We start from the raw sequence: 129,378 nt of genomic DNA, 5'->3' as shown, positions 1-129,378 counted from the left end.
TTGACCCTGCCTCCCAACTTGGTGTTGTCTGCAAATTTGCTGAGGGTGCACTCAATCCCCTTGTCCAAATCATCGATAAAGATATTAAACAGAACAGGGCCCAACACCGAGCCCTGGGGAACACCACTTGTGACCCGCCACCAACTGGATTTCACCCCATTCACCACTACCCTCTGGGCTCGGCCATCCAGCCAGTTTTTCACCCAGTGAATAGTGCACTTATCCAGGCCACGAGACGCCAGCTTCTCAAGGAGTATGCCATGAGAGACAGTGTCAAAGGCCTTGCTGAAGTCTAGGAAAATAACATCAACAGCCTTTCCCTCATCCACTAGGCGGGTCACCTGGTCATAGAAGGAGATCAGGTTGGTCAAGCAGGACCTGCCTTTCGTAAACCCATGCTGACTGGGCCTGATCCCCCTCTTATCCTGGACTTGCCATGTGAGTGCTCTCAAGACAAACCATTCCATAATCTTCCCCGGTACCGAGGTCAGGCTGACAGGCCTGTAGTTCCCTGGATCATCCCTCCGACCCTTCTTATAAATGGGAGTCACATTGGCAAGCCTCCAGTCCTCTGGGACCTCCCCCGTTGACCAGGAACACTGATAGATGATAGAGAGTGGCTTGGCAAGGACCTCTGCCAGTTCCCTCAGTACTCTTGGATGGATCCCATCAGGTCCCATAGATTTGTGAGTGTCCAGATGGCGTAGTAGGTCCCTAACTATTTCCTCCTGGATTAAGGGGGGTATATTCTGCTCTTCGTCCTTGCCTTCCAGCTCAGGAGGCAGAGTACCCTGAGGATAACTAGTGTCCCTATTAAATATTGAGGCAAAGAAGGCATTAAGTACCTCAGCCTTTTCCTCATCTCTGGTGGCAACGTTCCCTTCTGTATCCATTAAAGGATTCTCCTTGGGATTCTTTTTACTGTTAACGTATTATTTGTAAAAACATTTTTTGTTGTCCCTTACGACAGTGGCCAGATTTAGTTCTAGCTGAGCTTTTGCCTTTCTAATTTCCTCTCTGTATGACCTAACAAGATCCCTGTACTCCTCCCAAGTTGCCTGCCCTTTCTTCCAGAGATTATAAACTCTCCTTTTTTTCTTGACTCCTAGCAAAAGCTCCCTGTTCAGCCAGGCCGGTCATTTTCCTTGGCGGTTCGACTTGCAGCACATGGGAATAGCCTGGTCCTGAGCCATTAAGATTTCATCCACCTGTCGTTCTTCCTGCTGAGGTGGCCTACAGCAGACACCTGCTACGATGTCACTCCCTGCTGACTAAAAAGGAAGCCTACTTCAAAAGGTGAGAAGCTTGCAATGTTTCTATCTAAATGAGGCTGAGGTGAGTCTCACCTCTAATGACGTCTCCATCCATTCTGTGCTGGTTTACTGGTACTTTTAATGGACATGTAATGCAATACATTCAGGGTCTCTGGCACAACCCACAAAAATAAGCATCTGTATAGTACTCTGCGTCATAAAAGATCTGGTCCACTGAAATGGTTTGCACTAAAAACCGCCTTTAGAATTCATCACTTGAATCAAGTATTTGGTGTGCTGTGATTAAGCCCTGCACGTCTATTGAGACATTTAGTATAAGGATAGTTAAATATTAAAATACTGATCAGGAGTAAGGGAAGACAGGTTCGTAAGTCATACAAGGACTGTGAAACCCCCGCTTGGTACCACAGAAATACAAGATACCAGCTTCACAGACCAGGCTGGAATTGAAACAGAATGACCTGGCATTCATAATGTGATGAAGTGACTTCATTTCATGGTTTCTGAGAAGTCATTGACATGAGTCTAACTGTGATTTTTAGTGGTTTTGGTACCTTACACATCACAGGTCAGTACCACTCATGAGCGGTATCTTAACCTTGAACTGTATGGGATTTGAATCCAGTTTTGACTCTGAGGAAGGACTTTGTTTCAAACTGAATTCAAAACTCTCTTTTGCAGTCGTATCCTCAGGCGACAGACTGGGGCAAGGCAGCTGCCCATTTAGCCCAGTCCAGTCTAACCCCCTGAGCTCTAAGCTGCACGTGGCCTTGTGTTACTTCAACACCTCCGAATGACATGTGTGGCAACATGACTAATATTTATCATGACAGATCTTTTTATATTACTCTTCCTATGATAAGCCAGTATCTTTTCTCAATGCTTTCTGAGTAGCGTGAGGATATCACACTTGGCTTTGCAAAACATGGCTTTTATGCACTTCCTTTATATGCATTGACATTTCTGGGAGAGATCTGCCTCAAAAAATCAGAGCAGAAGGAGCGGAAACAACGGCACAGACATTAAATTGCCAGTAAGCTTAAGGCTTTGAGTCTCATCTAGACAATATTCTAATTCTGTACATTAGTTGCATTGTATTGTCTGATTAGCAATAATCTCATTGATAATAATCATCATCATCATCACGGAAGGGCAGCAAATGAGATTCCATTACACAGGAATTGAAAGAGCGCTATGCCGGCTCTCATGGCATAGTCTACCCCAGAGACACCTGAATCATAAAAAATTCACTTACATACTTTGGCAAAACTTAGGTTCTTCCATGACTTCGAGAAGTTACCAAGATATTACTAAGGTATCAGTATCATTGTCATTGACTTTGATTTATAATTTTTCTCAGAATTTGAGGGGTTTTAAGATACCTATATAATGAAATATTGGGAAAAAATATTTAGTAATAAAGTGTCTGTCCTGGATTTGATGCAATGTATGATAATATTTCAATCAATAAATTCAGAATAGCAGCCATGTGCACCTTCATGTGAATCTATAGGGAATTCCACGGCTCATGGCTGTTCTCTAAGAGAAAAGGCAGTGAGATGTTTTCCTTCAATGTCCTCAGGTGAAAATTCCCAGTGACAGAGCAGAGAACATCCCACCCGTGCCCTTGGCAACAGCTGACCTGGTGGTGAGGTCCGTATGGAGCCCACAGACTGGGTCCTGCCTCATCCTGCTGGTCAAAGGACATTTCTCTTTGCTCTTCGTAATGGCCCGAGCCACCCTTTTGTAAAACATGACCCACTCGTTTTCATATGCTGTGACTGGCTCACGGCCATTTCTTGACACCAGCTACCCCTTCCTGTCAGCCCCAGAAGGGCCTTGGAGCAGTAGGTCCCCTCCCACAACATGCACAGGGGCCACCATGTTGTTTCAGGTGCCATTTTATGGCAGGTAGTCGCCATTTCTGACAGTCTCATGGCCCACATGTTTTCATCCTGGCCTGTGGCTGGCTGGCAGGACCAGCCACCCCTTACAGCTTTCCCAGAAGTACGTGACAACAGGAAGCCCTTGCCCACTGCATACGTGGAGATTGCCGTCGTTGATGATGTCACACCCCACGTGTTTCATACTCTTTCCAACTGTGACTGGACAGTTGTCATGTTTTGAAACCATCATACCCACATGATCTCAGAGCACCCTCTGATTGGCTCCCCACTTCCTTTATGTCAGGAAGCATTCCAGTATAATATACAGATTTATAGAGATTTCTGTATGTATATGGGAACAAGTTTCCTCAAAAAGACCACACAAATGGGAACCAGCCAAGGGGTTCATGAATCAGAAAACTTTATTCTGAGAGAGGTTTCACGCAGAGAGGGTGGGTGGTGCAGAGCTCCCCTCGTCCACGGCTGTGGGGAGCTTCCAGCTCCCTGTGAGACTGTGCTGCAGTACGGACTGTGGCTGTAAAAGGCAGGGTAGCATCAACAACTGGAGCAGCCACCCTCCATCACCATGGGCAACCCCTGCCTGGGCCTCTCCCAGCCTTAGGCCAAGGCTGCCGGTCCCGCATCTCCCAGGCAGCCAGGAAACACCCATCCTGGGCTGGCTGTGTCACCAACCCCATGGTGACACGGGCCACTGCCAGCCTGCTGCCCACCATGAGGTGGCCACTGCATCCTTGGGGTGGGCGCCAGGAGTTGGTGTCATTTTTGATTCCTTATCTTTATATTGATGTCCTTGTAGAAAGGAAATAAATACTAATTTATGTTAAAACACAACTGATTTCAGCCCCTAACACACTTTCATACATACAAACACCAAGATGCATAGGTAGTCCACCAAGTAGTCAGGCACTGACATCTTCCCTGCATTTGTAAGCATTGTAATTCCACTTTGCAGCCTCCATGGCATAGCATCTTCTACAGCAGGATCTCAGCATATTTTACAGTTGTTAGGCAATTTAGCTTTGCAAAACTGAATTCCTGCAAAGTGGAGAATCCTTAATGGCCTTCATTTTGCAAAGGTGGAAACTGAGGAGCAAACAGGTTAAAAATAGCCTTTCTATTGAAAAGCTGAACATCTGTCCCTTTGAAATAAAGAACAATCAAAGCTTAGCAAATTAGACTAATTTCTTATGGTCACATACTACACTTGCAAAAGAACCAAGAAGAGAAACAGCCCTTCACGATAAGACTTGCAGAACTATTTATCCTTTCTTTGTACAGCTTTCAATTCCCATGTTACTCTAGACAAGCTTTGTTTTAAAAGTAATGAGTTACACAATCTGCAGTGAAGGATGTTCGGGGTGAAACATGAAATATGTGAGTAAGAATGCTTTGATATTGTGGAGGTAGGCTTGTTGAGAAATAAATAAAGTACTACCCAGGTAATCATTTATATTTGGCTATTTATGGTGCCAAGATGCTCATCACCAGGGTAACCAACTAGAGTGCCCACAGCCTATGCTCTAAGAGGCTATTCTCAAAGGATTTTTTTTTCCCCACTTTTGAAGCAGTAATAGACATAGAAGATTCTAGAGAGAATCAAGACGACAAATGTCTGTCTCAAGGGATAGAATTGCTGTGATTACTTTCCACCTTTATCCAAGGAAACTGAATTTATGTATGTTTTGTAAAATGAGAGTGACTCATAGGGTCATTACCAGAGAGCCTAGTGTACAAAGAGGCATTTTTCATACATATAAAGAGAAAGGTAACTTTGTATCTACCTGAATCCAGCACATCCTGAAGAAGATTTACACAATATCTCAGGTCTGAGAGGTCAACTGATGATTGTTTAATATTGTGACCAATACATTTTTCATGATAATACAAGATAAAATAGCTGATAAGTTCCTCAAGAGGATTAGCATTTTCCTAGGTTTAATACTGCTGCCCTCCTAAGATAAAAAAGTAAATAAACTAATACAATAGCAGTCCTATTGCATTTGCCAAAACTTTATTCAGTAATTTTAAATGATCTACTAATTCCAGAATGATAAACACAAAATCAGGGCTTAAATGGTGCTGGAAGCACATACCTGCAGTGTGGCTTCTAGAGATGGAGTCTGTTTTGCACAACCAAACCTGACTAAATGTTTCTGCTTGACTTTCTAGGATGAAGGTAGAATTATTTAGCTCATGCAGTGTTTCCACTCCTGCAGTTTCTGAGGCCTGTCGCAGGGCTGAGGGCATCCTACATGGCAGCAGGGAACAGAACTCACATTGCACCTGAGCTAAATGCCAACCAAGCTACCTCCAGGACGGGGCCAGGGTCATCGCATCAACATAGCACAATAATCACGTGTAACCCAGGTAATTATTTTAGACACAGCATCCCGCTAGCTTGGCGACACTTCCTTCGCGACCTGATAGGAGAGACAGGTGTGTTCACCTACCAATATCTTGAGGTCTTCCAACAACATGCTGACATAGCACTTTGGACACGCACGCAGCTTCTTTCTCCTGAACAGATTCCAGTTATATTCATCCCCATGAGGGATCATTCTCCAGCCTTGAGTCCAGGTGGGATGTCACATCTTGTGGTCCTTCACACAGAATGTCTCCCAGAGCAGAAGGCAGCTGCACTGAAGCTGCTTATGAAGAATGGTTAGTGGCCCAGGCTAACCTTTGGGTCATGCAAGGGAATCGTCTGGGAGATTGCCAATAGCCACGGGCCAAAACCGTACCGGGGAGTGTGCTACTGGTCTTACAGTATGGATGGTTATGCGTCAGCTCCTCTGCTCTGGGCCTGCCCTGGCAGTGTTGCAATTCCAGTAGAGACATAGCCATAGTTACATGGTTCTGAAGGAGGTGAACCTGGGCTAAATCATTTTGACTGTCAGCAGGACTTACTATACTAGTCCAGTGTTGGAGCTGGATCACATGGCTTTCTGTCAGTTCAGAACAAGCTCAACCGTGCTTGCAAAATAACATGCAAATACATCATAATCCAGAGCATTATATAATCAGATCCTCATGCTATAGGAAAAACAACACGTTCCAGAAGTTCCTGGGAGTTTGTGCAGGAGTGGAACAGAAGTGCAAATCTGTTTGTAAAACACAGAATTTTACATGATCACCTGGGCAAACCGAACAAAGAATCTACTGCTGATCAAAATCTCTGATGTCCATAGGAGTGTTTCTACAGACTAAGCCGTGAACCATATCCCAAATTATTAGTAATTCGTACCACTCTATCACAGACATGTCTATGCAACTGCAATGTTTGATTAGATGCTCTACTCAAATGGTTTTGTGTTAGAAGACCATGACAGTATCTTGCCTGTCTTCTCCTTTGCACTGTTTCACAGGTTTATCTATGCTCTCTGCCATGGTCCCAAATACTTTCTCCCACTGTGATTAGTCACATACCTCATTCCACTGCAGTCTGTAGCTGAAGATGCTCCCTCCTGCCTGACACATTGCATCCTGGAGGTCCAGGTCTTCCAAGACTGTAAGCCTGACAGAAAAGAACTACCATGATATCCAGGAATAGGTCATCCCATGACCAGAGCAATAGATACAGCAGCAGTGAAGAACAGGCAAGAGAAAGCTGGGTCTCAAGTGTGACCGTAAGGTTAAGTCTTCTGCCCGAGTCCTTCTCTGAGAATTGTTCAGCTCGATTGCCTTTCCATCTCCCCTCCTTTGTCTTTCTGACTGCCGTTTCATTGAAAATATTAAAAATATACACTGTTGTACTGGGTGTCAGTGCCAAGGTTTTGGCAGTGGTGGGGCTGCAGGGTTAGCCTTGGTGAAGAGAGGTCAGGGCTGCCCAGTGCCAGACACAGCAAGTTCCTGCCGGCTCTACAACAGACCCAGAATATACCCTGCTGACAATGGTACGTGGGCTCTGTGTTCACAGGGGTGCACTCTTTGGACTACTGTCAAGGAGTGGAAAAAAGTAAAAAGGTAAAGTCTGCAGTGAAACTGGAGATTCACCAGAGACAAAAGAGGCAACACATTTCTGTATTTCTTGTTCTAAAAGACATGGAAGGTCTCCTCAGCTGAGTTGAGCAGTCAAAAAGCCATAGACTGCTCTGGCTTGGCATGTTAGCATTGCAGTGTGGTATCCAAGTTCTTAGCTGCATAAGCCATCCATTCTTTCCCTTTCTGTCCCTACCTGCAGCAGAGGTCATCTTTTTTTTTTTCTTTCTGTCCGGCTGCTAAGGGCGAACTGCACCACAGGAGAGACTTGCAGAAATAAGACAGGTGGCATCTGCTTCCTTCTCATGCTCTTTTCCATCCTCTAGAAGGATCAGGCCCCAGAGCTTACCATGTCCTTTTTGTTTGGTGAGCTCCTCAGGATGTTCCATAAACCACACTGGATGTGCTCTGCTTATACCACCAAGCGGCAGCTGGTACAGTCCTAGACAGAGTGCTGCACCAGTATCGTGAGAAACATGTTAGATATAAAGCAGTTCATTAACTGTAGCATAAAACCTACAGGGCTACATTTCTACAACTGTGCCATTACAGAAGTATTTCTGACCACTTGCAGAGACATCTTTTGAGACAGGGCAGATGTTCCTAAAACCTGAAAAGAACATTTCATGAAGATATGAAGAGAACTTTCCAGGGTCACTAGTTGGGAAACAGTCTAAGCACCAACACCGAGAATGAGCATTGGAAATTTTAGAAGACTGAACTCTTGCATTTCAAAGTAATAACCAAAGTCTAACTATTAAACCAAACTCACACCAATGTTTTAAAAACAAGTCCCTGCCACCCCAGTGTACTAGTTTTAGCAAGTATTTATTAGGAAATTCTGAACAGCTGAGTAATATCTTTATGTCCAAAAAGTGATATAAATCAGGAACCCCATGTTCCTATTTAACACGTCTTCATGACTTCAGATCAAATTTGTTTGGTTTGTAAGCAAAATGGTGATTCCTGTAACTAACATCTTTGCACATACTCAAGCTAGGCTGTAGAAAGCTACCTCTATGTAGTCAGTGCCACAATCCCCAACACAAGATTCAAAAGCCGAAATCTAATTAGCAATTCTGAACAAACTAGACTGAAATCCTGCCCACTCTGACCATTCGAAATAAAAAAATAAACCCCTCCCCTTTGTAATTGCGTTGCTAAGAGACTGCAAAATGGCCCTAGTTCAGCTAAGGATAGACTAAAATTAAGATGATTTCTTCAGTATTAAGTGCTTTGCTGAACTGGGGCCTTAAAGATAACCAAGGTCATATCCAACACTTTCAGAAAGTCAATTCACAGGCCTTAAATAAATTCTGGCTTTGGATGAAGGATACGGGACTTTCAACCTTATAACATTGCTTTGAGGTATTTCACACTGAAAGGTGAAATTTTAGAGGCTGCTGTGTTTCATACTATCATCAGGCGTATCTCTGAAAGCAAAAGCTTTATGCATTTGATACAGTTTGCAATGAGTTTGAATACCTGTGTAGTTTTTATGCACGAGTAAAATAACCTCAGCATTATTTTTTTAAAAATCAATTATAAAAGACACTGCAACTTCAAATCCGTGTTTTTAATGTAAGATACCATATATCCAAAGTATTTCACAAATATTTTATCAAAATCCACTACAAAATCATCATGGATGAAAGTTTTTCTGCTAAAACTTTTAAAAAGAGAAAAAATTATGAGTGGACCATATGCTATTCTGGAAGCAAATCCTCTCCTAGCTCTTCATCAGCAAAGTCATCTTCCTCAGTTCTCTTTCTTGCTGCAGTTTTTGGTCTTTCTGCTTGCGGGCCAAGTGGATCTATGTAAGAGGCATCTAGGGTTTAAATACATTTGAAACAGTTACCTACAAGTAATTTTAGCTTTGTTTCAAACAGAGAATCAAACAAAAGAGTGGGTTTTAGCATTACACATCTGTAACATGTCTTTGAAATGCAGACTAGAAAAAGCATATGAACACTGAAGGAGAACAAGATACCGCGTTCAGGAACCAAGGCACGGCACAAGAGCAAAGTACCTGAGTGCTAGCGATAGAAGCTTTTTTTTTTCCTCCTCCTTTTTTTAAAAATAAATTTCTATTTATTTTATTACAGTCATTAAGTGAGAAAAAGACTTCAGAAAAGTGCATGGAACAGGAAGACTGATGAGTTGGTTAAGGAAGGGCATTTTAGGAAGTACCACATTTCACGTGGATTTGGGTTTTTAAACCCCTTTGAAAATTCAACCTTAGTGAAGAACTTATGACTGCAGAACCACAAGAATTGACTAAAGGATGCAGCAGACAAATCAAAAGTAATAAATATTTACATGGGTCACATTTCTTAATATTTACAATTACTTTATAGTGAGCTCTGAACAATGAAGCTAAAGCTATTCTTCATATTTATTTCATGAGGAAAATGTTTTCCTAATTGTCTAGTTTCACATGCTCTTCCAAGAACTTATTTTTTCCATCTCCCCTCTCTTTAAGGGCCAGGAAAGTAAGAAGGTATAAGATGCCCACTTGCCTATTTCTTTACTGCCGCTACTTTCATAGGGTTCACTTGTTCCAGGCAAAGCTTTTAGTTTGGCACTCAGTCTTTCCCCTTTGGTACCACCACTATCTGGGAGGAAAAAAAAAAAAAAAGTTGAAGACAAATAACATGCTGTTATGTTCTGTGAAATCATGATACAAGAACAACAAATTCAGCTACTATCTGTCAAACAAGATTTGGAAGAAACCATCTTTTCATGATGGATACAGTACACATTTGTAATAGTGGTCATTAAAACACAATGGACACTGTGTCCACACATGTGTGTGTTTTAATTTAAAAAAAAATATATATACAACCTTATTTACTTTGGAGTAAACACATTAAAATATTTCTGCTTCAAATGCTGACATTTCAGTTGCTTATAAATTACGGTCACATTTTGGAGTTAAAATAAGCATGATAAATATAAACACTGTCACAATGTATACAGACATTTCATATGTCTGTGCACTTACTAATATATTAGTATGATCCACCTGTTCAATACCATCAAGGTTAAATACAACACTAACTTTCCTTTTAATTAGAAGAGTATATTTGGCATGTGCTGTCCGCATGGCAGGCAGGCGCAGTTCATGTATACAGACCATCCTGGCCCTGCATCTTGCTGTAAACACTGTGCTGGCAGCTCAGTTTGCAGTGGGGCCCCAAGGAATGTGTCGGCTCCAAGGGCTGCCTCGTGCCCAGACAACATCAGATTAACATTCTCTTGCCACAGCAGTATTCCAGACACTTTAAATATTCTGTTCACCTCTGAATCTCTTTTTCACATTCATGGCAAGCTTTCAATCTCATCTGCTAAAACAAATTTTTATGCCATTTTTTTCTCCTAGGAGAAAACATAAATGTTTCACGTTTGGCATGGTATATTTACAAGGCAGGACATGCCACGCAGCCAAATACAAACATGCTCATTTACAACGCGAAACAATGCTGTTATTAAATGTCCTCCATCTGTAAGGAGGAAAAATGGGTTTCATTCAGCAAACATTAATAACAAAGTCTGGACTTGGCAACACATTTCCATTGTCTTATTTACTATAAATGTTCTTTTTCTAAATATTGTTACTATTTAAGAAAAAAAAAAAAAACCAAAACACTTCCACAAAGATGACAAACCTTTATTTCTCTATAAATACTACTGCAGACTCCAGTTTACTCAGCCCTGAATTGGAAGACAATGTTTCTGCTCCAAGAAAGATCTAATACATACAGTCACATGTCAAACAGTTAATATGTTTACAAGACACAGATTACGGTTGAAACTTCAAAGCAAGGAAAATCTATTTTAATGTACATTGACCTCCCTTGGATCAATTCTCACTGACAGGTTTCATGGAAAAAGTGAATGCTTAACAAAGGATTTGAAGAAACTGAAAGATATCAATGGGTTTGATTGGGGGGGATCAAACAAAGGGCTGTGAAATTACAGAAGGGCTGGCTCTTGATGTTAGTGGGCTTTGGACAGGCCTGAGCAACAAGGAGGCGAGCGCTGAGCTTCAAAGATGGTGTGGATGAAAACATTTTGAGGACAGTTTAGAGGAGAATACAAAATGTTTAACAGGGAGAGAAAGAGTAGGGTAGGAGTAGGCACAGAGTCTTGTGCAAAGGAAAACAAGTAATTCACAAAATAATGAATAAAGTTGGAAGAAGCAGTAAGGAGATCTAAAGACAGGAACGATACAGCAGCAACTACACTAGGGGAAGACTGAACTAGTCAGAGAAACTCCATAGGTTTAATTGGTTGGTTCCAGAAAGGAAGAACTGGGTGTAATGAAAATAAAAGAGGAAGAAGATGGCATATCAAAGGTTTTCAACCATGAAGGAGGAAAACACATGGGTTTCAGTGATATTACCAGAGGAAGGTGAAAGATTTTATATTAACTAAAAGAAGAAAAAAAAGGATGGTAGACAAGCCAAAATAGCTGGAATAAACATAACACCTGCAAGTTACCTGTACATCTCGCTGCCTTAAAACAAACAACTGAAAACAGAAGCTTTCTTGAACATCCTAGGACCCTTAAGTTTTATTAGGGCTACATCCAAGAAGGGAATAAAGCAGTAAGTCCAAAATTTGAAGCCAAATTTCCCCCTCTTTTCTGTCCCCATCCAGTGGATGGCCAACCTTTGAGGTACCTAAGCCTCACCAACTGCCCCCCCTGCATAGCTTTAAAGTTCCTTAAGCACTTACTGCTATGATTGAGGTGCCCAAAATAGCCATCCTGAGCAGCAAAGATGCCTTCAGGATATTCAGCATGCGACCTTGGTGCCTAAGCTCTTCTTTCCATTTGTGAGCCAATACAGTAAATGGAATTGTGAGTGCTGTTACAGTGAGCAAATGTAGCTGTTCACACAAATGTAGCTTTTTAGGCTTCAGACTTCATTCAGTTGCCCAAACGCATTATTTACTGTGTTTAATGAACTGAACCAACTCACCAAAGGGTTAATTAATGCTAGAAGTAGTGCAAGGGAAGCAGCAAGAACATATGACCAGGAATGGGAAAGAAAAGAAGTGCTGAGAGGGGCTGGACTCTTCTTTCCAGAAGCAACAAGTTATTTGATCAGTACATCCCACCCTGACTAAATGCACCCTGGAAAACACTATGAAGACTAAGCGTCTGTGGGCACAGTGCCCTCTTAACACTTAAGCAATAAGAACATATGGATGCCTTACTAGATTAGATTAAAGATCTATCTAAACTGGCTTATTGTCCATACAAAAGAACAAGAAGCTTAGGGAAGAGCATCATAAGTAGAACAAGCATATACAGTAGCTCTCCAAGAATAATTTCCTAGCCTCCAACAATTTGTAAGTCAAGCACGTGTTTAGGGGAAGGGGGCAGCTCTTCATATTTAACAATGGATTGATTGATTTATTCTCCAAGAACTTGTTCAGTCTTTCCTTGTGCCCCTGTGAAATTTTTCCATCCGTAACAACCCGAGGTAAGGAGTTCCACCTTTCATTTACTCTGAACCTACCAATCTAGCCCCACCTCCCCACAGAAAGGAGCACCCTGCCCTTTCTGCCCTGCATTGCATCCCCCTCCACATGCTGTCAAGTGGTAGCAGGCTGTGCTGGCGCAGGTTACCAATACGTTTAAAACTAATCTAATGAAAATTTTTTCTCAGGTGGATCAGCAAAGTAATACAGCTCACCTTACCTCTATATGACCATTATATCTACAGCAAGAGTGAAGGGAAGGTTAACATCTCTTCTGGTAGCAGCCCACAATTAGTATAAATTAAGCTAATATGCAAAACCACATCAAGTCTCCATGGACTGCATTACGCTCTGAGCATACCTAAAAATGTGGAAGAGGAGCATCTTTCATTTTAAAGTACATCTGGAAGAGAATAAGAGGTGTTTGACACCATCTACCTTACATGGAGATGTCAGCAGCTCAGGAAGCAAGAGGTCTGCCTTCAATGCCTGCCTTCAACTCTGGGAGTTCAAACCCACAGTTCCATCTTTCAGGAGGAGTGTCCTAGTTGTTGAGCCATTTGGGGTAAGGCTGTTCTTGACACTCGGCCATGGGATACAGGATTTGGCTGCCAATATGGCAGCTATTAAAAACTCTGCTGACACCATGATCTGCCAGAAGTTTAAATCTCATCTTGAAATTACTTTTTGTAGTTCTGTTTGCAGATAAATCATCTATACGTTTTTATTCAATATACATACATAGGTAATTGGGCCAACGTTAAGGAATATAAGCTTGCAATGTAGACTTCAGGATTTTGGTGTCCTACAGTGAAGAGAACTCAGGGGAGGAATTGTTTTTAAAGCATTGCATCACAGACATGCATACTTTTGGTAGGTGAGTTTTACAGTTTCTACTCACCATTCCCTGCGTCCCGCCTCAAATCCAGGAAAAAGATTTTATACACATTCCAGCTTTTGGATGATGGGAATGAAACTAACTTTCACTAAAGTAATACACAGAAGAAAACAAAGCTAATATTGGTGCAAAGGATAATAATAAAAACTCTGGATGAAAAGCTTTTTTTGTAGTTTTTCTCTACTAATAGTAGAGCTTTGAGTGTTAACATCTGTCTGATTGCACCTGCAATCAAAGGACTACAGGTAGACATTTCTCCAACTGCAAATTAATTCTATCTGCATTACTCTAGTAACTGTACAAACACATGCTCCTAATTAAATAAAGTTCTTTAATAATGGAAGACCACTGCTGAACTAAATTGCTCTCTGTATCTAAGCAAACCTTCACTGCAATTAATACATGCTTCTTATTTACTTATTGTGCTTTTATGTAAAAAGTATGTTATCACTGTAGTTCAACATGGAGGCCAGTTCCAGTGTACTCAGTCTGAGTTGGTAACATGGACACATACACATAAACTGACTGCAGGAACATGGTTCCAGAGTTGAAAAAGCAACAGTAACTGATTAAGCAGAGCTGGTCGATATATTTTTAAAATCTGATTTATAAATATATTTACTCTGTAAAATGATCATACTTGAGACTTGGATTATCATGCTGACATTATCTTCCCCTCACAGTCTGTGTTCAATAGCCTTAACCAGGAACTATGCATATAAAGACATAAATAATACACTCTGCATGCTGGTATCTTTTACAGTGCACTCCTTCTCATCTGTTTAAAAGTCATGCCTATAATGTTATATTTAGGATATTTACATTGTTGTATTATAATATGTTCTGTTCATTCAGATTTGTTCAACTTCCTCCAAGAACTGATTTGAACTAATTCCTTCACATACAATTTGGAGGGGAAAAAAAAAACCAAAACAACCAATCAAAGTAGAAAACTTAGTTTTTAAAAAAATGGTTAATTTTATATGGCAGAATAATGAATAAAGCAACATACTGCAAAAGTAATCCTATTTTGGAATAATCCTATTTTAAGTAGTGATATCTAGCAAAAAAGATTCTAAATCTTTTTAAGTGTTTCTGTACTTCCTACTTAGCAAGATACCTGTGTGTATATCACTTCAACGCATAAAATCCATGATATTTATATTTATTTTTTAAAGGAATCTCACTAGTTGCAATTACAGTGATAAGATCAGAAATTCCTCCAGTATCACAAAGGACAAATTAGAATTGTTAGTACTGTTTTACTCATTAGGAAAAGATACCAAAGGGTAATGTTGTTTGGTAATCTACCTCCTCTGTAAAATGTTTACGTAAAAGTGCATAGTGGGCTAATGCTTTTAAAGACTACAGATGCTTCACTAAATTCAGAATGTGTTTAAATGCAGCTCTGTGTATCTTTCATATATGGGATGAAGACACCATCTTTGGAGAAGAGAAGGCTTTAGTTTCGTTTGACCAAAGAGAACAGTAAGTTCAGCATAGCAAGCAGAATATTATATTAAAACTGAGAAACAGCATGTTTGTATATGGGATGTTTGTTTGGGATGGACAAACCCATTTATCTACTGACATCATCACAGGTGAAATGAAAAAGGGAAAAGAAACCTAAATTATTCTCACATGGTTTCCTTTCCAAATTCGTCTGGACAGCCTTAGGTAACAAAGAAAATGCAAAGTGCTCAGCCTTTCATCTTCTGTATTCAGCACGGCTTCTTTGGGCTCCTGTCCGAGACTGCACGGCTCCTCTCATCCAGTACAAAACTCCCCATTCAGAGAGCAGGGCAAATGCAGACCAAGTAAACACTGCTATGGTAATGTATTCCTTAAAGTCATACTTCCCCTTATCTATGAAAGGCCTTATGCCATTGAACAGTAAAAATCTCTTGGAGTAGTAAAAACTACAGTGTCCTAACTTCCAAATTCTGGATGTTACTATCACATCTCTGCAAAACACAAAAAGGTGAGTATGAAAACAAGAAAATATTATTGGAAAGGAAATATTTGAGAACTGCGTAAACTCAGATGTACTTTTAGCTCCCTTCAGGGTTTTGTGGTGGGGTTTTCTTCTGGTTTTTGTTTTGGTTTGGTTTTTTGGTTTTGTTTTTTTTTCTCTTTTCTCCTTTTTTAAATTAAAAAGATTAATTTTAAGGGAGTGTACCAATGTCATCTGCTTCAACATGAATCAAAAAGATTGAAAATCATAAATCTGATAATTGTGGGGAGAAGAAAATTTCACTTTTTATAATAAGAGTTAACAAATGGGTTCAATTTTGGGGAGGCATTTTAGATTCAATGCTTATCCTTCTCACAAGACGAGCAGACTTTAACTGACGCTGATATAGATGTCAGTTTTCTTGGACTCCCTTTTTCCATTCTGTCTACCATCCATGCATACACTAATCATAGAATCATTTCGGTTGGAAAAGACCTTCAAGATCATCGAGTCCAACCATTAACCATGCCCCCTAAACCATGCCCTGGAGTACCCCGTCTACTCGCTTTTTGAATACCTCCAGGGATGGTGACTCAACCACTTCCCTGGGCAGCCTATTCCAATGTTTGACAACCCTCTCAGTAAAAAAATTTTTCCTAATATCTAACCTAAATCTCCCCTGCCGCAACTTGAGGCCATTTCCTCTTGTCCTATCTCCAGACACCTGACAGAAGAGACCAACACCCACCTCACTACAACCCCCTTTCAGGTAGTTGTAGAGAGCGATAAGGTCTCCCCTCAGCCTCCTCTTTTCTAGACTGAACAGCCCCAGCTCCCTCAGCCGCTCCTCATAAGACTTGTGCTCCAGGCCCCTCACCAACTTGGTTGCCCTTCTCTGGACACGCTCCAGCCCCTCCATGTCTTTCCTGCAGTGAGGGGCCCAAAACTGAACACAGGACTCGAGGTGCGGCCTCACCAGTGCCCAGTACAGGGGAACAACCACCTCCCTGCTCCTGCTGGCCACACTGTTCCTGATACAGGCCAGGATGCCGTTGGCCTTCTTGGCCACCTGGGTATATTCTTCAAATTATGCTTTGGTGCATCTCATGCACCTTCTGTTTTAATTTATATTGGCAAAGTAGTAGGTGTCCTATAAAGTACAAACCCTGCTGACTTAGTTCTCTTTCCTCTTAGCTTCCTCTTTAAAAGCAATTTTAGATTGTATTTCCTAAAACAAGGAAGCCCGAATTAATAATAGTCCTAATATAAATAACTATATAGGCACAAAATATTTTGGGGAAAAAAGAATAATCTGTTAGGAATGCCAGCAAGTGGGGGGCAGTGAGCTGGTAAGAGCAAAGAAATAAAATATGCATCATACCTAAAATATTTGGAATGTCTACACACTTCATTTAGCTAGTAAGTACTAAACTAAGGAGGATTCCATGCTTCACTGGGTTCAATAATGATAACAAATCCCTCATGCAGTATAGGAAAATGATCCCTTTTGGTCTTGGCAACACCACTGGAAAAGACTAATCTTGAAATGTATACAAATGTTTCTTTTTTTTTATTTTGAAGCCATTGCTTTATCAAAAGTGTACTAAGATTCTGAAATAAAATAATGCATGCTTATATATCATATGTGTCTTCACACAGGCCATGTACAGAAATTTAATAAACTGCAAAATACAGACTCATAACCTGAGTGAATAATGCCAAACATTGGACAAAATAATGTTTGGGTCTTCAGGTTTCTCTCAGGCATCCTCAGTAAAAGGTAGACAAACTACAACATAGTCCTTAACTGCTGTTGCTGTGAGTGTGCAGTTTCTTCACTGATAAGGTTCCCCAGAGTCAACGTTACTAATTAAAAAATGTGTAATGCCTTTGACTCCTTCTAAAAATATATATAAGTAGTACATCTCACCACAACTTTTAATTAGGAATCCCCAGCAGAAAGTTAACTCCAGGCTCAATACAGGACCTTCTTTGTACCTCTGCTTGTTTGCCAAGTCATTTCCAGAAAGGTTGGATCTTTGGCACTGAATTTGTATAACAGAGACTTCTCAAACCTGCTCTCATAACAGACTTGTTCCCAAACTCTTTTTTTTGCCCATTCTTTCATGAATTTGACATAATATCTTGAGCAACAATCTAAGAATTATTGATAGGACAAATTCTATCTCAATTCTGACCCTGCTTACCCTCTCATCCTCTTAATGTTAGCATCCTAAATGTCTGCATTTGTTCTTCTCCCATTACTCTGGTTATGAGGGGAAAGAGTAATGCCTTGGAATTACTAGAGCTTGCAGTCAAGTTCCTCATGTGTTCAACTTCGGAGGGGAGGGGAAGGGATTTTTTTAAATTTTTAAATTTTTTTTTAAAAAGACAACTTTCCATAGATACTTCTGTCTTTAAAAGAAGTATTGACAAACTGGTAGTCTGGAGGATTAATGTTATCTTAGCATCTTTCCAGCTTGATCGTTATTTATATCCTCTTTGCTAAATTACCAACTCACTCTCTCCCAATAAAATACCCCTTTTTTACTAATGAGGGTAGGGATAATTACAAAATACAGCTGTGAGAAAAGAAACCCTTTGTGCCATTTGCCTATATGGCTGATGCAATGTTTTGCCCAGCTGTAAATACCCTTGCCTGCCACCAATGCTGCTCTTCATTTCTATTTATTATAAGTCAAAGTGGATCTCCACTTTATGACAGAAAACAGGGACCAATGCTGTTTCACGCTGCTGTTTTGCTGGCACCTCTAGCTGGCTGCCTGATCATAGGGCTTATGTTACAAAGGAGAGTCCAGAAACATTTCCATCCCTCTCTGTTACCAAAATAAGGAATTTCACCCCAAGAATTACTTTGGCTGGCCTGAGGCCCAGAACAGGTAAAATTCAATCCTAGGTGAGTTGTGTTTTTTCTACATATCAATAAATGATTTAAAAGCTTCTTTAGTAAAACTACCGAGCTGAAAAAGGAATGAGATCTCTCTTAAGCATCCAACACTCATTCTTAATCCTTAGAGAACCCAGGAGAGCAGTCTTCATAAATGTAACAGCACTCTAAGGTCATCTTAAGATTACAGCAGTAATTTCCATGACTTTTCATGACCCTACAGAAATGTTGTACAGCATCTGCTATGTAGGTGAAGAAATAAAATTACCAAATAAGGAAAAAAAAAAATCCGTAAATTATTTCTCTGTAAAAGGAAGAGAGGTAAGAATTTATAGGAGGTATCTTTTTATGAGACCTACCAATATTAATATAAACCAAAAGCAGAATACAAAGAAACCATTTCCTTTTTGGGTCAAAATAGGGATTTTTTTTTTCCAGGTGGCTGAAGTAGCCTGAAGTCTGCTAGTTTCCTTAGAGCAGCAGCAGGGAACAGTTAGGTTTAACATTACGAACATTTCATGGATTTAATAATGGGAGGGAAAAATCATTAGCTCTGCAATATTCAGACTGCCTAGTGCAGAAAAGACAAAGCAGGCCAGTTTCCAGACTTACATTGCTAGAGTTTTACATTTATGAAAGTCAGCATTGTAAATCTATAAGAGCACAGAGACTTAGTAGTCAGAGAGCAAGCTTTCCTCTATGGAAGACTCTAGTACTTCAACTCTGCTATACTGAGAAAAGGGGAAGAAGGAGCTCAAAGATAGTACAGGTGTCTTCTCCTTATTACAGAGTTGGTTGCACAAAATAGCCTCTTGAACTTGTAACAAACACCTAATGTAATAGACTAGACATTGGGCACAAAATTCCCTTTCCTCCATGTTAAAGACACAATGAATTCCTGTTTTTCATGGCTTACCTGTTCTGTTTTGTTATAATATATGATTCCTTACAGTAAATATTCCAAAGTTAATGGGATAAAAATGTTCAAGTCCACAGTATTGAAAACAAGTAGAAATTTAGCTTTAGGAATACACTGAGATCTGTATATAAAGCACAAATCATAGACCATACTGGTTGAGGTTTCATACAGCAATGAAATAATAAAAAAGTATGAAACAAAATTTGTGAAGTACTTGCATATTACTCAATGCATATTTGTGTGCATTTCAGAATGTAAGGAGATTTTACAAACACTTTAAGAAAAACTATTTTCTTTAGGATCCTGACAAATCTGATATTTAAGCACAGGTATTAAGTACTTACCACCACCAGCATTTCCTTCTCTCCGGCTACGTGCACTGCCATCTCTGCCAGATTTAATGCGCTGGAGAACAGTGAAAAAGGTTTCAAAAGAACAGAACAAAACCCCCATTTAGTAATATACATTTAGAGATAATTATTGAAAACTCAACTTAGCTTATTAATAAAACAGTAGAAGAACATGAAGCTAGGCTTACTATACTGTAACTAATAAATGTTTTTTCAATGCACAAAATTGTCCTTAAAGTCAGTGTTAAATCCAGTGTTTACATAAAACAAGAGTTCTATGAAATTCAAACAGAATATCTCAATAAATTACTTTTCTTCAGATAAAATTCATACACGGAATGTGCATAAAAATAGTTCAGATGTACCTTTGTAAAGTACAGCTGAAAAAACAGGCAACATAGCCCTCCTTGCACGAGTTCAAAGTAGCCTCTGCCTATTAACGTCTTGTAAATCCCACAGGCGTTTTATTATTGTAAAGATTCAAGGGGGGATGCAGGGAAATCTATAAAAAGAACTATTCACCCCATAGATCTTAAATTTTGAATACTTGGCACAGCACTGTACTTCACAGCAAAATTTAATTTGCTGTTGAGTGTTAAATGCAAGATAAAGGTGAAGGTAAATACTTTAAAAGCTGTGTTTAAAAAGTCAGCTCTCTTGCACTGAGGAAGGTACCATAAACATCTTCCAGCTGTGTTTTTTTTAGTGTTATTTGAAAACTTTAACTGTTTATCAAAGCAGTACCTCTGTATTGAATAGCAGACTTGGCTTCTCGTGGAAAAACACCAAATTTCTCATGCATATATCTTGTCAATGACAAGAAGGTACATCTCAGTGAGGGACTTTTTGACGGATGGGTACAAAAACTTGGTGTTTAAAGCACTCAGCTGTTAATATAAGTAACCTCTGCATCTTATTTCAAAATATTAATTAATTCAGGATCAGATTAAAACACGTGCACACTATCTAACCATGTATTCAGGTCACTTACTGTAGCTTCTTCACCTATTTTTCACCAGAAAAATACCATGGAGTCTGGCAAAGTTGAAATGACACAGAAGAAGTGAAAGAACTTTCAAGATTCATGCCAACAGAAAAAGGAAGAACCCTTAAATCAAAACTCACAGGAGTCAGACAGGAAAGCAGCAAGCCTAGCATGAAACCAGGAATGGTCTTGGAGCGATCCAGTCTGGGACCAGAATTTCTCATACTTTTTATTTATTTTGGGAAATCCTCAAGTCTAAAATATGTTCTCTGAATTTTGGATTAAATATCCAATTCACAGTCCAGTGAAGCTGCATATATCAGTCCTTCAGGAAGCATGTTCAGACTCTCCAAATATTGAATGACTGACAACAAGTCTGCCAGTGGAAGCTCAGCTTCTGTCTGGCAGAGGGAAGTGGTCCCTATATGATAGTGCCCTCATGGCATTTACATCCTAGGACTTCACTCGACAATATTACACAAGTACTATAGCTTAAGCATATGACTAATTCCTGTAAAGTTCCAAGTGAGTAGTTTATAAGTCATCCCATACTAAAAGCAGACATTTAAAATAGGTCCAATGATTTCCACCCTAAAAATGCCTATTTCTCTCCCATGACTGCAAAAGACATTTAGGATGATTAGTCCAGATGTAGATGCCTGAAGGTAAAGGCAGTAAGTCCCCCCCAGTGTTTTCACCTATCATCAGTGCTTCACACCACACCCAATCAGTCCCTCATTTTCAGTCATTAAGCTCACTTAACGGAAATAAATAGTAATGTGTGTATACATCAGTGCCAAGAAGGTTGCATGAACTTTTACACTGTTACCTCTCTTTTTTAAACTAAAACATGAAAAAGGAAGATTAATACAGTTTAAAAAAAAAAAAAGGCAAGAAAAAACCAACATATGAAGGTTACAGTAAAAATCCAATGCTGTAAGAGGCAGGGAGAAAAATTTCTACAGAGAATGAACCCCACAGATGTTCCTAGATTCTTGGCTGGAAGTATTTAACAACTTGTCCATATTTGAGAACTGAGTGAAGTAAGTACTCCAGAATATTTATTTTGGTATAAACTCCATGTGGATATACTTATTCTGGAAAAACAATGCCAGAATAGCAAATTTTGATAAATTTCTACAGGAAGACAAAATCTGTGTGCAGACTTTGAAATGTAGGTATATTACACTAGCATTTATCTATTTTCTCTTTACTGGGTGCAATCGAGAAATCGTAGGTTAGTCTGAAATTGGGAGCAGGAATTAAACTATTATCTGGTATTGCTAACTGAAACCAGTGTTTCCACTGGAAACTTAGGTGGTGAAATATTAAAATTTGGTAATTTTAGAACTTGAAAGTATGACTATATGCTCATGGATGACAGAAGGAATTTCTTAGGACAAAAATACCTAGTAATTTCCAAAGCCAGATGGTAGACATAAGACTGAAACAACCACACACTCACACACCAAGCAAGCAAACAAAAAGCCCCCCCAAAATCCCCAAACCCAAAACCAGGGGATGGGAACCCAGATGTAATACCAATAGCAAAAAAGGAACTGCAGGGCTATTGTTTGCAAGACAGCACTGATGTTGAGATTCTTTCACAGAAAGATATTGAACTTTTAATACAGGACAGCAGCATACTAAATCGCAGTGCGTTCTGTAACATCTTTCTTTTCTTAGAGTCTTTGTTCCTTTACATCTACAATGGTGTTGATTTTTAAGAAAACTGGGTCAGTGGGTTCCTTGGGGGGCAGAAAAAGTTGCTCCTTTCTTTGAGGAGACACAGAACTTAGGAGATTTCTGAGTGTGGCAGATGAGAGCCAGAAGAGGGAGATGGAAGCATGTCCCTCCATGACAAGGAGCTGCAAGAAGGAGCAGAAAGCAAAGGATCAGGCTTCAGAGGTTCCGAAGAGAATGTACTAGGAACCGCAGGGGCAGAATTTTGCTGCCTTTCAGAAACTCACCGAGCTTACTCAGGCTGGAAGCATGGGCCTACCTGCAAGGATGACACTGACAGAGCTGACTAGAAACCTGTTTTATTTCTATTGGTGGTGGTCGTCATTTTGAGGAGGCAGGGCAGGAAGCACAGGTGTTGTTTTGTTTTGGGTTTGGTGTTTTTTTTTTTAAACCTAGTGCATTTCAGTTTTCTCTGTTTAAAAGAAAATTCGTTTAGTTTAAATTACAATAAAACCAGGCTTCTTTGAATTTAAAAGCCTGTTTTCTTTTCTGGGCAACATGCTATAGGAAAATATTTAGGCAGATCTACCTTAAAGCTTTGACTAATTAGAAGAGCCATCATAGATACCTTATTCTCCCCTCTACTCTGCATCCAGATCTGACATCCCTGATACAAGACAGACGTGGACCTGTTGGAGCAAGTCCAGAGGAGGGCCATGAAATTGATCTGAGGGCTGGAACACCTCTCCTATGAAGAAAGGCTGAGAGAGTTGGGGTTGTTCAGCCTGGAGAAGAGAAGGCTCCAGGGAGACCTTATAAGCCCCCTTTAAGTACTGAAAGCCTGCAATAAGAAGGATGGGGACAGACTTTTTACCAAGGCCTGTAATGACAGGAGAAGGGGCAGTGGTTTTAAGCTGAAAGAGGGTAGACTTACACTGGACGTAAGGAAAAAAAAATTTATGATGAGGGTGGTGAGACACTGAAACAGGTTGCCCAGAGAAGTTGTGGATGCCCCATCCCTAGAAGTGTTCAAGGTCAGGCTGGACGGGGCTTTCAGCAACCTGACGCAGTGAAAGATGTCCCTGCCCATGGCAGGAGCGTGCACTAGACAATCTTTAAAGGTCTCTTCCAACCCAAACCATTCTGATTCTGCTTTGCAAGGTTAGTTTTGTGACAGGATAGAGTCACCAGACTCTTAAACAGGAGTATGGAAATGTAATACACAGAGTGAGCTTTCCATGTCATGGTTGAATTACGATCACTATTAAAGTCTGAACGGTCTAAACAACTATGCAATAACTTGTGCTACTGTGCATCTGTACTGGATTCCATTGATATCTTTGTCATTCGGGTACTACTCAATGAAGAACCTTAACACAATGTAGTCAGAATGAAAAAAACCCATAATTTAAACATAATTTCTGTGTTACTAAAATCTTAAATAAGAGTATTTAATCTTTTAAATATTTTACTGGTAGCTTTTTCCCCACCAGAAAGTACAGACGTGTTCAGGAAAGTTCCTGCTTCCATCATGAAATAAACAGGAAGAGATATGACAATTTTTATTTTATTTTATTACATATTCAAACATTAACTTTCTTAAAGGAAAAAAGTGTTTTCCTTAGAATCCTCAACATTTGCAGATCTATGGTACATAATTAACACCTTCAGTGTAAAAAATGCTGGAATTATATACAAGGAAATAGATAACTTCTCCATCTCCAGGGACCGACCTCTCTTTTACCAACTATAAAATAATCCAGTTTTAACTGGTTCCATCTCTCAGCTTTCCTGAGTAAAGCACTGAGGTATTGGAAGTTATTGCAAAGAACTATGTATATCACTGACATTGAACTGATATTCCCTACAAACCAAGCAAAGCCTGTTTAACACACTTCAGAGTGATCTCTTAACTATGAGGTTTGCAGAATAGGAACATGGTATCTGGTCATCTGTTTTGCTTACGGATACCATTATGGGGGAGACATGGAGGAATATTAGCCCCACTGCATTTGTGGACTACTTTTTGTCCATTCTTCAAAGTGCTTTAAATTTTACATTTATTGAAAATCCAACCCAATGTACTTCAACTAGCCCCCCCAAAGTGAGGTTGTAACATAAATTTAGAATCCTTTGATCAGTGCTTTCCTTTGTGAGTTTCGTTTTTAAAGTGTCCTAGTGTACATGTGCATACTGAGACTCTCTGGAATTGAAGTAAAAGTGAAGTAACTATGGATGCATTTACACATTATCTGACACCAAAAGGGAGCCAGGAAGTGTTACTAGGAGCAGAGTAAATTAATTAAGACTTAACGTGTTCTAATGCAACTATGTAGCTTTGAAGCAATTCATTGGAAAAGAAGAGCAAGCTTGAACACTTTGCAGCTAAACAGCACAGATAATGCTTTCCAAACAAGAAACTGATTTTAATTTTAAAATCTTACTTTATCACAGGAATAGCAAGAAAACAATGCATGCACGTGCACACACACACACGCTCACTCCTTTGAATAGAACAGAAGTTATGATCTTATACCTTTCACAGCCTGTAGCTTTTCCACGGAAATATTTTTTTGGTTTAAAAATTGGCACTAACATGAATAATTTACTTCTACCTATATAATCTGTCAATGTTGCAGCTTTGTATATAGCAAAAAGGAGTTCTACTACATGGACAAATTCTTAGGCTCCCCTTTTCTCCCTATAGTTGCATTATTACTTGGCTCATAAATACAATTTATACAGTCTGGCAAAGAAGTAGGAAAGACGACATTCCAGAGACATTGAATTATGTGGGTGGCTCCAGCATTCCCATCACATCCACATAACCCATCTTTCACTAGTATTTAAAAATCACAGAAAATCCAGTGCTCAAAAACCATTCAGACAGATATAAGGCTGATCAGTAATTTAAAACTAAAAGCCCCAAAAATGCAAAACACAACCCTCTCTAAACCAGGAAGTTAATACGCATTTTATCTTGAAGTATCATAAACACTGTTTTAGCTTCATCTATGTATGTAGTGATACTGTAAAATCACAGAAAGAAACAAGCTTACCTGCTCTCTTATTTCTTGTAATTTTTCCACTTTCTTGAGCTTTGTCACATATTCCTGGACTTCTTTCAGCCCCATATCTGTGCAGAGACGAACTAAAAATCGGAGGCCTAATTGAAAAGCAAAATGTTGTTAAAAAAAGGCTTACAAGCAGGCCAAACTACAAATGCACCCTAACAGAACTGGACATACAGAATGGCAAACAATACAAATAACTGTGAATACAAGGTGACTCTAGTCCAGTATCACTATGCAAGCTGTGATATTTTGCAAATAATTCAACACTTTCTGTGATGCAGTGTCTATATCCATGAACAGTACAAATACCATTTATATACGTGGAAGGTGCAAGATATACTAACTCATCTGGCTCAGAAGTCTTGACATACACAAAATATTTTGGGAACTGGAAAGCATAATAATGATACTAGGTTATTACTGAGGAGCCACTATCAACAGCATTTTGTTGAAAACAATTTTACAAATACCAAGTGCATCAGAATGGTTTGTTTGTTTTCTCTATTGCTGTGGCTGATTTTTTTTAAAGATTAGTATTTACAGAATTAAAAAAACCCAACAAACCAGACAACTGTAACTGTATGATGGAACAAAAAGAACCCCTAAAAACAGTCTCCTGAGACACTATACTGAACTCTGAAAACATTGTTGCTATTCCTTTGTGTTTGTCAACATCCCTTTGAAAGAACTGCCTCTGAAGCAGAAACAAGCATGGCATGACCCACTACTCTCCCAGCTGCTTTCACAAATATGCTACTTTCTTTTTGTGCTAAATTAGTTTTCTGCTGGTTTAGGGAGCTGAACTCAAGTCACTGAGGGATCAGATAAGCATCAGAACGAGCATAAGGAAGGTGGTTGGGAGCACATGGTCAGGGAGGGATGAGTGAAGAACCATTGTTTCAGCAGCAGAAAACTTTAAAATCGGTTAAAGTGTCTTGTCTAACTCCTGCCTCCATTTTGTAATCTGTAGAAACTACATTCAGAAAAATATCAGCATTCTAAAAGGTTTACTAAATACTCTACCCCTCTGAAATGTGTGACAAATATGAACATGACATTTTGCTTATAACTTTGAGGAGTCATAATATTTAATTTCTCTTGTACAACAGAGCTATATGATTCCTCTTTAAAAAAAGCAGTATGTTTGTTAAAGCAGAACAATATAATTTGATTTTAAAATACAGTGAATGTTCTTCCCACATAGCATTTAAAAGCTTAGGCTTGTTGGTGACAACCTTGTATTCTGGAATAGGAGGATGTTTTCACAACCAGTGACAACCCTTATTTTCTGCAGGTCTTTTTCATATGGAGTACAGGTGTGACTGATTCTGCAAAATGTCTTACTCTTCAAAGTTATGTTTCCTGTAGCTGAGTTTGAAATTCTCTACGGATTTTCCAGAGACTGGTTGACCACCTATACTCAAAAACCCAACAACAAAATCTCACCCTCTACATTCTTTTGGAAGGCCTGGCTTTGGTAAAACTTAACAATAAGATTTTCTCATATCTAGAAATTTACAGCAGGAGTTTCAGCTAGCAGGGACTAGAAGTAAAAATACATATATTTTATCATAAGAAAGATTAAATAAGTAACATAGTTCTAAAATTTAGGAAGTATGTATGAGAAAGAACTCAACCAATCTGCTACAGTTAATTTTCATCTCTCTTCTTCAGCATTACCCTAATATTTCTTAAATCATGCTTTAGTGTTGTCACAGACAACATGCAGCATTAGCATGAATAAAAATGTTAGTTCATGAAAATATTTTCATATGAAAAATACTTACATCATACCATTACTAACACACATATTCAATGTAATAAAGTTTCCTTTGATAGTTGTACCACTCAATGAAACAACTTACATTCAACATTCTCTGGGAATTTTCTGTGAATGACTTTGTATTTCTCTAGAGCTTTCTGGTAGTTACCTGCAAACAAACCAAACATCTCCTATCCACATATCCAAACATAAAAAAGAATATCTGATGAGAAATTGATACAGTTTAACATCACTTCATCTTTTGAGTACATGATTTAATATTATAAGGCCAAATCTGATAAAACCAAACTTAACATTCTTTAATTATTGATTGTAAAAACTAAGAGCATCTGAAAACAGTCCAAGTTACTCTGTAAATAACAGAATTAACGAAGAGGAGTTTCCTGATTTTTGCCCCTTTTTTGACCTGCCTCTAGGACCCTATTGTTCTATGGCACATCTGTTAGACAAACTGTATCAAGCATATCAGGTCTTATCAAAGGCTGCAAATGTATGGATTGGTCAAATAGAAATGTGTAACAGCTGAGCTCTGCCTGTCCTTCCTTCCATTAGAATACTGTGTCTCTCTCCTTTGGTAGTGAGCAATTATTCTTTAAGACTTCTGCCTTCAGTTTTGGCTCAGCTTGATTATTATGGAAAGGACTGATAGACCCTGTGAATCTAAAACCTCATATCCATAAAATATCTGACAAAAATATTTGTTGAGATTCCACTATTTTTATTTTCCTAGTGCAAGGTAGAGATCAAACTGACCTGCTGTGTGTTAATACGATAAGCCAGGAATTTTGCCAATGAATCATAAGTGATCTAAAAAGCAGCCAAAACCATTCATTGTGTTTCTTTGCTGGGAAAACAGTTAATCTGTCTAGTTTTGTGTGGTGCTGACTGTTGTTAATTCACTGACTTGCCCAGGTCCTGTTCCTTTTCTCATGGTTGTATTAAATAACTGAGCAGTGAGAAAATGCACTTATTTATTATGGAAGTCTGTTCTGCAAAGTTCTAAAGAAGCATAAAGGAGACTGACAAAATGGGACAGCAAAAAAGAAGAGTATCATTTACATCAAGTGTCTCGAATGCATTTTAGGTGATGAAAAAACCCAGAAAGATTAGTCTCTTTCCATCTTACTTATTGGCATATTATGTTCCCAGTAAGAAAATACAGCACATAAAGACTGTCTTTTGTTTGTGTAATGCAAATACTATTTTAATGTTGAAAAATTAGACCTGCTGTTGAAAAGGAATGGGAATTAAGCAACTTATGTTAGATCAGAGGGTAGTATAATTACATTAAAAAAAACTTCTATCAGATCATTTATGCTGTAGTATCTTCTCTATTTTACTTATTTAACAGCACAAGGAGTGTTTCATGCATAAGTCAGTGCAGGCACACTTCCTGGACTTAAAAGAAAAGTCATGTTTTATTACAAATACACAGAAAATTCATAATAAAATAATATGTAACTGAATTTTCAAACAAACTTTAGGACCAGTATTCACATCAGGCAGAAAAGTTCAAAAGAAAAAAATAATCAAAACAAATCATGGAATCATAGAATGGTTTGGGATGGAAGGGACTTTTGAAGATCATCTAGTCCAAACCCCCTGCCATGGGCAGGGACACCTTCCACTAGACCAGCTTGCTCAAAGCCCCATCCAACCTGGCCTTGAACACTTCCAGTGACGGGGCATCCACAACTTCTCTGGGCAACGGTGGTGGTGCATTTCCTCCCCCTCTCCAGGCTAATTTATGAACTCGGGAAGGCTCGCTAGGCCTTAGCATAAGTGTAATGAGTCAGGCAGTTAAGTGACCCTTGACTGTGCCAGGAACTCCTACACAGCTAAGACAGGGAGTTATGCTGTGCGTCTCAAGGACAACTGCTGCCTGGCAGAGGTGGGGGATGGGAGTGGAGATAGCCAGTTCTCTCCCATAACAACCCTGAGATATTCCAGTCCTCCCCTGACAATCTTGGAACATCCTGTGTCTGTGTTTTAAGTTATTCTCAGACAGCCTCGGAGCTTTCCTTCTCTGCACATGAAACAGTACCAGTGCAGCTGGGATTCCAGCAATTTGTTGATGACTGAAGTCAATCATCTCCTAAACCTATAAACAGCAGTACTAAGTGGGGCCGTTGGAGCTCTCCTGGACCACAGTGGGCTGTGACCATCATCCCCCTCTGAGTGGGACACCTCTCAGAGCTTGTGAACTCTCCTGTTTGCAAAAATCGGAGGTCTGTTGCCAAAAGCTGACACGACCTGGGGTGATACTTTCCGCTCCTTAAGGCTTGACCCTTCGCCCGTTGAAAAAGATGCCGAAGCATTTGAAGTGAATCTTTTCACTGACCTCGAGAGGAATTTTTAACAGGTATACCTCTTTTCCTCTCTTTTCCTCTCTTATATGTATAACTCTTAGTATCTTTATGCATGCGCATGTACTAGCCTGAATAGTCTATATTAAGTGTATTATAGTAAGTATATTATAAGCTATTACTTTCAAATTTGTACTTAAATTACTGTTGTGAATTTTATTCAATTGTGAATGAATTTTAGGCTGCTATTATACTCATAATCCCTTTAGATATAAACCATTGACCAAGTCTGGGACTAGGAGTCGATCCAGCCACACCTAGACTCCTGACAGGAGTTTAGAAAGCAAGGGGGTCTTCTCTGAACCTCGTGACTTGATGGGAGGGTCTCCCCTTACTTTTCTACATTCCTGATCTTTGCACAAATCACAAGAAATTAATTCTAACTTGATTTTTCTTTGTAATATTTCTTTTTACCCTATTACATTTTCGGTCTCTATATATGTAAGTTTAGTCTGATTCTAATTTCATTTTCCTGAGCGCATTTCATCCATGTACTAAGTAATAGAGTGAACTTTGCCATTGAATTCTGTGATGTTGCACTTTTATATAAATTTCTATTAAATCATTTTTGTATTGCTAAGACAACTGGAGATGATTCTTTAAGCGATCCCAGCTCCCCACCCACTCCCCCCGCCCCGCCCCATGACAGCAACCTGCTCCAGTGTCTCACCACACTCATCGTAAAAAATTTCTTCCTTATGTCTAATCTAAGTCTACCCTCTTTCAGTTTAAAACCGTTGCCCCTTGTCCTGTCACTACAGGCCCTGGTAAAAAGTCTCTCTTCATCTTTCTTATAAGCCCCCTTCACGTATTCTCCAGGCTTCTCTTCTCCAGGCTGAACAACCCCAACTAATTACAAAAAATGTTACAAACCTCCAATCAATTACAAGAAAGTTACAGAACTCACCACTTCTCCTGTAGCAACTGGCAACCATCAGCTGCCACTTCACTTGTGTCGGTCTGCATATAAATAAAATAAAATTATGCACACTGCCAAGCAGTGAATAAGCAAAATAATCTGCATAGCGTTGGTAAAGACCTACTACTAAACTACTCTTAGTTTTTCACCTAGCATATTGCCTTCCTAGGAAGAATTTAGCCTGCTCAGTTCACACACAGTTTACCCCTGCGTCATGCTCCCGTGTTCAGGCCTTGATGGCACTCATTTGTAGTCCTGTGTTATAGGCTTTCTACTGCTCGTGATTCTGTGCACCAGACAACTACTAGACCTGACATGTGAACCGCTAATCTTTGTCTGAGGTACAGAACCATGCAATGGGGGAGAACAAAATGCTAAACTGTATTCTGAGGAAGCCCCCACCAGTAGGGTTCGAAGCATGCCCAAGGGATCCCTGCCAGGAAGCACACAACCCACTTACAGCTTTGAACTCTGGCTTCTCCTCTGTGTCATCACCTCGATGCCCTAGCTGCTACCGGTCCTTCTCTTTTTAGCACACAATGGTGATAGATGTGGACGAGAAAATATTTGAGATGTTTGAGCACGTACAACAAAACTGTTGGACTCCTACCTCATTCTTATCAAGATAATGTTAAAATTAGGAAATTTTCATGTCAACAGTATAAGGATGCTCTATAAGCCAAAGCACTTTTCACATGCTGCTTACAATTCAACAGTAGCAAATCCCAAAGGCACTGTATGCTAACATTTTCAGAACAGTTTTGTACTTATTCTCTTCAGTTTTTCCCTCCAGTCATAGCACAGGCCATTTTTAACTCTAAATAATCTGTTTGCCTGGTAGCTGCCAAACCAGTTTATGAAAGACAGCTGCTTTACCTTTTTTAGTTTCAGCTGAATAAGTCTCCTGCAAACAATAAAGGCGGCCAAGTAGACACCATAATAAAGTTTATTACGCAGTTCAATATGAAAATTCTAGAAAGAATAAATTGTCAGCAGCCAGCATTAGCTGCACAACTCCTTTTAATGATAGATTTGTCATGCTGGTAAAATGTAAAATAATGAAAAACTGTTTCTCAATTCATTGTCTAATGTGTTATCTTAGTATGCAATTTAAAATGTAATTATTGTGATTAAAACACTGAATACACTAAACAATATTAAACTAAAAAATGCTGGTCACCATTAAAATAAAGTTATAATTTTAAAATGTAATTTTACTTACAATTAGTAGCAATTTATAACCCAACATTCATACTTACCAGCTAGCATATCTAGACTCTATTTTTAATACCAAACAAACACCGAAATGTCTATGTTCTGTTATCTATTATTAATGGTCTCATCCTACAGAGAAATAATTTCTCTGTATTACAGATAGATAACAATTACAAATAATAATGAAGAATTTCATATGCCAATTAATCTTAAGTACTTTACAATCCACATACTTCATGTTTCATGCATGGACTGAGTGCAACATGAAGCATAAAATATTTAGATCATTGCCAAAACAAGATTATGAAATAATTATTTTTACTTTCAGGTGTTTCTTTCCAAAGTTTCTAAGAAGGCTGTGAATGCCAGCATATGCTGTCTCATAGCTTGACTAAAATATAATTTTTTTAAGGTGGCCAATATTTATACTGAAAAGAATACTGCCAAACCTGTGAACTGTCATTTCTGTGAACTGTCTCCTGTGTATTTTCATCTAATCTACATCTCTATTTCTTTATAATTATACCACAATTTGGGTAAAGTCTACATTTTTCTATTTATTTTTGTTTCAATTTTTAATCCTTATTTACACCTTGGATTTTCTTTTCTGTAATTAATATCTACTCTAACTCAAGCTCTTTCAAAGTCAGAACTAGTATTTTTTACTGAATTTCTAACAACCTATTTGCAAGTATAATCTTTCCTTGAATAATATTGTACAAATTTTTGTTCACATGCTTTTTCATGCATGTCATTCAGATTCACAGAACAGAAAGAATGACAAATTTTAGATCATCACAAGACAAGCAGTAACTGAGTTTTGCTTAGCCTGATTTTTGATAGGTTTCCCAAAACAAAAATAGAGAAATTCACACTTGTTGGAGTGAATTTTAAGTTGCATGAATTTTAGTTGGTCTATTAACACAAAATTCTTCATGAACATACACAGAAATATTTGTTTCCACATAAAAAGACTGTATGCATGTCATTTTAGAATTCTGTTTGAACTCTGGATTACAGATTTAAATTTGACCACTTTTTTTTTTATTAACCATTTTTCTGGTAAGCTCTCTTTCTGATCTAGAATAAAATATATGGCCTAGATACATTCTTAAGTGCATAATATTCTGCTAAAGGACAATTTCAGCAATTAAGTTGCTGAACTGAACTCAATATATTTCAAATATCTCTACCAGGATCAATTTGATCTGTCAACTTATTTTCACTGACCACTGGTAATTCTGCACTGCACATTTTTGCTTACTTTGAAACCTTATTTGTAATATCCTTTTTATGGAAGTAGAAGTTACGTGAAAAGTGGAAATGCAGCAAGAACTGCTAAAAGATGGATTTATCTAAAAAAATCCTCATGATAAAATAATAGAAAGGAAATATTTCACATAAAGCCATAGATAAGGAGGTCTTGGTGACTTAGGAGAGCTGTTCCCCACTTCACAGCTGTGTTTAATGGCAGAGGATAGAGAAAAGAGATTCTAATACCTAATATTAATCTTGGGCCCTAAGGAGGATCTTACTTAACTTTGAAATTGCACAGTAAGAGCAAAAACACATTGTAAATGAAGAGAAAGTTGAGAAAATTAAATAATATCCAAAATATTTTTAACTCTGGTATTTGCCTATAGTATTAAAGTTATCCAACTAATTTATCTCTAGGTATACTTACGGATGTCTAATCACAAAATATTTGAGTAGGCATAAAATAATAATTACTTACAGGATAAGTGCTGCTCTTTCAAAGTACTCAATGGCTTTTTCACAAAACTGGGTGTCAATGTAATAGGCTCCAAGCCATTCAATGACCTCAATGTTTGAAGGGAAATACCGGTATGACTGACAAAATAGGAAAGGTGAAAGAAACACAATTTTAGTGATAAACAACATCTTTATGTTACTTCTGGAATATCTTACTCAAGTGTTTAATTCTCCAGATGCCAAAAACATGTAATATATGAATGGAAGTAGTGTGCTATACTAAGTAATCCTAAAAAAAAAAAAAAAAAAAAAAAGCATGCCAAGTTTTCTAATTACAGAATGCTTTTTAGAAGTTACCCGAGATGAGTCTGTCACATTTTCCACCTAGCCTTATTTGAAATATTATTTTAAATAGTTTGCAACAGCAAAAATGTTTACTTAGAACATATCTACGTGTGATTAAGTTACCCAAAACATTAAACAATGCTAACTAATACGTGTACAATCCCACACTCAAATCAGCCTGCTGGAAAACTCACCTAAAAGCATTCTTTTCCATGAAATACATATGTACGTAAATAACACTTTGGCTTTTCAAAAATTCCCCTTGAAATAGGCACCAAAATTATCATCAAGCACAACTCCACTAGTATTCAGATTGCAACACAGCCTTTGGTCATCCTCACTTTACACAGATAAAAAGAACTCTCAGATTGCAGCAGAGCAACTTCCTGTCTTACTCCTGTTTCTAAAACAGAAGAATGTCTACAGACAGTACTAAAGCTGGTTTGAAATGAGAGAGGATGCCTATCTTTAGGCAACTGTGTATACATAATGTGTAGCTATACCATTAAAACATATATATAAACTTACACACATAAACACAAACACATTATAAATATATCTCCATATCCATTATACAGATATAGCTTCCAATCAGCGCAGTCATGTTACACATCTTTAAAATTACATTTAACATATCCATTTTTTATTTCATCTCAGACTATATTTTAAATTAAAATTGTTGGGGGTCAATATAAACAACCATATGAAAAAAGAAAGTCTGAGGTCAAATACCACGTGCAAACACAGGCTATGTGTTTCCTTAGGATCTGACTACAAAAATTAGATTTTGTCAACTCTCTCTCCCAAAATATCTTTTTTTTTTTCCTCCTTCTGTTTTGGATGACATTTTAAGAAGTTTAAATGAGTCAACTGTTAATTTGATATGGGAACTTTACAGCAAAATTTTCTTCAATTATGACAAAGTGCATTGGAAAAGCAATAAAGAGCAAGTACCTCATAGTAATAATGAAAAGCTTGGGATTTATCACCTTCATTATCGTATAATTTCCCTAGCTTTGAAAGTACATGTGGATCAGTTGGTACTACACTGATCAACTGCAGGAGCCACTCTATGGCTTGATTGGGATCTTCCATGATCTCATATCTGAGTTTTCTTCAGTCAAGGACTGATGCCGATGACATTTTGATTTAGTCAAAATTCTACTACTTTACATAACGTAATCCATATGCTGGACAGATACACCAGTCACTGTAGCATGGAGATACATTGGCTTGCCTTTTTTTTTTTTTTTTTTACGCATTGTTTTCATAATTTCATTCATATCAGAAAGCATTGTTCTTATGCTGAAGAAAGAGAAATATTCAGAGGCTTTGGCTGCTCTTTTACCTTAAAACATTTTGGGCTCAACAGAACTTTGGGCTTGGTTCTCCTCTCTCTCTGTCACTAATTTTACTTTGACTTCCTCATTGATAAGAATCAAGCGTGAGAAACAGGCAATTTATTTGTAGCCTTTACAACTTGGTTAGTTTTTTGTAATACATCATTCTGTTCTAAAGTAAGCGATTAGGTAAAACTGCTGTACTCAAGAACAGACTTTTGCCTTGAGTGAGATTTTCTGCTGTACATCTAAGCAGCACAGCACAGTGTACGATTCTGGTGCAGAAAACAGCGGCAGCTTTAGCTGTAATTAGGCCCGCAGTGTGCTCTCCCCTCCTCAGTCAGCCTTAAGGGCACAACAGCCCAGACCTCTGCAGCAATGCGAGCTGGAGCTACTGCCCAACACGGTTTTTCAGTTTCTGCTGCACCCTACGCTTCATGAAAAAAGCTTGTGAGTATTGGCAGAAAGCAGTTTTACATAGCAGTAGAACAGAGAAATTCTCCCCCAGATGGGAACTGGGAGTTGTAGGGCCATTCATGCTGTTGTAAAGGGGCTATACATGCAATAGAGATCACAGTCCTTTTGTATTTTTGGAGGTTACTTATTTTACTGACTAAAATATAATTTTATTACCTTCACTATTCTTAAAAGTGTAGTACAGCAACTGGAATCTGTTCTGCCTTGGGGAGGATTTTATTACAGTTTGCACATCCTCAGAAGCATTGTTAAAGAAATTCATAGTGTAGAATATCACTGGTGATGTACAAAGCCAACCCCTCCCCCTCCTCAGCTTTTCAATCTGCTGAGCTTTTGCAGTGTTGGGAGACAATTATTTTCTTACACATACACTAACTAATCTGAAAACAGCTTTCAGAACAGAACTTCACTTTCATTAACTGTATTATTTTTTTCTGAAAGGTTTTACTCAATTGTGCTTACATCTGCCACATTATTTTCATAATAAAATCAGCAGCATTTTAAATATTCCAGGACATAATTTAATACTGAGTGTAAATGTACTCCCTGCAATGTGAACAGTCTTAATGTGTTTCTTCACTTGCTTCACTGGAAACGTCTAAGAAGGTTTTAAGTTCTGTTCTCATTTTCACAAACATCAGAGAATGAATTTATGCATGATCGTCCTAATTATAATGGACACTACAGTAAATTTCTAAGTCGTTGCGTCATGATTGAAACACATATTTCAAATTAAATCAGTTTACTAAAACCACCATCGCTTATCAAAATCCAGAAAAAGATACATGTTTGCTATCTGGTGAAGGACTTGGGCACTATTTCGAAGGATTGCATGGAGTTTCAGAAAACAATCCAAAGCTTCATCTATTCTGTTTAACTTCTTGTATGTCAGACCTAAAAAATAAAGGTTACAGTATTAATGCAATGAGAAAAAGATGACTTCAGCATATTAACTGACAGAATAACCAAGAAAAATTAAATAGGAACACGGTACTCAGAGGCAGTGTAACTGCCTTGACATTGACAGACTCTATTCGCAACAGCCATGCTTATAATTCTTACCCACTAGTATGACTTACCAAACTGATAACCACAAGGAATGTAAACCTAATCAAAGACCAAGAACGTATGTAATCTCACTTTTTGAACAAGATGAATGAGGGAAAGGGAGGGCTTTTAGAGGGGAATGGCTCTGATGGTTTAATAATGCTAAAACTGGTATATTTTTAGTAGATAGTAGAAATTTATCTTCAAAGTGACTTAATCATCTGCAGTTACTAGTTGATGTTGTTAACACTGGGGTGATTTTTTTTTTTTGCAGAACAGATAGGAAGTACAAATTAATACCTTGCTATAACATAAATTACTGAATAAAGTAATTATAATTAGTATATATTTCTATACAAGAAAACTGTGAAAGCCAGATTCTCAGAAACGCTAGTGTTACCTTTAGACAAAAGCTAAATCACAAAAGCACCTTTGGCTTACCAAGATTATAAAGTGCTTCAGTGCATGAGGAATCATTCCTGAGAGCTTCCTTATAAAACTCAGCTGCTTTTTCGTAGTCTCCGTTTGCAAAAACAGTATTTCCTTTGTTAGTTAGAGCTGCTGGATTGTACCTATCAGAATTTACAGCTAAATCTGCATAGTTAGTCGCTTGTGCCAATTCATTCTCCTACATGAACAAAATAAACATTTTATTAGTCATTTGTCAATCAATTTTCTTGCAGCTGTGGCTTCTTACAGTTAATATAGTGGAATTTCAAAAGATTGATTAAAAAAAAAGAAACAAACCAAAAACATTCTTCAGTACTAAAATATTCCTTACGTATTTGCATGAGGCAGATCATTTCTTCCAAGTTTCAGAGAACTTAACACTTGAGATGTGTTTTGCCACTCTGTCCCATTCAGTCTGGAAGTTTTTTGTTTTACAACAAGGAATCCCCATACCCTACAAACTTCATACACAAACACACCTGCCTAAGATACATACTTCACATGTTCCTGAAGTTCAGCCAGAGTCTTCAGGACCTGAGTTTTAAATGCAGTTGCTGAGCTTCTGCACAAACCACACTGCAGGCATACTTGTGTGGCCTGGGGCTCAATCTCACTCTTCCTCCCAGCAACAGGATACAAAGGACACGCTCCAAACTTCAACTACAGCCAAGAATGGGTGTTCCAGATTAACGCCTCTAACATGCAGTTTTTTGTTGTTTACAGAGATTATTTAGACACAAAAATTGCTACAAAGATAAAGTTGCTACCTAAACTGCAGTTCTTAACTGGTTTTGTTAAAGCAAACACTTACCAAATAATAAAGGAATGAAAGGTTTGTTGCAGCTGCACTCTTTACTCTGCTATCCTTTTTTTCAAACATTTTTAAAGTCTCCAGTGCCTAGAAGTAATTTGGAAACAACTTACTTCCCACTGAAGCAAACTTATACCAAAATTCTTTTAGAAAGCATTGATAAACTTCACAGTAACAAACAGCTAAAATTATCAACTCATATGCTCACATACATGGTAATTACTAGAGTTTGTAACACATGCTTGTAAGCACATACACACAGAAGTATATCTATATTATATATAATATTAATCTCGGTCACAAAATTTCAATAGTATTGGCTACTTATTACTTCTTCAAAATTTAGATTAGATATGGCTACCTTGAAGTATGCAGGTATCTGGCAATTCTATACATACAAAACACAAGTTTATATTATTTGCTTTTAATCTAGTCAACTAATTAAAATCCTCATACCTATTTTTCCAGTTCTTTCAGTGAACACAAAAAGATTGAAATTAAAACTCTTATTAAAAAGCTAAAAAAGCACACACTATATAAAAAAATATGCAAGACAGCATAGGATTGGATTTCAACTTGCAGTTGTTTTGTGTAATAAGACGACAACACCTGTTTAAGTTTAGGAAATACTCAAACATGAAGACTGATGCCAGAAGATTTTTTTTTTTTAAACTTTAACATCAAAACTAAACTTCATAAACTTCAAAATAAATAAGTTTATGGACAAAAAAGTAAACAGATTTATAGCTAATAAACTATCAAAGAAACTTTGAAATAAAAAGCAGCTTTTTTTTTTTCATTGACTATGTGATAAGATTTGTAACTGCAGACTAAATTATTAAGAAAATCTGGCTTCTTTACACTAAATATTTATATTAACTACACAAACTGTTAGAATATCACAGTGAGCCCAGTTCTGTCATCTACCACAACACAGATGTTGCAACCTCAATTTAGCCATCAACATTAGGAATTCAAAAGTTTCTTGCTTCCTTGACATGAAACCTATAAGCTGCTGTTTACATATCAAAGTCAATGCACGATACAGTATGTGGAATGCCAAAACAAACATAAAGGAAACAAGTTTTAATTGACTGTCATACGTACTGTTTTTACAGTTACTTTACACAAAACCCATGACTGTACTAACAACATGTAAAATGACAAAGTATATATAGCTAGATGCAGTTCATTGATTTAGTCAACTACATTCCACCCAAGAACTATGAACTACTAAAGATCGTAATATTCTCCTAATAACAGAAAATTCTCTAAAGAAATACACCAATTTCAATCAAGAAAAGCATTTCAAAAGTTCGGCTCTATATTTTGTGATCTCTGAAATGTAAGATTTCAACTATGATAATTTTAAAACTACTATATAAATTTGTGACTTTCTCCAAAAAGGGAATGGTCTCAAATATTTATAGATGTAACAGTACTATATCTAAGGTACTCTACTCTTAAGAAAAGACTTGCTTCTTCGTGGAATTCATTTTTAGAGAACTTACAGCTATATAGTTCAAAGTCACTTTCTGAAAAGCCATTTCCCATTGTAGCTGATCTGATTACCTCTGCTTTTAGTGCTAAATGGCACCTCTGATGATAAAGATTAGAGTGGAAGCAATCTCTTTTTCATGTATAATGGAAAGTTCATATGACTCTGAACTCTGTTCACTTACTGGTACATTATGTTGCAGGTCTCTTGAACCATGTCAGCAATTTTGAGCCCTAGGATGAAAATCCATAGCAATACTCCTTTTGTCCTTGCAAAGTAGAAATGCTCTCACTGTACCATCAGCTAAATTTACATATTTCTAAATATATAAATCCCAACAATAATGATTACTTAGATTCAACAATCAAAACACAGATCGTCCGAATTATTCTTTGTGACATGTTTCCAATGTACCTAAATTATTTGCTTACAGAATTTAAACTTCAAAGCAACTTGCCTGAACCAAGCAGGGTTTGCCAGAGATGTTAAGGAGTTGCATGGCTAACCTGCAGAGTTTTTTTTTAAATTCATTTTCAAAGTTTTCCTTTGAAATTAAGAAAACATTCAAAATATCTAATACACAAAACCCCTTACTAATAAAATACAATCTAGATATATTATGGTTAATTTCCACCCTGATTTTTTTTTTTTTTTTTTTTGCTAGGACTGTTTTAAAACAACATATTCATTATGATGAGCACATAGTTAAGCCCATTATAGTTACAGCAGAAATCTATTTTAGTTCTTTTTTTTTGAAACACAATAAAACTTTCAGTCTTGAAACTGAGTATTTCAAAAAGTTTCCATTCTTGTTCTTCAGCCAAAGGTGTGTTGAGCAGGTGGTAAGTTAGTAAGTATATGAACAACAGACAGACAGGATGAATATAAGTGGCAGCTGCAGTTTTATTAGAATTAAAAAAAAAAAAAAGAAAAAGACTCTGCAGTCACCATTCTGCAGTCCAACTCTACTATTAAGTAGTTCCAGTGCAGGTTAAAGGTCTTCTATCACATAATCAAAATAAAAAGAGCATCTTCTCCACTTACTCCTAACTTCCAACACCCTTCCCTCTCCCTCCACTAGAGTACTCCACAGAAACATCACCAACAATCTCTGTATCTCATTTTACCTCCAAGAATCGATTATTTTTTTTTTAACATATACTGGATGCTAACTGGAAATCGCAAAAAATTACCATCAAAATAGTAAATTCTTGAGATCATATGACTGTTTACCTACCTGTAACACTCTCACCCTTCAAAAGCTATCATCAATAAAGCTACTAGATCTGCCCAAAATTTTCCAAACTCTCAAACTGCTTCCTGATCTCAGAAAAGCTGTCAGTCAGACATGCAGTATAATAAAGGATAACTCTCTTGCTGTATCTACAGGGAAGGAGAAGAGGACAGGATGGACAAGAGGAGCAAGAGCTACTCAGGAAACCAGAAGAGCTTAAATATGAGAAGGAAGAGCAGGCTAAAGTTAAGCACATGGCCCTGTGTGCATCTTTCCAAGCTATAGGAAGGTGAAGGACTTTAGAAGATGACAAAGATATTCAGCTTCAGCTGTAATTTTGCTGTATATGATCTCTCATACTTCTTGCCACTTGTGCAAACCAAGGGGGTTGCTATATTCCTTTTTATTCAGCATTCCTATGATTGAATGTACCAAACAGTGCATGTTACAAGGAAATTGAGCAAATCCTGTCAGATATCTGAGCTTCTCTTTGTTCAGATGAACCTGTTTTTCAACTGCTCATGTTTCAAACCAAGCCTTTTTTCACAGGCAAAGAAAATATCACAATTTTGATGAAAATGTGGCATTATAAATTGTCCCACAACCTATAAAAATTTGAGTAAGAGCAAAAAAAATGCATTTCTCAAAATAAAACATTGTAAGAAAGCTGCACATTCACTTAGATAATACCAAAAACTTAAACATGGTAATTTGTGGTATTAATTTATACATCTACACTGGCAACTTATATGCATAGAAAAGGAAAGCTACAGTTAACAGCCTGCTGTACTTATTAGCAAGAGATTGGTGATGATTTTTAACATGAAGGCAGTTCAGCATAAAATTCATTGGCAGAAATTTGTCTAACTAGTGACCAGACGGCCAGTTGCAGAAAGAGATCTTACCTACATAAACATACATAAATAATTTCAACATAGCCAAAAGTTACTTCACATGTATATTTAAAAATATAACATAACAATGAAAAGGGAACATGTAATAATATGCATGATAAAAACTGTAAAATCACAAAGATTTTGGTAGATCTGTCTTCTGAACTTCTGCCAGTTAATTAATTTTGAGCAACGAGCTATACTTTTACTTGGAAGTACCAATACTGTATCTTTTCTACGACCTTCCTCATTTGCTAATATACACCATGGCTTAAACTGCTATATGACCTTTGCAGTAATGGTGATCCATCCTAGCCCTCTGTGCCCTCCAGGGGGGCAATCTTTTATAAGAGATGCAGAAAAGTCCAAGCTCCCGAGCAGATGCTTAATTTAATTCCAGTTTGTATTTCAATGGAAGGCTGACTAAAGTTCAAGGTCAGATTATAGTATGTTAGGGAATGCTGTAGTACATAGGCAACAGTGAGAATGCCATAACATAAAACACAATGATACATATGAAGTGCATCTGCATATATTTTGGTACTATAGTCAACCTGAGAGAAAGATTCAACTCATACTAATGAAAACACCTCCACGTTGATTAGCAACATGCTTTCTAGACTCTGTTGACTGTACTGACTACAGTTCCATTAACTGTAATGACAGCTTGAACACCCAGTGAGGATAACTAAATTTAGGTGTCTTTATTTTGAAGTGAACTGCATTCACTGTAACTTGTGGCAGAAATTTCATTTAGATAAAACTCATCTCTTGACAGTGTTATTATAAAGCTATTTTACAGAGCAACATCGATATAATTATTACATTTGTATAAATCATTCTTTCCCTTGCTGAAAAATATGCTGTGGCTGAGAAAGTTATCTTTGCCAATACAGTATTAAAAAGTAGTAATGTGAAAAGTTACTCTACCTGGTTAAAATCCTGCTGCCTCAAGTAAGTAGTGGCTTTATTTATTTCCAGGTCATTGGCTAACTCTACATAGTGGGAAGTTTTTACTACTTCAACACACCTGCAACAGAAAGCAAGCCGTAAAGATAAACAAAATCCATCTGTGCAAATGCCACTTTAAGTTATATAATTTTGCAGCCAATTTGTTTTCCAAAATTAATGTTCTTTCTTTACAGAGGCAAAGAGCACTTTGATTAAAAGTATTTGAAAAAACATTTTATTCCCATAGCCTACCTGAATAATACTATCTCTGCTCTCATTTTTTTTGTCAGCTGCCTAAATATCATGTTATTTTCCATCACTGAGTGATACTTGATGTCAGATATTGACTAAGATAATTTTTCAAACCATTTTCTTTGGAAATGTTCTATCAGCTGATTTTTCAAACCTGATCTCCTGTTGCATATAATACCAAACCCATAAACCAGTTTAATGAACAAAGCCAGAGACTGCAGACTGTGTCCCTGAGCTATGTAAAAATAATAAAGTCATAACAATAAACCTCTTTCTGATCATCCCCAAGTTACTTTTGGCTTAGGGTCTTCTGCAAAATGAGGGCATAACAGAACACAGCAGACAGTTCAGATGTTCATTCACAGACACCATCTTCCAGGGTTTGATGTGGTGTACTTTAAAATTGCCTAATCATTTGAAGCAAGACCTTTGTTTACTGTATGAATATACTGTTCTCTCAAACTGTTTGGAGTTAAGCGCACTAAATGAACAACTTTGTGGGATGCTTCTTTAATGCCTTCCACTTTTTTTTTTTAAAGTGGTGGAAATCCTCTTTCTTTTCTTCTAATAGTTGGCTGATTTGCCAACAGAAGTTTAATTTAACAAACTGCCTGCTGCTATAATTGGGATGGCACATGGACAGTCTCTATACAAAGTATACAAATGCCTTTTGATGTTTTGAAGAAAAATTATATTGAAAAACCCAGCAATTTCTGCAAAGACATCTGTAATAAAAGAAAGGTCAAAAAACAGTTTTCAACTGTTACTGTTAACATTTTTTTAACTATAAAATGCAATGAGATCTAACTATCCAACTGCTCCTTATGGAATATGACAGAATAGTCCCAAGATTGTCACATTTTAAGTAAAAAGTTATGAATCCAAAGATTATTTGTCCCCACTTTATTTCTGTAAATAAAATTAAACTGATTAAAAGCACATTTAATACTCAGAGGACTCACAACAAAGTGTAGTATTTGGAAAACCAAGCTCAAACTGCTGGTTAAACTTCTTCACTAGGCTTGAATAACTCAGCCTAGAAGAATAGAGTAAATCTGTTCTGATATACATAAAACAATCTTGCACATGTCAACAGAAGTTGTTTAATTAGCCAGAACAGTTAAGAAAGAGTGTTCTACTTCATGACACGTACTTTGCGGAAAGCACTAAGGAAACTGAATATCTGCCAACCTTTTCCAGTTTTCTTGAACAAAAAACAAGACACGAAGCAAACAAATCTGACTTACTCATGTTAACAACTTATAAAGCAGCAAGCCAATTTTCACAAGACATACTGTTTAAGTTCTGATAAATCAGAATGTCCAAAGTAGGGAAATTACAAGACTATAATGATTATTAAACCATCAAACACCACCTTGTGGACTCTAGCAGACTAAACATGTCTGTGTGAGAGATTATTTCATGTTAGTATAAACAGTTTTATTAGTAAATTATAATTATACGACCTGCAAAACTTGAAAATACTCCTAACTGGCCAAAACAAACAAACAAAAAAAACAGGTAAAGGAAAATTCTCTTTGCCCATCAAACTTCCTTCACTTCCCAAACACTGAACACATCTGTTAGTAATGTTGTGGCTGCAGATACCCAATATTCATCTGCGTACACGTTATTTTCCAATAAAGTTATTAAAAATACTAAAAACATCAAAGTACATCCTTATAGTAGAAAACTAAAAACTAGTTAAAAATACATCTTGAAAAGTTATACTAATCACTTTTATACTGTCCTTATAGGAAGTGTGTCTATTTTATTTTGGTTTAAAGAGAAAAGTATTCTGCTGTAGAAAATACCACAGAAAGCAAAAGCTAAGCTGTAAATTGAAAAATAAAGTGGATACGAAAGTCAAAATGGTAAACTGTATCAGCAGCCTATCACTGTATAAACTTGTATAAATGTTTAAGAAACAGTAGATTTAAGTTCACACTTATAAACATTAAGTTTATAAATGAAATGCAAATACACCTTCTAATAATAATAATTAGATTCCAGTATTTCATATTATGACTCCATGGAGTAACGTAAAACTTCTTAGGCACTCCAAGTCTTCATTATGCTATCTTCAAACTCACAGTAAAGAGTAGTGATCATTGCCTTCTGTATAGCATTTGTCTATCAAGACTTTCAAAAGTTCCTGAATTTTCAAATTCAATTGAACTTTAAGAAGCTCTTTTTGTGCTAATACAGAACAGTTCAAAATGTATCATTAACAGTCGAGTTTCAATGATACAATGAAATTAGTTTTTAATACAGAATAGACTCTAATGTTTTGTTTTGTTTTTCTCCAGAGCATTACGGAGGCAAACTGAAAATAGCCTGGATGCTATGTTTGAGATGTGCAACAGACTGTTTCCCAGGCTGTTTATGTTTGTGAATCTGATTTCATAACCGATACGAGAGACTGGCTTGTAATTTAGACAAAAAGAAGCTCTGTTTGACTCTTACCAGTCATAGCCCACTGCAAAAGATGTCTCAATTACTGGTGCAATGAGTTTAGCAGCTGTCATGATGTATTCCTCTGCCATGGATTTCCTAAGGAAAAAAAAAAACCCAACACAAAAACCAACACACAAACACATCACCATTTCAAAAACATGTATACAAAAAATAACCAAATCTTGTTCTTGCTTCTTCCTGCACTCAGAACAACCTCAGAAGTCAATCTAACCAGTCCCCTGCTACTGCTACTGCCCTGTACCTTGATAAAGCTCTCAGTTTTTTCTGTTTTCCTTTCACTGCACACCATAGTTGTGTTTTTAAAAAAAACCCAATGCTGCAAATTTTAAGCAGTGTAACCTACAGCATTTGGGGTAGATATTCTACTTTAGTGCAGTACACTAAATTGAGTGGTCCAATCGGTTCTTCCAAGTGAGCTCCTTCCTAAGAATTATGAGGGCACTTTTATAAAAAGAGCTGTGGACACATGAGAAGACTGATAATACTTTCAAGAGCTAAAATCCATGGCACACGGTCAAGAAAGAACAGACTCCACCATTACCTCTCACGTTCTATTTGTCTTAAGCTGTCATTTTTAATGGCTTCAATCAGTAGATTTGTATGTGGATCATCCTGGAGGGGGACAAAACAACTGCAAATTATGCCAGTATACATGCATTTTAATTATTTTAAAGACAGTATGACTGTAAACATAAATTCATGTAAATTACATAGTCTATAATGTCAGTTATTTACTTTTCACATTTCAAAATGCTAGCTTCAGTGTAAAGTAATTTTCTATCCACAAAATTTGAAATTTGGCATTACAACTACTTTAATTCAGTGTTTCTGCTCATGTATGTGGTCATAGCTCACATCAGGGTTGTTAATAGGTGTAGTTAATGTCACAGACTGGGAAGGCTGCAAATCACAGTGAGAATACTCACATGCTTAAAAATAAGAGCATGCTTAAGCATTTGCTGAACTGCAGTGGTATTCAGTAAATGAGGACTTGTGCTGCCTTCTCGATACAGTAACTCACACGATCATCTTGTGGTTTGTATCACACATCTGTTAGTTCTAGAAGAACTAATGCAGGTATGCTGGGTAGCCACCCCTTCCTCATTTATTGGGGATAGATCATAGATTTATACAAAATAAAGACCAGAAGGAAACTTTGGGATCTTTTCTCTGACCTCTTCATAATAAAATACAGAACTTGGAATGTCTGTTAAAACTATAGCTTGCCTATCCTTAGAAAGAACTTCTCCAGTCTAAAGCTTTTCTTCCAATGAATGATCTTACATATTCTTCAATTAATTCAAGTGTTTAATGACCCTTACTGTTACATAATTTCTCATATGAGAAATTATATATATATCAATTATATATAAAAAGATATACAAGAAATTAAATACATATGTATCAATAAATATATATATGCTTCATATATTAAATTTTATTTGCTTATGCTAGGACAATAGGAAGCAACAGCTACTCTTAAGCTGCAAAGTTTGAAGACTAATTATATCTTTGATCTTTAGGACTGAAAATGGAAGCTTTGCATCACTGAAAAAAAAGATTGTTAAGAGATTATAAAGGGCTTGCTTTGATCTTTCTATAGAGGACCTAAGAGGGACCCTAAACCTATTAATTACTTTTTCCTGTCTTTAACATCATGAGCTGCTAGTTTCATGGTACAAAGGAAGTCCAGTTTCCAACAAAGTCTAATAAACTAAAATAAGCTTCTATAAACTTTACTAAAATATTCTTCTGTAAAATAGCACTACAGTATTACAAGTTTTGTTAGCACTCATTTGAGATAACTTGCATTAACTCACTCACTGCCTTGCTCCCTTTATTTTAGCCTCTAAATATTTCATTAAAATTTTATATAAATAAAGGAGGTAAAGCAGCAAGTGAGCTATGTAAGTCAACCCAGATGAATTTCAACAAAATCATTATGAAGACAATCATATGGTGCAGATTTTATTTACATCATATCTTTTGAGAAAAAAAGGATTTGAAACGTTCTTAATGTTATTTTATACTTCTGAGCAGTACTGCCATACTAAGTTCATGCTGGTAAAAAAAAAAAGTTATTTTAGATACATAAATACACATGGATTTACATATTCAGTGCAGTCCAAGCATTCAGTGTCTCTCCCCCTTTCTCCTGATTTACCATATAAAGACACAGTTTAATTTGTTCAAACATACACAGTTTATTTTGTTCAAACTTACATTTGGTGAAATGTATTTGTCATCATAATCCACTTCCAAGGGAACTGCAATCAGTTTTTGGAAGGCTTTTTTCATTTGCTCACCATTTCCAATAGCAAAATAACATAAGATCAAGTTGAAGCCTGCCTTGAGGTTTGGGGACATGCTCATTATATGTTCAAATGAAGAAATGGCATCAACATATTGGCCAGTTTTAATAAATGCAACTCCAATATTTTGCATTATTTTAATCCTAAGTAAAGAAATGAGGATTAGGTTATATTTTTAACTATCAAAGCATACTGTATCCAAAACTTGTATTTCAGAACCATGGCTACTAGTAGAAACTCACCTCATCTCTTTGTGGACACTAGGAATCTGGTCTAGAGCCATACGGTAGAATTTGATAGCTTTGGAATAGTTCCGTTGTTTTAAATATATATTTCCCATATTCACCTTCAGTCTACCTATCAAAAGAAGTCAATGAGTTACAGCCTTTTAAAGCATAGTTACAGCATTTTTTTAATTGTTTCAAAGTGACAGAGTAGAAAAACTTCCTAATGAATTTGTCATCATTATAGGGTACCAGTGTCCCTTTAAGAAGAACTGCACAGAACAGCATTCTGTGAATTTTCACCCAGAAGGAGATGAAATGGTAATGAAACCTAGAAAAGAACTATCATGTAAGATGTATTCTGATTTTGATTGTGAATTGAAGGATGAGGTAGAGATTATTTATGGTGCTCTCCAGGAAGACAGCTGCAAATAAGCATCTCTGACAAGTGCACTATAGGAGTCTCAAAGATGTGCAAAATACTAAAAAAAGCTTTCAGAAGGGGAAAGCAGAATCAAAAGAGAAAAAACTAGTATTAGAGCAGACAACACAGTGTGTGCGGCATGAGAAAAATATGTCTTTGGCTTCATGTTTAGCTTAGCCTATGGAAAGAAAAGACTTCATGAGTTGGAGAGCCAAACCACATTAAGTTATACGAAGTCAGAGATTATGAATATCTGTCATCCACACTGACTGGCAGACAGGAAGGCTGAGATCTCTGAGTCAACACCATGCAGATGACATCCTCATTTTGAATGCCTGACTACCAATTTTAATCCACTCTGGAGTATACCCTACCTCCATTGCTGAACATCTTATTCTTCACTATAACTTGGTAAGTGTTCAGTGCTTCAGCATACATTTCATTAGCAGCATACTGACCAGCCAGATTGAAAAGAACCTATAGACAAATGGAATTATAGGTACAAGAAAATACATTGTTCTCCCAACAGTAATAAACTATTATAATAGATAATTTAAAATACAATTTTACCTTGGAAGTATTGTTTTTACCAGTTCTAAGCTTCCCATCTTTAATGCTCCTTTGTTCTTGTACATTGACATAGAGAAAACAAGTTTCAAATCTACTTATTCTACGTAATTTTTTTATTTTTGTACTTAAGTAACTACCATTAAAAAGTCAAGCTAAGTAGGCCTTAGACCTAAACAAACACAATGTTATAATGCAAGGTTATTAAAAAACATTCATACAAGATAATTCTCAGAAACTGTCTGTAATTTATGACTCCCAAAATATGGAAAACAGTCCTACTACCTGTGGTCACTACTCAATTTATAAAGACAGAATTTTTCCAAACTGCTGTTTCAAAACAGAAGTTCTGTTGGTGTCAGGTAAAATACTTCCACATTTTTTCCCTAGCTTTACTCTGAACTTCACCATAAAATAAATTACTAGGTCTGACTAATTCAGTGCATTCGTTGTTAATAATTTTCTCTACAGCACTACCTGGAGTACAACTTTAAATTCCCCTTAAGTATTTTTATGCATGTTGTATCCTTTTTTTAAAAAAAGTCTACTATTAATTTGAAAACCAGAATGTAAATCTAGACACCTGCTTTAAGATTAATGATTTAGGAGTATTGCAAGGGAATAGATGCAATGATACACATGGATCTTTGCAATCCAATGCTAAGTTTTAACTTAACTTTAAAGTGCTTAACTTTCACTTTATCTTCATAAACTTCCCCCACCCCCAAACATAGACCGTATATGATTTGGTACACTGCTAGGAGCATTACAACACACACACACTCAGAAAACACTGAAATGTCTCTTTAGGAGGCTTTTTACCAACACCTTGCATTCATTGAAGATTTCTAAGCACTTACTGAGTAAGTGAGGTCTAAGTTGATGTTTTCTGCAGCAGCAATTTGTTCACGTTGTCTCACCAATACTCTCTCCTTTCTTCCAGCCTCTTTTGCTTTTTCCAGAGCCTTAAATAAAAAACTAAAATTTAGCAATGCCTTGAATCTTACTAACCCAAGACAGCAAAAATACACTCAAAACAAGTATGAAAAGAATATACTCATGTCCATTTTCTTTAAATGCACAGACTGTACCCAATGGCTGAAAAGTAGCAATATAACCCACAGAAAGGTGTTAATTAGCAATAAGGAGACATACAGTTGTCTAACTCTGCTTAGCTGTATAATTTTAGAGAAGTATAGTCACACACATACATATGCCATAATCACTAGATTACGGTGACCCTAGAAAATTATTCTACCTGGAAGAATTATGGTGACCCTAGAAGAGTATTCTACTTGTATTAATCATAGAAAGTGCACATAAAATAAAAAAAAAAAAAAAAAAAAAAGAGTGTTTAGGCTTGGCATGTTTCCTTAGTTGCAGAATCCAAGTGCAGGAACACGTTGGAAGGAAGAAAGTGAAGGCAGTAAGTAAACACGCGTGCCACTCAAATGTGTGCTGCACATAGCACCTTGATTGATTCTGGATGCTGGTAAATTGCTTCCCTTTTTTATCCATCCACAAGTGGCATTTCACATGTACGTTCACAATTTGAGTAACTCCAAAATTATTATTTTATCCAATGATAATCTTCTGCAGATTGCTGTCAAGACCCTTTGTACAAGTAATGCTACAGGTCTACAAGTGCCATTAGCAGTCCTGTATGCCTCTGCAAGGGCACAATGATTAAAAAAGTAATGGCTAGCACTCAAGGTAGCTATTTGGCAGCTAGCGGCAAAGGAAGTACTTCTCAAGATATAGCTTGGTTCTTAGTCCTTATGATGGAAGGCAAATCTAACTTGGCTGTTTTATAGATAATGAGTTGGCAACTTTGATGACTTCTGCAGGAAAATGGATATTCTGCTGGACTTGTCAGAAATTAACATAACATCCTAGAGGACCCTCAGAATGGTCTGGTACAATCTACATAAGAAGGGAGTTTTTGTAACACTGAAATCTTAACAAATACATACACAAGAAATACAGCTTCTACCTTTTTTTTGGCAATACAAGGTATCACTGGATTAGAATAGTCACAGCAAAGTTAGAATTAAGATGATTTTAATAATTTGAAGTGTTTGAACCAAAGCCAGTTTGAAACATCTACACAAATTGTTCTTCACATAATAGCAGAAGTGAAGTGAAATCCAGAAAAATTACCAATTTCAAGTCTCCACAACTGTTAGCAATGCAGCTTTCTTCAACCAGTTCATTCACTTTTTTTTCCAACTGCTTAATCTTCTCTTCTGAACTAAAATAAAAATAACAATAAACAGATTAACACTAGTAATGTAACTGCAAACATTAAGCTTTTACACGGGATAGTCTCAATAAAACAACACAGTGATGTATCACATGTCACAACTAACTGGTTTTCCCAAAGAAAATATAATGTGAAACTATGGCCAGAGAAGATCCTCCAGAGATACTACATTCACACTTTCAATATGAGAACAGAGACCTAAGAAAACATAAATCCTCTTATGAGAACAAGACAGACATGCAAATTTCACGGACCCAATTCATTACAGAGAAGTAACGACAGAACAAACAGATGGGCTAGTAAAACTTCCAAATCAAATGCCTAGTGAAATGAAATATTGTATTAAAAGCAATTAATCAAACCTTTGTTTGCATAGATAACTTTAAAATATAGCTTGCAAATGCAGATTTTAATAAACAGCTGTTATTTACCTAGATTTTTTCCTCAGTTAAATAACCAAACATTTCAGTAGGATTCCTTATTCCTATATAGTTATATTTGAGGAATACAACTTTTGTATCAAAAAGCTCAATGACTTGTTCTCAGTGAACTCCCCAACATTCACAGCAGCCTGCAAAACTTTCACAACCTCAGTTTTACCTCAAGTGCTAAGGTCAGAGTGAACAGGGAAGATCAGCAGGCAAAATCCCCCCAAGTTCTTCCCAGAGAGCTGCATGAATCATGGTGTTCCTTGCTTGTCACACACTTTTCCATAATCCTCCACAATTCTATATAAGTATCACAGCGTTTGTGTGGCAACAACTACGTCCAGGCCGCTGAGCTACAGTTGGAACCAGAAATCACTGAAATCAGATGTTCCTGAAAGTCAGTGCAACTGCTCTGGTAAGTTAGCTAACCACATGCATAAATGTATGTGGCATTATTCCACAAAGTTAAGAGTTTGGCCCCTCAAGGCTTTGTAACTGCCTGGATGATTTAAACTCTACCCATGGTTGGTTTTTTGGTGCTGTTAATACTGAAATAATTTAATGCAAAACTAAACAAACCTGTCTGAATTTTTCATTTCCAGAGGTGGAGCAGGACCTCTTGCTTGGCCAAGAGGATCAAATGAAGAACCTGCAAAATTAACAGAGTACTGAAAATTGTAAAATAACATCTCCCTCTGGCAGCTGATGATTACTACAAACCATACCTCTCATAGCTGCCTTAGTGTAACCTGCAGCATGCACTGCTGTCATTGGTCGAGCAACCCCATCCTTAAATAAAAAGGAAGACATATTAAAATAATCTTCCTAAAGAATAGATTGTGGACAGTATGGTCATCAGTTACATACGACAAAACCTTTAAATACAAAAATCAGTTGTTACCACCTCAGTAAACTGAATATTTTTTAAAATATTTTCTCAAATAAGAAAAAAAAAACAAAATTTTTTTCTCAAATATTATACATCATGTAATACGGGATTGTTCAGCCTTGAGAAAAGAAGGCTTAGGGGAAACCTTATCACCATGTTCCAGTATTTAAAGGGTGGCTACACAGAAGATGGAGACTCCCTTTCTACAAGTAGTCTCATGGAAAAGACGAGGGGTAATGGGTACCAGTTACTCCTGGGGAGATTCCAATTGGACATAGGAGGAAAATTTTTCACAATGGGAACAACCACCCATGGGAATAATCTCCCCAGGGAAGTGGTGGATTCTCCAACACTGGACACTTTTAAGATTCAGCTGGACAGGGTGCTGGGCCATCTTGTCTAGACCGTGCTTTTGCCAAGAAAGGTTGGACCAGATGATCCTTGATGTCCCTTCCAACCTGGTATTCTATGATTCTATAATAACTGTTTACAAAGTAGAGGAGCAAACACTATTGGGAAACTGTAGCTGACACAAAGGAACACTTTCTACTTTGTGTAAATTTTATATATATTAAGAATACTTAATTTCAAACATCTTTTATTTTTAGAAAATTCTTAAAAATTGTTCATCTTGAGATCTGTAATATACTTTAGCTTACTATCACACTGTTTCAGAGCTCAGTTGCTTTTTAAATTTTTATTGACAATAAAGAGAATCCTACGAGATTACGGATCAGAATGTTTTATCTAAACTTTATCTAAACCAAGAGAGGCACAAACAAACTACAGTTTTTTTGTATTTTTACTTATTACCAGACAATGCCTCCCAACACAAGAATCTCTGACCCCACCCCATGCCAGCTTATTAAACTTTCTTGCCAGAACACTGTCTGCACTAATAAACCTTAATGGCCCTGACCAGACTCACCTGAGGCCTCCAGCCATACACCATACCCATGGGTCCAGGAGCTTTATTTAAGCTCAACCCTGGTCCCTCAGCCCCTGCTTGAGCTTTGTTGGAGGACTACTGGTTTCCAAATCAGCCACAGCTATGCCTAGCCACAGGTTCCCTTGATCCAGATTTCAACCTGTGGACTGACCACCTGGATTGATCTTAGCCTTGCCTTGTCACTATAGACCTGGCCAGTGATTATTGGCCCTAACCCTGGCTATGCATCGACCTTTTGGCTTGACCTTGGACCTGCCTCATCACCATGATATTGCCTTATGTTCTGGACTTTTGGTTGGACATGGCCACCATCTCTGGGTGGATCCTAGTTGCCTTGCTCAGGTATTGTGGGACTGGGTCCTGGCTGGTGAGGCCCCTGCACTGCTGGCCATGCGATTTCCCTCTAGGCTCCTGGCTTGCCTTCCCTTAGGGAGTAGCCCTACTCTTGATGCTTCCTGATAATTCCTGTTTCTCGCCTGGGCTGACACAAAAGAATATAGTGGCTATAGATATATTGAACATTAAGCCAATATACTTAAGGGCAGTGATGGGAAAGTCATTGGTAAAATGTAGCAGATTCTTATTAGTGTCTAAGTACATAAGAGAAACATGAAAACCAGAATCTAACTTTCTCCTATTTCAATGAAAAATCATTCATTGCATGTCAATAAGTGTTAAAAAGCACTACACTGGTACTGCTTCCAACCCTGTGCTCAAACAAAATACTCATCACAACCCTCATGCTTTCTAACAGTAGTATTTTCAAAAAAGGACAAATTAAAAGTGTAATAATTTGTATTATTTCAATGAACTGTTAAATATTTGTATCAAACCCAAACACTTATCAGAAAACCTCAGTGTTCCAAATCAATATAAAGTGTAAATATTGAAACTTTTACCTGTATAGCTCCTGTCATTGGTCTTCCCATAGATGAAGTTAAAGTTGCCTTTGACTACAAAAATAAGTAAATTGTTTGAAACTAGCACTCACAAAGCATTAGAAGCCTGTAAAGGCTATGCACAGTCTTCTCAACACTGAGTTTTAATAGTTGCTCTCTCACATAAGTTCATAGCAAAATTCCCATTTGTGTTATTTATATGCAATATACTTCCAGTGCCTGGCAGACTTAATGATGTTGAACATTTCAGCACAAATTCACAATATTGTTTTTTATGTATTTGGACATTTCTGTCAGACCTTTTAAAAAAACATTACATAGAAATTTATCTGAGGTGGTAGTACTTTCCATTATGAAATTACTACCTTTAATTTACACAAGATACTTCAGTAAAATTCCAAATTCAACTGATCAGAGATGAATATAGGGACAGATTTTAAGGCATACTTTCATGAAGATTTATTTTACAATAAATACAGATATACTTTGAAACTGCCAATGGATATCTTTTCCATTAGTTGACATGCTGCATGCTGTCCTTCTGTAGTAGTGTTAAAAATGTAAAGAAATAAACGTGAAATATTTAGTAGTAAGTGCTAAAGGTTGCTACAGATATACAATACAAACAGACAAAAATAAAGGGTTTCAGGCCATGAAAAAGTATTCCCCTAATTCCCACTCAGAGGCCTATGTTTTACTATTTTACCCACTATCCACCACGCATTGTGACTGTTTTTCATTTTTTCTGCTAAGGCTGAATCTACATCAACAAGGACTGTAGTGTAGAAGCAGCAAATCTGCAGAGTGAAACAGGTAGTACTGTGGACTGGACAAAGCTTTGGAGGTTTCTAGCTCTACTAATGCAGATAAACATTTCAATCTTTATTATCCTTAGGAAATGCCTTTTTGTGCACTCCTTTAACAAGACAGCTTTTCCTGTCACAGTGTGGTACTACACTAAACATCTGCAAATACGACTGCTAATAAAAAGCAGTCTCAAAAGGAATATATGCAGAGCAGGTAACAGAAGGTTCAGAGTAAAGGATGTATTTCAATGTCTTATAATAGAATTTAGGCGTTCTTGAAATTGCTACCCAGCTAACTTGCGTAAGAGATCTAAAGGAATGTGATCTCCCTTCTTTATTTGTCATAAAACTTACAGGAACTTTATACTTAAGAGCACTGTCATTTCAAATTTGACTGAGGCCAACAGGTTGAAAATTTAATGGGATGAGGGGACAGTGAATGTATCACTAGTGCACAACTTCTGTTTCCATAGAAAACGAGGTTAGTGTTAGTTATTTAAGAGTTACAATGGGTTAAGTATACCAAAGAATATAACCAACTTTCTCTGATTAAACTAGAGGTGATTTGAAAGCCTGTATTTTTCAAGACTGAATTTTCACCTTAACTTTCAAAAAACTTTCTGAGCCCAGATAACAACCCATGCAGTTCCCTCTGAAAAAAAATCAGGTTAATAGCTTGGAATCTACTGCGTTATGCAGTATGGAAGTTGATTTGCAGTATGGTTTGGGAGAAAAAGAAAAAAAAGAGGAAAAAAAAATCAGTAACCATGCGTTGACCAAGTGCGGCGTTGTGATCTAATTCAAATTAATGAATACATGTAGTTCACTGGAAGGAAATACTTAGATAAAAAGAGCTCAGTTTGTGCAAGGGATTAAATGGTAAATACCTCACTTGCATTAAGAACACAACAGAACAAAAACATACACCAATTCCAGTAGCTAAAGGTCTTGAAGCTGATGTACCAGGAATTTTGGCTGTCACCTGGGTGGAAAAAAAAAAACAAACCAAAAACCCAACAAAAAACACCCCCACCAATTAACAACCATATGTATTAATTATCATTCTTTCTATATAGTTTCTATAGTGAATTCATAGAAATAATGCTCCAATTGTTATAGAAAGAATTCTCCTTGTAGAACCAGATTATTCTGGCAAATAAGTAATATAGACAGTTTCAGCTCTTCTTTAGATATATAGTATGCACTTCTAAAGTGCAGGTGCCAACTTTGTATTTAGTTTTGAAAACTGATATAAGATTAAGTCACAGCTAAATGAAAGTAAGAAAATTAATGTAAATTACATGAATTTACAGAGAAAAGAACGATCAGAACAATAACACAGTTTTCTAAATCCCACTATCTAGTATGTATATCAACCTTATAATTACATGCCAGAGCGAGTAATTCTATGTGTAGAATATTAAACAAAGTCCTTTCAGAATATATCATTTTCCTCTTTAACACAGTTTTATCTCATTTTATCAAACAAGAATACACATTTTCAACTAAAGTTCCTTGTTTGCTCTAGCTTAACTACAGAACTTAATGGACCTTGTGCTCTGCTAATCTTTTTCATATTTTTCACATAAATAAATAAAGGCTGTATCTTCATGTTAGTAGTAGACAAAAAGAGACTAAGACATTCCCAAGATAAGTTTGTACCAGTGCTAAAACCAGAGCTAGGGCTTTAGAGAAGGTCTACACTATTGCAATGTATTTTAAAAGGTACTCACGGGGGGTCTTCTACCATGACTTGTTCTTGCTGCCTGTTGAAAAGCTACATCATTTTCTAAATCCTAGAAAAGATAAAATAAATATATCAACCCTTTTAAAACCACAACACCCAAAGCCACAACTCCAGAACCTTATGACTACTGAAAGCAGATAGGTAAAAAAACCCAATTCTTCTTCCAAAAATACTTGACTTGAAGATAACTGAATGACAGGTTTTACTGACAATAAATAATGATTATATTATTTGATCTGTCTTTTTTGGTATTTTAGATTAGGAAATGTAGAAACTCATTATTCTCTGAAAAATAAAAACACACTGAGGAAGCAGAGCTTTAGTGATAAAATGTAACATGAAATTTTATTTCTGTCCAAAAGCTTACTACTAGTACTATTTCGAAATTTTTAACATTAATGCCTGTCATGCCAATACATTAAGGTATCTCATGTCTCTGGGGTCACGCTGCAACTCCCATGAATTTGGCATTCGAATTTCACACGAGATGCCAAGTCTTGCAACACTGGCCCTGCTTTGAGCGGGGTAGTGGGTTTGCACCAAATGGCCCCCTACAGTTCCAATTCCACTACAGCAGCAGTTACCAGAAAGTGGTCTGCAGGGTTACCGTAAGTCATCCCAGATGCTCTACCAATTGCACTGAGGCCTGCAGGACTCCACTCCACTGTTATCTCCTTCAGCTGCAGCACAGTAGGAGATCAATGACCTATTGACCAATAAGCAGCCTCTTTTGTCAGAAAACTTGCTGCTGCACACTGGGAAACACCATATTGAATGTGCGTGAATGTGAATATGGCTTTCAAATAACTAGGATTTTATACTTAATAAATTCTAACCATTAAAGCGTATTAGATCTGCTGAGATGCGCACAAGTATTTTGTTGGAAAACTATCAAAAAATAACTATTCAAAAAGGTCTTGGTGAAACTTTATATATTTCTGGCTAAATAAAGAAAAATTCACTTCAAAGCAGTAGTACACTTGTGCATTACTGTACCACATGTTCTTATCTCGTACTTAGAAGCTAAAATCCTGTGTGTGGGAAACAGCAAGTGTTTTTACCTCTGTGTCAAATGTGGGATTATAATCATTGTAGCCAGAATAAAGATCATCTTCATCAGCCTCAGGAGCCAGATGCACATTTTGCATCATTTTCCTGTGAAACATTTAACATGCCAAATATTATCTTGGTGGTTTTATATAAATCTTTAAAAATGTAAAATAGAATTAGTAATAAGGTTTACAAGTTCAAATGAGCTCCAGTTTCATTTTAGTTTTTAATTGCTGTCTTTGAAATTAAAAATAAGCTATGATTAGTCATAAAAACTAGTTTTCACCTATAAACAATATTAAATGGCACCATTTCACAGAATTGTATTTTGTTAGGTATTTATACCACTGTCATTAAAATTGTTTTAAAGATATTTATCATTAAAACTAAATGATCATAACAAGTAACGGTATTACTTTTAGAATGGCATCTTTACATTCGATTTAAGATAACTCTCTCATATTCTAAAGTTTGCTTTTTTATATTAGGCCAAACCATAGCAGTCAGTCTAATGAAAGATATCTCCTCTAGATTCAAATATTCCTTCCTTCCTTCACCAGCTCCTTCACAGCTATTCTCTATATGCAACATTCTTCGTATAATTTTGCCATTTCAATTCAAGTGGTTTTTAAAAACTAGAATTAAAGCAGCTTGGGTTCCAATGTCTTCCTTCACAAATACTTTAGTGTCTAATACAGCTGCATCCACCCTGTGGTCTTCCCTCACTGATAAGGCGCCCTCTCTTTGCCTGGCTACCTATTTCCGTAACAGTCTTAAGAAGGCAACATTTTACTTCAGCTATAATAGGAAATACGTGCACTTTAGCAAGGAAGCCTCAGCCAGGACGAACCGGCCCGCACCCCACCGAGGGCCGGTTCCTCTCCACCGGCGGATGCCCCCCCCCGCTGCCTCCCACTTGGCGGGGCCCTCCTCGAAGCCGTACGCCGAATCGCCCGACGCCGAATCTCTCCTTTTTGCGGCTTTCCTCCCTCAGCGCCCGAAGCGGGGGGGCGGCGGCGGCGACGTCCCCCAGCGCGGTTCCGCCTTCTCGAGGGCGGCGGGAAGGCACCGCCGCGCCGCACCCAGCGCACGGCGGCGGGGGCCGCGCTGCCGGGCAGAGCGCGGCAGGTCGGCGACAGAGCTCAGGGAACCAGCGCGACGGTGCCAACGCCCCCTTCCCCACCCCGACAGGGCGCACGCAGCCTGCTCTCCGGTCGCCCGCGGCCCGCTCCCCCCGCCCCGAGCGCGGCGGAGGCCGCCGGGCCCGGCCCGACCCGGGCCGCGTTGCTAAGGGGGACGCCGGCGGACGCGGTCCCCTAATGCACCGCGCCGGGCCGGGGCGCCCTGGCCCGGCGCATGCGCAGAGCCGCCGCCGAAGCCTTTGCCCCTGTGTGGGCGTCGCCTGCTGTGAGGGGACGTTCCCGCGGCAAATGGCGGCGCAGGAGAAGGGCTGTGCTGCTCGCAGGAGTTATACCCTCGGCTGTGAGAGCTGCCGGCTCGCCCGCCGCCCCTCTGCTTCCTGCTAGGGCCGGCCTTGGGGCGGCTTCGCGCCGGAGTAGCTTTTGACTCTGTTTACCGGCTTGGGCGTGCTTAGTCTTGGGGTTAAAAAAAGAAAGCCGACTGTCATCTCGTTTCTGCAAATTAAACAGCAAGAAAATTCAGTTCTCCAAAATGTGTAACTGCAGGGAGGAACCCACACGAATTCAAAGATTTCCATGACCATCTTTTAGATGGGAAACTACTGCTCTGAACATTTCTGGACAGATTTTTCAAGTGGATTAATGTTGATCACTGAGCTAGAGCTAAATGCGAACTAAATTTGACTTCTTGCTTGTTCTAGGACTCGGTCTGAATTGATGCTGCAAACATTTAAACATACACTTAATTTCCTGAGTTGGGTTATGCATATTTCCAAGATGGGAGCCTGTGTGCTAAGGAATAAAAGGTGTGTCATATAATGGATGTACAAACAAATTTTGTTTCCCCCTACACTTTCCTCATCTTCTGCAACAGGAACACAAAACTTCTGTGAAGGATGGTGCTCTTGTCAGACTGCCTACTTTTAGTCCACAGGATAAGGAAAACATAAGCGGAAACAAGATCTGTTGTCTGCTAGACATTGCTTTGCTGTGTGCAAATAAAAGTCTGTGACGTGGATAATATTTATCAACTTTAAAGGGAAAATTATTAAGATAAATGAGCTAGTGTTTCCAAAACATTAAATAGAGAGCAATTAGAATTCAGAATGGGGGAAAAACTCTAGACTTCTTCATAATGGGGAATTTAGTATTACAGGATCATAGAATAATTCAGGCTGGAAGGGACCTCAGGACATCTCTCCCATCCTTATACCTAGTTTAAATTTCTTTTGTGTCTCTTCCCAAGAGTAAAGCCAACCTGCTGTCATTTTATGGTGAAAATCAGTATTATATGCTATAGATTAGCTATCGTGAGAGAAAAGCAAATCTGCTATGGTAAAGCACGTGACTTCTTGCATAGCTGTCAAACCTTGTGCTTGAGCACGCGTCCCGTACCTGAGAGTATCCCAGAGCATGTTTCTTGAGCTCCAGGCTATTGCTGGCCCATGCCCTCTGGAGTGTGGTAGGGCTCCACCGGCAGGCATGGATCTCAGGCAGCAGCTGGCACCTCCGGGCAGAGACCTACCTCATCACAGTCACCGCTCATTCTCAGAGTGCACCATTTTTTCCAGTGAGCTGAGAAATCTGCTGTCAAAACTGAAAGTTTCAATAAAAAAGTCAGTAAAGTGTCCCATCTGCCATAGTCTGTGAAACTAAATAAAAAATTAAAGGCCTTAATGTCTTAGGAAAAGATGATTCCTACTGCCATTTTTACTGCTTTCTCTTCGTTGGTATTTTGGAAACCCTGACAAGTGTCAGCTGATTTGCCCACAGCTGATTTGCAACATGGGAAAGTTCCCCATGCCTAAATGGGAAACAGAATAGAGCAGGGATCTCTGAACATGCCTACAGTATTTTTGAGAGAGAAGATATTTTATGAGGCCAATTGTAACCTACCCCTACTGCCTTATGCTAATGGCATAAGGAAGCTGCAAAGATAGTATACAGTGAGTGCACTGTCAGTCACAACACCCCTTTTATGGTCAGGGTTTGTGAGCATTATGCAACGTCAGGGCTTTCTGCTGGTCACCTTCTTTCAGCCTCAAAGTCCTTTCTGAAGAGATAAGGTACAGGGGATACGAGTGAAAGGTCTTTCTACTCCAGCTCCCAACAAGAGAAACAAAGATAACGTAAAGAAGTATTAAGACATTATCACTTCTTGCATTAACCTGTTCACGTTCCATGGATGAACCACTTTCACACAGAAACTTCAGACTTGAGACCTTTGGATATGAGAATTTTATACCTGAAGTTTCTGGAATACAAGTATTTTGCAGAATAACAGACTTCAGCTAGGAAAAATTTTCAGGTGACATACTTGCCACAAATGATGAACTTCAGCAGCAGAAATATATAAACATTTCCAGCCCCCCTTTTCTGCTTGTGACTCCTCATACATAATTGAGTTTATGGTAGGTATTTAGATTTTTCTGATTGACCCTGGACACATTCATATGTATCCAAGCAGCAGGTACATTCTGTGGCAAGAGCCCTAGCTCTGCTACCCAGCTTGTCTATATCGGGCACCTGGGCATACTGGTGCCCAGCATATTCTGATGTTTCAGCCCAATTATCTAGGGCAGTGGAAAGAAGGCACTGTGATAGGGAGGCAGTGCACCTGTCTTGTAAATGAAATGGTGCCAAGGCACCACTGGAATCTGACCATGTTCATATTATCAAACTTTCTTACCCTCCAAAATTGGGTGTATACATTCAGACCAGCTATTGGAAGTGGTCCCTGGCCTGTACGGTCCCTGACCATACTGGGAATTGTGTCTGGTCTGTGTTACAGCCTTGATACTCTGGGCTCATTTATCTCATCAACAGATACATACTGCATGTTACTTTCCTCTGTTATCAAGTGTATGAACAGTATGGGTGCTAGAATCTTTATATATCAGCTCATTATTTCTGTGCTGTTAAAAACACCTCTACAGCACTTTTTAACATAAAGTTCTTCCAGTTAATGTTTCCTAACATAGAAACAGGTAAGTTAAAGAAGCCTTTTGTCTCTTCTAGGAGATTTAAAAATGAATTTTATATTTGTGATCTCTGAGTTGGTGTGCATAAACATATATAAATTACATTGAGAGAATTCAAGTTAGAAAATAAAGTTTCTAGAGCTACTCTTGATGCAACAATAAGTACAAGGATCAGAATGTTTTCAGGGTTAGGTTCTTAATGAGGAATTAATTAGGTAAAAATATAGCGTTATACTGAAAGTTTTTAAAAGAGCTATTTCAGAACAGATCTAAAGGCAGAAAATATTCAGTATCATTCTGCTCTAAACATCAATTTACTATATAGTTTGTATTTAGTAAAGCAAGTAAATCAATTTACGTACAATTTGAAAACAAACAAAATGAATGGAAGAACCTCACTATGAAGAATACATGTTATGAATAATGTATATGTTGTAGTTTGGGTTTAAAAGACATTTGCAACAGGAAAATTATCTTGTTAACAGGTATTTTTACTATTAAAGGATATAAAGCCATCTAGTTTTGCTGAATCATGTTTTTGTAATATCTATTTTACTACTATTTACTTTCTCATTCCTGCAAATAGCTTCCTTAAGAATCAGCATTTTAGCAATATTGGCAGTATTTGCATCAGACCATTTGCACTGTGAAAGACCACCTAAATTAACTGCATGATCTACTAGCTATAATTAAAATTATAGTTTTAATTGTAGCATAATCTTAATATAATCACTAGTTATAACTGCAGTATGCAAACCATTAGTTAGAACTCTACAGAATAGGAATAAAATTATTAAATTAAAGCTATCATATTTAGGCATTATGTTTTCTGAACCATTAGGATCACAGTAGCAATGTACCATAGTCCATTACAAAAGAAATGTACTTTCTGGTTGCTCTGGTGAGCAAGTAACGTATTAAACCGATCTAATACTTAACAAATGTGAACTATGCCTCTGTTTTCATCCCATGCCAAAAGCTCAGGTTAGGACACTCTGTATTTTAGAAGCATGCAATTCCTTTATTTTCTGCAAGGGGGAATTCACATCTCCTTCATATTCCACCTCCCTGTGGCTCACAGTTAAAGCTAGTTATTTCCCCTTGTTTATTACATGACTCTTTTATACCGTACTACTCCTCCCCTACAGTAAACCCACCTCCTCTCTCCAGCCAGTAGCAGATTTCAGCTCCTCACATGGGGAAGAAGGGGAGCATGCTCAATAGAAAGAGACTAAAAACATGGAGGGATCAACTCTGCAGCTCCCAACACAAGTCAAGTCTGCTCCTACTGCTGTCGGACTTAGAAGAAAGAATATATATGCTGGTGAGTGCATATTTGCTCCACTTGGGCCTCTCCTGCTGCCAGTACAAGCCCTACTTTTCCTTCTCTAATGGATCCCAGGACTTTTCACCATATTATTGGTTATAGGTTTTTGATGTTTCTGGGCTGAGGTTCCCATCTAGGTTGCAGAAGAGGCAGGAGAATCACTGTCCCTTATTCGTACTTATTTGTGCAAGTACTGGGCCTAAAAATTCTTAGCTATTACACGAACATGAAACTTTGCTCTTTTTTTTCAAACCCTATTTTCTTCCCTTGACTTACACTTCTGAGAATTTAATTCTTTATATTTTTCTTTCTTCTTGCAAACTTCTCTCTCCACTTTTGATCTATTCAGTTTGGACTCACCAGTGTGTCTGGTCACCACAAACAATGGGGAATATGGCTGCTGTCATACCCTAATCAAATAACTAATGCAGATCTATGTGGCTTTGTCACTAATATATGGATGATACTATAGTTCAGATTTCATTGCCACAGACCTCGTTTTGTTCACCAACAGAAATTAAAGGCCCTGTAATTGCTATTATCACAACTGTGATTGGCTTTCAGACCCCTATAGTAACACCTCCTGAACAGTTGTAACTTGATTCTCCTGAATCCATTTGTCTATCTGTAATGTGTTTTGTCTCTAACAGTGTATTACTTAACACAACTTAAGATATAAATACACATCTTAGGAGGTCAAAGAATATTAAAATAACCGATAAGTACTTCCAAATGGGAGTGATGGTGACCTTGTTCTGAAAACCATGTTTCCAAAGCCCAGAAGACATTAGTTTTATGTTCTAGGAGCTTGATTTTTTTCTTTGAAGTAAAAACTTGAGTACACATTGGTTGCTTCAGTTACACTTTGGCTAGGCAAAGGTCTTTGTGTTTGTAACACGTGCCAAGTCATGCCATTTTGAATTAGTCTTAAAAGGAGCAAAATTGGTACTTGCTTCAATCATAAAACAATGCTTTCTACACCAGCCTATGCAGGCTGTGAGCCGCAGAACTGGCATGGCCAGACGTCCCCCATGCTGCTGTCCCACTTCCTTAAATCTTCTTGTGGCCCTGTTATGGCCACTTTGCTCCACCTGCATGTCGCAGCTACTGGCAGGTCTCTGGGTACATGGGTGGTGGTAAGGTCAGGAAGTCACAGAGGTCCTAGTTTGGTTTTCCACCTGCCGTCCGTTGAGTGGTCTTAGTGAAGCCTTTAGGAATTTGTACTTTTGAGATCTCTGTCTCCTTGTTGAATGTGGTTGGAATTAGCAAAGGGCTAGTGAGGGGGACGGATGGACAAAGTGATTATGTAGGTCTTCTATCTTATTTTTTTCTTGGAAACTAGAAGAAATTATAGCTAAACAAAGGTTCACTGAACTTTGTCAGTAACTATGAAACATTTATTCTGGGAAGAAATGTATTAATTTTCAACTTAATTTTTTTCAGAATGCCAGAAACACAAGAAAACTTGCAAGTATTTCTAAGCTACGTTAAGAGTACAGTAATATCATCTTTGATAACAAGTAAGCATTTAAAATGCTAACTTTTGTTTTTTTTCAGGAATACCCAGTATGATTACAGAGCAATCTGCAGATGAGTAGGAACTATACAGAATTAGAAAAAATGAGTAATGCCACATGACAACAGGAACAGTAGACGTTGTAGAGCAGCTTAAAGAATTACGTTGACATTGTAATGTCACATTTTTGCACAATTTTTAAAAGTTTTCATATGAAAACCCAGGACAGCAAAAATATATTTTCCATTCAAGAAGAAAGTCTTTTAACAATACTAAGGCCTTGCTTAATGTGGAAAAAGTATGAAATTAGTTTCAAATTTGAACTTTACTTTGGAATTCATTTGTGCCCTTGTCAAAAAACAGAGAGCAACGGGGTTTGATGCATTCTAGTACCGACTCTGGCCAAAGCGCGATGGGGTCTTTGCGTCTCCAAAGGTGGCTGTGAATCCCAAGGCCCAGACCCTCACAAGTGTTTCAGTTTCATTGGGAGCTCACCTGGGGGCACCCGGACACCTTCGATTATGCGGCCATAGGGGTCCACCCTTTTTAACGGTAGGGTAAAGCCTTGGCCTCTACCCAAACCTTGGCCTTGTCCCACCCCAAAGCGGGTGTAACAGGCAGGGCTCCGTCCCGGCAAAGGCCGCTCTCGGCCCCTCGTCCTGCAGGTGACCACCCTCGCCTGCTGCCGCTCGGTGCAGCCCGAGGGTGAACACGCAGGGCCTGTCTCTCCACGGGGGCCGAGGCAGCGCTGCCGGCGCACGCAGGACCGTGCTGATGCTGTGAGAGAAGGTGTCGTGGCCGTGCCCCCCGCGGCCTGTGGAGCACGGAAGGAGGCGAGTTGGGACTCGGCCCAGGTGAGAGCCGCCGGTAGGTGAGGGGGGGCGGGGAGGCCCCTCCGTGTCCGTGCGGGTGCGGGGACCGGGAGCCCGTGGGCGGCGGGGGCCGCTCTCGCCCGGCCGGGGGCGGCCGCTCCCCGCGCCGCCTCGGGGCGGGCTCTTTCCCCGTCGGGGAAGCGAAGGCCGGACCGGCGGCTCGAGGAGCGGCCGCTGAGGGGCGCGGCGGGGAGCCAATCGGAACGCTCGTAGCAGGAGCCAATGGGGGCGGCCGTGACATGGCGGGAGCCGTGGGTGGGGGGCGGGCGCGCATTAAGGCAGAGGTGGCGGTAGCGGCGCATCTGCCGGTCGCGGCCCCCGCAGGCATGGAGCCCTCGCAGGTTGCGATCATCGGCAGGTAAAGTCTTCCCCCTCCCGCGGGTGGGTGCAGCGCCCCGGGGAGGAGGTGCCGGCCCGGCCCGGCCCGGCCCGGCCCCCCGGGGGCTCTGGGAGCGGATGCCCGGGGAGGTGCAAGGGGCTCGGGCGCCGTGCCGGCGAGGTCCGGCCTGCGGGGCGGTGGGTTTGCTGTCCCTGCCGTGGCAGGCGTCGGCTGTGGCAGCGAGGTGCTACCTCGGGGCGGTCGGTGGCTTTCGGCGTGGGTAGCCCGTGCTGGGGAGGGCAGGGCCGGGGCGAGGGAGGTCTGGCCGGCTGCGGGTTCCTGCGGCTGCTGGACTTCGGGAACCTACGGGGCAATGCACCTGCTTGGCTCATTAGAAAGAGTGGCTCTGCTTAGGTCCCTGACAGCTCTGTGCTGCTTTAAAAAAAAAAAAACAACCCCCCCAAAAAAACCCCAAAACCCCACCACAAACCAGAACAAACAACAAACACCTACAGCATCTACTCGAAGTAAGTTGTCCTTTAGATCTGAAAGACTGCTGCCCCTTTTCAATGTAGTGTTGTGTGTGTATAAGTGCAAGGGTGGAGAAATCCAAACGCAACTTTAAGATCCTGTTTGCCAACTACATCAAGAAACTCCAACGTTTTGTTCAGGCACTCCTGCAGTAATGCTTTCTTGCCGCAAGACACAGCGGTATTTCTGACTTGTGTGGGAATGCATTGTTTCATCCTCCTCTTGAGCTAAAACTGAAGTTCTCTATTTGAACAATAATCTGGTGGGGAGAGAAAAAACCTGCCAAAGAGTAACAGCCCCCTACTCGCTGCTGTAACTCTGTGTTAAAAGCGTGGGCTGCAACAAACTTTATCAGTGAGACCACTTGAGGTCTTGGGACACGTGTCTCAGTGCCGTCATGTGACGGTGACAAAGCTGGCTCTCACTGGTGGCACTCGGGGAACTCTTATTCGCCATAGGTGTGCGAAGGGTCGGAGAGCTGGACTTATTTTGTATGCTCTGTAGTTCAAAAGAAAAACAAACCCCACAATCCTAAAAACCTGTATTGAAACAATAAAAATTTTGTCAAACACTGATTTGAGGAATTTAAAAGTGCAATTTGAAAGAGATGATGCGAGTTATAAAGATATTGGTAGCTCAGATGTGCTTAAGTGATCCAAATGCTTTTATTTTAAAAGTACTGGTTACCCAGGAGGCTACAGTAGCTAACAAACCTTGACCCATACCTTACCTTTTCCTTAAGTGTGCTTGTTCTGTAGTTTGCCTGAGAACATCTGAGGTCTGGGCTTACTACAGTGAAATTGTGTGTGTGTTTTTTTTGTTTTAGAGGGTAACCGTTTTGAGTGAGAACTTACTGTCTGCTTAACAACGCTAAATGCAAAGTTTTGTTCTTTTTTCTTTTTTTTTTTTGTCCCAATTATTTCCACTGATTCCTGCTGTTTCCTGCAACTTCCTGTTTTGTTCTTTTTTTTTTTTTTATTTAAACTAAAGGCTGGACATGTTCCTGTTTTCTCTTCCTTCTTTTCTCATCTGCCCTATTGCTTTATCTCTGACTTTTACTCCCCTTTTAATCCTTTATCAATGCCCTAATGGCCTTGTATTCTCCAGTTGCCAGAGGTTGTTTAAGTTTAATGCTACAAATACAGTGATCTCAGAAATGACAGGAGATGCCTGTAATTATCAAAATCCCCACTGTAACAGTCACGGATATGGAGTTCTGCTCTTGTCTTTGTTAAGGAGATTTTTTTTTTTTTTTGTGATCTCAGGTTATTTAAGCTTACTACACTGTTCCTCGGCGCTTCCGTTTGAAGCGGCTGATGCATGTTATAAATCTTACTGAGTTAAAACCTGCATTGCTTTAAGAGACATGATAAAATTGTCAGTTACTGCAAGTTTCCTCTATGTATTTCTCAGTAATGTGATTTCACCAAAAGATGTAGGCAGACTGTTCCTGCATACCTCCAGCATGGTAGGGTGCTTCATCTAAAAAGAAGGGTAGTGCTAGAGGTCAGTAGGTGGAAAAGCAGTATCAAACCCATAGTTGGTTTTTTGGGGTTGTGTTTTTTATTTTTTTTTTCCTTTTCACATGCTTATGGTACTTCCTGAATTGTAGAGGACCAATGACTTTGGTAGCTGGGCCTTAGGTTCTCTGATCATCTTTGAAGCAGGATCCTGAACTCTTGGACCAATGGGCTTGGTGTCTGTCTTTAGACTATGAACTGAACAGATGAGTTTTAAAATTAAAAAAAAATAAAAATAATAATCTCTTTAATGTAATTCCATGCACCAACTCCAGGTTAAGACTGCAGCTGACAAAACTGTTGATACTTGAGTCCAGTGTCCCAAAGTAGTGCTTCCTACTGTTTTGAATTCTGCTGTCCTTTTTCTGTTTTTTCTTCTAGCTCTCAGAGAAGCTGCTACATGGCTAGCAAAGAATATTTCTCTGTTAGAGAGAGAAAATATTTTGTTTTTTACCAATATGCAAACGATCTTTTCATCAAATATTGATGAGTCCAAGCTCTGTTTTCCTCCTTGGAATGCTTGTCAAACCCCCTTCCCCAAAATAAATGCTTCTTTATTTATTAGCTGATACTTGTTTTCTTTTCAGCGGACTCATTGGTTGCAGCTGGGCCATGGTGTTTGCTGCTGGAGGCTTCAAAGTGAAACTTTATGATATTGCACAACAACAGCTAACAAGTGCACTGGAAAACATTCGGTAGGTCACCTGATTTGAAATGACCAGGATTGTAATGAAACTGTGGGAATTATGAATGAACAGACACATCTTACTCTTTAAGGGTACATAGATTCTTAAGCTTGGAAGAAGGCTTTAACTTGGAAGTACAGGTCCTGTTAAGGTCAGAAGAACTATATTCCCAAATCTCTCAATGACACTTCTGAAGAGCACTTTAATTCTTAAGTAGTGATTTAAGAGCTTATGTTTAGATCCAAGTTCTTGAAACAATGTTTACCGTGATTAGTTTTTCTATAAGCTAAGCTTAAAATACATGAACATAAGAGTTTTTGTGTAGAAAGACAACAAAGACTTTCAAAATGGAAGTAGGTTAATATGGATTGCTGAGGAGCCCTGCTACAATTATTAGTATTTCATAACTAGAATTTTTAAAATTCTTAAACTAATATTTTTTGAGTCCTAGAAGAACAGATGGCTACTTCCACTGATGGTGCAACTGCCGATCAGTTATAGGAGAGGCTGGAAAGCATCTTTAGAAGGAGCAAATCTGAGAGTGTGAACACAAGAACAATCGCACTGCTTCAGACCAACAATCCTCCAGCCCTTTACTCTGTTGCCCTGTGGTGCTACGGCTAAAGGCACGTGCTCTCTTGGTACATGACAGAGCTACAAGTTCAAGTTCCTGCCTGTCTGCTGCCCTCGCCCAAACTTTAGTGCCTCTAAGTTGCTTGTGTATTCAGTAACTCTAACTAGATTTCTTCCAAGTATTTCTCTAAGCTTCCCTTGAACTTGCGTAAATCCTTTTGTGGCCTCGTGGCCAAAGGACTTTGTGTTCTGCAGGTTTACTGCTCGCCTCGTGAAGTACTATTCCCGTTTGGCATGTTGCAGCCTGATTGTGTTCTGTAACAAGGCTTACAGCAAGGAGGCGTGACTTCAGGAGCCCCTTGTAGGTCAGTTCAGTTGTTGGAGTTTAGAAGTTAAACAATATGTGATATCTAGTGAGGTTTGCTAAAAAAGGCTTGATAATGAAAGAGGGGGAAAAAAAATCTATCTCCTACAATTTTATTTTTTTTATTTGTTCCCCAAACCTCTCTTTCCTGGTTGGTGTTAGTCAGACTGAACACCTCTGTTGCTACACCTAGATGACAGACACTTCTGTTTTTTTCAGAATCGCTGTCATAGTGGTAGCCTTAATGGGATTCTGGATTAGTGTGGAGGGGGCAGTTTTGCAGTCTACATTACTAAAGACAGCACTCACCCCTAATTTTTTCTTTTTCTAATAGCAAAATGAGGACTTAAGCTTTCTAAGGCTTTTGGCTTGGGAAAGTGAAGCATAAGATGTCCTGTGTAATAGGATAGAGTGCTATTTGGGTGTGTCTGTACTGTCCTATGCCTGCATGTGCTGCTGCCCCGTAGGAGTTCAAGGCAGGTTTTGCCTTTTACATAAGGTGCTCTTAACTCAACTTATAATTAACTTGTATGTTTTGGCTGTTGTAACATCCTGGTTAAAAAGCCTAGTTTCAGGACAACGTTTTTGTGACAAGAGTACAAGCTATGCAGTTTCTTCCACCAGTATTTTAATGATTGTATCTATCAAAATGTGGTCAAACTTGAACTTCTTTGCACTGATTTCATAGCACACAACCTGCAGTAAATCTCTCTGAGTTATTGATATGATACTTGCGTGAGTGCTGGAGCTTGAGTAGGTAACAAGGGCTCGCAGGAGAGAGCAACTGACAAAGTCAGCTGGTGGCTACTTATCTGAACTTGCTGGGATTTGCTTTTCTCTTTCTCTCCAAATAGCTAGTACTTTTAGGGAAGTTCTTAGGCTTAGGGTTTCTGTGGGTTTTATTGTTTTAGTATTGAAAAGTATTTGTTCCACTCTAGTCTGCAGTCTGTGAACTTTTAGTGTATGAAGGTACTCTACATATTAAAGAGAAACTGGGGCATACAGAGGACTGTTCGTAGTTTCCCTTTTCTAAACAAGTGGGATTTGAGTAGTAAACAACATTCACTTTACTTCTAAAAGGAGATGAGACTCCTTTGGTAGAAATATTAAATATTTATTAACTATTTTATGTGGTGGACTTTTAGTACATTGACCTGTAACTCGTTCTGAATTTATATACAGGACATCTTGAGGTTCGTTTACATAATGAATTCAACTGTCACACAACTGTAGGTGGGCAGCAGGGGTGTGTAGTCCTGCAAGAGGACTGGAATGAGACTGGTATGGACCTACAATGATCACGACAGCCTGCATATATCTATGGAAAATCTGAAATGTACTCTAAATTTATTCAAAAGACTTTGGTTATGGGTAAAAAATAAGATTAAAGCATGGAATTTGGATCTACTGAAACAAGTGGAAATATGTATCATGTTGCCACAATATCAGTAGACCAGATACAGAAGGAAAAGGAGAGTGTGTTTACTAAGGCCTACATGGTGTGATGGATTTACTGCCTATCTACCTGTTGCCAGATGCATGCCAGTCAGTGCCCTGGCATACAAAACAACCACACATTGGATTGAACTGGGTGTACCGGTGGCATTATCAACCAGTGTCTGCTCTAATGGTACAACCTTTTGTTCTGTTGGAGAAACAAACTAATGAACAGCTTTATGCCACACTTGACCTACTGAATACATGCTTTAGTAACCTGCCTTGGAAAAGGTAACTTTTCATATCCAGTATGCTTTTTTCTGAGTCAGTGTGATTCTTGGTTTGAATGCAAGATTGATAAACTCTAAAATAATGAGAGTTAGAAAAACAAGTAGTACCCTATTCCTGAAAGTAATCCTAAAACATGTGATGCAGAAATGCTTTAGTGCATGCCCCCCAAAAAACCTTCAAGATTCTTGTAATATGTAAACTTTTTTTGAATAGTTACTGTGCTACTGTTCTAAACATAATTATGCTGCTGATAAAGGCTGATTAATTACAGTGGAAATGCTGTATTTTTTCCCCTATGTAACTGGTTCATGGTTTATATAGAATAGTTTTTGCATGTATAGTGAAATACTATTGCAAGGGGAAAAAGTTCAGTTGACTCTGAAGAGGACACTAAAACTTGGATATTTGCGCATGCATTCTATGATTTCTTTCTAGAAGTAGATGCTGGTTAAATGTGGTATTTACTGAGATACAAAACTGTATGTCCTCCAGGATACAGGAGCAGGTAACGGGTTTTAATAAATGAAAAACAAACAGTTGTATGCATAAAGGCTATAGCTAACTAAAGAAAAAAATACTGTAGAAGATCTCAGGAAGTAGTCTGTGCTAAAATACAAAGACAAGATTATTTTTAAAACTACATTATTATATTCAACTGCACTAAACAGTACATTATACTAGAAGATCTTTTCTATCTTCTGATCCTTCCTTTCTTCTCTTAGCCCAAGTAGAAAAATTTTCTGGGACAGATTGAAGTTGACTTTGTGAAGTGGTAGTTGTATCTAGGGATGTGGGCATGTAAAATTACTATTTTTACTTTTATTACATAGATACAAGTGAAATGCAATAGTAGTATCAAAACATGGAAATATTTGGTTGGAAGGGAAGCAACTTTGACCCTCTATTAAATAATAGGGACCCTCTCCCTTAAATTAAATTAATTTAAATTTTAATTAATTAAAAATGAAAAGAAATTATTAGTGAGTTCCATTCTCCCAGAATGGACTTCTACAGAACTCTGCTTTCTGAAAACTGGTAGATGCTGCTAAGGTTGCATGGTACTGAATCTAAACTCAAAAGTGAAGCTGTTCAGTGAGAATTACTTACATGTCAGCTTTACCTGACTGTAGGTTGCTTTTCTGCATGGTTCAAAGACGTTAGGCCTTTAAAGAGTTGGAGCCAAGCAGTCTTGAGATCAGAGTATCACACTTCCTCTTAAGCATTCATTTAACCGTAACTTTTATTGGACTTGATACATAGTAAAGTGTAGTATTGCCCTAAGCAACCTTAACTTTTTCTGTACTGTAGGAGCACAATTGCTATGAAAAACAAACAAGATGCAGGGGCTAGAAAAAAGTAGCATTTCCCTGCCCACCCTTGGCCAAGTGGAGAGGAGTTCTTTAAGAGTTCTGTACTGTTGTGAATAGGGATCTGGAACTTGTAATGAAGTGCCTGATGTATGGCAGGTCACAAGGCCAAGGAAGTAAACCATATCTATGCCTATGACTTCACTGTAGCCAGTTTTGAAAGACTCTTCCCCCTGTAACTCAAGCTTATCACCTTTCTCGTTCCAGGAGGAGACTCGTCTCTAGAAAAGACATTTGAATGAACATTACTTCTTGCTGTCTGGTGCCCTCCTATGCTTTGTTTGTATAAAAAGGGGAACAGCTTACTGCTAATTGGTTTTGTAGCATGAGGAGTACGCTGATAAGGCTTTACTCTCTTTTCCTAGCTCATGGCATGTTCCATGGCTGTGTGGTTAGATACTTTCCCAAGCTGGCTTCCTCTGCCAGTCTCTGGTCTGTATTGTATTGACATAGTGTTTGTATCAAGGGCAAAATGCAGCTTGGCTTAGGTCTTCCTTGGTAGTTTCATATATCTCCTTTGAGGGGACACCTTTTAAGTAGACAATTCTTATCAAAGTATATTTTTATCGAGTGGCACATCAAGCTTGTGCTAAATCATAGGCTTGATTCTACCTTTCAGTTTTATCCCTCCCCACAAGTGCAATTAACTGGATAGGGAAAATTGCTTCATTTGCAGAACTAACTAGAGAATGTCTTAATAGGTTTTGGAAGGGGATAGATTCTGCCTTTCGAAGGGTTCTGCGTGGCCATTTTGTAGTTGAAAACACCTCCAAAGGGCAGTGTTGTCTTCTCGCTTCATTCCTGTGTGGCAGCCAGTCCCCTGGGCAGCTAGAATATATGATTTAAATAAGACTGATTTTTGCAATTACAAAGGCTATGTGTTGAGAACAGTTAATGGTGTTGACATTTGCCTGGTATGCAGAAGTAACAGGTTGTCCAAAAAGCTGGTGAAATTTCCATCCCTGAAGGCTTTCAAGGCTTGGCTACACCAAACCAAGGCTAACCTCATCTCATGTTAGCAATAGTTCTGCTGCAGGTGCAAGCTGGACTGGAGACTTCCCAGGGCCCCTTTCAGCCAGTGTATCTGTGACTGTGTGGGAGACCCAGGTTTCAGGCTGGGTCTGCATGGTCAGAAGCAGGGATGTGAACTGTGGGTCTCTATTTTAGGTAGGCCGACTTTGGTTTTGGTGAGAATTTCCATCTTGAACCTAAACTTAAACAAAATACTAAGAACCACAGAAAATGCTTCCTAGCAGGAAGGTTTCCCAGCATAAACTTGTTCAGTTCTGATGCCAAGATGCCAAAAGAATCTTGACAAACCTAATGAGTGAACTTATTTAGCTCACTAGATCTGGAGACAGCATTGGAATTGATCTTCTAAGGGTAAGAAGGGACTTGTAAAGGGTTGCAGACCCTGCTCAGACTCAGCAATATTGGCAACTCTGTGTTTACCATGGAAAAACATAATGACTGTAACTGCATTTTCCTGTTAAAAAAAAAAAATAGTCTTTGCTGTCATTGCGGTATCTGGTCTGTGTAATGCCGATATAGACATCCTCAGAGTGCCAGGGCTAGAAAACAGTTTGTGTGTGTGATAACTTTAGGAGATCTCAGAACTTGTATGGTGTGCATCACTATACTTTTGTACTATGTCCCAGCTCCCCTGTTTTCCTTTGCTTTGTGCCTCTCCAAAACTGTGGCAAAGGCAGATGTGTAACTCTCCCTCTTTAGTATACTGCCATTGCTATGGATGAAGTACATTTGACAGCGCTGGATCTCTCGCTTGAACAGAAGCATACATACTTTCATGGTCCAGCTTGTACTGCTGTTTCAAGAAGACATAATGTGTAATAACTTTTCCGTGGTGGTGTGTTGTGTGCTTATCTTTAGTCTGGGGAGAGCAGGAAGAAGGAAGGTGATTGCTTATGCATTCATATGGCCAATTGCAACTCAGTATTAGCTGCTTACTATTTGGCTGTTGCATGTGTGGACAGTGAGCTGGTCCCAGTATTGGGGGCTTTCAGTTGTCTACTTGGTCTGTTGTGTCTCAGGGTAGGTATATGGGGCTGGTGATGGCTGGCTTATTTTTGGTTGGGTTTTTTTGCTATGCCAACTACTCTCTCATTTATCAGACAGGACTAGATAGCAGTCTGGTGCCATGACTGGTTAATGGTCCTAGTCTTTGGGCAATGGTGGTTGGCTGAACTTGTGAAGAATAATAATGGTGGTGTCTTCTCTTCTTCTCTCTATTCTCCTTGCTGGTTTGGGCAATAAGTTTGTGATTAAGTGGTCTTTAATCTTGCAAGTATTTGCTTGTTCCAACAATGTGTGCTGAATAGTATGACTGCCCAATAGTAGCTGTAGATAAAGGTGAGGCAATGGGGTGTGAAGAAGATGGGTTAAGTATTAGTATTGCTTGCAAGGTCCTTCCTTCTGTAAAAACTTTTAGAACAGGATTTGTGACCATGAGCATCCAGGGCAGTTTATTTGATCGGGGGTGTTGTTATAGATTGGGTGCCTTATCTTGAAGCAAATACTGGCTCACTTCCCAGAGTAGTGTTGACATGGGCAGTCAGGTACAACAGTAAAACTCTGGAGGTAGGCAAAGTGTGGGCTCTAAAAGGAGGTAGTATTTTCTTAGGGATGTGAATTCTTCATGTCAAACTCTCCAAACTGTGCACACCATACAATTGCAAAGCAAAGTCCTATGGTGTGTTCTATTGACATGGCTGCAGTGACCTCAGTCTGTGGTCATCCTCAGGGATGATTACCCTGAAGTCTAGGCTGCTTTGAATAAAGAGTCATCCAGTAGAGGTCAGTGGTGTACTGCTGTATGTACAAAATGATCTGTTTGTGCCTTAATGTATGATAAATACCAGGGGAAGCTCCCTTCCTTTCCCACAAAAGTGTGGACAATATTACCCCAGGGGAATATAAAGAGGGTTTAGCATTTGGAAGAGTTAAAATTAAATCGTGGAACAAAACAGCCAGAATGTCAACAAATATATTGGTGAAGGGGGGGGCAAAAAAAATTTTCCTGGGAGGGAAGGCCAAAATTCAAGTAATGCACAAGTTCTATTTCCTATTCCATGCTTTAAATAACTATACTAATTTAAATAAATGGCTAGCATGAAGATTGGTGATGTTAACATGAAGATTTTTGTTTAGGAGGAAGAATCAGTCCAGCCTTAAGTTTGAAAGTATGACGATGATGGTTTTGCTGGTTAATTAAGAAATGGTGTTCAATGCACAGTGTAGTGGATAATGGCTTATGACAGAGGAGCAGAAATGATGGGATGGTCATCACCGGCAGAGAAGGAAAGGTATGGAACAGGAGATGGGTGCTGCAAACTTATGTAAAAACTTGTGGAAGAAAATGAAAAGTCAGATCTCTTAGTCTCATTCTAGCCTTTTTGAGTCCCTCAGTTATCAGTCATGGAGTTGAGTTTCAGAGGACCAGGGAGGATGAGACGAGTGTCATATTGCACAGAAAGTGAACAAAAACTTCACCCTTTTTTTCAAAGAAAGAAATAATTCTGTTGTGGTATCTTCAAATTTAAGTTCTGCTTTTGTTTTTTTAAGAGCAATGCACAGCCTATGAGCAAGAAGAAGGTGCTGGATTTAGGCAAGTGCACCTGGGAAATGAACTTCTGATGAATGGATAGTTAAGACCGTTTGAATTAGAGTAAATGGCTTCAAGTTGCACCAGGGGAGGTTTAGACTGGATATTAGGAAAAATTTCTTCACCAAAAGGCTTACCAAGCATTGGAACAGGCTGCTCAGAGAAGTGGTTGAGTCACCATCCCTGGACATATTTAAAAGATGTGTAGATGTGGCATTTAGGGACATGATTTAATGGTGGACTTGGCAGTCTTAGGTTTACAGTTGGGCTCAATGATCTTAATGGTCTTTTCCAACCTAAATGATTCTATGATTGGTTCCTTACCATCTTGCCTCACAAGGTGTAAAGGAGTTAGAAGTTTGGACACTGTAGTTTAGGTGCACCTTTTTCTTTACAGGTGAAGCACTGGCACCTTTAGTGTGCTGGAAGCCTTAAATCTTGGATGGAACTCCTGCCTAGCAAGCTTTGGTGTACCCTGGCAGGTTGGAAAATGGAGCTGAAGCTTCCTGTTTCCTATTCTTTACTACAGAGATTACTCAAAGGCAGAAGTCTGTGCTTTCCAGCCATCCATTTTCTGTGGTGTTAAGAAACCAAATGGGGAACCGATCCAGAAACTTGATGGATTTCCTACTTATTTCTGTGATGCTGCCTGGAGGGGTGTGTGTTTGAGCACTACCCCCCCCCCCTTTTTTTGTAAACAAAACTTAGCAGAAAATAATTTCTGACTAGTTTAGCTTTGGATAGGAAGGGTCTGGGTTTTTGAGCCTAAATCCATTTTTGAGAAAAGAGGCAGAAAGCCATTAATGGAACTCTTTTCATCAGTTTTGGACTGCATAAACCGGTAGGAATACTAATTTTGGCACCAAGTCTAAGGGATTCCAGGGAAGTAAACAGGACAGACCTGAGCAGTGTCTAAAAAGCGTATGACTTTTGGCTTCATTTTCCAGCTGAGAATGAATTGAACCTTTTCAAAGCTCTTGTCTAATGTAAACAGAATGCAATGCTTAGCTGTTTACCCAGGCGTGCTGTAAGAGTCAAAAATCATTGTCCATGATCAGCTCCGACACAAATAAAGAGGAAGTGCTAGAACTTGCAGTGCACAAATGATCATCTGGAGTTAATTGCTGAAACAGTTCATTGAAAGTTAATGCTTGTAGGAGTTAAGCGCTGTGTGTGCACATGCATGTAGATTTTTTGTTGTTGGTTTTGTTCTTCCCAATTTGAAATATGGATGCATATTCTGGTTTAGAAGGTGCACTGTCACCTTTATCATCTTCAAATAGAGCCTCTGTTGACATCTTACCTACTCGCTAGTTATTGGAAATTCATCCATTTAACGTGCAAAGTCCATGGTGATCTGAAGGTATGTTTCTTCTGTTGTACTAAACCAGGAGCAAGCTGTTTTGTTTGCTGGGAAACAAATGTTCTCTTTTCTACTTTGAGTGGAAGAAAGGACGTCAGAGTAACTTGCAGAGCAGCATATGTTTATGACCTCTTAATAAAGCCAGAATAAAAATGGTAGAGCCTATAATTGCTGTATTTTCTTGGACACAGCACAACTACATGAATGCTGAAGTAAAATTCTGATTCTTTGGAAGTTAATGGTAGATTTAGTGAGCTAGCTCAAGCTAAAGATCTGAGGGCCCAGTGAATCTCTGATGAGGTTTGAGGTTTGTCTTGCTTCTGTATAGTTAAGTAGGAACGGGATTGTCTTTAAATAAATCCCTGCAAACTTTTGTCTTCAGTGACTTCAGAATACTGTGGTCTAAATGTCTCATTCTGAGCTATTTTCTTTGGGGATAAACAGGTACTTCCATCATAAGACAAGATGGATTGCATACTTGGATGCCTAAAAGAGATCAAGTGCACCTGAAACACTTAGTTCTCCCTTCTTTAAAAGAGAGCTGAAGATGATTGTCTCAGATCTGCATGTTGACAGGGTAGGTGAGATGAATCCCACTCATTTTGTTCAGGAAATCTGGAGGAGGAATCTTAATATTTTTATTTGATCTATGGACTCAATACGTGTTGACAGGAATGAGCTCTAAAGAAAAGGATGGTTTGACAAAGTGAGAGTGCATTATCACACGTTGCTCAGCAGATGGCCTGGAAAAAGTAGAGAGAGAAAAAAGATAATGATCTACATCCCTCTCCCTTTTCAATTAATTTAAAATGCTGCTTGAAAAATACAAATGAGACCTCCTGCCACTTCATAAAGCAACTGAGAGCTGAGGTCTGGTTGCGCTGTGTCTGGTTTGTTTAGGATTGCTGATGTAAAGGTGGCTGCAGTGGTGTCACTGGCAGGGGCTAAGGAAAGGCTACTGCAGGGTCTAAGAGCTGGATTGGAGAAGTGGTCTGGGGCTGACATCCCAGTCTGGTGGCTGGCTGCCTGCTGTGCTTCATAAGGACTAAGGATAGGGTCTGTCTCTGGCTGCTGTAGATTGTGATAAACATATGGGGTCCCATCCCTGAGGTCTCTAGATAGAAAAATAAATCCAGTGTTACTGTCTGGATACTTGGAGGGGCCTGGGCAGGTGTATTAAGGACTGAGGTGTGGCTGGGAGTGGAGATCATCTGGGCCTGTATAAATAAATTCTGCCCATTTAACATGTACTGTCCTGTAAAGCCCCTAATGAAGACTGTCATGTGTACCCCAGTGCCACAGTCACTTGGAAAACACGATGGATCACTGGTTATTTCTATATACAGTTATATGATTTGTGAAGTAGAAAAATACACTAACTTTTTCCAAGCTGTATAGCTTCTCTGTTTGCTACAGCTTTTCTACCCTCCAACTGGGTTGCAAGTGCAATTTATTTATCATGTAAAAAGGCATCCAAAAAGAAGCCAAAGCTTCAGAACTAGATTGGTAGGGAGAAGAAAGGATATTTTTTTTTTTTTCCCCCTGCTGTTAATCTTTAGTTCAATTTCCTCCTCTCTTCAGGCTGAGCAATTTTTGCTGAAGAGTAACCAAAGGCTCAAAGGAGTTCTGGCTTGAGGTAACTGACAGATTTAGCTGTGATAAAGGCTACATCAAATAGCTTTAGGTTGATCGTGACCAGATAGTTTAATCCCACTTAATTTCTGTGGAAATTGCTCCTCTAAGTGACTGTTAACAGTTTTGAAAATGGCTTGCTTGCTCTGGACTTCCACGGGTTTCAAACTGTAGAGACTTTTTCTGAGAAGGTGGCATGTCCAGCCCCCGCAATGGTGTGCACTTGAACATTCATTTCAAGCTCTGGCCACTCAGTTTAGTAACTACTTGAATTTTCTGATACTTGCTCTGTAGTCATTACCTCTGTAGGGTATGAATTTTTTAGGAGGGACTCCTGGCTGTATGGAATGTATTTATTCTATGCAGTTAAACAGTGTTCCTGCAGTGAGTCTTCATAACAAAAGAGCTATTGTTTGTAAAACTGGATGAAGTATATTAAAGGGACCTCTCTTCTCATTAAATATGAGTATAAAAACTCCTGCTGATCCTGTACCAGTGAAAACAGGTTTGAGGTGGTGATAAGCTTGCATCCAGAAGTAGATCTTGGAGCTCTCCAGGCTTGAAGAGAATGTTGTAGGTTAGAGGGAGCAAAGAGAAATGACTGAAACTAACCTTTATATTTTTTAAGTATAAATATATGCAGTGGCATGGCAAATAGCATAATACTACTGGGTTGTTAAGAAGCTTTTTAAAAAATTAATGGTGGCTTAACAATGATAAAGTACTTAAATCTGTATGTTGTTTCTGTCAGCAAACAAATGAAAGAGCTGGAGGAGTCGGGATTCCTGAAAGGAGCTTTGAGTGCGGAGCAGCAGTTGGCTCTCATTAGCATCTGTACAGACCTGAGGGCAGCAGTAGAGGGTGCTACTTTCATTCAGGTAAGCAAAGATTTGACGACTCCTAGCAAACAGTTTAGAAAGATGATCAAGAGCTGTGCTGTGCAGTCGATGGTCAATGGAGACTTCAACATCCTGACCACATAAGGATGGTTGTGCTTGTTAAAATTAAAGTTCTTTCTAGCCTAGTATCTTGACATGGGAGATAATGCCTCTTTGCAGGATTTCCCTACTCAAGAGTCCTTGCAAGTTTCTTTTGGGTTATGTTGGAAGAGGCTGGTAGCTGGCTAAGCCAAGAGAGAATTGCTGACCTCCATGTGTAACAAAGACTGTATGTGTTAGAGAGATGAATGTGGGGGAATGGGGTGGCAGGAGATTCTTGGGGGAGAGATTATGTCTTAGTGAACACCACACATTCTAGTGCTGGGACTAAAACATGTTTCTTCCTCTCCAGGTACGTCGGGAAGGCAGGGAGTATGGCTATGTCCAGGGGTGACTTCTATTCTGACTGTGGGGGAGCACTGTAGCCAAAAGCAGCTATCCAACAGAGTGTTAGAATATTAAAAACAGGGTTGATATATAGGGCTAGAATCTGTGCTACTAAGTAAAATTGGGATGGGGAGCAAGCTGTATTACTGAACCTGATAGTCTGTGCCTGCTTAACTATTAGTATGCTTACCGGCATGGGCATAGTTCAGGGAACAGGTGAATCGGGGACCATTTCTGGACTAAACTATGAACGGGTTTGCATTGGATTTGTCATCTTCTACCCTACGTGGTCCCCCAGTATTATTCTAGTGTTGTACCATTAACTGGCCCTACTTGTATGTGTGCTGCACCCAAGAGTTTACAATGTTTACTGTTTCAGGCTGTAAATCCCACAATCTGCTTAGCTGCAACACATCCCTAATAATAAACTGAATTCAAAGGGGACAGATTTCTGGACCTTTTCTTCCTCCCAAGTTGGTGAGGTGGAGGGGGAGAGAATGGGAGGCAGAGCAAAGCCTCACACAGGAGTCAAGTTGTGAATGCACTATAGATTTTTTTACAGTGATGTAGTATTTTGTGTTCACTTCCTTTTTTCCAGATCACGAAACTATATACTGTTACCCCAATATCTTACTCCTTCATCAGTAATGAGCTCAGAGCTTGTCAGTTCGTATTATTGTTTTCATATATGTATTGCCTACCTCTACTGAGTTTAATCTGCAAATTTATTGTCTAGTCATACAATCTTGTAAAGTCCTTCCACAAATGTTTGTGGTTGTGATGATGACAACCGACTTAATTTTATGAGCTAACTTTCAGGTCATTTATGAATGGATATAACAAAGGGCACAGATACCTGTGAAACAACACTGGTCAGCATCTTCCACTGAGTAAGAACTGACTGTTCTTCCTACTGTCTGCTTACTATCTCTTTACCAGTTACTGTCCATGAAAGGACCTTTTATCTCACATGTGACCAGTTAACTTCCTTGAAAGCTTTTATTATTTTTTGTTGCAAGACTTCTGGGCATTCACACCCAACTGCATCAGCTATATGATGCCTGTGCTTGCTGCTTCCTTTAGAGAATTCTGCTAGGTCTGTGAATCAGGACGTCCCTCTGAGAAAGTTGCTTTGATTCTTCCCCATTTATGTAATACTCGTTCAGTGCTACCCTTTTCTCTTAACTTGCTTGATAGAGACATAAGGCTTACAGGTTTATTGTTGAGATCTTTCCTGAAGGTCCCTTAAAAGTTGCATGATGCTTGCCACTTATCTGCTCTTTGGTACCAAAATAGTGTACATTCAGTTTTGTTTCAAGTGAGCAGTTGTATATCACTGTTACTGTGTCAGGTATTCAAACCATATCAAAACATGTCCTGTACCTTGGTTCTGGTTCCATTCACCTCTGTTCTGTGACTTGAGACAGACCCTGGGAGTCCCCAAGACTAAGGCTTCACTTTTCTTCAAGGATTAGAAGGAGAAATAGAGCAGTTGCAAAGAAATCACTGTTCTGTGTGTGTTTTGCAGATGATCATCCTTTTGTACTCTCATCATCTCTTGGTCCTATGCATTCTTCTTCTCCATGCATTTTGAAGAAAGAAGGGGATTTTTTTTTTTTTAATTATTCCTCTTGTAAATTGTGGGTGTGGGTGTGGTGTGGGTGTCTTTGTTTTGTGTTATTTTGACAAATTAAAAATCCTACACGGCCATGTTCATTTGGGTACTGCCTCAACTTTGTGAAGGCTGCCTTCTTGTTTCTAGTAGACACTTCTAGTTCTGCCTGTTTTCTTTTGCTCTTTCAAGTGTTTCTTACTTTCTCTTTATGCTACCTATAAGGATCTGATCCTTCTTACTGCCAACTTTGCATCTCCTTAGTATCCTCGCTTTTATTTTAGTATCTTATTCTGAAGCCAAGCACAGCTGTGATGGAGTTCTTGGCTCTTGTTGCTCCTACAGAGATGGTGAGTCTTAGTATGCTATTGTTCCTCCTAGAGAGGCTCTTCAGCAGTAAGATTTTTGAGCAAGGTCCTGCATGCTACTTCAGGTAAAATCAGGGGCTGCATCATCCATTCCTTCCACCGTCAGCTGATCTATGAAACAGGCATTGGGCAAATGTTGCAGAATCAAAGTAATTTTGAGTTGGAAGGGACCTGCGGAAGTCATCTGGTCCAACCTGCTGCAGGACCAACTTACATCAGCTTGGTCAGGACTTGTGCAGTTGAGTTTTGAATATCTCTAAGGGTAAACACTTGTGGTCTCTTTGGGTAACTTGTTACAACATTTGATTACCCTCATTGTTAAACTTCTTTCCTAATATCTAATTGGAAATACCCTTCTTGAAACTTTAGTCTCTTGCCCCTTGTCCTACCACCATGGACCTCTGGGAAGAATCTGGCTTCTCTGTGTGTTCCTTTCAGGTAGTTGAAGACAGCAGTGTTGTGTTGATAGTCTCTGAATAGCAACAATCTACCTGAGGTAACTCAAGCTTTCTGGTACTATCTTATGTTCCCATAATCCTTTTGGTGTCTCATAACATGTAATCATTAAGCATATAAATAAAATTTTAAAAAGTAGCTGTAGTATGCCTGTGGGTAACAAATCGTATGTGTGAAACACTGTTGGTGGTACTCATACCAGCTCATCTGTTTCAAACCATAGCATCAAATTTTGGTTTGATACAAAGTGTTAATAAATATACCATGTAAGTGGGTAAATAATTTGAACTAGTCTTTAGCTGGCTCTTGGAAGCAAGGTGGAATAGATAGAGAAGCATCTTAATTCTAGGCTCACAGCCTTATTTCAGCAATGACCGGACTACTTTCTGGCTGCACTGTATTAAACTTCAGAAACATTGCCTAGTGCAGCTTTGAACCTGGAAGGACAAAATGGACTAATTGTAATTTGTGGGTGCAAGTGTTCTGACTTTTAGTTACTTAAAAAATAAAACATCAGTTGCATTAATGTTAGTTGAATATAGAGGACTGTATTTCTTGCTTAATGATAAAACCTACTGATTAACTTGTTAGAAGACTTAAATGAGAACTGCATTTCTTTACCCTAGACTTCAGTTGGTTAAATCTTAACTTTTTTCAAATTTGGCCTTTGTAGAGTAAGTCCACTTCAAGCTTTAAAAATTTCCTTGGTGTTTGCACTCCTTGAATGAATTCTGCAGACAGTTGCCTTCTGTGTCATTTTCATGGGATGTAACTTAAAACAAATGGGATGAAGTAGTAAAAAGTGGAACTTCTTAAATGACATTAGTGAAGATATAAAAGTGAAAAAGATGCAAGAAATAATCAGAAGGATTGAGTAAGAAGAAAATTCATAACGGTAATGTCACGAACCTTTAAAAAAAGGTGTGCCTTGATGCCTATTTTATATATTCCTTCTCCTGAGCATTTTTGTGAAGTAACTTGTCTTGATTAGCGTGCTTCGCATCAACTTCAGAAGGATATCAGTCTGTTTTTTGCTGTAAAACTGAATATTCACCCAGTTTCACTTCTCAGAGCTTTTCTATGCTACTTTGAGTAAGTGTGTAACCTGTAGCATTTATGTGAATACACACTGCAAGCCTCTTGCATCACTAAAAGCTTTAACTGTGAAATAACTTTTCCATTAGCTGAAAACTCCATGGAGACAAATTAATGGGTACATTTGTACTACAGTGTCCCTGACATGGGACTATCATGGGTGAGGTAAATGTTTCTTAATATTGTGCTCTTAACTTTCTTGCATAAATACATGATGACTTTTGTCCTTATGTGACTATTGGGTACTGAACTTATTAGTACTCCTTTCACTATTAAAACCAGATTTGAGTGGATGTGTGTCTAGTTCCTAAGTAATACAAGCCAAATAGAAATCAGTGCAGCACTTGTATGATCTCTTGCCACAATGCTAGTAAAATGAAAACATATCTTTTTAAATGCTTTGCTTTGTAGCAATTTACTAACAGAATAATAAAGTTTACTAGCTCTCAGAGGAGGGTAAGATGACCAACTATTGGCAAGATCTTACTCTTCACACTTGAGCTGCTGTGTACGCTGGTGAGTCGTGGGGCCTGGCCAGGCTGGTTGAAGCCAGGCTTGGAGGGTGGTTGAGAGGCAATCTCTGAACCTGTCAGTCGTGCTGTGGTGTGGGACAAAGCAGACTGGCAAGGGGATGAAATTAAGCTTGTAACTAACACCTTGTGGCCTGAGGTATTTATCCTTTTTTGTTTTAAAGGAACTCTGCCTAAAAGCCTTAGAACAGTATTTCCCGCCTCCCCCCCCCCTCTTTAAAAAGAGAGGGTGTGCCTGGCCATTACACCTGCAAGCTCTTTTGAGCTGGTGATAACACTAATGGGTCTTCAGCCTGGTCTGTTTTAGATCTTGTTGGCTCTTTTATCTCTCCCAGTTAGACATATTTAGAAAAACAGTGTTGCCAGCTTAAAAACAGCTTTCAAAAAGTCTGGTGATTCTTCAGAATGGGAAACCAGCATTGACTTGGGAGCCTTGACAGTAGGGGTCTCAAGTTTCCTGTCATAAAAATTTGTCTTTGATTATCTGGTTTCTGCCACTAGCTTTTCTTTTACTTTCCTGATGGCTTTCAAGAGCCCTTTTACTTCTGGGGATGAGGGAATATCTGCAGACAGCAATGGGTGAAGATGTCTTCAGCTGCCCTGAGCTTGTAGGATAGATGACCATCCTGGTTTGGAAGCTGTGCTAATGAGGTACCTCTGTAAGTACAAAGCTGCTGGAAGGCAGAGTCTGCAAGCACTGCAGTAACATGGCTTGTGGTGGACTGGTCACTGGTTAGCTTCGAGCCCTGGACAGGCAAACATTGGTCTGTTTGCTCTCAGCTGGGTAAATAAAACCTTAGGCCTGATTTTACCCTACTTATCTTAAACACTGACCTGAGGCACCAGAAGTTATGTTTTGGCTTCTGAGGGAGCTGGTTTTAAGCATGTGACCTGACTTGTTGTCTTTGTAGAGGTTTTGAGAAAACTCTTTTCCTGATCTTAGGGTTTGAAACAGTCTGGTCTCAAAGACTTGCTGTAAAATACTTTATCAGGTTAGTGTTTGAGTTGAACTGAAGGACGATGTTTGGGTAAACAGCTTGCCAGTGTCACTGCTGAATGGCCTTTTGTACTTCCAAACTTTTTAACATTCGCTCCACATCTATCCTGTGCATATAACAACTGGTGTTGTCTACCATTATGGACTTGAATATGGTTTTGGTCCCTGTTACAGGAGGTAGTCATTGCCATAACTGTCATCCTGTCCAGCAGGTAATCTTGCTCTTCAGGTTCTCTTTCAGTGCTCCTTGGTCCCGTTTCTAGGGCTGTATTTCCATTGCCTTTCCTAGATCACTTCCCCTATTTTTCAGGGTGGATGGGATCACAGTAGAAGAAAACAGAGATCTGAACCTTTGAGAAAGAATATGGGGAGGAGGATGTCAATCAACCTGTTTGAAATCTTATTGCCCGTCCCTAAGGGAACAGAAAAGATCTTCACCTCTTCCGTAGCAGCCTGATGAGCTTGTCTTGTGCCCTGCAAAACTTTCAAAAGACAGACATGAACATTGTGGAAAAAGATGGATCTCTTCATGGCATGATGCTGACACTAGATGAAGTTAAACCTGCCTTCATTTGTTGTATGTGTTTTAAACAAAAACCGAACAAAACAACAAAAAAACCCCACACAATCCCCCAAAACCCTCCCAAATCTGCAAGTTTGATTTGAAAATGTAGTTCTGAAAACTAGTACTTCCTCAAATCCTGCTTTGTATTTTGTACTAAAGGTTGAACAGACACTTGTAATGCAGTCATTTATTCTGAACAGTATAAGATGACAGTAACTTGATATTTTTATTGCTCCAGTTCCTTAACAGGGTATGTTTCTGAACTGTAGGAAAGTACAAAATGTTTCCATCTAAATGCTGGATTTCACCTTACCAAGGTGTTATTTACTTGTACAGTATCATGTGGTAGACAGTCTTTCATGTCACTCAAGAGGTAGTGATTTAAGAAGCATCATATTTCACATTGGTATGAGCTCATAAATTCAAGACAAGAAGTTATTACTTTTGATTTAAAGTGAGTTATAGCCCTAATTTTTTTAAGTTGATTAGCCTGAAAGTACTGGTGTTTTAACTGGTGCTTTTACAACTGTTCTGTAATAGGCTTACTCCTCTACTGTCCTTTAGTTGATGGTTTTGAATTCTATTAAAGCTTTTCTGAATATGAGCTTGACACTGTTCTAAAAGCCAGGCACTTGTAGATTTGCTGTAAGAGCCTTTATATTTTGAATGGAAATTTAAACAAGTTCAAACCCTAAGAATCAGAGTTAAACTCATACGGGGGGGTTCCTTCCCCTGCTGTAGTCCTCTGCTCCTCAGCACAGCAGCATATGCGAAGATCCTAACTTTATCAGAAGATTCTCCTTTACCTTTGCTGCCCTACCAACTACAGAGTTATCCAAAATCAGACTGGAAGAGACTTCAGAGGTTATTTAGTCCAACCCCTGCCCCAAGGCAGGATCAGTCATACCTAGATGACTGTCTGTCAAAAAGGGGTTAACCTGTTCTTAAAATCCTCATGTGATGTGATTCTTTCTCCTCCCCTGTGTTAAGTATTTTACTTGAGTGCATACCTAGCCTGTAGAAAGTCTGTAACTGAAGCCCCAGGATGTGAAGCTCCCATGCCTTTCTATTTTATGGTTTTTTATAATTGTGTCAAATGGTGATGATGTGGCCCTGTCATTATTAACAAATTACCAGTCTGCTTTTCAGTTAAAGGAGCTGCTGTCCTTATCCTGCCTTCTTACCCTTGGCTTAGAGGATACCAGTTCTTGTTCAGGTTCAAAATAAAGCTTTGGTTGCCATGGTCATGTGGCTTGTTTTGGGCTAACTAGTTGTTTTACATCTAATGGGTCTTTTGTTGCCAAACATTTTTGTTAACTATCTGGTATTTGGACACATGCTTGAAACCATCTTGGAGGAAGTTGTATACCCAGGTATGTGGAACGAATATCTGCAGGGGGGAAAAGGGGCAAACAACCTGATGAGCTTCTGTTCCCTTGTGTGTATCCCATATGGTTTGGGTTCCTGCATCACCTCCAAGTGTTTCAGGGTCAAGTCCCACTTACCCTCACCTCCCTGCTGTGATACACAGCCAGGTTGTTCCCCATGCTTTCCCCTGACCCTAGCTCCTCGGGCCTCAAGTTCTAGTCATGCTTTAACATAATCTTGTTTGTTATCAGAGTCTATGCTGTTGGTTGTTGTTGGCGGAGGGGGGGTGGTGGTGTTCGTGGTTTGTTTTTTTTTTTTTTCTTTTAATCTTCCTCATTTTAAATGATCAAAGTGCTGACACCACACTGAAAGGTGTGCCTGGGGTCTCCTTCAGTAACAGCTGTGTGTACACATCTTGTTTCTGTGCTGCATCCCAAACCCATACAGTGGTAAGCAAGTGTGTCTCCTGACAAGCTGCTGGCCCTGCTTTTACCCTCAGATGAGGGTAGTAACACTTTCTAAAAAGAGACTGAAGTAAATATGTTTTCCCACCATCATCTGTGCAGTTTGAAATAATGCATTTTTATTTGGCACCTTGTCTTAATTAATATCCTGGTATACTGGTATATCCACATACTATCCATCTTTAAAGTGTGTCAGAATAAGCATCTAAAACTACTTTGCCATTTTGGGGGGGAGCATGATGGAAGAGTCCAAAATACTTGCAGTCAAGTATTTGCATTTGAAATATGTAATAATGCTGAATTTTATGAAATTACCAAACTTATTTAATGCCAGAAAAATTTTAGATAGTTGAGCTAAATTGTAATGGTTAAAAATAATACTGGAAGCAAAACTGGTATTCTGATGTAATAATTTGTTCTGTGTATTGGGTCTGGCTCTGTATTGTGGTTCCTGTTGCAGGAGTGCTGACAGTCTGGGTCCAGCTTGTGAGATAGTTAGGTGCTCTGAAAGCTGCTGCTATGCCCTGAGTCTATGAGAGGAGAGGATTGCTGTCACTTGACTCTGGGAACTGTTCTACAGAAGTGCCTGAAAATTGTCAGCTAAATCACAGCACTGAAAAGCTGAGACCACTTAAAATGCTGTAACTTGTATGTGTATAACTAGAGGAACAGAGCCAGGGTGTGCAACATGTTTGGAGATCTTCACTTAACTGTGGAAAATGAAGAGCATACTTGTAGCAGTGAAAGTGGTTATGGCTCCTAAACAGTTTACCTGCTACTTGAAGCCCTATTGAATTTACTGGGAAGAGGGAAGTCATGGAACTCTTAAAAATAATTTTCTACCTCAGTTGTGGTTAGGGCAAGGCTACAGGGCAGTCTTGCTGTAGCAGCTGCATCATGGCAGTGAAGTACAGCTCTTGGGGGTTAGGTGGTGCAAGACAAAGGTAAGAGAGGAATAGCTGCCTAGGATATTTATTACATGCTGTGAGCTAGCATGCACAGAGCTCTGCCTTACTTTGAATGAGAAGCCAGTTGAGAGCTTATGGGTCAGGATTAAGAGGACCACCAACGTGGAAGACATTGTGGTAGCTGTCTGCCACAGACCACCTGATCAGAAAGAAAAGGCCTTCTTTGGACAACTGCAAGAAGCCTCACATTTGCAGGCCCTTGTCTTCATGGCGGGGCTTCAACCACATCAATATCTGCTGGAGGGAGAGCACAAACAATTCAGGAGGATTCTGGAAAGCATTCATGATAACTTCCTGACACAAGTGGTTGAGGAGCAGAAGAGGGCATGTGCTGGGCTGGGCCTCATACTTACAAACAAGGAAGAACTGATTAGAGATGTGAAGGTCGGGGGCAAGCCTTGGCTACAGTGACCATGAGATGGTGGAGTTGAGGATCCTGAGAGGAGAAGCAAGACAGAAAGTGGGATCACAGCCCTGGACTTCAAGGGAGACAACTTCAGCCTGTTCAGGCCAAAATCTGCTTGGAAGAATCCCACGGCATGTGATAAAATCCTGGAATGAAGAGGGGTCTAGGAAAGCTGGTCTAGGAGAGCTCAAGATTGATCTATCTTCATTTACAGGAATTTACATGATAAATCTTCATATTAAGATTGCAAGGGTAGCAATGTTTTCTTGATTATGCTTTGAATATGCAGCAGCCAGAATCTAGTCAGGACATGGGACTCATCATTGTGCAGCTGTGGCTTTCAAACTTCTTTATTCAGCAATTCTTTATGCTGAATAAGCATCAGACTTCATACTTGCTATTGAGAGGGCTTGATGCTGCTCCCTGTGACAGCATCTCCAGATACTCTTACAGAAAGTGGCTTGCTTGTTGCTGAATGGGTGCTAATCTTTGATGTTCTCCATGCCAATTTAAATCTTTGGCTTTCATCTTATATGGCCATGCTTGTAGAGGACAATACCACTTATTTTAGGACCACACAACTGTGTTGCAGTGCTTTACTTCAGGCCATGCTTTGTTTCTTTCACCTCCTGGTGCTAATAAATCCACGGCCTTGGCAGCGATTCCCATTGCTAGTGTAAGGAGAGGATACTTGGCAAGGTCGTGTTTTGGGAAGTGTTTTCCTAGAAGCTGGTACAGGTGAGTTGCTACCTTGACATATCTGAGAATGGATAGGAAGAACCTGGGTAGATGCCAGCATTTAAATATAGGTAAATGAAGTAGTGCACTTAGATGAGTGTGGACATGTATGGGAGTACTGATGGCGGATAGCATGGTGGGAAATGCCTGTACAAAAACACGAACACGCTGGATTTAAACAGATAAAATTCCCTAGCTTTCCATGTGCTGGCATTCAAAGGGTTGTGTCATATGAGTGCAACTTTTTAATTAGGGGCAACTAGACCTCAATCACCTTGTCTGGGTATCAGTGTTGTCTGCTAGGGAGAGAGTCTAGTACGTGTTTATCTTTGTGTAGTTCTTTAAGAGTTCATAGGCTGGTCAAGTAGCTGCTATGTGTTCTCTGAACATGTATTTGAACAGCGTAATGCCTATTGCCTTTAAGCCTTTAATTCAATACAACTCTTCCAGGAGGTGGGTTTTAAAAATTAACAACTGTCATGTTCTGATCAGGCTGTTGAAAAGATGTCTAATAAAGTTTAAATTGGAAGTCAGATTAGTAGCAACCTTGTTCAGGTGCTCAGGTCTTGGAATAAAGGTGTACTGTTCACTGCAAATGAGAAGTGTGATCTTCTCTACAAAAAAGGGCACAGAAATATACAGTGTCACTTAAAATGCGTAGAGGTGTATGCTAACCTTTTTGCACTGATTCTTTGAGAGAGACTGTGGTAGCTTTAAAACTGTATCTTATCTGCTTACTGTTTGATCTTCTCTTTCTCAGGGTAAACAGAATAGCTTCAGACCTCTCCAGGCTCCATAACTGACAGCAAGTGAGGTTCCTGTTTAATGGATTGTTTAGAGCTTAATTTTCCCCCTGTTCTTTAGGGAATTGGTGTCTCTGAGAAAATAATTGCATGCTTGATGAGGACAGAAACTTTATTGCAGTGGTCCAACAATCTGAATACAATTGTGACACTATACAAGAAACTTCAAGCAAATGGCCCATTCAGAAACCTTACATAACTGTGGCAGGTTTGAGTTTCCAGCAGATTTGAGTTTGCCTTTTTGATTATCGTCTGATGTGAGAGGAGGCTTAGAGTTTCAAGTTCACAATAAACCTATTCAGAGCAACTCTTTTATTTGCTTGAACAGTATCTGCAGAGTTCTCTTCATCTTTGGCTTTACTAAAAGAAACTATTTAAATTTAACCAACAAGCAGGGATCCTGGAATTATAAGCAGAGTATCATTTTGTTTTGATAAGGCCGTCTATTACTTTGGGCTCTATTTGGAGTTCTTAAATGACCCTGTTTATCTCTTCTGCATCGTGGAACTTTTAGTACTATTCCATGCAACTTGCTTATTTTTTAAGACTTCAAATTACTTTTAACCCATTTACTGGGTGAAAAACTGGCCCTGGGCATGCCTGCCACAGAGTCTGTCTGAAGCTGCAGGTCTTAAATGTAAATTTGGGATTATATTAAATGTATAGCCTTTTCCCCTACCCGTGCAGTTCGGCATAACAGGAAGGACAGAGTGAAGTACTGACAAGTGGGAGAAGGTTAGAGTTGGAAAAGAGCAAGTATTTTCTGTGTGTTCAAAGGGGAAAGCTGAGGTTTTGCAAGTTTGGGATCCTGTTTGGATTTTTTTTTTAACCCTTCCAAAAAACCCAGAAAACAAGCTGGCTTTATTCCCCTGTTTTGTTCTCATAGACTGAAGTCTTTCCTGTTGATTGTGGGATCTGTTGTAGTTATTCTCCCATTTCCTCGTTGCTCCCAGACTGGTGGACTTCTGCATGCTGTCATTCAGGCAGCTCCTGGGGCTAACTTTGAAATTCTAGTGACTGTAGATTGTGGCTCTTGGCTCATACATGTGAAATTTCACACAGTACTGCAGAGCTGAATATGCTCAGTAGCTTTGGGAGAAGTTCTGATAGTGTGCATTCTACTTAAAATCTTTCTCAGAGTTTAAATGAATGAAGATATTTAAGCTTTTTAGGTGTGAAGCTCCCTGAGAGGCGTTTCAGTGCAGGTTCCAGAACTGTACCTTGGAATCTCCTGCCATAGTTCCGGAGATTGTAAGTTTGTCTTCTTTTGAGATACACCTATTCATTTCTATCTTGTCTGAGAGAGAATACCAAGTTCTATCATGTGAGATTCTCTTAAAAAAATTAAGACCAGGTCTTATTCCTCCATACTGTGTTATCTCTGTGCATGAGTAAAAGTCTGTATTTTAGACAAAGCAAATTCATTTGTTTTGTGTTAAATCTTGTGTGGTGGTCCATCTTCTGCTATAGAGAAACTTTTGGGCTTTCCGTTTCTTTGTATGTGGGCAGGTATTTTTGTGTTATGGCTCACTGGTATATCTAGGCTGATTAAAATGGATGGTTTGTGCTGAGTTCCTAGGTGTCAAGGTGGGATCAGTGAAGTCTGAAATGTGTGGATAAATACTATTGAACTAGAAGACTTCTGATACTGATTTTTGTTTTTATTCCAGGAATGTACTCCGGAGAACCTGGAACTGAAAAAGAAGATTTTCAGTCAGTTAGATCTTATTGTTGGTGACAATGTTATCTTGAGCAGCTCGACCTCTTGTCTCTTACCCAGCAAATTGTTCACTGGCCTTAAACATGTTAAGCAGTGTATTGTGTCACATCCTGTAAGTATGATGGCATGTTTTGTTATTGTGGTAGTAGTAGTACAGGTGTTTAACTAAACTGCATCCCAAACTCTTCCCTGCAGACTGAGAGATACAGAAGGATATTTGGAGTGCTTGTGTGCCATCGTTAGTGTGCAGGGGCCTGACTTATCAGAAAAGCTTTAGTTTGGTCATGCTGTGAGCAGCAGCATCTACTAAATTGAGAGGACGTATGCATCTTTCATACTGTTGGCTCAAGATACATTTTATGTAAGCTGTTGTGCTCATACTGTTGTGTGTTACTCAAACTACTGGCTCTCAAAATATAGGAATTCTGTGTTTTGAAGACAAGCACGTAAAATCCCCTACTTTATTCTTGTGGCATCGTTAGTCCTTTTTAGTATACTTTTTCAGCTGCTCTTGAGTAACAGTAAGGATCCAAACAGTGAGCTGAATGTGCTTGTCAGGTAATGTCAACGACAGATGGAAGCTTTTGACTCTGGTTTCTTCAGACTTCTGATGCAGAAGCAGTATACCTGAAGAGGAAAAGCAGGTGGATGACATGGAACAAATTGTACTTGGAGCTGAATCAGCATGCTTTGAAACCAGCTGGGACAGGGCAGTGATGCAGAAATGGCTTGACTAGAGGTGGCAGCAGAACCTCAAATTGCTGAAGGACACTTGTGAGCCTTTGTAGAGGTCTGTGTGGGGCTGCCAGACAGCAGTTTATCACATCTCTTTTCAGCATGGAAGAGCATTTTGTCTTGGTAACTGGGATTCTTACTGCTTCTGTTTTCCACTACTCAATAGCTAATGAATTTGTTAGCCTAATATTAGTCTGATGTTTGACAGATCAGTTAGGAGGACTGTTGTTACGAACGTTTGCAGTATGTGGAGGAAGGTACTGCTCTGTTGCCTGCAAACTGGTAACTGCATATCGTCTCTCCAGGGCATCCCTTAGGGTGTAAAGTAAATATCAGTTCCCTGGGCATGGTCAAAAGTGGTAGTGTGAACACAAAAATACAGCCCTCCTTTACTGTAACGTCCCTACAGCTACCAGTAGCGTAATATTGCAGTGTCAAAGCGTTTGGTCAGTCCTTTTCTGACACCCCTCCACCGCCACCATTGTGCCTTGGGGTGACTGGGAAGCAAGAGGAACAAAAGGATTGGTTTCTTTCTGTATAATTAGTTTTCAACCCCTTTTAATTAAAAAAAAGTCAAACTTCAAAGTATGTTTCTGTGCTGAGGTTTAGCCTTTCTCCAGTCTAAAATTCAGTAGTTCCTTATCTCATATTTCCAGGGTTGTAACTTTCTGTAGTGCAAGAGAAGAGATAATGTCTCTTCTAGACTCCTGTATTAAGTAACTATAGCTATGATTATTTTTTTTAACCCATTCCTGGGCTTCTGTCTATTCTCTGTTTGTCAGTCTTTGATTTTACTTTACTCTTTCTTACTGTTCTCCCAAGTTGGTCTGTACCAGTTGACTGGTTTATTCTGAGCTGCAGTCTTTATAGGAGCCAGTTCTGAAACCAGGTTTTATCAGATCTGGAAAGGTAGCTAGTCCCTGCGTAAACATTTTCTAGGTTGCTGTTACAGGGATATAAGTATTTTCCAAAGCAAATACTCTAGGAGTGCCTTAAAATGTCTAATTGTTCTGAATGGCTTTGCAATCCAACTGAGACTTTTTTAGTAATCTCAGCTTCACTCAAAGGGGAATGTACTGGAGAAGCTGAGCCAGTGTACTCTTCCAGGGGCCTTTCTGCATCTGTTATATCAGTAAACATGCTTGCTTTGTAGTAGTTGTTGGCTTTTGGTGGTGTTTTTTGTTGGTGGTTTTTTTTTGTTTTTAACCATGGCCTTACTAACATCTTGAACATGACAGTAGGACATGGGGAATGGTGGCTGCAGGAAGCGAGCAGCTCTGGAAGACACTGTGAAAACAAGAAGCGTGGAATTTGGTAGACCAGAAAAATTAAAAGCTAAAGTTGTAAAGCCTCTAGCACAGGTGAGCATGTTGAGGAGAAATGAAATTAAATGCCCAAAGGGCAGAAGGAGCTCATTCCTTTGCTTAACATAGCGATAGGTTCAGTGAAAAAATAAATTAAATCCCATAGCACAGCTGTATGATAGAAATGCACGCAATACTTGTAGATACAGCTGTTCTCTGCAAGCAGTTTCAGGCAGTGTATCAGTAGAAGTCTTCTGCAGAGTGATTCATTTCTCATGTACTGTATATGCCTGCTAGGTCACACAGCTAGAAATATGGAACTAGAGGAGATGTGTGCCATTGAGTGAAGTCCCTTGCTGTACAGGAAACCATCTAATCAAATCACCTTAGACATGTATTAAGCTATATCTGTTAGATTTCTTTTTTAACTCCGCTACTCCTGCTGGAAGCTGTCTTCTAATTTTTGTTCCAATCTTATTAACAGTCCATTAAAATTAATTTGATGTTTGTTGGCAGCTTTTGTATAGCTTAATTCTTTCCCTGTGTTTACTTTGTCATATCCTTTCTTAGGTTTCATTTTGTTAGGGTGAGTAAGGTAAGCTCTTCTGCTCCCTGAAGAAAGGCTTTGCATTCCCCTTCTCATTTTTAGAAACCTTCCCCCATCCCCAGTTTCATCCATGTTTTACCACTTCTAGCTTTTGCCAACATCTATTATCTCACTCCTAAAAAATTGTCTTCCTAAGTCTTCTCAGTGTGCTCATGAACACACCCATATACTCCCCATGCCAAGTTCATGAAATAGAATATTTCAATAAAATGACTGTCAACACTGATCTTGGAAGAAATTTATAATAGCCTCAGTCTCTATCAACAATTAACTTGTCCTCTTCCTGATTGGAACCTGTGATGTACTTAAGGGTTAGAAAAGCCTTCAGAGAACTTCTTGGTGCTTGCAGTGTTTTGTGTCTTGCTAAATTGCCTGGTACCACACCTGCGATGGTGTCCATTATGCTATTCTCAGTGTTGGTGGTGGCACTGCCAAAGAGACTAATGTGAGAAAGTTTATGTTGGAACACAAGGCACTTTAAAGGGAATGAAGTGTGTTACATCAGTAGTTAGAGCAGATATAAGTACTGAAAAGAAAGAACATGCAGAGAGGAAAGACTGCTTGCATGTTGCTGTGACTAAATCCTGTCCTTGCATTTACGTGAGCACAGTTAAGAGCAGTTGACTGTAGGGGAGCATGGTGAAAGAATCAGTACTTAATTACCATCCTTTAAATGTCAGTGTTATTTCTCGTAGTGGTTTATGACATGTTAACTCTTTCTATTGCCTGGAAACTAGACCAAGAGCTGAGTTTAACACCTTAAGAATATGGCTGAAGGACTGCTGCTTCTGGAAAGAGCATGCAGGCAGTATGACCTGAAGAACTTTTAGCTGTTTCTCCATGTTCTTCAGAACTTTTTGTTTATTACTTAAAAAATACATTACACAAAGGTCTTGACTTGATGAGAAATTATATTTGGGAAGAGTCAGGGAGAGGTAATTCCTTAATTTATTTTTAAAGTAGGTACAGTGTTTGAAGGTAACCTGTCCTGCAACTTTTTCAAAGTGTGTTTTATGTGGTATCTGGTTACTGTGTTTTACATATATTTACAGGCTTGGGCCAGTAGTAGCTTATATATTAAGTGTTCCATCTTACAGGTGGTGTTTAGCAATAATTTTGTAATAAAGTTCCTGAATATCTAAAAGGAAATGCCTTGTTTCATTTGGAAAGACAGGTGGTGACCATGTGTCTTACAATAACAAACAGCCTGAATACTGAGAAAATATCAGTTACTCAAGTCAGTATGAAGTCTTCACTAGTACTGTTTGAGTGCTATCATCTTTAGTGTGGCTCCATGAACTTTGCTGGGGTTAAAGAGAGATAGATTTAATGCAACATTAATTATTTTTTTAATTTGAATTAATACACCAGCTTTTATTGGATTGGTGAAGTATTTCAGGGTCTAAAGATCAGGCTTGCTGTGTTCACTGGAAAATATCCACGCTAGTAGCAAGCTATAAAGACGCTTTATATAAACTCGTACTGTTAATCTGTTGGTAGTTGACATTCTTCTTTTGTCTTTCTTCTTGAGGTAAATCCACCTTACTTTGTGCCGTTGGTTGAAATTGTTCCTCATCCAGAAACAGATCCTTCTACTACAGAGAGAACATATGCTCTGATGAAGATGATTGGTCAATCTCCTGTCAAACTAAGCAGAGAAATTGAGGGGTTTGTTCTGAATCGGCTCCAGTATGCAGTGATAAGTGAAGCCTGGAGACTTGTGGGTGTATGTATATCTTTTTTTTTTTCCAATTTTACACACACACACACTGCCAGTTTTGTAGGCGTGACAAGCGAGATTGTATATTTAAATTTCCTATAAATTTGTGTCATCTTTGTTAAACTGTCCCTTATGAACGTGAACTATATATTAACATGTAAATTAAAAACAGTAAGAAGTTATGTCAGTTATAAATAGCAAAGACTGACAAAACCAACGTGATACGATCATAACAACTATCCTTTATCCTGCTGTCTTTTCAGAATACTGTCATTTTTGGGACAATCAAAAGAACAATCTTAAAAGCACATAAATCAGAATACTGGTTTTTCTTTTTTCTAGGTTGTCTCGTTATTTTCTGAATGTTGCTGGCCTACTGTACAGTGGTTATGAAAATAATATTTTAAATGGTTTTCTCTTTGGCCTTTCAGGAATTGCACTCATAGGTTCAACAGTTATTTGATACTTGTAGGTAAAGACAGATTTCTCCTCCTCCTGCCCATTCAGACTTCTAGCTGAGAATCATTTGTTTGTGCCCCTTCAGCTTTTCCCAGTTACCTGTTCTCTGCTGCAAAGTCTGATCTTTCATCAGGAAGAGCTGAATTATGAGTCTGTTGCTATTCTGTTGAGAAGATATTCAGCTGGGCTTGAGCAGGGCTTACTTTTTTTGTCATGGAGAGTGTTTTGATTTTTCAAGCTGTTTAAAACAACCATGCACACAAATATAGGTAAAGATCTTAAAACTAAGGTAATACTAACATATCGTAAACAAAGCAACTCTTTTTCCAAAGCAGTATCTAAACATAGTTGCTGAACTGATTTTGCTTACCTGTAGTTAGCTTCCCCTAGCAACACAATACAACAATATAAAGGAGGTGGTGAATAATAATAATAATTAGAACAATGTTGTTAGGAAGGAACTGATATTCTGCTGGAGATGTCTCTTTGAATTAAAGACAAGGTTTCTGTTATTAAAAAAGTTAATACAAAGTCTTAAGTATATGATAAGAAAAAACCCTTCAGAAAACTGTAATTTTGAAAGACACAGGATAGAGAGGATAGTAACCTCTAAATTATTTTTGAAACCATAATAACACTGGTGAAAAAAAGGATTTTTGAGAATAAAAATGTAAAAACAACTGCTAAAAAATGTGAACAAGGAAGGTAAGTTCACAGGGAGAAAGCTAGCTGAACTGCAGTGTTCACTGTTAAGGAGATTCCCACACTGTAACCTTTCCTTGAAAGGAAGGGATCTGACGTAGCAGTAGAACAAGTCATACTAAGAACAAGATTTTTGGAGGAGGAAAGAGTAAATGAGTAATGGCAGACTGTGAAGGAGAAATGGAACTTACCCGAGAATCCCAAAACTTAAATATGAAGTTGATGAAATACTGACTTAAGCACCTTTTTACACAGCAACTAGCATAGTACTGCAGAAATGGAAGTTAGCACTTACACCTTCGGTCTTTTAAAAGAGTTAAAGGAGTCATTGGGAAACTGAACCAATAAGTCTGATAATGTGTAGGCATATTGATACAATACCCTTGGTCAGCACAGGTATCCACAGAAGTAATGCCTCCAAAATCTAGTAGGATTCTTTCATGCCTCTGAGAGGCATAAACTGAATTGTGGAAGCCACTCCTATAGAAACCTAGGATGCTAAAAATATGAATGGGTTCAGGGAACGTTTAGACACATTCTTGTTAGAGGAAAACCACACAGAAAACAACCTCCAGCTGTTGAAGTCTCAGACTGGACTGCTGGGAGCTGAGGCAGTACATACCATTGAAAGTATCACTTTCTGGTCTTCAGTTATGGAAAGAGTGTAAGAATACTTAATGGACTACTATTAGAAAAGAGGTATTGATTTGAGGTGAACCTTTAGTATGAACCTGTATGGATGGTTTTGTGTGGGTGGTGGTATGTGAATAGTTACAAAATAGTGCCTGAAGCAGTGACAGATAATGAAAGTTGCTTTTGTTGTGCATCATCAAAGTTTCTAAGTTGTTCTGTTTTTGTATAATTTTATTGATTTTCAGGCAAATACACATTTAAACTGTAACAACTTTGGCTGCGTTTCCATTCCAAAAGCCTGGACAAATAGCAGCTATCAAAGGTATATAGTTTCAGCTGTGTGACTTCAGGCTACACACTGCCTTTGATGGGAGGAGAATCACTGCGGATAGGCCAGAGCTGCAAGCCTGAGGCAGTTTCTGTGTTTCTACTGTTGTGCTGCCAACTCTGTAATTTTTATTGCAAGTCATGTTCTTTTGGTGTTTTCTACTTTCAAAGTGGGGAAAAATACTTCTTGCTTCTGATTCTTCAGTCACTTTTCAGTCCTTATTGTGAGGGTTAAAATACTGAAAACTTCAGGCTCCCCACCTCACAGTCCTTGAGAGGCTCCTGAAAATCAAGTTTTACTCACATTGATTCCCTCTGGTAACAAAAGTTTTCATTACCCTAAGAAGAACTGGCGGTGGAAGATAAACTACAAATATTAGCAGGAGGGACATATTAATAAAGCATTCTTGTCCAAAATGACCACGCTATTAATCCTTTTGTGATTAGATGTGTAAATTGTGCATATTGGATGAGGCAATCCAAGTCAGCTTGGATGCAGAGCACAGGCATTCTTACGGAATTACTTACAAACACTGTGGTATTTTGATGCTAATAATTGTATATTGCTTTTGACTATTGTAAAAGATCAATGAGGCAGAATGATAAAATGTAATTTCAAGCTTACTTGTTTTATTAGAGGTTGTAAAGGTCTGAACAAGTATCTATGGATGCCTACAGTTACATGTCATAAACAGATCAGTGCTCCTATTTCTGTTACAAGTTTTCTTTAATTTTAACATGGTGAGTGCTAGAGAAAAATCTGTGTTGTTGCTGGAGGACTGTTGTATTTGCACTGCAGTGTATCAGTTCTTTGCCACATAACAAGAACATAAATATTCCAGATATAAATGTTATGTATGAACCCGGAGAAAAGCATAGCAGCAGTCTCCAAGTGTTTTGAAGCCACTTGAAATGATCTTAAATCAGCCCCTTTATGTAAACAACTATCTGGTTTTTTGAGGACTTTGCTGAGATGTGAGCTCGAAAGCTTCTCATCTGCATCCTCCCCTCAAAAATATTTATAGTAATGGCAGGGGATAGTCCAAATTTGGACACCTTTGCATGGACCAAACCAGTCTGTCTTGTTGTTGTTTTGGTTTTTGTGTTTTTTTAGGGTTTGGGTTTGGATTTTTTTGGTCAGTTGAGCTTACTTCATTCAAGAAATGAGCAGAAGCTTCTCCAGTAGAAGTACTTATGTACTGTTAAAAAAGGCATTGGTGGTAGGACAGACATGCAGGTATAGCTGTACTAACAACATTTATCTGGAAAACTTTATCACAAATGGACTGAGCGGCTTGCAGGATACGTTTTAGTTCCCAAGTGTAGCTTGGCAACTGATGACCTGCCAGTCCTTCTCTTTTCTTTAGCAGTGCTGTGTTGGGATGTGTGATGGGTGAGGCATGGGACAGGGATCATACAATGGGAGAAGGGGTCTGATACAGAGCATGAACATGGGCCTGTATAGAAAGTAATGTGGTAAATACAGCTGCTTGCTGGATGATGCATGGGGCTCACCAACTTCTGTCACGTTGGTCCAAGAGTACGAGAGGCTGTAACACAGAAATCTGAGGTAAGGCCCCACTGGCAGGTTGGGTTCAGGCTCGGACTCCCTATGATGCTCAAATTGCATGTGGGCATGGATGCTGGAGCAGAGAGAGAAGCATAATTCAGGGCAAAGTGATGAAAGTAACAAAAAGAAGCCCAGATATTAGGATACAGTTTGTTTTTGCCAAAGGTGCTGGGGTCCCCAGGAGCATACATGGGGTGGCTGGGATTTTGAAGCTGGGAACAAAACAAGTGCTGTGAATGCAGAACTGGGCCGAATGTGGGAGTGGGAAGTATGGAGTTAAGGTGTTGAAAAATTAGGAGGCCTGAAGGTTGAGATCCCAATTTGTAGGCAAGTAGGAGAATGAAAACTCATTTAGAGACACACAGTTGGGTGCTGAGAACTTTGGCCATGTGGATAATTAAGAACGTGGATTTAAGGATGCAGAAGTTTGACTTTACAAGAACTTAGAAGCAAAGACCATAGATTCATTCATGGGCCTAAAAGAAGGAATTCAAGCAAGCGTTCCCCTTTGAGGCAAGAGTGGTACAATGAGATGTTTCATTTTGGATCTGAGTTAGTCTTTTGTGTGGCAAGATGTCTTTTTGCACATTGTTTTGACTTGCAAGTCACGAGCACTTGGGCAATGCAGGTGTTTGTGGCAGGAACTTTTTGCGTCAGTTATCTGTGTCTTCCCATGCTCCACAATTTATTCCATGAAAATGCAGATAGTGGGAACACTCCAGTCTGTCTGTTTAAGGTCATGTATCTGAGAACTTTCTGTAAGACCACATAGCATGTGAGATTGACATTCTTGTAGGTTTCTTATTTATGTTTTTAATTCTTAGGTCTCTGGTGGAAGTGTTGCAAAGCCAATTATGATGACAGTAAAAGATGCACTGAGAGATGTTGAGGTCGAAGATCCTTATTCCTCTCTTCTGAACCCTAAATTTTGATATTTTAAGTTTGGAACCATTAGAATAATCTGTAGCCAGTAATAGGAAAAATATCTCAGACAGCTTTCTCTGTTATTCCCTGTTACCATTTATTTACTTTCTCATGCATCCATTGACAGTGATCACTGATATATCTGATTTTGTTCATAACTCCTTGGAGCAGAGACTTACTGCCTCTATTTGCCTGGGAAGCACCTTGTGCACTGCTGACACTATTACTTTTGTACTTTTACCAGTACCAATGCATTCTATAGTAGCTTGGGATTATGTTGCAAAAGAGTACTAGTTAAATAGCTTGACTTTGGTTCTGAAGGTAAAGTTTTGGTTGACTTTATCCAGAAAATGACAACCAAACAGTTTCACCAATGCTTTAGATCAGAAGTCTCAAACCTTGCTCTGAACATCTAGGACTGTCCTTTTACTGTGGATTACTGAGTGGAAGCTTATCTTGGTGAAATATTTTTCTAAGCATCAGCTGGAATTTGCAAGGAGGTCGTGAAATACGGCAACACTGGTAGTGAGGAGAACACAGCGGTTTTTCAGCCCTGATCTAATTTAGGAGTTTCAGCTGCTTTTAAGAACCTGCTAGGACTATTTTGCATGATGGATCATATGATAAGTGTCTTTAGAGTCTGTATTTTCCTCTGTATAACCTTTTGGTAGTGTCTTAATATATTTTTTCTTTAAAAGTGGGTTTTCTTTTAGTTTATACTCATTGTAAAAGACAAGAACAATGGACAGCCCTGCCATTTTTGTTAATCTTCTGGAAAATAAAGTCATGGTTTGGCTGTGTGTCCATTTTATTTCATTTTCACAGCAATCGGGTGCATTGGCTTCAGTCCCTAATATATGCACCTCTCCCTTCTCAGGTGACTAGCTTGGCAGTCCTTAAATGCTGGCAAGCCTTTTTTAATTCTGAATGCCTTATTATTAATTATATTATAGTGTTATTCAGAGGACCTTTCCAAAAGATCAAAGATAAGGTAAAAGGTTAAACATCTAGTTACAGTGCCCCATAAAAGGGGGATATCATAAAAGGAAGTTTATAAGGGCCAGGGATAAAAATAGTGTTGATACGAAGTGATTCTTATAGGGTGAGGTGAGTGAGGGTGCCATGGAAGAAGGAAGACAAAAGCCAGCAAAGTAAGGAGGTGTGAATTGTGTGGGACAACAAGTTTCTCAAACATGATGAAATGGAAAGAGATGGAGCTGGTAGAGGGATCTAGGAGAAAAGTCATATGCTCAAAATGACAGGACTGGAGTAAGATCTCATCAGGGTGTGGATCAAAGTGATTTGATTAAAGTGATAGTGAAGAGAAGGGCGTAACAAGTGCTGCTGAGAGAGAATGTGTATATTAGTGGCAATCAGAAAAAAAAAAATGCTGGATTTGGGAGATAGAGGGTGAAGTGGCAAATTTGGAGACAAGAAAGTATGTGGTCCGGGAGGGAGTGGAGTCCAAAATAACTCTATAGACAGACTGGAGTGAGTAGGAGAACATGATGAATTGGTAGTATCAGAAAAAGTAAGATTTTTTTTTTTTTTTTTTTTTTTTTGGCCATGTCACATTTAATATGATTACAAACCAAGTCAGTGACAGAAGTTGCGATGTGGGTGTGACTCACAGATGTAAAGACTGTTGATTAAAACCAAGGAGGTTGGGTCAGGGCCTAAAGGTGGAGACTGCAGAACCACCACAGGTTTTTGGAAAGGAGAAAAGCGTCCCTGCATAGTGATAAGCACTAATAAAATACCAAAGGAGCATTAGGACAATACTGTGGCATCACAGGAGATTAAAATTGCCAGGAAGATGAGATTGTGGTATATAAACGGTGTCATAAGAAGTGTGGAGGATCCTGAACTAGTTTAGATCTTGAAGTTTGACTGGCCATCGGGGTCACTGAGGATTTTGGTGGAATTTATTTTAAATTAAGATCTTAATTTTGTAGCTGTGAAAGCTTCTGGTGAACTGTAACACACTTTCTCTTCCCTCTGAGAAGTGCTTGAAGGGAAGGCTTGCAAGAAGGGTTACCCAGGATGAAGAGGATGAAAAATCCCCTTGGGAAGATTGTTTCACACCTAGACTTAATGAAACTGGGTTGGAACTCTTTCTTGTTTACTTCTTAGCATAAACACAGATCCTTGTGGAAGATACCTTGCTGACCTTGCACCCATCCTGCTGAATCATTCCACCTATTTATGATCTTAACAAAGTGGGAGTAGGGTTATTCCCTAGGGGAGGATGGTCTAACTTGTTTCTCACTTACGCGTTTTTCATTTCTGAAGAGAAAAAGTAAAACACTTTTCTTTAAGAGAGTCTATGTGGCAAGGAGAAACTGAGCTTACATGTATAGAATAATATATTCCTCAAATGGAGGGATCTGTCATGTTTTCCTTCCGGTAGCAACAATTTTTGCCTTTTAGCAGCTGCTAAAGTCAAAAGCTATAGTCAAAAGACCAAGAGCAAAGCACTCCTATCTCATGATTCTGAAGGTACCTGGTCTTCAAATGTCAGTACCAAAGCTGAGGACTACAGTATCAAAAGAAGTAAATCAGTTTTTAATTTGAAAATTAATTTGCAATGATTCTGAAGTGTTTCAAGAGCCTGTTAACTCTTTAATGTTATCTTTACAGTTTTTAACTGCTGCTGTGTTTCAAATGCATGTCTGGAACTTGTGGTTAATCTTTTGTCCACAAATCTATGTCAACCAGGGAAGAAAAAAATCACTCATCAAGCACAGCTTTACCAGCATAACTCATTGTTTGGCTGAAGCGCTCCCAACAGAAGAGTGCTTTTGTTGACTTAGCTGATGTTGTTCAGAGAAGTTGTGTTGTCATGTCAGGGGAAAAAACTGTCACAGAACGTACGGTGGCTGTGTTAGTTACACTGATGCTGGTCTGTAATCTGAATGCTGTCTGAGGTTTGCATTAGTCCTGTCTTTATGCAGACCTTCTTGTCTGCCTCAAGATGCTTTACCATACCTATGCCTTACCTTTAAATTGAAGAAAATAATGCTTCCTTATCCCTGCCATTTTATGTCGAATTAAATTGTTACCAGAGCTGTGTGTACCATGTATGGTGGGTAGATCTTAGTAATTACATTATCATTTCCTTTTCAAGATAGAGTTCAAAAGCCACCTGCAACAGGGATTCAGCCAGGCTTGGTTTTGGTAGGAGCAGTGCCTACCAACAGATTGAGACTTGAGGTTGAGTCTTATAAAAGGCTCTATTTAAGCCTGAGATAATGAAACTTGATGTCTGTGGCAAGCTGTAGAAGTTATGTTGGTTTATATTGGCTTATCATTTTCTTTTTAAGTAACAGTAGATGATCTAGTTGATGAACACAGGGAAGACACTGTGGATGGGATTCCACTTGCTTAAGATGGGATTTCTACAATGTAAATACTGACATCCAAGCTCCTTAGTCATCTTTCAGTCAGTGAGGAGAATTAGGCCCTTTTAGGGCATAACTCATCTATTCTAGATACCTGCTTTAGGACACTGATTTCTTTTTTCTCCCTAGTGATTATAGAGTCTAAATGTCTAGCTCAGATGTCAATGTCTACAACAAGTCAGGAGAGCTGTCCTGCAGGTCTGTAACTCTAGCTGATCACTGTGATATGAAGGAGCATTCAGACAGGGCCCTGTGAGAGGGAAAGTTAACAGAAAAAGACCTGCCTTTGGCCAAGCAGATGAGTATACCTACTTGTATTCTGCAGCTCAAAGGGACTTGTGGAGAAAGAGGCACTGAGGAGGGGAGAGCACCTCAAGGTAGGGTGAGAAGACAAATGAGAAGCAGTTCAGCATCTCTTCCACCTTCTTAACCAGAAGAAAATGTTTTTATGTCTCTGGGAATAAAGACGACAAGTTCCTGAAACCAAGCTTTATCTGATGGAAGTGGTTAGAACAGGTCTTAGTTCATTCATATCTTTCTGGTAGGTGGAAAACAACCTCATATGATAAATATTATTCTTCTCAACTAAATCTGTTAAGCTAATGAACTGTAACTCATTTTTTTTACAAGCCTTCATGTGCTTGCCCTAACCTGATGGGGGCGTTGGCTTTCTGGTAAATGACAGCATGTGGGTGGAACAGCAGTGCCCAACTTTTAACAGGAGAAATGCTTCATTTTGCATGCTCCGTATCCTGCCAGCTCTGAGATGTGAGGCTGGCAATGACTCGAGAACCTGGGCAGGTTGAGGCTGGGTAGGTTGAATGTGCAATGGGTTTTGTGGAAGGGAGTGGCAGCTGCATTGCCTGCATGTTTAGTCCCAGCCTTGTTTGCAGGTGGCCTCGGGAGCAGTACCCACTGCTGTGCCCCTGTTCTGCCAGTTGTGACTGCCCAAAAATCCAAAATTAAGAGAATGTGAAGGGAGGTGTTAAAAGGGCTGGTATAGTACTTTGACTTGGTATAAACTCTTTTGGTCATGTGCTATTAAGAGTGTCACATTTGCTCTGTGTTCTCTGATTCTCAGTTTCTGAGATAAAAGTATGTTTGTTAACATAAACAGCTTGATTTAGTTTTATTACATGACTTATTGTAAGTAGTAAGTATCAGGCAAATTAGGGTGTACAAATAGTACATATTGTATGAAAAAGTGTATTAATCTAAAAATTTAAAAATAAGGTACTGTCAAAGTGTATCAATGTGTATTTGGATTATGAAGTACAGCAATCCTAGAGATGTGAATGAGTGTTTATACTGAACCATAGGAAGGCTTGCATAATAGATGGACATTTCTGGCAAACAGTTGTGTTTCTGTTTGCAAGCTAACTGCTGTTTCTAGCCTTAGTTTTTATAACTACTTTAATTTTTTAATTATATACAAGGAGCAGGCAATTTTGCATTAAAACCAAACATTCACAAATCTTCCTTCCTGTTCTACTTTTGCTACTTAGGAAGGACTAATATCTCCTACTGATCTAGACCTTGTAATGTCTGATGGATTGGGAATGCGATATGCATTTATTGGACCTCTGGAAACCATGCATCTTAATGCAGAAGGTAGGTAGTTTAAAATTATATGAATGTGAAGGGAAGGCTTACATGACACAAGGCTGTGGAAATGTTATATAACAAACCAGGTTAGGATTGCTGCAGCTATGACTTGTCTCTCTCTTTACTGTAATGATAAGAAAAAGAAAATTTATCTAGAACTTGAGGTTGGATGGAAGGAAATGGATATTGAATATCCTGTTGTAAGTAATCATGTGAAAGATGACAAATCATTGAAACGCTAGCTGTGTACTTCATTTTTTCCAAGATTTGTCCCAGTGCTTTGCAAACCTTGCTGTACCCATCTGATAATCAAGTGTCAACAGAAACTCACTTTCTGTAGATGAGTGTGCTTTTTTGGGTTGTCTTTGTGTTTTTTCTTCTCCAGAATTTGTAGCAAAGGCTCAGTGTAAGTATCACCAGAGCTGGCTTGCTTTAAGCTGGCTTAGATCCTGAGTGAAATAAAATTGCTTCTGTCTGCAAAATACTGTGCATACAAAGTTGACTTGACAAAGCTGTCAAGTAACAGTTCAACATCTGTCTTGCATAATCAAGACAGATTTTTAGATGTTTTTGGAATAGTATACATGAATCCCAGCTAAATAAAAAGTCAATTGCATAAAATGAAATAAAAATTACAGATCAGGGTTACAAAGGTTTGAGCAATGAATTTAACAAAACATGAAAACTTCAAGAAGTGAAGATCAACTAAATATATTTTTAGATCTTTATGTTATGGGCTGTGTCTTTTATTGTTTTGTATGGTCCCTGCCATGGTACATGGCCCCTGCTCCATTACAGGATCTTTTAGGCACTACTGCAATGCCTAATAATAAAATAAAAATAAGAATCCAAGATCATAAAGTATCAGTGCACAATTACAAATGTTATTTTATGTCTACTTGTTGGTTAGTTACTTGGCAGAAACTTCTGTCTCTTAAGGCTGACTAAGCAATTTTGACATAAATGTGGAATTGTGGATCTTCCACCAGAGTCTTTCAGCTTGTCAGTTTGGTTGTATATCAGTAAATTAAATGTCACGAAGTGTTTGCTTTTGTGCATTGTTAGGTAACAACATCCATCCTCTAAATAGAGGCTCCTTTCTAAAGGTTTCCCTCTTCTGATCTATTAATATCTGGCAGTTTCCAGTCCTCCCTCTAGTGATTTTGGACTTAGTCAATATAAACCATATATATTCTTTACACAGAACAGAACAGGTGCACGTAGTACTAGACAGCAATTTACCTGGAGTCTTGCAGGCCAGGGTTGTCCAGTCCTGCCCCCATCACTCTGCTAAACTGCCATGCCATCCTCTGCAGGAACTGCCCATGCACTGGGTCTTCTGTTAGAGTAACTTGGTTTTAATAGAGGCAGTTAAGCGAAATGCTTGTTAATACCAAAAAATTTTTAATCCATTTTAGAGATCAAATCATACTTGTGAATCCTTTTTTTTTTTTTAATCCATGTTTTAATCCTTAATTCTAAAACAATGTTTACTTGAGATTAATGGAATCATATAAGTCATCTGGGCTGGTTTTGATGCTCTTCCTGGAGTGCCCTCTGGCATTCCGTGTTCCATCATGATCCATGGAAGCTTAGCTTCCTTCCTCCCATCAAGAAGTAGTCATTGTTACAAAAACATTTCTGGAATTTCCCATCTCAAACCAGTTTTAGGTAACATATGCAACTGGTAGGTTGCTTATTTATGGCAGAGATTATCCAGCTTCTGGATTTAATGCTACCTTCTGTTAGGAATTTTAGTATTCCAGATCAGAGGAAGAAAAATTATGAAGTATAATCCAAGAGACTGATAAACTGGAAGAGTAGTCTTGTGGTGGGCTTGCAAAATACCAAACCAAAATATACCTGTAGAGTTATTTTAACATTATATAATCTTCTTAATTAAAAATAACCCTAAAATAGCACAATTAGTGCACTTGTGGACTGCTCCACTTATGCAAAAGCACCTTGTTCAATAACTTGGATCATGAGAAGTATTGCTTCACTCCTGATCTTGCAGATGCATTGTCTCCGAGTCTAGAGCTGCTCCTCTTTATGTGCTGGCAGGCTGACTCAGGCTGTTGCTCTCACCAGAGACAGTTTAAATTAAAATTGCTGATGTCAGGACACATGATGACTTATGGTCATAGTTCGTACCAGTGCCAACTTTTCTTTGGTTGCCCAGCATTGCTTCACATAATACAGAATAGTATGGACTTCCTCTTGATTGCCCAGGAAAACCCGCTCTGGTGCATTGTACTAATAGTGTCTGGTTTTCATTGATGGAGGGAAATGGAGATAGAGATAAGAACCCCCCTCTCTCCTGTTTGTTAGCTTGTCTAGCAGCTTCACCAACTTCACAGCAGCTTTCTTTACAGCCATAAGGTATTAATTACCCACAATACTAAACTCTCTGCTAATCAGTGAGGAAGGATGTTGGGGATGCAGGAAGCACATGAGAGAAAAATTGTGTTATTTGTGGGAGATGCAGGAAGATGAAGTTTTGGGGGGTTTGTTTGTTGGGGTTTTTGTTTGTTTGTTTGTTTTGTAAGAGTGTTGTGATATTTTTGTTTGGTTTTGAATAAAGAGTATTATTCCAACAATTTTTTTTTTGAGATCAGTGTTATTTCTTTCCCTGTGGGATGCATACATCAAGATCCTCCCATGAACTTCCTATGTGCTAATGCCAGGTTTCCCCTGTGTTAGTTCTTTTGTCCTTTCTTTCGTATTCATAAATGGTCCTACCAAGAGCTGTTATCCAGGCCACTTTAGATAACCCGTTGATCCATGCATGAATATTAGGAATTTTGAATATATGGCAGTGAGCCGACAGCCTTGAACATGGAATAAAATGACAGCGTCAAGTCACTGAAAGGAGCAGAAGCAGCAACAGCAATTGGAGAACTGAATTGCAACAGACAGGAAGGAAACCCCTTTGGGGGGAAAAAAGCACGTCCAAATTGCATAATATTATAATGTTGATTGTTGGTAAAATTAACATTGGTTTCAGTAAGATCTGTATTTTGAGTCTGTCATCTTATGATTTCACATGGCAGCATTGCAACAAATGCTGTTAAGTCTTTTACAAGGAACATCAATAGACTGCACTAGAGTAATTTTTACCCATTTACTTATCATGGGATTACGTCAGCAGACACAGTGTCCCTCCTGTGTATGGACCTGGCTGTCTGTGAATATACTGAAGATGATCCAGCCTCAGTAAGATTGTATCTCCTGAATCTCTTGTTTCTTGAACTGTGAGCTGCTTTTAAGCCCTTGCAAAAAATCATCTGTAAAACCAGAGGCTAGACTATTGCATACTATGTTTTACATGTTTGCAGCAGAAGTTCTTCATATATATTTCACAATTGGATGTCTTAGATCAGTTACTTTATTAGTGGGTTATTTAGTGAGCTATAATTGGAATTTAATCTTGATCTAAACTGCTAATATTAGCAGAAGAGCTGGATAGGGGCAGGTTGAAGGATCTTTGTTGCTATTTTCTCTCCTGCATTTATAAAAACACCATTCCAGGATCATATTCTACCTGTTCCTCACTGTGGTATTTGTACAGGTGTCTACAGGAGTTGTGTGGAAATTGGGGCTGATGTATGGTCCCTATAATGTAAATGCAAATACCTGGTAACCTAGAAATGAGTCTTCATGGTCAAAATTGTATTTCTCTTACTGGAAGTGGGAATGCTTGCTTATCGTAGAAGCACCTGGCAGATGAATTGGTTTTGGATGATAGGAGCAGAATGATTGTGCTGTATGAAAAGCACAAAACATGGAGAGGGGCAATCATAAGCCATGGTTCAAAGGAAGGAAATTTTTCTTGTCTGGCTAGGCAAAACATAGCCAAGCATGTTTTGTAACAATTACTGTAGGCAGGCATGCTGGCTAGTTCAAAAGCAGAGATTATTTTCATTGCTATGGCTGCTGCTTTAATGCTGCCATATAGGGAGCGAACCAAGCTTTAACCCAGTTCAGGAGCTTCTGTACCACAAGCTAGTAAGAAGAAGGCATGAGAATCTCTATGTTAAGGTAGTAAAATCTAAGAAAAGGAAGATTACTTCTGTTTCTGTCAAACCCACGTATTATGTTTTAGGATAATAAAATATCTCAACTTAATTCAGGAATACTTGTAAGAGGGTACTACTGAGATGAAATATCACAGTGGTACATAATCAGACAAAAACATTCTTTCATGAACCCACCAGTTCATACATGTTTACACACATTCAATTAATTTCCCAATAGGCTGAAGAAAGCAGTTTATAGTCCTATAACTGTTGTTTGCCTCTATGCAGCTGCAGGGCTTTTCTGTATGAAGAAGTTTGTGTGCAGTAAGCAAAAGTGTGAATTTTTCAACATACTGCCTGCTGTGCACCAGTTTCCTTCTATGGACACTTAGGTGTAAAGTGGTTCCCTTCACCTTCTGAAAGGAGCACATGACTTTGCACAGGAATTCTTAATGCTTTACTGCTCAAGTCATTATAGATGTGTCTAAAGGACACATCTTGGTACATCCTTCTCCCTTGTACTAGCAAAAGAATGTGTATGGTCACCAAGTGGCTCAGGCTGAGGAATTCATCCCAGATTTGAAACTGATCTAATAAAAGAAGTGGTTCATATTAACTCATTTTAATTCCTTGATCCAGCTCGCAGCAGCCCTGCACAAATATTTGTGCATTGCTGTTGAGATGGTAACACAGGGACAGTGAGAATAAAACTTTTTTTGGTGCTACCACTGTCTTAGGGTAGTTGAAAGTATTCGTGCAACTGCAGTCTTAAGTGAATTCATATGGGAATTAATGCAGAGTAGCAAGTGTCCTGTGAATTCACACCCTAACTAAGAACATGCATCTGTGTTCAGACACTCTTGATGAAGATAGGATTACATTTCAAAAGTTTTCCTTGGAGCTGTAATGTCTGGAAATATAATCCCTCTGTCAGCAAGACAAAGAGGTTGGGACTTTTTTTCTCTGAACATAACCTAACCATGACAGATTCCACTGTGATGTTCCTGAAATATGCCCCTTCTTTTCTGTTCTCATTCATGCTCATCTTCAGTCTTACCAAGTGCAGCCTCTTCTTAGATTTTTACTGGCTAAAATCAACTCCACCCCAATCTTTTCAGATTGTTGATGCTATTGCATCAGTGGCTTGACCATCTCGCCTACACTTTTTGAGTCATTACAGTATCATCTTATGCTGCTCATCAGGTTCAAAGTCATCAAGTTAATACTCAGTATCGTGAGACACCCTCTGTCTGGTGTTTTCCCTGTCCTTGCCAGTAACACTTGCTCCTGTCTCTTGTTTTCTCTCACAAGCATCTGAGTGCCTTCCTCCTTTTGCCCCATGTGTAGTGTCCTTGCCAGACTGGTTTACCAAGTTTGCTTGCTTGCTTGCATCCTTCAGCCCTCATGCCTGTCTTATGAAGAGGAAGCAATGAGACTCAGCATACAAGAAGCTAAGATACTTGAAGATGCTTACATACTATAATGCATGAATGTACTCCATTTTATACTGTCATGTTCTCCCTTCTTTTTTCCTACTACTCCCATCACCTTTATGTTTATCAACCTCACTTGTGAAGAGGTCCTCTGAGGAGCATTTTATGCATGCTTCTAAGCTAAATATCTGTCCTGAGTTCCTTTTACTTCATCAATGCCTCGTTTATCTTGATGATGCAACTAGAAGCATTTCACCGATACCCATGTTTGCACCACACTGGTGCAAGTCCTTCAGGTAAGGACCTGCAAACCCAAAGTGTAGTTATGTGAACAAATTCTTGTGGGACAGTTCATTAGCTATTTTGGGAACTGCCTGGACTCTCATTGAAGTTAAATAAGCAGCACCTTATTCTTCCTTTGTTGGTGGTATAAAGAGCCTTGCATTTCCTAGATACATATGGACAGCTAAAGAGCCTTGAATCAATGCCCTTGTGTAGCTTGTGATAACATGTTCCTGTAACTATTCTGTACAAGTCAGAAGTGCTGAGTGGGTTTGGGACTTTCAAGGAAGATAGAGTATTCCCCTTTTCATCTCTATAATCCTATATCCACTGCTCCCTTAGAACATTTTACTCATTCCTCTTCTTCCACACTCCGCCATAGTTGTAAACGTGGTGGAGGGAAGATTCAGGGAACTCCTACCTTCCCTGGAGGTATTTCTGTTCTGTATTTATGGTTCTCAGGTGCCTGCTGCAACATCTGCCTTCTCCCACAGCCTCTTCTGTCCAATATTGATGAGGTGAGCGTGCAAGGAAGATGGAGGTTTAGAAAGGGAGCCAACAAAGCACACAGACAAGAGGAAGCTATTGTCATTCCTGTGCTGCGAGTTGATTCCCCTCTTTCTCTGTCCCACATGCCTCTTGTGTCATTCTTTTTCTCCAGCTGGAGATAGTGGGGCACAGTGTGGGCACAGCAGCTGGATGCAAGGAGAGAGATTGATTGTTTTTAACAGCCCCATTTGCGATCTTCTTCCTGTTTCTCCAGCTCCCTGGTGCTGCCCTATCTGTCTCACACTGTTTACGGATGCTAATTCTTCCAGCTTAAGCTGCTCCCGAGGCAGTATCAACAAGGATTAAAGTTAAAGTGATTCTGTCATATTTGTTTTCCATCTTCTTCCCTATGCTCCAGTGAAGTGCTCTTCTCATCCACATTTGCAATAATAGCCCTGACCTTTGAACCAAAGGACTCCTAAAGGCCTGGTCTAAAGGCCTGGAGTCAAATATTTGCCAATGTTGAGTTTGCAGTTGAAAAGCAAAGTGATTTTTCCAGCAGTGTTCCCCATTGCTCAAGTGTCTTCTTGAGGCTTGCAGCATAGGGTTGATCTTGATTACTGAAATCAAGTTAAAGATTGCACTAGTCTCCACTGACATTTCACGCTGGGAGTATGTCTTGGTTTCAGCTGGGATAGAGTTAATTTTCTTCTTAGTAGCTGGTATAGTGTGGTTTGGATTTAATGTGAGAATGATGTTGATAACACACTGATGTTTTAGTTGTTGCTGAGTAGCGCTTATCCTAAGTTAAGGATTTTTCAGTTTCCCATGCTCTGCCAGCAAGCAGGTGTACAAGAAGCTGGGAGGGAGCGAAACCGAGACAGCTGACGCAAAATATCCAAAGGGATATTCCATACCATAGGGTGTCATGCTCAGTATATAAACTGGAGGGAGTTGGCTGGGAGGGACGGATCGCTGCTCGGGCATCGGTCAGCGCGTGGTGAGCAATTGCATTGTGCATCACTTGTCTTTTCTTGGGTTTTGTGTTTTTTTAATTTTATTTTATTAAATTCATTTTCATTACAATTATTATTATATTTTATTATTTTTAGTATTACATTTTATTTTACTTTAGTTGTTAAATTGTTCTTATCTCAACCCACAAGTTTTACTTTTTTTTTCCAATTCTCTTCCCCATCCTACTGGGAGGTGGGGGAGTGAGTGAGCAGCTGCATGGTGCGTAGTTGCTGGGTGGGCTTAAGCCACGACAGAGTGCTATCCTGAGTTAGCTATTTTGAAATTATTATTTTTTTAATCTTTGAGTGAGATCATGTGTATATTCTAACTTTTGGTGTATTTCCCTAACTTGAGACTTGAAAGATTTTGCAGTGTCCACCCCTTGCTTGGCATGCAACATACATGCCTGCATGTTGCCATTTCAGCCACAATGTTTGTGGAATGATTACCGAAAGTGACTTATCGATATGACACCCCCCGCCCCTGTCAAGGGAAGGTCAACCTCCAGGGTGGAATACAGTGGACATGTAAAGAATTGGTTCCATGGTAGTTCCCTAAGCAACATAACCTGCAACTTTAGATGTTAGCATCACCAGGGCAGCTTGGTGTGCTGACTCTGAAAAGTAACACGGAGGGTGGAGCGGAGTGGAGACGCTGCGGCCAGCCTCTGTGATTGCAGGGATAGGGAACTGGAATGATAGGAACAAGAACAGTTGGTCCCTGCATTGGATCCACTGAAGCAAGGAAGTAAAATAATGGTTCTGTTAACCTAATGCCCTACTTTTCATTTATATCACATGCGCCCGGTTCTGGGGAACTGACATGTAACAAACATCATGTCCTTTGGGTGAACTTTGCTCATTATAATATCATTATAATACCAAAACACACCTCCATCCCAAAAGCTACCCACCTCCAAGGTGCAACCACCCCCCCATGGAGCATGCGCTCTGAATTTATTCTAGCATATACCTTTAAAAGCAAAGCGGGAGAACTGTATACCAATCAAAGTAAAGGTATGTATGACTAGAGTCACTCAAGCTCCACGTAAAGGGAAAAATAGTATAAAAAGACCCCAAAAGAGGAAGACTGTTAGGGAAGATACCATCATAGACAAGTCAGAAGGACATCGCTGACTTCTGGGACCAGTCGACGGGCTGAGCCTCTCTTCCCCCCCCCGCCATAGGGACACCTATTGGGTGAGATTCAAATACTCGGCTGTACCAAGTGCTTCCCCAGGAAACTTAGAAATCTCTATACATAGAGTCACTTTCTTTTTTGATTTCGCGTGCTGTGCTCAATATTCGCATGTGCTTTGCAGACAGTGTATTTATCACCTGCAATCCAAAAGAACCTGTACTGTTACCCTTTAACGCAACGATGTTGAGATTAGCTATACTAATGCTGCTGCTCTTCTCTAGACCCGTAACTTTTTTCCTTACCTTTTCCTATTTTGCTGACTTTGCATAAGGCTTCTTTTCATTCACACTTTGCATGCAGTGAGTGAATTGTATTACCCAACCTGCATTTGGCATGTCTCTCTTGCATTGGTGAGCTACACCCACCCAGAAATTGTTCTGATTCATTCAAGCTGTAGATGAGCTGCCAGTAGGAGCTCAATTTCCAGGACTAGCTGGCTGAGTGAGCTTTGAAGGCCATCTCCAGCTCAGGAATTCACATTGACCACTGTCCTGGTTTCAGCTGGGATAGAGTTAATTGTCTTCCTAGTAGCTGGTACAGTGCTATGTTTTGAGTTCAGCATGAGAAGAATGTTGGTAACACTGATGTTTTCAGTTGTTGCTAAGTAATGTTTAGTCTAAAGTCAAGGATTTTTCAGCTTCTCATGCCCAGCCAGTGAGAAAGCTGGAGGGGCACAAGAAGTTGGCACAGGACACAGCCAGGGCAGCTGACCCAAAGTGGCCAACGGGGTATTCCATACCATGTGATGTCATGCCCAGTATATAAACTGGAGGGAGTGGGGGCTGGGGGGATCGCTGCTCAGGGACTAACGGAGCATCGATTAGCAGGTGGTGAGCAGTTGCACTGTGCATCATTTTTATATTCCAATCCTTTTATTATTACTGTTGTCATTTTATTAGTGTTATCTTTATGATTATTAGTTTCTTCTTTTCTGTTCTATTAAACCGTTCTTATCTCAACCCATGAGTTTTACTTCTTTTCCCAATTTTCTCCCCCATCCCACTGGGTGGGGGGGGCAGTGAGTGAGCGGCTGCATGGTGCGTAGTTGCTGGCTGGGGTTAAACCACGACAGAGAGGTAAATGTATCAGCCACATCCAAGCATTCAGATTTCCCAAGATACTAATGTTATCTCTTTAGATCGAGACTTGTGAAAAAGATTTCTGGCGCACAGTCTTCTCTTCTACCTTCTCCTGACTGTACCAAAATCAAAACTACTCAGATCTATGGTATTATTACACAAGCTTACCAGGTGGTTGAGAAGTTCCCCTTAGGTACTTTTGAAAAGTACCCCTTGGTACTTTTGGAAGAGTACCAAACCCAAACTGTTTGGCACTGGTCTAGGTGTCATAGACCTGTGTCAGCTGGATAAGCACCAGAATAACTGGTAACAGACACTGCTCTGTTTAGCATTCCTTCCATCACCAGTTGCTCATGTGGATTTGCTTGAATTGCCATATTTCACTGAATTGCTGTATTTCACTGAATTGCCATATTTGATTTTGTGATTGTCCAGCTGGCAACAGCTGCTGCCAGCAGCTGTGAGTTAGCAAGTATACCCAAGTCCACATAGTTCTGCACTCTTCAGCCTCAGTCATTTCTACTTCTACATCTGGGAACTTCACTCATGATGTTGCGTGATGTGGGGGCAAACTTTTTGCTCAGAATCCTCACTGTTAGAAGAAAAAGCTCACGTGAGCAAGGTGAAATGTAAAGATCATCATCTTGTGGTTGGTGCATGAGTCCCATGCAGAATTGTCTTGGGTTCCCAAGATTACTCATGTGGATAGTATATCCCCTGTGGGTTGATCTGGGTTGGCTTCAGGTGCCAAAGTGTGTGAGCCCAGCTGTTAAGATGTAATAGGCAAGCACTTACGCTAATGACCGGGTATGGCCAGTAAACCCTGATAACCAGTGGTCCTTTCCAGAGTGTTTATGGAGGCGGATGGTCTCTGCTTATTCCCTCAGTGAAGAGACAGAATCATATCACAGCCTGTTCCACATCCCACAGTAATGCTTCTCTTCCTGAATCTCACTTCCTGCCAGTGATGTTTTGGAGCCCACTGGGTAATTTGAAGGTTTCTGGCTGTGTGTCAATCAAGAAAAGTGAGCAAAATACTAAATTTACATATAATTAGAGCACCAGTGTACCTTTATGACTAGCTGACCTCTCTTTTTGTGTTGGAGAAGGCCAGAACATGCCGGAGTGTGTTCTAGAAACACATGTGCTCCATGGGTAGATAACACAAGAGAACAGGCTGACTAAATGCTGATTGGCACACTCCTGGCACCAAATATAGGTTCAAGCTACTTAACAAGGCTGCTGGTTTTCTCACAGCCTCCTTTCTTCTGATGCTGGAGAATGTTTCTAGTCCATTTTTTAAGAGAGTTGAATACTCTCAGATCTCTCCACATTGCTGTCATGCAATGGACATGTTCTCCCATTCTGTCCTTTCAGTTGTTTATCTGATCGTCATCATGACTTCAGGGTGCTAATTTCTTAAAGGAAATTGAATACTTCCTTGAGCATTTGTGCTTTGAAAGTTCTTCTGTCTTTGGTCCAGAAACAAGAGTGTTCTCCATACTCTTACTGACGTCAGAGGCCTTTGGAAAACCTGTACTTCAGCGATTTCAGGCGTGTTAAGCAGTGTAAGTGTTGTAGTTTATGATTCATAGCTGCCAGTAGTCGGAGGTTTTCATTCATTTATCCACCTTTCAACCTCAACCATTTAGGGTTAGACAGGTGTGACTTGCATGGTATTGATATCACACAGTATTGCATTCCAGGGAACTGTCTACAAGCTGTTCAGGAAAAGAGACTGCTTAATGACTCTTGACCTGAGTTGCATTCTTTTGTGTGGTAGTCAGGCCACCCCACTTACATTTCCGGCATTTTGTGGTTGGATAAGACCATGAGCACTTCAGGTTCATGCTTCTTGGTCTGTACGATCTCCTGAGTCTTTGTGAAAGAGTTGGTGATGGTAACTGCTTGCCTTTGTCTTCTGCATCTTTCTCCTCTTTGCTTTGATAATTAGCTAATGAAAAGAGAGTTAAGGATGCAAATTCTTCAGTCTCTAAGGTTCTCAGAAAAGGAAGATTGTTACAAGCTTTTAGTGGATATCCAGAACTTCCCTTCTCAGATCTAGGGTGTTCATCAGGATAATCACATTCTTGATCACATCGGCTTGCTTACTGCCAGACAAGCATTGCTCATTTACTGTTGTGGTGCAGCTCATGACTTCTTGATTGATGTACAGTGGGAAAGGCTGCCTTATCCTTTCTTGATTATGTGGTAGTTAATAGCACTAAAAAGTCTACTAGATGTATATGTCTGGCTAAATGACCGATTTCTCTTTTTGGTGCATTTATCATTCCAGTTCCTCTCTAGTGCCTCAACAATAATTTTTTTGAAATTCCTACTGGAGCTGATGGAAGCTCGACCTTTTTGTAATTCAGCCAAGGTCTACTTGACTGCCATTTTACCCATTATTACCAGTTAGCTGGTTCTCAGGTTCTCTGACCACATGTTTTTTAAGATGTTCACAGCAGGGTCAGCTCTGAGGTCAGACCAAGCTGCTCAGGGTTTCATCCAGTCTTGAAAACCCCCAGAGACTGCACAACCTCTGTGGGCAACCTGTGCCAGTGGTTGAGTATCCAGTCTGAACCTCTCGTTTCAAATTAAGCCTATTGTCTCTTGTCCTCCTGCCATGCAACAACTGTAAAGAGCCTGTCTCCGTCTACTCGGTGATCTCCCTTGAGGCACTGGGGAGCTGCTGTTAGGTCCCCCTCAAAGTCCTTTCTGCTCCAGGCTGAACAAGCCTAGCTCCCCCAGCCTCTCCTCACAGGGCAAGTGCTCCAGGCCCTACCATTTTCGTGGCCTCTGCTGAAGTTGCTGCAGTTTGTCAATGTCTTTCTTGTACTGGGGAATCCCAAACTGAATGCAGTATTCTGGATGCAGCCTACTGAGTGCCAAGTAAAGGGGGTTAATCACTTATTAACACAGCCCAGGATGTTGCTGGCCCTCTTTGCTGCCAGAGCACACTGTTGGTTCACGTTCAGCTTGCTGCCTACCACGACCAGGAGTTCTTGGGGTTCACAAGCCTGTGTTGTTGTAAGGAGCTCTTCCTTCTAAGGTGCAGGATTCTTGCATTTGTCCTTGTCAGATTTTTTAAGGTTTTGTATTGGCTCATTCCTCCAGCCTGTCTAAGGGCAGCCCAGCCCTCCAATGTATTAGCTGGTCCATCCCCCTCCACCTCCCACCCCCACCCAATTTGGTGTCATTCACAAACTTTATGAGCAAGTGCTGTTAAGCAGTACAGATCTTAGGATAGATTCCTGCAGTACTCCACTTTTACTGGCCTCCAGGTAGAGTACAACCCATTAACCACTACCTGAGCCTGAGTATCCAACCCATTTTTTGTCTGTCTAGTTGTCCAAGCATGTAGACCTTAATGTCCTAACTTTGATACAAGAATATCATGGGAGACAGTGTCAAATGCCCTTATAAAGTTGAGGTAAATGATATTCACTACTTTCCTATTTTTACAAATCCAGTGATTTTATCACAGAAGGCAACAAGGTCAATCAGACATGATTTACACCATGGTGTACCCATTGGTGACTACATGCTGACTGTCACAATCACTTTCTTCTTATTCCTGTGCCCAGGAATTTGTTTCAAGAGGACTTGCTCCTTGATTTTCTCAGGGACAGAAGTGAGATTGATTGGCCTGTAGTACCCTGGATTGTTCTCTTGACCTTTTCTGAAGATAGGTGCAATATTTGCCTTCAGTCACCTGGAGATCTCAAATGATGACATTGATGCATTGACTGGCATGATTTTTAAGATACGATAGAAAGCAGCCTTGCAAGGGCATGGGCCATTTCTCTTGTAACCTTGGATACAGTCTGTCGCGTCCCATGGTCTCAGGTGGGGCTGAATTCTTGCAGGTAGTCACTGACTGGATTGTCTGCTGCTGCCGCTAACTCTTCTCCTCCTTGAACCCTACCCCTAAGCACAGAGGTATAGGAGACCTTGTCAATGAAGACTGAAGCAAAGAAAGCAATGAGGAACTCTGCTTTACCTGTTTCTCCTGTCACTAAATCACCCACTCATTCAGCAACAAGCCCACACTTTCTTGTTCAGCCTTCTATTACTAATGTAACAGTGGAAGTCCTTCCTGTTGCCCTTGACATCCTGGCAAGTCTCAACTGGACCTGAGCTTTGGCTTTCCTAACACCATACCTACATGCCTAGGCAGCGTTTTTAAATTTCTTCTTTACAGCCTGTCTCTGCTTCCACCTCCTGTATGCTGCCTTTTTGCACTGGACCTCATCCAAGCCAATCTCTTGATACATTTACTTGTCTTCCTGAGTATCAGGATAGACTGTTCTTGCCCTTGGAGGATGCTGTCCTTTACTGGCCTCTCCACTGATGCTGACCCACAGGCTCTCACCCAACCAGTCACCCATCCTGTAGAATAGCTCCATACATCTGAGCTGCTCCTTTACAGAGATAGCACACCCCCTCCTTGTCTTTCCTGCTTGTCTTTCCTGAAGTGTGTATCTGTTCACTGCAGCACTCCACTTGTGAGAGCCATCCCATCACACCTCAGTTGCTCCAACAATGTTGTAGTTGTGTGACCACACATGGAGCTGTTATTTCCCCTGCTTGTTTCCCAGGCTGCACACATTTGTGCACATACACTAGAGGTGGACTCCTTCTGCCTTTTTTTGTACTTTGTTGAGGTTTCTCTTGTACCTGTTACTCTGTACTCTTTTCTTTCCACCCCGGTACACCCCTTCCTCACTTGACTATGGGTTGTAATCTCACTTTTCCAGTGTTCCTAATATAAAGCTTTTCTCACCAGATTGGCCAGGTTTTTGGCAAAGATGCTTTTTCTCTTTTTCTGCTTTTTGTCAGGTGGATGCAGTCTCCCCCTAGCAGTGCTCAACTGTCAAAGAGGGTCCTGTGGTCATAAAAGCCAAATCCCTGTCACTAACCCCAGTTGCAGTACAAGGTGTTGATCTGCAAGATCCATCTGTTCTTCCTTAACCCTTTCTCCTTCACTGGAGGCCATCTGGGTCTCCATGCCTTTGACCCTTTCCCCCCCAGCCATGTTGCTCTTGATACACTCCAGGTCAATCAGTAAAAATAATAACAGGAATGCTTCAACTGATACGACATATACCAAACAGGAGGAGAGGAGAGGTGAGAGCACTCTCCTTGTGGCCGGGGAAGCTTTCTGGTCTCAAGTAACAAAGCGCAAGTATATCCATGGTTGTGTACTACACCCCTCACATAGCATTGCCTGCTGGTATGTAACATTAATTGGTTTTGCAATGAAGGCATGTCCTAAATGATTTTTCCATGAACCTTAATGGAAATGTGGTGGATAGAGTCCGTTTTTTCTTTATGACAATTAGGTGTCTTAGGCATAAGAGCACACCTTTTTTTGGACTCTGATTTAAGACAGTGCTTAAGCACAGGCAGCCTTTCTGAACTTAAGTAGGAACTTCTGTTGAGATGTAATTTTTTGCTCTTATTTTTAGGTATTTCAAATTATTGCGAAAGATACCGTGAAGGTATGAGACTTGTTCTGAACACCTTTGGACCAGTTCCAGAATTTTCAGGTGAAATTGAGCAGAAAATCAGTCAGGTAAATACGGACTTGATAAATGCAGTGACATGCAGAACAAAGAATGTTGGCTTTTATTTTAACATTTGTACCATTTCAGTTTACTCTTAGAGGTATCTGTAGTCTGTATTTCTTGTGTGAATGTGTACTTTAAGCGAAAAGATCAGGACAGAATGCATTTAAGTCCCTTTCCAAAGCACTTTGACATACATCAAGGGAAAGTGATTTAGCAGCTGAGTAACATTATTATGAGACAGAGGAGTCAACTGCTAGCAGCTATGGGTTATTGACAAATCCTCCACGCTATTTCTTACCACTTCTGTCCTATGTCCTCTGCCATAATATGCACAGCTCCAAGCTTCCTTTCCTACATGACTTTTCTCCCTGTGTCTTCCTTCTACTCCATCTTCCTGCATAAACCCTGTAGCTTTTTTCTTCTGGGTGTTCTTTTTCTTGTTTTTGTATACTTTACAAACTAGAGCTCCAGTCTGTAATGCGTGCAAATAAGCATGTGAGCAGTCCAGTAAGGTTACTTACATGTTTAAAGATAAGATGTGTTTAAGTGCTATGCTGGATTGGGACCTAGTTTGTCTGTTAACTTTTTGAGGCCCACAATTTGTTTATACTCGCTATATAGGCTATTTTGTATGGCCATAGGAATTAACTGAAGTATTGTCATTTCCTAACTCTGCCTTTTCATAGTTGCCTTTTTTAATGCTTCACTAAAGAACACGTGTAGGTGTTGAATCGTTCCTGATCAGCTGGCAGAGATTAATTTCAAATATGGAGGCAGTCCATCTGGAAGATAGCATCTTTGTTCCTATTTATGTTGATGCAATTTCAACATCAGCTATGTTAGAAAGGAAAGAGATTCTTTTATGCTTAAACAACATAGACTGCTTATAATAACAGTCAATAATAACTGTGGAGTTATTCACGATTAGAAACTTTTAATTGATACAAAACAGTTTGGGTTTCTTTATAGAAAGCTGGATTCCGCTTCAGCCTCTGTTTCTGTGTCCCTTTATTATCTTCAGTCTTCAATGCCAAAGATGCGCTTGCAAGAATCCTCTCTTAAGAGTAAAACATTAAACATTTCTTATCTTACTCCTCTGTCCCTCCCCCCGATTTTTTTCTGGAGTGACTGCAGCTTGCTAGTCATTGGTAGCAGGTTTTACCCAGTTTCTCAACACTTGCCTTTTAAACCCCAGGTGCTATTTTGGCAAAGATGACCTTGTGATCTCTACCCGCATTCTCAAAACAGCTTTTTTTCTTTGAAAGAAAATCTGGTACAATGTACTATCTGGCCAGAGCTTACTACCTTTTGTTCTCCTTTCAGTGATACATTTAACTTGCACTTCTAAGACAAATTTGTGCACTCAGAAATACTTCTTTTTTTCCCCCCGTTTTGTTTTAAATATCATTTTTGCGTGCTAACTTGTTCAGACTTCTACCTTTGTTTCCTCAAATAGTACTGTACTTTCTCTCCCCCATATTCCAATCAACAACAAAAATCATAATTCTGGGTTTTTTATGTGTCTTCCCCTGTCATTTTGATTATAACTGGCACTCCTAAGATAAAATGTTTTTAATAAACATGGTATCCCTCATTACATTTATTAGGAGCCAGAAGAGAGATCACAGTTTTAAATACACACACACAGGAATTTAGTTTAGAGCACATTTTCAGCCACAGAAATGACCAGGTTGCCTCCTTCCTACTTAATAAAAGGTTGCTATCAAGGAGACCAGACAGTGGCTGTGTGGGGCAAACCGAGAGAAGAGGCTGATCCTTTATTGTTTCTGTAGGCACCTTCATTGCCACATTCAGGCCAACCTTCTCCAAGTGGGAGCACTTTTCTTCTCGTACAGGTTAGCTCATTTCCAGTCACCCATGTAAAGAATTAGTGGCCTATTGCCTGTGATAGACTAAATTACAGTTTGCGTGGATGATTACTTGGTGGTCTGATGCAGGAAAAGCAGGAAAATAATGCTGGTGAGAAACTTTACTCGGAACGTGAGATTTAATCATCTTAAATTTTCTGTTCCAGGCAATGTCTGAAAAAATTCCAGTTGTTCCAAAAGTCCTGGATGCCAGAAGAAAACGGAGAGATGAATATCTCACTGGTCTTGCCAAACTGAAAAAACAAATGAAATCTGACTGAGGTGTACCTTGTCTAACAGGAGAGACCAAGTGAAGAGCAGATCTTCATAAAAAGTGGAAATTTTTGGTCATGCAGAAGAGGAGACTGAATGTGCAACCAATGATCTGCACAAACGTAGAGACCAGTGAAACATTTGGTCCAAAATTGTTGTGACGTAATTCATGAATAACTGAAAACAGTTATTTAAAAGTTCAGTTAAAATTTATCAAATTACTATATATATGCATTAGATGTTTAAGCATTAAGTAGTTTTAGCAATATTAATATTGTGCAATGCTGGAACACAATCATGTTTTAAATAATGCATTTTTCAGCTTGCTTAGGAGTTCAGTGCTTGAACAATATTTGCTTATGCAGGGATCTGAAATAGGCAAACATTAGCTGTTTGTCACTGGAGAAAATAAGCCCTCACGCGCCAATCACTGTGACAGCGAGGTTAATTTGTAAGGCACTGACTGTAGATAGGAGAAGGTTGTATTGAGCAAAGAGTAGATTCACTGGCCAGTGAGTTGAGACCTCAACAGCAGTAAGGGTCACTTCACCTTATATCTGTAACTGTTCCACAATGTAGGGGAAAGAGTTACTACTCCTTTTCCTCCCTTTGGCACTTGTGTACCTGTATGATAATCTAAATGTGAGTAAATAGAGCAGAATTCCCCCCTCATCCCCTATCCCTGGTTCTATAAGACTTACCAGAGACCTGCTCGGTCTTTTAAGACCATGCACTTGATACCCCATGGCTTTGCCCCCAGCTTAAGTGAGATGTTTGATGCTGGCCGTTGGCATTACTGCATAAATATGTGCCCCGTTTTAAGACTTGTCTATGAGAAGTAAGAGATTTTGATTTAATAGCTAGGTTGGGAGAGAGTATGGTGTAGTGTATTGGTCTGGACTTTCTTCCAGGCTATGCCATGACCGTCTGAGTGATCTTGAGAAGCCAGTTCACCTCTCTGTTGCCGTGTCTATTTTGTACATTATCTGAAGCAAGGACTGCTCCTTTAGAACTCAGCTGTAGTGAATGTAACAGCCGTAGCTGAAGGGACCCCAGGTATCTGCTGTTTTGCTCCCCTACAGAGGGAACGATGCAGTGGCGTAGATGTAGCCTTTATGCTTTACTGCTGCCCTGCCTACAGGACACACAACATCTCCTCCGCATACGTGGACGCAGTATACACCTGGAAGTAGTAATATCCTCAGCTGCTTGCACTGGCGTGTTTCAGTCCACAGCAGACAAAGTGTTATTATGAATTTATGTACCCTATAATATAGTTGGACTTTGATCTTAGCTGGAACCTTGGGGCATTATAGTTATGCAGATAGAATAACTTGAAACAGTGCATTGCACCCACCCTGCTTGAGTTAAGCATTTCTGAATTTGTGCTAACTGGTCATGTAACTTCAGTCACAGCACAGATGCAGGTTTTAAGCTGTCATTTTCCTAATGCTTTTGTTTTTCACAGAGGGTGCAGCACACAAAAGGGTTGCTGAAACTTAATTGGTTACCATTTTGAGCTGAACAGCAGGTATGTTTGCCTGAACATACCAATACCACTTATTTCTGCTTAGGTCACAGTAAAAGAGACCTAAGATAAATTGTATCACTTGACATAAATGGTGGGCCAAGAACACATCTCTGAATGTGAATCATGGGATGGGAGGCATAATGCAGAGGTTGTCCTATGCTCCTTTATAATCAGTGGAGAGAAAGGAAAATTTGTAAGCTCAGTTTATTTTAACCCAATATAGACCTAAAATTGTCAGTTTCTTCTACTGCTTTTTACTGCCACAGTGACTGGCTCAACCTGCATTTAGACATCTGAAGTTGGGGAGGTCAGTCCTCACTCCCGATGCCTTATTAAGCAATAGTAAATTAATTATGGGGCTGATTTCCTCGTGTTTTTGTATTTCAGACAAGGCCATAGAAGGTTCCAAATACTTTTAGGGTTAGACCTGTTTTGCTATGAGCATATGACATTGTCATAACTAATTAGCTTGCATTGCTTCTGTTTATTCTGAGGTATTTTAAAACTTGATCATGTCATCAAATATTTGCCTCCACCTTTATTATTTGTTTATTAATAAAATATTTTAATGAGGAAAGTACTAACTTCTGTGCTCCAGTGTGATACTCTAGTGGTAGCACTACATAACATGTGTTTAGAAACTGGTGCCCTGGTAGAATGATTTGTGGAAGTCAGTGGGGGTAAATAGGCAAGAAATAATGTGCACTCTCCTATAGTTCATGTGTTGGCGACCAGTTGCTGCAGACATGGGGCCCTGCCGTGAGGGAATGACTTTCTGCGGCGGCAGGAGTACTCTGGAGAGTGCCAGAGCACTTCTGTGCGGTGAGCGGCTCCTCCGCAGGGTCTGGCATACACCAAAGCTTGCCTTGGGGCATCAGTTCCCACCCAGGTTCACAGCTACAAGCTAGGGGGGAGATGCTTGACAAAAAATGTATTTTAGCTGACATTTGCTTAGGATTTGAAGCACACAAAATTATTAGTTGGTAAATGCAACAACAACTGGAAAGCATTAGGAAAAGGTAGCTAAAGGAATGAGATGGGCTCTGGTCATCCCACGGGCCTGTACCCTGTTCACAGTTAATCCCCTTTACTCATCAGTCATTAGACTGTGTCCGAGTCCTGAGCCCAGCTTGGGGCTCCCAGTACAAGAAAGACACTGGACAAATGGTAGGGGAGGCCCCTGAGATGGTCAGGCTGGAGCACTGGTCCTGTGAGCAGAGGCTGGGGGAGCTGGGCTTGTCCAGCCTGGAGCAGAGTCGGCTTCGGGGGGACCTGACAGCAGCGCCCAGTGCCTGTGGGGAGGTCACTGAGGAGATGGAGCCGGGCTCTTTCAGTTGGGGCTGGGTGAGAAGACAGAGACAATGGACGTAAGTTGAAACGCAAGAGTTTCAGCCTGGATGGAAGGAGACACCTTTTCCCCCTTGAGCACAGTCAGGCGGAGGCACAGGTTGCCCGCAGGGGTGGTGCGGTCTCCGTCCTTGGAGGTTTTCAAGTCTCGACTGGATGACGCCCTGAGTGGCCTGGGCTGACCTCAGAGCTGAGCCTGCTCTGAGCAGGAGGTTCCGCCAGAGACCTCCTGTGCTCCCTCCCGGCCTGCATTAGCCTGATGCCAAATTTTGTTTGATTCTGGCCTGTTATGTATCAGAAACGTTGCTCTGGCTTAACTCAATTAACTCCAAAGAATGTATATAGGCAAGTTCAAATTGTCGCATACGTTGAGAGGACTTTTTAACCTAAATCGTACATGAAATTTAGGATGGTGTGACTGGATGTAAATAAATCTGCATTCGGGTTTTTACTTGCATTTTTCTGGGAAGATTAACAAAATATCATTAAATTGTCACAACTTTTCACATAGAAAGAATTCCTTTCAGAAAAGTCTGAGCCACCAAAAATCTCACGTTGTTGGTCCGCAGGGGCCACCTCTCCCGGTGACGGATAAATGCCGCATTCACCTTATTCAGCATCTCCACTGCTGGGGGCTGCTGGCAGGAGCAGGGTTTGCCGGGAGGGAAGGGTTCCCCTCTCTCTCTCTCTCCCTTTTCACTTTTTTCCTTTACTTCTCCCTCTTGGTTCTCGGCTTCTCATAATAGTCCATCACTAACTTCTCCCAGGGTATTTAGCTGACAATTTGGACAGAACTGCTAATAGATTTGCTAATTGGACAATGAAGAATCCCTTCTGGGGAGTGACTTGTCAGAGCTGAACTGCTTGTAAGATACAAATCCCAATTCTGTTGAACTAATTGGTTTAATTATTTTCTTCAAAGTTGTCTTACTCCTTTTATCCCATTACTTTTTTTCCTCAAATGCAATAGGCTTCTTGTGATGGATTGCACCTAGTATTTTATGAGGACTCTTTCAGAATTAACACCAGCAGTCCTACAAAGTTGCAGAACTACCACAGATATGGTCAAATATTTATCTTGTTTGATTGTTGGCAGAAGAAACAGTAGTTGCTTGAACATTCAATATTTTATGGTAAACTATGAGATTTTTTGGAAGAATTTATCTTGTGGTTTCTTTTTGACACAATTGCATATTTGAAAATTCTGTATTATTTTTAATCAAGTTACACCTATAGACTTTTCTAAATCCCTCTCTTTGTTACACTGTGTTTTTCTCTGTTTTACCAATTTGATATTTATTATTTTCCTTATTATGTGTACTTTACTACTGCTTACTGCTGCTTACTGGAAGCAGAGTCCAATGTGTTCATACCAAAGCCTTTGATTTAATGCTATTGGGAATCAAACCACCTATTATGTGCAAGATAAGGAAGAAAGGGCAGATGCAGGGAAATACTCACCTGCTTCACTGAGGGAAGTCCAGTATCTCTGTTTCCTAAATCTCTGAGTGTAATGGAAGTAGTTTGCAGCTTGCAAAGCAGCCATGTGAATTTACTTTCCTTATTCTGTAGTTATTCTTCTGTTCAGTCATGATAATAGTTTGAAAGTTAAAATGTGAGTATTTTCTGATTGCCATATTATCTAATCAGAATGGTATTAAGAAATTGCATTATCCTATCTATACCATCTTTTAGGCAAAAAATGAACTGTGCTTCGTTAGGGAAGCAGGATAGTGCTTGTGGTGCTTGTTATAAAAACAGAAAAAATCATTTTGAGACAAAATGATGTCATCGCCAGCCTCAGTTTCTCAAAAGAAAGATGAGATTTGCTGCCAGTGCCTGTAGGATTGCATTGCCATGGTATGGAGTTACAGAAAGGTCTTTGAGAACATGTAACTGTGGTACCCTTGCAGATACAGAGATAGGGAGGACAGGAGCGCTCCATGAGAAGAGGAGCCTGGCAGACATGAACCTAGCAATTAGTGTACGTGTCAGTAGGAAAAACAAATGGTCTTTTGCTTTCAACAGCCTATCAGGCCCAAAGGGAATGTTTCACAAATTAATTTGGATCTAGTTAGAGTGTAAATGAATACATTTGCTCTAGCTGCCAGCTCATCTGCTCCCAGTCCCCCAAGCTCCAGTCATGCTGGCAGGGTAGCCCTCCTCTCGCCTGTGCCTTCCATTTTGTGTGTGTGTGCGTGTGCGTGTGCACGTGCTAATGCAAATTGGTCAAAGTGAGTGGAAAGACAAAAACTGATCCCAGGGGAAAACTCACATTTGATTTGGTAAGGCTTTGTGTCGAGCCAACAGCCAAGGATTTCTTTCTGTTCTTTTCTGTGATTTCAGAAAGAGAAAGGAATTCCTCCCTTCAGCATGGGATTCAGAGTTCAGTGGTGATGCAGCTTAGAGCACACCGCTTAGAGTTACCCATTGGCTGGTATTTCATATAGTTCATTTTTCAGGTAGAACTTTCTTCTCCCTTCTGAGTTTTTTTCTTTTATTGTACAACTTTAATTTTGGAAGAGTCATTTGACCATCGAATACAAGCTAATATTTATATATGAATAATGATAAA

General features: G+C 39.4%; 2 protein-coding genes across 10 annotated transcripts; one reads left to right on the top strand and one right to left on the bottom strand.

Moving 5' to 3' along the window:
- Positions 1-8,720: 8,720 nt before the first annotated feature.
- Positions 8,721-58,998, bottom strand: IFT88 (intraflagellar transport 88). 8 transcript variants are annotated; one of them, XM_052812539.1, is made up of 26 exons: positions 58,571-58,985; positions 57,762-57,855; positions 56,687-56,749; positions 55,879-55,935; positions 54,148-54,201; positions 52,136-52,199; positions 51,990-52,059; positions 50,880-50,970; positions 49,580-49,684; positions 48,527-48,629; positions 47,747-47,861; positions 47,416-47,647; positions 45,734-45,804; positions 45,181-45,267; positions 42,442-42,541; positions 37,887-37,973; positions 37,067-37,253; positions 36,364-36,472; positions 34,716-34,866; positions 33,439-33,554; positions 30,477-30,529; positions 27,286-27,351; positions 25,406-25,512; positions 19,673-19,733; positions 9,675-9,774; positions 8,721-8,987 (listed from the first exon to the last, which is right to left on the bottom strand). In XM_052812539.1, the coding sequence occupies exons 2-26, from the start codon at positions 57,849-57,851 to the stop codon at positions 8,918-8,920; spliced, it is 2,409 nt and encodes an 802-aa protein (XP_052668499.1). In that variant the 5' UTR covers positions 57,852-57,855; positions 58,571-58,985; the 3' UTR covers positions 8,721-8,917. The 8 variants fall into 8 exon arrangements, with proteins under 8 accessions (XP_052668499.1, XP_052668500.1, XP_052668501.1 ...); XM_052812540.1 differs by having other exon boundaries at positions 58,611-58,985; XM_052812541.1 differs by having other exon boundaries at positions 58,616-58,985.
- A 6,800-nt stretch (positions 58,999-65,798) lies between these two features.
- Positions 65,799-126,036, top strand: CRYL1 (crystallin lambda 1). Of its 2 annotated transcripts, XM_052812556.1 has the most exons (8): positions 65,799-65,943; positions 68,543-68,650; positions 80,042-80,168; positions 92,656-92,817; positions 96,883-97,077; positions 106,593-106,698; positions 121,683-121,789; positions 123,820-126,036. In XM_052812556.1, exons 1-8 carry the CDS (start codon positions 65,825-65,827, stop codon positions 123,931-123,933), a joined length of 1,038 nt encoding a protein of 345 aa, XP_052668516.1. In that variant the 5' UTR covers positions 65,799-65,824; the 3' UTR covers positions 123,934-126,036. The 2 variants fall into 2 exon arrangements, with proteins under 2 accessions (XP_052668516.1, XP_052668518.1); XM_052812558.1 differs by lacking the exon at positions 92,656-92,817.
- Positions 126,037-129,378: the final 3,342 nt, after the last annotated feature.

This window comes from Harpia harpyja, chromosome 17 (genome assembly GCF_026419915.1).
Source record: "Harpia harpyja isolate bHarHar1 chromosome 17, bHarHar1 primary haplotype, whole genome shotgun sequence".
NCBI lineage: Eukaryota > Metazoa > Chordata > Aves > Accipitriformes > Accipitridae > Harpia > Harpia harpyja.
The sequence above is the reverse complement of the archived record's forward strand: the minus strand, read 5'-3'. Positions and strand labels throughout refer to the sequence as shown.

Excerpts from the sequence above, each read along its gene's own strand:
- CRYL1 (XM_052812556.1), top strand. The coding sequence starts at position 65,825 with ATGGCGGGAGCCGTGGGTGGGGGGCGGGCGCGCATTAAGGCAGAGGTG. Across the intron at positions 65,944-68,542 it reads CAGGTTGCGATCATCGGCAG|CGGACTCATTGGTTGCAGCT; the intron begins GTAAAGTCTTCC and ends TTTTCTTTTCAG. Across the intron at positions 106,699-121,682 it reads CATGCATCTTAATGCAGAAG|GTATTTCAAATTATTGCGAA; the intron begins GTAGGTAGTTTA and ends TCTTATTTTTAG.
- IFT88 (XM_052812545.1), bottom strand. The coding sequence starts at position 57,851 with ATGATGCAAAATGTGCATCTGGCTCCTGAGGCTGATGAAGATGATCTT. Across the intron at positions 42,542-45,180 it reads TTTGCAGTGGGCTATGACTG|GTGTGTTGAAGTAGTAAAAA; the intron begins GTAAGAGTCAAA and ends TTTCTGTTGCAG. Across the intron at positions 34,867-36,363 it reads CTTCACCAGATAGCAAACAT|ATATGAGATCATGGAAGATC; the intron begins GTATCTTTTTCT and ends AAGAAAACTCAG.